The following is a 144179-nucleotide window of genomic DNA, read 5'->3' as shown; positions in this document are numbered from 1 at the left end:
CCATGTGCTGCGAGACCCGGCACAGCCAAGTAAATAAATACATACTTTTAAAAATTAAAAAAAAAAGGAAATGAGATGGATAAAATACCTAAGTTTCAGCATTTGAGATACATGAGGAGCAACACTCAATGTGGGAAGAGTTTGAACTAAGTAAGTGACAAACACATAGAACATAAAACATCTCAACAAACAAACCAAAAGCATTTTTAACACGAAGAGAAAAATTTAGCAGAAAAAAGGAAAACAATCATTATGTACTTATGACTTGGCTGTGAATAGTGTTTATATATTCATAATAAGGTAAATATTGAATGTTGATATAACCCAAAACATGATCCAGTTATACTGGGAAAAGGCAGGCTGAGTGGGTCAGAAAACATGTGTGGGTGTATGACCAGGGCAGGGGGATTTGGCCAAAGACGGATAAATCCTGTTCTTCCATAATGGGGAATAAAGCAATGCCTACGTTAAAATTTTTAAGAAATGCCTAACATTGAAAAATTAAAAGTAGTGGTATAATCTTGCTACTTAACAATACGAAAGTAATGAATCAGTTAAAAGGAGTTAAAGAAGGAACTGGCTGGAGCAGGGGCTCTGCTGTATTTCTTATCAAGCTTTGCAGAACTCTTGATATCTTTAAACTATGTGCCAGGAAAATTTTATTTAAAAAAAAAAAAATGATAAAGAACAGAAGTAAGAGCAGGAGGTGGAGGAAAAGAACTCAGAAGGATCCAGTAAAGACAGTTCTGTTGTATTTGGGGCAAATGATTTAAATTATTTAATTTCTCTGATTTTCTCCTCAAAAAATGAGGACAATAATCCATAACTGACAGTGTTCTTTTTGTCTCTGATATATAGTAATTAATATTATTGGAACCACAGACAGAGTCATCAAAGAATTAACCCTTGTTTTCCCATCTAGACAATGGAGATCATCACCTGCCTCATTAAGCTGTTGAGAGATTAAATGAAGTAACTAAGGTCAACCACAAATACTTTGGAACCAAGCAGGACAGGACTTTGGTCACATATCCAACTTGGTGCCTAGCGATGATGCTCTTGTGTACAGAGAGTTTACTCCTTGAGGAGCTCCATTCATGGGCTTGTCCCTCATCTTCCCAGGCAGAATGTCCTTAATCACCAGAACAGCCGTGTATGCTGTTCAAACAGATAAACACCAGCCATCATAATGCATGTGAGTAATCACATCTGTGCAGGGTGGAACAGACCAGAAAGACAGTGCAAGTTATTTTTGTACAGCTTGTCCACTTCCAAAAAAAGATTAGTGATGGAGCTGCAAGAGGAACCCAGGACTTAAATATGAGAATCTGGGGACTTCCCTGATGGTCCAGTGGTTAAGACTTTGTGCTTCCACTGTAGAGGCAGTGGGTTCAATTCCTAGTCAGAGAACTAAGATCCCACATGCCTCATGGCACCTTCGAGAAACTTGAGACAAAAAAAGACAAAGAATCTGGCTTCAGATCTCTACTTCACCCCATTAACTGTAGCCTACCAAGCTCCTCCGTCCAGGGAGTTTCCCAGGCAAGAATACTGGAGTGGGTTGCCATTTCCTTCTCCAAGGGATCAGAAGTAGAAGTAATAGTAATGGTAATATACACATAGCAAGTAAGACTTAACATAGAAATAAAACCCCAAAACCATATAGGGAGGAAGAGGAAAACAAGAACTTATTTGCTTTAGTTAGTTTAGTCCTTGACTTCCTGGCAACTAAATGAAAACTAAAAACACAGTGATTCTCATTGATAAAAAGCAAATGAAAATAAGACGCCTGTTTCTGGGGCTAAATTCAAAGTAATGTGTTCTATCCTGGAAAAGAATCCCAAGGACCCAGAATGAATAACATTGTACAGAATTCTTATGATAATTTCTTATGATAATCCTCAATTAAAATTGATATCAAGACATTAAAACAGTGTTTAATGGAAGTATTTCTCCAGGAACTGCACTTCTGAAGTCTAGAATGTCTTCTATGGTGAAAATCACAGTTTCTTCTCACCAGGCTTTTAACAGAAGCAAGGCTGGCAGATTTCTAATCCTCACGACAGCCCAGAAGGTAGATGCTATTTCAATATTACCCTCTTTTTACAAATGAGAAAACAAAAAGGATGAACAATTTTGCCAAAGCTGCACAGCCAGAGGTGGTGGAATCACCATAAGGTTCAATCTCTTTCCATTAAACCAGACCATCTTAAACTTAATACCTGGATTAGTTTTATGATGTGATTGACCATCACACCCTTTAACCAGTCTTCAAATACCAGTGGTTTCACTGGGCTTGTCTTCAACTGGACTGTAGTTCAAGATTCAGTTCCCACATAACTATCCAGGGCTCAAATATTCTCGTCTAATTGAAGGGAGACCCTACAGGTTCTTCTTAGCTTTCATCTTACACAACTTTTTTTTTTTTTTATGAGCATTTGATGATACGGAACATTCTTTCTGTTATAGCAATAAAATGAAACACATCGCATTCAATAAAATTGTGCACTCTTTCTTCCTGGCAAGTCATAGTTTTGTGTTTCCTGGGCAATATTTTACTTGGGGAGCATCCGGAGTTTTCAAGCACATCCACTCCACATGAATGATTGGTTTTCTCCCTGTGGTTATGAGGAATCTATCAAAGCCAATGTAGGTTGTTTGAGGTTTCCACCAGCTTCTCATTGGCCTTGATTCAATGGACAGGAAATGGATCACAGAAGAACAAGATGGGTTTCCCTGAAGTCTCAGCGGGTAGAGAGTCTGCTTGCAATGCAAGAGACACAGAAGACGCAGGTTCCATCCCTGGGTTGGGAAGACCCACTGGAGGAGGAAAATGGCAACCCACTCCAGTATTCTTGCCTGAAAAATTCTATGAACAGAGGAGCCTGGTGGGCTACAGTCCATGGAGTTACAAGAGTTGGACATGACTGAGCGACCCAGCACTCATGCAAGAACAGGACAAATCCCTAGCTGTCAACGTTTATACTAATCTAATTTGGGCACCACCATGAAAATGAAAGTTCTCAGGAATCAGGGCTAATAACAGTTTAGAACATTCTGAACCACAACACAATTTTGGTTTCTTTTTCTTTTTCTCTTTTGTCCTTCACCTTTTAAATTTAAAACTTTAGTATGATTTTTTTTAATTAAAAAATTTTTTTTGCTACACCATGCAGAATGCAGGATCCTAGCTCCCCAGCTAAGGATCTAACCTGCAGTGGAAACTCGAAGTCTTAACCCCTGGACTGCCAGCGATGTCCCTTAAATTTAAAACTTTAAAAAGTATACCCCATTAATCTACTCTAAGATTATCTATGAATGAATATTCTTGCTTTAAAAATAGGAGGGGAAGGAGTCCTCTGACTACAGATGTGGTAGGTCTTCTAGGAGTAGGTACATTGAAGGGACCAAGGGTCCTAGAATACCATGCTGAGTGACTCACTGCTGTTCTATGACAGAATTATTATCTGGGGCAGATTTGTTGTTGTTCAGTCACTAAGTCGTGTCCGACTTTTCAACCCCATGACCTGCAGCACGCCAGGCTTCCCTGTCCTTCACTATCTCCTGGAGTTTGCTCAAATTCATGTGCATTGAGTCAGTGATGCTATCCAACCATCTCATCCTCTGTTGACCCCTTCTCATCCTCTGTTGACCCCTTCTCCTCCTGCCTTCAATCTTTCCCAGCATCAGGGTCTTTTCTAGTGAGTTGCTCTTCATGTCAGGTGGCCAAAATATTGGAGCTTCAGCTTCAGTATCAGTACTCTCAAAGAATATTCAGGGTTGATTTCCTTTAGGATTGACCGGTTTGATCTCTTTGCAGTCCAAGGGAGTCAAGAGTCTTCTCTAGCACCACAATTTGAAAGCATCAATTCTTGGATGCTCAGTCTTCTTTATGGTTCCACTCTCACATCTGCAAGTATCATCCTCCAAAATTGAACTGTCTCACCTAGGGTAATCCCACAGATCAGATTAATCAGCCTAGCAATTTAGGAGTATATTTACAATTAATTTCCTTCCTAGAGTAAGAACATTGCTCCAGGCTAGATCTCCTAAGAGAGCATTTTTGAGATTTTTTTCTATTATATGAGTACAGTAATTAATGGCAACGTTACCTCTGGACATTGTCAAGAACCAAGTAGTTTTGATCATTCTTTATGGCCATGCGTTTCAAATGAAGTTCATATATCCGGAGGGAAATAGGCAACATGCCATGGGAACCTGTAAAATTGCAGGATAAATACACTCATTTTCTGAGCGTGTCCTTTTCATAAAGACTTAAAGTGAATCTTTAGTGAATCATGTGAGTAACTGAACAGATAGTAATTTATCAGATGCAATTACAGAGTATAAAAATAGTTTCATGAAATTTTAAGATAAAGTGTGAAACTTTAAAAAGATTTCATGCAAGTGATAAGCTACTGTCTCAGACTCCTCAGGGTACACAGATTTTTCACTGATCTTGTGAAATGGTCACTGAAAGTGAATCCACTTAGAATGAGAACCAAAAATAGTTCATAGTAAATAGCAGGGGGAAAGGGGTAGATTCAAATTTTACATTGAAAATTATACAAAAAATGTGAAAAGTAAGTTCATTTAACCCCATTTTAACAAAACGTTAAGTTCTAATTGCAACCATGCAGTATTTTTTTCTAAAAAAGCAAATGATTTTTTTTTTTTTTTAAGCAAATCTTCACTTTGGGAAGATTTCTGACAGGATATAATATGGCCTGAGACATCACTTGCCCTTTTGACTTTCACAGCAGGATCATAAAGAACGTTATATTTCTCAAGGGAGTTAAATCCTCTGTTATTCACAAATTATCTTTCAGGGACTTCCCTGGTGGTCCACTGACTAAGACTCTAAGCTCATAAGCAGCGGGCCCAGGTTTAATCCTTGGTCAGGGAGCTAGATCCCACATGCCGCAACTAAGAAGTTAGCAGGCCATATTTGAAGATCTCACTTGTTGCAACTAAGACCTGGTGAGCCAAATAAATAAATAAATGGTTGTTTTTTTCATTCTATTTCAGAGCACCTATCAAGTTAATAATTTTGTCAATTTTCTCTGTAATTATGAGTGACCTGTGGTTTCTCGGGGCTTTGCGTGAATTTCAGTGGTTATCCAACACCACTTTCATTGACTTCATGAAATCCCTGCGTTTTGTGCCAGATTTGCCATTGTCTTTGCCTTTTGGGGTCAGATACTCACCACATCTACCACCCAGACCACCAGGCAGTCTTGTGAACAAGGATGTAGATGCAGCTCTGGGGGGTGAAGAGACGAATGCTAGGTTTAGGAGGGAGGCTGCTTATATGAGTGGTCCATTCATTAGAGGACATGTTCACATTATAATAGTACTTGTCTCCCCTCAGTTCAGTTCAGTTCAGTTCAGTTGCTCAGTCCTGTCCAACTCTTTGCGACCCCATGAATCGCAGCACGCCAGGCCTCCCTGTCCATCACCAACTCCCGGAGTTCACTCAGACTCACGTCCATCGAGTCAGTGATGCCATCCAGCCATCTCATCCTCTGTCGTCCCTTTTTCCTCCTGCCCCCAACCCCTTCCAGCATCAGAGTCTTTTCCAGTGAGTCAACTCTTCGCATGAGGTGGCCAAAGTACTGGAGTTTCAGCTTTAGCATCATTCCTTCCAAAGAAATCCCAGGGCTGATCTCCTTCAGAATGGACTGGTTGGATCTCCTTGCAGTCCAAGGGACTCTCAAGAGTCTTCTCCAACACCACAGTTCAAAAGCATCAATTCTTCAGTGCTCAGCTTTCTTCACAGTCCAATTCTCACATCCATACATGGCCACTGGAAAAACCATAGCCTTGACTAAATGGACCTTTGTTGGCAAAGTAATGTCTTTGCTTTTCAATATGCTATCTAGGTTGGTCATAACTTTTCATGCTAGGAGTAAGTGTCTTCTAATTTCATGGCCGCAGTCACCACCTGCAGTGATTTTGGAGCCCAGAAAAATAAAGTCTGACACTGTTTCCACCGTTTCCCCATCTATTTCCCATAAAGTGATGGGACCAGATGCCCTACCCAGCCTCAAAACTATGTGGGGACTCGGACAGAAATACTTAAATAATAAAGAACCCAGGGTGCATGCCTTTCGATAAAGACTGCTTTGATGAGAAAGGTAGGATAGTTTCTACAGTGTAAAACTTTGGAAATTCACTAACCACTTGTTCATGGACTCTACCAAAATAAAATGTGTGTCTAAGGAAAAATCCATAGAAACTTTTACTTGTGGGTGCTCCTCCAGCCTTCCTGTGTGACTCTCCATGCAGGTGAGAGTCCTGGTTAGACATCTTAAAAATAATATCAAAATTGTTACCTGCTCAACTGGTTTCCATACTTATGGATCTAGTCCCATTCTTCAACAAAGAACATCATCGCTCCAGGGTCTCTTTATGGAATATAATATTGAACTACCTGCTGTCTGGCATCTTTGAAAGGTGACACTTATGGAAGATTGTCTGAGAAACACTGAATTTATCCATTTCTTCAAATGTTAAAATTTCTATCTTTTTCCAGTGGAGATGCCAGTTCTGGTCTACGCTGTATCTACCGCTGCAATTTGAGACAAGTCTAAGCAAATTTGGCAAGACTGGTGAGACAAACTGTCTAGAAATCTATTTGTGTGAAGGACCAAGACACCTCCCAGGAAATAATCCCAAGGAAAAAGAGAGGAAGTTGAGTTTGATCTCATCACAAAGCTCAGTGTCAAAGGGGAATAGAGAGGACTTCTGAATACAACCTCTCGGGCCAGGAGGAACAATCATGTGTACAATATTCTTTGAGTTGGCCCCTGCTTTGTCTGGGCCTAAGAAATGAAAAGAGGTAGCTTCATGTAAAAAGCAAAAGAGTTGTTTTCATTAAAATTTTGGTCCATATCAGGACACAAGACTGCATCATGTTGGTAGATCTCTAATGAGATATGATGTGATGGAGAGAGACATTTTCTCCTTTTCAGTGGAGGGCCTTCTGAGAGCTCCATGTCACCCTGAACTTGCAGAGAAAGAAAGTCAATGTCCAGCCTAGACTATGATGCTGAACAGGCCTGGTGCTCCCTGTGACGTTGCTGGGAACCAGCAGAAAAGGCAGCTGACCTGGTACTTAGGATAAACTGTTCCCAGAAGAGGCAGCAGTGCCCAGTGGATGCCCAGCTGACTGACCTGGCTTGTGAGGACATGCAAAATGCTCCCTGGGTTCTCCTAGGAATAATTATGGGAAGACTGCAGAGAACTAGAAGTCCTGCATCAGCGGGTCTGAATAAGAGCCAGGAGGATGTAGACCATTTTTGCTGAGTGTCACCATGTGTCCCCCAGGGCGTACGTCACAGAGCAGGATGGTGTAGCGGATGCTGTCAGCCCCCTCCCATACCTCCTTGACTACTTCAAGGCCCGCTGGCCCACAAGTCCCTGGCAGCATCTGCATCTCTTTGCCTAAAGGCTTTCTCTGCCTCCTGGAGCTTGCTCTGTTCCACCTGCTTGGTAGGGTGAAAATGCCTGGGGATTAATGCTTCTAGGAGCAGCCTTCAACCAATGACTGATGGAAGTTGGTATACAAATGCCCCAGCTCCCTCCCCACCCAGGTAGGATTACTCTGAGGCTGTTTAACAAGCCTTGCATTTCCAATGGGAAAGTTCTAATCTTCCTTTGTAGCAACTAACTTGACCGTACATCTTTTGGGGGGCTTCTTTTTCTTCTGTCTCACTTGCCCACCCACTACCATTGCTTACTGGGACTGTATCTCAAATAAATGCCATGCATTTGAATCCTTTTCTTAAGGTCTATTCCTAGGGGAACCCAAACTAAGACAGATGGGTTACACTTGGAGCCAAGTAAAGCAACACAAAGCTACTCTTTCAGGATGCTTTATCTTGAATATTCATTGAACTGCTGTGTTTTTTTTTTTTGGCCACACTGAGTCTTGGGGGATCTCAGGCTCCCCACAAGGATTGAACCTGAGCCATGGCAGCAAAAGCCTGGAATCCTAACCACCTAGGCCACCAGGGGACTCCCCATCAGCGTGTTTTTACAGAGGTGCATTTTAATGGTAATGCTTTTGGTTTTTATTGACTATGCCCAGAAGCTGCCACAGAAGCCCAATACCTTCAGGAGCCAGCTAAAGATGTTACGCAACACTTGCTATATGACATTCATTGTGAGAATTACTTCTAAAATTTTAAGATGGAAAAGGTTTTTGCTTAGCCTGAGAAGCTGGTATCATTCCTGCATTCTGATAAGGAGAGCTGGATACCAGACCTACATACTCTCTCTCCCTTATAGGAAATTCAGAAGCCAATTTGGAGTTCAGTTATAGTAAATATATAGAACTGTATCACCTGCATCTATATACTTCTCTTCCCTAGACTGGATATCAATTAAGGTATGTTTTCTCTGGTCCTGATCATTTATTCCCATTTATATCTCTACTTTATCTCTACTTTAATTTTTTTTTTTAATTTGGCTGTGCCAAATTAAATTTGTGGCCGGTGGGATCTAGTTTCCTGTCTGGGGGTTGAACAGGGTCCCCTGCACTGGAAGCTTAGAGTCTTAGCCACTGGACCACCAAGGAGATCCCTGCCTCTCCTTTTTATGCGCATCTCTTCGTAAGCTGACTCAAATCTTCTGCAGAATTAGTGGGGATATTAAACAAGGTGTTTAATAAGCATTTAATGAATTACATTTGAATGCCAACTCTGCAGAGATCCAGTCCTGGAAACCCAGATGTATGAATCTCCCCTCCAGAGCATCTTACCCCTTAGGGCAGTGCATCTCAGACTTTCTAGATTCTGTGATTGTTTCTTCAGCCGACAGGAAAGGCAGATCAAGTCAATGTGAACAGACATCTGGTACAGACATGTGGACAAGAGGATGGGACCCCTCACTCAGCTTGGACCACCCCCTTCCTCATCTGTATGAATCACCTCCTCCTAAGCCTTAGATCCCTGCTGGGAGCAGGCTGCCCAACAGCTCTGGAGAAAACCCAGCAGGGTGTGGGGCTTTGAACCCCAGCTCTGGGGCTGGGCCACAGTAGCCACTCTGCTGCCGCCCAGGAGAGAGGGACCCCTCCCTTCCGTGGGCCTGTCTGCCCACCAGCCGAGGGCTGTCCTGCCCAAGTGTACCTGAGCTCGGGTGCTGACTCACAGGTCAAGAACTAGCTTGGGGAAGGGCCCTCCCCTGGCCACCTGTTGGTCTGTCTGGACCCTCTCCTTGCCCACTGGACACTGCTTCCAGCTTCCTTCAGGCTGTGGTGGAGATGGCATGGGTGGGGCTGGGGTGGAGGTGAAGGGCCTGGGGGGTCAGCGGGGAGGGGATGGAAGGAGACTGCCCCACAGGCCCCAGGTTCTGCCTCTTTTCTGGAAGCTCTTTCTAAACTGAGACACGCCCCCCACCCTCCATCCTCACCCCCAGCTGTTTGTCTAATGAAGAAACCTTTCTGACCCAGCCAGTTAAAAGTCCTGGCCCTTCGCCTCATTACTGCCAAGCCCAGAACTAAAGAGGTGAAAGCTGGCAGCCTTAGGCTGCCTTCAACTTGGCAACTACCCCTCGGGGTCTGTGTCTCGGAGGCCCAGCCTCTCAATAGGGCTGTGTTCTCAGTCCTGGTTAAACAAAGCCGGGCCGCCTCCCTCCTGGGCGCGAGCCCCCCATTCTCGTCTTTCTGTGCGGGATTAAGAGCTGCTCTCTTGTTTGGGTGTCACTCTCCCTTTGAACTGCCGTGGCTTCATCTGGTTTCAGGCTCAGCTTCCTGCCAGGAAGTGGATTTACCCCTGGTTTGTTGTTACTCTCGCAACAGGACCATACCCAGGGGGAGTGGGGCTCCTTCTCCCCAGAGACCTCTGCCTGTGTGTTCCCTCCCCTCCCCCTTCTCTCTCCAACCTAAGTCCCTAAAGTCAGTCCCGGTCACCTCCTCTCCCCTCTGAATTCTCGTGCCACATGGGCAAAGATGGAGGCTCCAGTGATGGGGGGCCCAGGTCTGCTTGTCTAGGGGCACCAAGGCGAGCAAGATGGAGATGCTAAAGGCTGGGTGTGCGTTCACCAGGCTGAGGGAGGAGAAAGCCCTGAATTGATGGGGGACGCTGGGCTGGGTCCCTCTCTGGGACTGGAGTCTGAGAGCCTCTCACTCTCTTGTCTCTTTAAAATATTTATTTATGTGGTTTCACCAGGTCGGGCCTTAGTTGCAGCATGTGGGATCTTTGATCTTCATTGCAGAATGTAGGATCTTTTGTTGCAGTATGCAAACTCCTAGCTGTGGCATGTGGGATCCAGTTCCCTGACCAGGGGTCGAACCTGGGGCCTCTGCATTGGGAGTGTGTAGTCTTAGCCACTGGACCACCAGGGAAGTCCATCTCAGTCTCTACTTGAAAGTCCCAGAAAATGCTAAACTACTGAAAGCCAGATCTCTTTGCAAATTCAGGGCTATTTCTCTCATTACTTCTAAAATGTGTATTTTACCTTAATTTGCAATAGACAGAATCTTATAGACACAGTCCTTGAAGTACGGAGAGAGTGTATGTAATGTAGAAGGGGGTCAATTGATCTTAGGTACATTGAAATCCAGGCAGAAGACAGATCTTTCTTGTCTTATGTAGAAATATATAAGATTTCCTTCTTAAATAGAGGGAAGGCTATTGTCCTCTAGAAAGGATCTTCCAGAAAACATCAAAAGAGATATAAAAGTATAGTTCAGCTGATATCCCTCGTAAGGTACAAGAAGTGTCTCTCCAGCAGCCAACATAACACCTTCTATTTTATTAATAATCAGGGAAAGGTGAGCTTTGGCAGTAAGAACCCACCTTGGCCCATATTTCTGGAAATCCTCTTCAGAGGAGTGGATTTCAGGGGAGAGAAGTTAAAGAAAGGTGGTGATCTCGCCTGGGGCAGGGGACCGTCTCTCGATCAGGACACGTGTTTTCCCTTGTTTGTTTCTGTTTGGTTTTACCTGCCAGCCCCCACACAACCTGTTAAGCGAGAAAAATTGGCCCCTAAAACTGGGAGTGAGGGCTCTGCGGGGCAATGAGATGAAAATAGATTCCGGCGTTGGGCCGGAGGAGAAGAGATATGGGTTGTGGGTGACAGAAAGTGGCTCATGAGAGGAGGAGGATGGTGTCAGGCCGCAGAAGGTTCTGGACAAAGGAGCTGAGAAGGGAAGTGTGGCCGAGTGGATGAGCAGGAGCCCAGAGAAAGCCAGCAAAGCCACCCTCCAGGACCGCCCTCCCCTGCACACAGGTTGTGGGCCCAGAAGGTGCTGCTGGCCCAGGCCCATCAGCTGCCCTCCCCAGAAAGCCTGAGCTGTGCTGCTGGCAGCTCTGGGCCTCCCATCCCTGAGGTCCTGACTGCGGCCGCCGGCCCTGGGAGCCTCCTCCGGCTGCCAGAGGCCCCGGGTTTGTCCCAGTGCCCAGACCTAATGAGCAGCTCATTGGAATCCGCCGAAGGACGGGGCGCAAGGAGACATGCTAATTAACGTGATTGCTGTTCTTTAATTAAGCAATCATCCCCCCAAAGAGGGTATTATCATGCAAATAGAGCCCTCTCGGGTGAGGTAAGGGCTTTGGGCAACAGCTGAGATCTGTTAATAAGGCCCCAGAGCGCTGGAGGGCAGGGATCCAGGATGCCCCATTGACTGGGTGGCGGAGCCCGGGAAGCAATCACGCCTCACCGCACGCCCTTTGTCTCTCTGGGCCTGGGCTGCAGAGCAGTGGGAGGCAGGGACCCCGCACCTCCCGCTTCTCCATCTCTCCAAGAGAGGCTTTCAGAGCTGTGCAGGCTGGAGGGGTTTGTAGGACAGGGTCTGGTTTGGTCCTTTGTACAATCAACGCCCCAGTTATCAGAGCATCGGGGCACAGACGGGTTGGAATGTGTGGGAATGGGGGCTCCTCTGTGTTCATAAACGTGGAAGATTCTACAAAGGGATGAGCACCATCCAGACTCTAATGGAACAGAAAGAGACTGAAATGAATCACCCACCTGGCCGACTGGGTCAAACCACTTTCTCTCCAAGACCTAGTTTCTCATCTTTGTTTATTATTCATTAATTTTTATTGCAGTATAGTTGCTCGACAATGTTGTGTTAGCTTCTGTGAGCTCAGTCGCTCAGTCATGTCTGACTTTTTGTGACCCCAGGGATTCTAGCCCTCCAGGCTCCTCTATCCATGGGATTTCCCAGGCAAGAATACTGGAGTGTGTTGCCAAGACCTCCTCCAGGGGATCTTCCTGACCCAGGGAGCGAACCTGAGTCTCCTGCGTCTCCTGCGTTGGCAGGCAGAATCTTTACCACTGAGTCTCCTGGGAAGCTTCTACTGCATAACAAAATGAATCAGCTGTACAGTATCCATATACCCCCTCCCTTTTGGATTTCCCTCCCATTTAGGACACCACAGTGCATTTTCTCATCTTCGGAATGGGGTGCTCACAAGAGCCTGACACGGTTATCATGTAAGTAAGTAGTTGTGAATGCAACAGGCTCAGGGTTTCACGCCTAACCTAATGGTTCCTGAATGGGGTGGCCTACTTCCACAAGGCGACAGATAAGATGTATCTATGTATTTTTATTTGCTAAATCCAACAACCTTATCGCTTGTCTCAGAGATGTTTGGGCTGTCACGACTGGACAAGTGGGGGCTACTGGCATCTGTTGGATAGAGGCAGGGGATGCTGCTAAGTGGGTGCATGGGACAAAGAATTATCTGCTCCCAAATACCCACAGTGCTCAGGTTGAGAAGCTCTAATATAAACAGTACCTAGTAAACCTGACTTAGGGGAAGAAGTCATGAAGCGATGGTGTGCTTTCTAGTGTGGCTGCAAGTCACCTTGGGACCGGCTCTTTGGGTGTTTCTGTTTTCTCAAAGAAAAAATTTGGATAATAATTGTGTTTTAAGTAATGGAACAGACAGGCTGAGGCCGAGTGGTGCTGGCTGGTACTTGGAGTCCCGTGCAAGAAGCGGGACCAAAAAATCAATTATGAACCCGAGGAGCCTCAGAGATAACAGAGTCTGCTCAGAGCTAAGAGGAAAGTGGGCCTTCATGAGAAGAGGCCCAGGGCCCAGCCTGTGGGCACAATGAGGCCCCTGAGAGCCAGTGTTGGCGGCTCCTGGATGGTAAAGAGGGAACCCTACTCACACCTTTGCTGTTGTTTAGTCCTTCAGTCGTGTCCTACTCTTGCGACCCCACGGACAGCAGCCCACCAGGCTCCCCCATCCCTGGGATTCTCCAAGCAAGAACACTGGAATGGGTTGCCATTTCCTTCTCCAATGCATGAAAGTGAAAAGTGAAAGTGAAGTCGCTCAGTCATGTCCGACTCCTAGCGACCCCATGGACTGCAGCCTACCAGGCTCCTCCATACATGGGATTTTCCAGGCAAGAGTACTGGAGTGGGGTGCCATTGCCTTCTCCAGGGGATCTTCCTGAAAACGGGGATCTAGCCCATGTCTCCTGCATCTTGTGCATTGGCAGGTGGGTTCTTTATCACTGAACCAGAGTCTCTGGTGGGGCTGGTGCATTGCTGTGGGGGAGACGAAAGGCAGAAAGTCAACAAACCAGGCCATCCAGCAGTGGGGAAGATCAAGCCTCTTGCTCCCAGAAATCTTGGACACCTTTCAGTTTGGTTTTCAACTTACTGCAAAATAAATGTTTTGTGTTACAAGGAGACAGAGATACTATCTCATCAGCCCTACTAGTTTAGCACCGCCTCTGCCAACCTCTCACTCGACGTTTGGCAGGGGAAGGAGCGAGGAGAAAAACAGGACCAGGTTCTGTTTGCAAAACATTTTCATCAGTCAAAAAACTGCCAGGGTTGTGAATATTAAGTAAACCCTGACTCACGGAGACGGATACCTTGCCTTGCTTTTCTGGTCCGCTGGGTAACAGGGTTCTGTTACTTTGGGACTGACAGCTCTAACATTCTGCAGGCTCCTCGGAACTGCTCTGGCTTTTTCTGAACAAAGAACAATCCACAAATACGCCTATGGTTTGCAGTGGATAGGAGTGTGTTTACAGGACCGAGGACTTGGGCTCTCTCTTCACTCAGGAGGGACCCAGTGAGATCGCCCATTTAATCGCCTCCCACCTACACGTGGGGCTGGGTGGCCTGAAGGCCCTTCTGCCAGTGGATTTCACGAGAGTGTGGCCCAAGTGTCAGACCTTTTCAGTGAGTTCCCTACGGGCCAGCCCTGTTTTTTCCATTGCAGGATTTATAAGTGGGTTTGAAATGAGAGCATAGTTCTGCCTTGCCAGGAACAAAGGTTTTCACTGTGTTTCAGTCACTAGCCTAAGACACCATAATATAAGCCAGGCTACCCAGTCCCTACCTCGAGCAAGTCCCAAAGTGAAAGTTCATCCAAGAATAATAATAGTAATGGTATAGCCCAAACATACACTTACTACGTACAAGGCATTGTTCTATCCTTACAAAACCAGGAGGTAGGCATTCCTAGCACCGTCATTTTTGAAAGTGGAGCTCTCCTGTTTTCCTTATTCTTAAGTCAGGCCAGTCTCCTTCCTTCCCCCGTAGCTTCTCTTCCGATCTGCAGGTTATCTCCTTCATTCTGAATGTGAACAAGGTCTTCTGTTAGCTTTGAAACAGTTCTGCATTTCAGTGCTACCTGACTCTTCTAAGACCTGCATGGACTGTAGCCCAGCAGGCTCCTCTGTCCGTGGGAATTCTCCAGGCAAGAGTACTGGAGTGGGTTGCCATTTCCTCCTCCAGGGGATCTTCCCGACCCTGGGATTGAACCTGTCAGTCGGGTGGGTTCTTCATCACTAGCACCACTTGGGAAACCCTGAAACAGTCCAACCCAGTTCTTTCAGTGGTTTTCTCCTCAAGGACCACTTCTTTCTTGATCTTTAAACCCATAACCTCAGTCTTCACCATAACCGCTGAGTGCTTGCTTCTGCGCTGCTTTGCCTGGTTTTCTCATTGTGGAGACCACATTTAAAAAGCTATGAAGCATGAGAGTTAAGTGTGTGTCTATTCTGAAGTTCACCTGCTTGGGTTTGAATCCAGTTCTATATCTCTAGCTGTGTCACCTTGGGTAAGTTACTCAACGTCTCTGAGCCTTGGTTTGCTCCTTTATAAAATGAGAATAATATACCTGTTTCAGAGGAACGCTGAGTGAGTGCTATCAAACTGTGCCTGGCACATAATAGGTACTAGCTAAGTGTGATGTTATCTCACTTAAAAAAGACTAAATGTCTCAAGGGCAGAGATGCTATTGTATCTTTCTATGAGTGCTAAGCTAGTGATAAACAGAGAAAGCTTGATAAGCATTTGTGTGGGTCTTTGGCTGCTCAAAGAAATGGTGAAAAGATACATGTGTCTTCCTGGGACTCCACCCAGGAAAGCAGCAAAGTGGGAAGTCCACATAAAGAAGTGTAGAATCTTGATAATATCTTGTAGGCACTTAGTAAATGTCATTGAATAATTTCATTACACTTAATCAGCACTATGGAGAACTTCGGCAGTTTCAGTGTTTACAGGAAGAGAAAGAAATAGAGAAAAAGGACAGTAGAAGGATAATGATCAATTCATCTCCTTCTAGCCTTTGTCTTGTTTTTTCCAGGTGTTTGTTAAGCTCAGCACCTTCTGAGCCATCTCTGAGGCAGCCATGAGGTGGAAGTGTGCACTGACCTAGGCTCGAGAGGAAACACAGGGCTGACTCTCCAGACTGGGGCTGCTGATTGTGGTAGAAAGAGAATTTTGAGAATGGCCACCTTCCTGGTGACTCTAGATGGTTGCAGGGCTCACCAACAGGAATCCAGCCAGGCTGAACATCCCAAAGACATTCTGAAATGTTTCCTGTGTAGGAGAATGGTGAAGCCAACCTCTGGGCCTGGAAGGGGACCAGGCTGCAAGATGTTGACATGGGGAGAGAAGGGTAAACAGGGCCTGTGAGAGGAGTGAGCTATCTCTGAGGCAGCCTCACGCGTGGAGGCAGTGGATTGGACCTGATGGGCATGTATAGCCCCCAGAGGCTTGTTTCTGATGGTTAAAAAGGAAATGATCTCACTGCGGAAAAAAAGTCCTAGAGTCCTGACATTCTGCATTGCTCTGGCTTATTTTGGGACTTAAGTCGCAATGCCCCCATGTCCATTCCTCCCTTCCTTTTGCGAAAGGCCCCACGGTCCTCCTTCTGCAGCATTTTGAAAAATGCTAAGCCCAGATCTCCCCAGGCACAGTCCTTTAATCAAGGTGGAAGCCCTTTGTGAAGGGGCCCAAGAGAAGCTGGGCTGCAGGAGGGGCTAATTGGCTCAGTGTTGAGCCTTTTGACAAATCCATGAAATGAATACAAAGAGAATGGGCCAAGAGACGTTTCTGAATGCAGGTGGAGTCTGAGACATCAAGAGAGCCTGTGAATGGGTTCTTCCAAAGGTCTTCTCATGCCCGCACCTAGTCTGGGACCACGTAGGGGATGGAGGTTGCTAATTTCAGTCCCCAGATTGCTGGTCAGGAGATTAGTGGCCATAGGGCAAGCGGAGAAAGGGTGCATGTGTGTATGTGTGTGTGTGTGTTAAATTGCTTTAGTCCTGTCTGATTTTTTTGAGACCCTTTGGATTGTCGCCTGCCAGGCTGTTCTGTCCATGGGATTCTCTAGGCAAGAATATTGGAGTAGGTTGCCATACCCACCTCCAGGGGATCTTCCTGACTCAGGGATCGAACCCATGCCTCTTACATCTCTTATATTGGCAGGTGAGTTCTTTACCACTGGCACCACTTGGGAAGCCCCCAGAGAAAGGGTATGTGTGTGTGTGTCTGTGTGTGTGCTTAGTCCCTCAGTCGTGTCTGACTCTTTGCAACCCCATGGACTGCAGCGCACCAGGCTCCTCTGTTTGGCCTTAAATGTAGGCAGCACAGATCCAAACATGTGCTGTGATCTGAACGGCGGTGGAGGAGGCAGAAGACACCCCCCCTCCAAAGCCAAAATATCTCCAGGGGTGTCTGCTGTAGCACTTGGAAGTCTGCTCCTATAGAGTGATGGCTTGAGATCCCAGGAGAACCAATTACAAAGCTGCTCTCAGTTATTGACCCCTTAGATTGAATTAGCCTGAAAACACGCTGAGAAGCCCATGGCCAGTTTACATTGGCAGCTTGGAGAAACGTCGAGAAAATCTGTCTCTTTCTCCATCCCACTCCCTCATTAACTAAGGCAGTCTCTGGTGCAGGGAGGCGAGGGACAGTGAGCAAGAACACAGTGAAAATTGCTCTCCCTCCCCACCACCACTAGTAAACCTCCCTCACTGGGGTAGCTAGCTCTCAGTGGCTCTCTCCTACTTGCTTCCCTCCCTTTTGGGCATAAGCATGAATGTAAAGGCTGAATCCAAAACTCAAGGGGGCTTCTCCAGGCTCCTACCTCTGTCCCAAGTGGCCGGAGTCCCCATCTCTCCTCCCCTGGTGTCTTCTTCCTATCTGGGCCCCGGACCCTGGTCTCTGTAGCCCTTACGGAAGTGGTAAGGCTGAGACGGTGATGCAGAGTCAGAAACATAGAGGTTTTTTTTTTTCATGGAGAATTTTGAGGGGGCAGTGAAACTATTCTATGTAATGTTATAGTGGTGGATATATGTCATTTTACATTTGTCCAAACTCACAAAGAGTTTCCATTCCTCCTGGAAAATGTGGTACCCAGAACTCCCAGGATGGGATGGACAGTATCGGGGAGCAGGCAGTTGGTAAATGACCTGGTCAACATGTGGTCAAGGGAGAGGACAGGACGCAGAAGAGGGGACGCGGGGAAGCATGGTGGCTAGTACAAGGCATGAGGTAGAGGGAGACCCAGGGACTCAGGGAGCTCTGTTAGGAGGGGCGTGTTAGCACTGAGGCTCTCTGGAAATACTTTTAACCAACTTAGAGAAAACACTTGGTTAGGTAGGGTGTGAGCAAGACTAAGGATGATGAGTCATGAGCTCGCCTTGTCGTTTTATGTATGTATGTGTTAATCTGGTTAACAAGCACCATAGAAGGCTTGCCGTGTGCCAGGCTTATCTCATCCTCATAACAGGCTTCTAAATTTATGTCATTTATGGAGCGACTTCACTTTCACTTTTCACTTTCATGCATTGGAGAAGGAAATGGCAACCCACTCCAGTGTTCTTGCCTGGAGAATCCCAGGGACGGAGGAGTCTGGTGGGCTGCCGTCTATGGGGTCGCACAGAGTCAGACACGACTGAAGCGACTTAGCAGCAGCAGCAGCAGCATGGATAGCTATTCATACGAAGACCAAGTATAATCCTTATTACTAAAACGTGAACCATCAGGACACAGATCATTAATTCACATGTGCTCAGTCTTCCACTGCTCATGTCGCATGATAGTTGTTCACAATGAAAGCAGCGAGAGAGAGAAAAAAACATAAAGCAGAGAGAGAAAACTGGTCTGGGGGAGGAGAATTCACAGTGATTTTTACCATGATGATAAAGGTAATAATAGTAGCTATTTTAAATTATTGATAATGTTTTTATTATTTCAAAGCCCATTGCTTTGTATGCATTATTTCATTTAATCCTCACCACAGTCATAGGAAACAGGTACCATTATTACTGTTTCGCAGATGAGAAAACTGCCGCACAAAGCCCAAGTAATTTGTCTGAGAGGCAAGTCAGTTTCTGTAACATTCTTTGCTGCTGATTTAAGAAATAAAATAACTGATGAGGAACTGTGGCTGTCTAAAGCAAGCTGGTGCATATAAAGAGCAAACACGCTGCACCAGCTTTCATTACAGACCTGTCTTTCTCTTTCCTGTAAAATGATCTCCACATTCTTTGCTGGTGCAAAGGAGATGCGTAAAGTCATTTTCTCCCGACCTGGTGTGTGGGTAAATTAATCTGGCGTCACAAACCCAGTCACAGCGTTAGGTGATCTGTGTGTAATGGGTTTAGGCCGTGAGCCTCCGGAGCTTAGCCTGCTCAGCATTAAAAAGGCCATAGAAATCTCTCTCTCCGTGAAATCCTCTTGCACACATTCAGGAAATGTACAAGACAGTGAGGGTACAGTCAACCTCTTGGAATTTCTTTTTGAAGAAAAAAAAAATATCTCACAGAGGAAAACTGTTGATGACCCACCTCTGAGCTTTGGTAGGGAAGTTATCCTGCAGTCATTAGATGTGAAATTCCAAAGGCTTGGAGGAGGGTCAGCTCCCTTAATAACATGTCAATATTAAATTACATCATAAATAATCAGAACTTCCTGCATATTTAACGGGAACTTTGTTGTATAAATTTGGAAACCATCCAAAGGGAGACAAGTGACTTTTGTTATTGTTTAGCCCTCTGGGCCCAACTTCTTGTGGGATTTACTTGTTATTTTGAACTTTGGAACCTTTAGCAGAGAGAAAGGCCCTAAACCAATTGACTTTTAGATGGTCATTTTCCCTTCCCTCTTTCAGTTTTAAATTGGTTAATGTTTTTTCTTATGTAAATAAGATCCAATAAAATCCAAAGCCATGACGAACATCAAAACATGTGAAATCACTGTTTGGTTTGAAAACCTTTAACAGACTGAGCCGGCTTGGTGATGACCAACTCTGACCACTCTTGCTTAAGAGGGACACTCTGACATTTGCCACATCTATCAGTCATTTCTTCTTTTTTAAAAGATATTTATGTATTTACTTATTTATTTGGCTGCACCAGATCTTAGTTGCGGCATTCGGGATCTAGTTCCCTAACTGGGGATTGAATCCAGGCCCCCTGCATTAGGAGTACAGAGTCTTGACCACCGGGGATGTCCCTTATAAGGTCATTTCCAGCCCAAGAATATTTGAGAGGCCCATAACATTCATTTTGGTTGGTACCAAATCCAACCAGTAAGGTCTGATTTTCTACCATAAGATACAATACAAATATAAGTTAATTACTCTTACTTGACCACCGGGGATGTCCCTTATAAGGTCATTTCCAGCCCAAGAATATTTGAGAGGCCCATAACATTCATTTTGGTTGGTACCAAATCCAACCAGTAAGGTCTGATTTTCTACCATAAGATACAATACAAATATAAGTTAATTACTCTTACGACCTCAATCCTTCCCCTGTGGGCCCGATTGCTCTCAACAAGTCCACCTCCCACTGCTCCTAAGTACCACTCTGCTCTCATCCCCTGGGCTACTCGGGCTACTCGCTGTCCAGAACCTTCCTTCCTCTTTCCATTCTGCCCTCACAGCTTTGTTCCCTGTGCCCCTCACTCCTTGTTGGGAACCCTTCCCATTTCTCTACTTCTCTTGGAGCCTTCCCCAGCCTCCAGGCTGAGGTCACGTTCTCCTTCCTTCTTAAAGCCTTTCTGCCTCCCTTGCAATTGGGTGTTGTTTCTGTCCTCACCATGTTCTGAGATCCTATTATGCATCAGGTGCTGTGCTAGGAATTTGACGCAGGTGATCTCATTTAAGTCTGGAAAAGGAGGTATTGTTTTCATATCAAATTTTGGAGTTTTGTCTAATGATGAACACCCGAGTTGTTCTTAATTTGTTACGAGCAAGGCCGAAGTGAATGACGTTCACATCAGCCTTGCACACGCGTGTAGGAGAGTCTGTAGGATAGATTTAGAGGCTGGGACTGCTGGATCAAAGGGTGACAGCATGCTGAATTTCTATAAACGTCTTCTGATTTTCTACCCTGGTGGCTGTGCCATTTTTAATTCTTACCATCAATGTGTGAAAGTACACCAGGCTTCCCTGTCCATCACCAACTCCTAGAGCTTGCTGAAACTCATGTCCATCGAGTCAATGGTGCCATCCAACCATCTCATCCTCTGTCGTCCCTTTCTCCTCCTGCCTTCAATCTTAAGTTACAATACAAATAACCATTTGATAAATACCAAATGAGCAGGATGCCGCCAAACACAAGTTTTCAGCCCAGCTTGAATATCATTAACTCGGTGATCTTGCATTTTCTTTACCTCCGTTTCCTTGTATATGAAACAGGCAAATTTGGAGACAAGTGAGGGGGAACATGTTACCACCCTGGCCACTGCTTTCTGATATATCACAAGAGACATAGCTGGTCCCTCACCAGGTGCTCCAGCTTGGCCATGAGAGTTGCCTCCAGTGGGGATAAACTGAAAAACCAAGCCTTGGAACAGGACATGGATAGACAAGGGGGCTCCAGTGGTGTTCCTGCCATACCCTTCTCACCGTCATAGGGACGATAACCTATGATAGGTGATAACACACCTGCACTTTTGGGTTTGGTCATTTCTTTCCAGCTCACAGACCAGATTTTGTGATTGATGATTTAAATTATTTTCTTACAAATATTGCATAGTAATCTCCTTGTGCACATCCTCCAGCACAGCTCCAAATTTAGTTCAGTCTAGTGCTTTCTTTCCCCTTATGCCTGAGCAGTTGAATTTTGATAAAGTCATGTAGATTCCATCACTACAAATTCACCATCTCCAATCTAAGCCAGGCCCTCACTGTCCCTCATCAATCCCATAAATGCTTTTCAACTTTCAATTTTCAACTCTCATTTTTCTAATGACTATTCCAACCCCCCATCACCTTCCCCGAGCATCCTTTTCAAGTCTTACACCTTGAGTTCTCTAAGCAACCCACCCTCCAGATTCATCGGGATAATTGAAGGCTTTAGATATCAGAATTTTAGAGATCTATCCTTGGCCACAGTTTTCTAGGATTCCATATTCTTCCTGAGGCTTCACCTCTACTTTCATAGTGTAAAAACTACTCTTTGTTGATGACTTTCAAATCTAGAACCTGCAGCTTGGACTCTTCTATCTAATAGACACTTTTACTTGGAAGGTCCATGGACACCTCAAATTCAAAAGTATCCAAATCAAACACCATTGTTCCTCTAAAATCCATCTATCGCGCAGGGCATGGTTCTCTTCCCGAGTACATGGGTGTAGAGAGAGGTCACCAACTTCTCAAGCTAGAAGGCTGATATCATCCTCAAGTCCTCTCTCTTTTTTACCTTCCACATGTCATCAGGTTCCAAATCCTGCCAAGATTTCCTCTTGTTTCTGGAATTTCCTTTCTCTTCACTTTTCGACAGTTGATCCAACTGGACAGCCTGGAGTGCTTTGGAAGCTTCCAAATTGTCTGATCTCAGGCGTGGATCCCTTAAATCTGTCCTTATAGCTGCTGCTTGGTGATCTTTCTAAACATAAATCTGCCCATATCACACTCCCCACTGCACTGACTCCCACAGTTTATAGAATCGAGTCTCAGCTGCTTGGCATGACGTGCATGGCCATCTGTGATCTGGCCTTAGCTTCCTCCTGCAATTCCTTTCCTTACCAGTCCTTACCCGACCCCTCACACTTCAATCACAAATGAGTATTTGCAGTTCCTTTGAGCAGCCTCCTTTCTTGTCTTTATTCATAACATTCCCTCTGCTAGACCACCCTCCCATTCCTTCACCAGCACCTGGCCAACCCTATTGTCCTTTAAGGCTTAGTTCATGGGTCACATCTTTTGGGAAGCCTTTCTTGACAAGCCACTCTCCACAAACTCTAAACTGGGTTAGCTACACTGACCCTGTGCTCCCACGCCTTGCTTGTTCATTGCACTGAAGATGTTTCAAAATACTTATCCACTGATGGATCAGTATCACAGTTAGATTGTGTGCTCTTTGAAGCTTGTGTTGGGTCCTATTTCTCCATGTATCTCTTTGCCTAGCAGTGGCATAGAGTAGGCGCTCAATGATAATACTTGTAAAATATTACTTTACATTTGTAAGTGAACAAATAAGTGAACAATTCATTAATGGGAAACAATTTGCCCCTGGAATGAATTCACTTTACAGGTAAGGTAGCAAGGGAGTAATCAGCATCCAGAAACATCATGATTATTTCCCAGGCCTGATTAAGAGTAACAATACCATATGTGTGTGCTGAGTCGCTTCAGTCATGTCTGACTCTTCGCAACCCTATGGACTGTAGCCCACTGTCCATGAGATTCTCCAGGCAAGAATACTGGAGTGGGTTGCCATGTCTTCCTCCAGAGGATCTTCCCAACCCAAGAACTGAAGCCCCTGTGAATTGAGCCTGCCTCTCTTACATCTCTTGCACTGGCAGGCGGGTTCTTTACCACTAGTGCCACAAATAGGCATAGTGATATTCAAAGGGCACTATGAGTCTTGGGAAAGCCCAGAATCAATGAGGCTCCAGGAGAGAACCCTCAAGAGCCTGTAGAGAAACTGCTATGGGATTCTCAGAGTGCTGCAAGAAACCTACAGGACTTCCATCTCATTCATACAAAACTCTCAGTTCAAATAAACCTTCACTGTTTACAGGACATCTTATTTACTGATTGAAAAAAATCATAAATGAAACAATAGAGAACAAAGAAGTAGAGTTCTTTTTTCCCTCTCCTCTACTGACTTTCTTAGGACCAGATGCTTTCATAAAGACCCTGGATATAGCTAAAGCAAAAAACTAAACTGTCTGAACACCACACTTTCATAGCCTTTGCTTGTGAAATTCAGTTAAGAAGGTAGTGAAGTGAAAGTTGTTCAGTCATGTCTGACTCTGCGATCCCATGGAAGGTTAGGAATGTCATATTTCTCCTGATGTTCAGAACTGAGTGTTTTTGAACTCCAAGTATCATTAGAGCTCTTTTTTGTAGTTAAATAGTAAGGGACGACGATGGTAAAAAAATTAACTGCTATTATTATTATTATTATATAGAGGTCACAATCCTCGAATGCCCATGCTGTGGCAGGTGCTTTCCACTAAGTATCATACTTATGCTTCACAGCAACCTTTAAATACAGTAGAAATTATTTTCTTTTCTGTTTGAACAACTGAAGTTCAGTGAAATCAGATCACTTGGGGCACGTCCAAAGGACAAGTTGGGAAGACTCTGGGGCCAAAGGCCGAGGTGGTTGCACGAGGCGACGCTGAGCCTCTCCTAGTCTCTAGGAAGTTTTGTTACCTGCCTACGTATATGTGAAGGCAGAGCGAGAGAAGCGGTGAATCCGAGGAAAATTCACCGCCTAAGAATCTAAATACTAAACGTGGGGCAAAGGCGAAGGAACCAAAAGCGGCGGGAAGCCGGAGCCATAAGGCAGACACTAGGTACGAGCCAAGAGAAGAGATGGACTGGCTGGCTCCGCAGACGGCTTAGGTGGAGGGATGAGGGGCGGGGCCTGGGCGGGGAAACCGGGGCCCGTGTAACCCAGTAGTGCTCGTGCTCGAGCCCAGTAGTGGACCGCCCCAAAGGCCGCCTCTCCCGGGGAAGTAAAGGTGAGGGGAAAGGGAGTGCAGGCATTATGGGAAACTCCGAGAATTGCTAAGGCAACTCATCCTTCCCCATCCTAAACCAAAGCAGAGACTGTTCTCTCCTTTCCTGGGGGGGCTACCTTGTAGGGCAAGCAAGAGGGGGACAAGGAGAAGGGCCTGCCCGGAACGCACCCCCTCCCCCCAGCTCGTTGGTATGGCCCGTCCCCCCGCCGCTGATCTGGCAGGCTGCGCGCGCACCCTCTGGCGGGGCGCGGGCCGGCGGGGAGCTGCGGCCTCCGCGGCCCGGTTCCCTCCTCCCGCTCCTCGCGTGCTGTTCGCTGGCGCGGCGCCCGCCGGGTGACGCGCCCGCGCGCCTTGGCGGGGAGGAGCGCGGCCGCGGGGGCGCGCCCCGGTGACTCCGCCCACCCACCCCCGCCTCCCCTCCCCTGAGTCCCGGGTGCCCGGCTCGCGCGGCTTGGTGCGAGGAGATCGGGACCCCGCGCCGCCCGCCCCCGCGCCCCCCGCCCCGGCGTGAGAGGTGCCACGCCCTCCCGCTGCCCTGCCCGGTGCATGGAGGGGCCCGTTCGGATCGCAGCCGCCGCCGCCGCCGTAGCCGCCGCCAGCGCGCGGGGGATGACCTGGGGGTGGCTTTCGGAGCCGGCTGCCGCGCAGGAGGTCTGGGGGCTTAGCCAGCCCCGCTGAGAGGTGCGGGGGTGGGGTCGCACCTAAGTGTGGGCGGGAGGGGTGGCCTGGGGACACCGGGCTTGGGCGCCACGAGGCTTGGGAGCTGGAGGTCCGGGGGAGCGGGCTGCCTGGGAGGGCTGGGGGTCCAGGCTGCGTTCGGGGTCTGGAAAGGGTAACTGAAGGATGCGCAGCGGGGAGCTCCTAGGTTCCCGGTCCTGGGGACTCTGAGCCACCTCGTGGAGGAGGCGGGGTGAGGTGTCAGTGACACGATACAATCTCTTTGACAATGATCCGCTGGGGCAGGTGAGATGAAGCATAGCGGGGTGCAGGGGGCGCCGGGCACGTTTTCCCAAGGGAGCCGGATCTCTCGCCTCTCAACCTCCATCCCAGCGGAGCGCCCGAGAGAGACAGTGATTTATGTGTAGGGAGAATCAAGAGAAATTTCCTGCACAATGTATCTTTCTCTGCCTTCACAGACTCAGTGACTTCCCAGCCCCAGGGAGCGTATTTTTTCCTTCTCCTCTGTAAAGCATTCTGTGGATTGCATTATCATTTGCTAAATACATTACAGCCCGCTATTTATTTCACTCTGCAGCTTCCAGACCTTTGTTGCATTCTCTCCACATCTAGGAATTTCAGTAATAAATCACCGAGGGGCTAGAGAGCCTCTCTCGCCCTTCCCTTCATTGTTCTCCCCAGCCCACCAAATCAGGTGGAAGGCTCTCCAAAAAGAGATTTCTCCAGAATGCCTGTTTTTCCCAGCTCAGACTCCAGAGGGTGGCAGGTGCCTGAAGGGCAGGCTGCCTTCCAAGTTGGCATCTAGAATTGAGGGAACCTCATTAACCTCTGTGTCCTTAAATCAGACACCTTGAGAAACAGAAGACTGGACTAAAAGGAAACATGAGATACAGTCTCAGGCCAGTGGCCAGTAAAGGTGAACAAGGCCAATTCTCCTTCCTTGCCTCACTGATGCCACAAGCCGCAGACTTTCCAGCTGACTCTTGGCATACCTAGTGGACAGTGTCTGGTAGGAGAGGGTCGGAGGGGGCTGGAGCATGAAATGGGTTTATTCTCAGTATAATTCTAAACAGTCTATTACATTTTATAGCTCATTTTTTGGGGAGTAGTCTATTTTAGCTGAGAATGTGGGAGTAGTTCAACTTTTAGGACAAGATGAAAGCGACCTCTAGAAAATTTCTGGAAAATTTAAATGAGTGCTTAACTAGAAAGCATTCTTAGGAACCCAGAGAGGCACCAAATACTGTAGTTTCTGTTTTGCACATGTGGAAATAAACTGCCTCATACTCTAAGTTATATGAGAAGGATGGAGAAAACCTGTTTCATTTCGTAAAGACGTGCCCTGGGTGTGTGTTTGGCAGCGTGTGGAGCAGAAACATTTATATTTCTGTAAAACACGCACGCACGCACACGCGCGCACAGACGCACACATGTGTATATTGTTTAACTTTCATGCAAAAACTGGGATATAGTATTTGGGAAATCTGTCTTTGTTTGAATAGTTTAGTCAACCAGGAAAATCAGTTACTAGAGGTACTGTGCTATTGTTTGTGTAGTAACTCACTTGGGACGCCTTGATTGATTGCCATGGTTCTCATCAGCCTCCTCTTCTGTGGAAAGTACTTAAACAGCTCTGACCCTCCAGCCAGGAAGCACAGAGAACCCTTAGGACTTGGAGCGTACAGATTGGAGCGTACAGATCTACCTTGTGTAGGTTGGCTTCTAAATCAGTGTTACTTGTCTTCTTTGCAGGTGGCTTGCCTGTGCATGGAAGGAATTAAGTTCATTTTAAGATAGGACACTCCCCACCGTCCCATCTGTAAGAGGAATCTTTATGTTGGAGTAAGAACTTCTGCCATAGGGCTGGGCTCAAAGAATTTCAGGTAAAACTTGTTGACTAGTTCTCATGCTTTCTTTTTCTTTTCCCACTTTTGCCCTTATGCTTTCGCGACTTTCTAGATAATTTCATTAATGGTTTTGTCAAAATGGAAGTTGAAGTATAATGTTGCTTCTTTAGAAATGTTTCTTATGCAGACCTTTGGACTAAAAAATCTGTAAGATTTTTAGGTACTGTTTGTAAGTGAATCGGTACTGTTTTTAAGTAAAATACTGGAAAAATGATCTCAAGAATTAAGCCTTATTGTAGCAAAATCAGGCTGGAGATCAGAAATTTAAAACCATTAAGTGAAAAATTTGTTATTTGTTAACACATTGTTACATTAGCTATTGCCTTGTGGTTAGCATTTCTACTGTGTAAGAGTGGAGCTAAGGCAACACATCAGAAGAGAAGCCTTGACATCTAGGGATAGTCTCTATAGACATATGATCTTACTACTTAATAGAAACTAATTAGATTAGAAAGGAAATTTGGAGTCTGGTTGGTAAACAGATTGCTCTGAAGGACTTGATTTAATGTGGGTTTTGATGGGTGCTTTTTTTCAAGAAATTTTATTAACTTGAATTAGAGAATGCTTTATTGTTTGTATTTTAAATATTATATTATACATAAACATTTCATTGATTTATAAGCACTCCATTTATAAATGTTGTATATGTGGTACTGACTCATTTTTCAGGAGAACAGAAAGGAGAGCTTGACTCTCTTCAATTACAATGAAGAGATAGTATATGGGATATATTTAATTTCACTTTAAATATATTGGATTACAATTAAATGAAAAACTGGTTTGTTGGTTTTTTTTTAATCCTTCAAGTTCTCCCTCATTGTCTGTGCTCTTTCCCCCCATTGTCAGGCTTAAAACATACAGTATCATTGTCATCTGTCCCCTGAATAATGGTCCTGAGGTGATATTATTAATGTGGCTTTTTAAAATCAAACTAATTATACTTGCCTAAAAGAGCCACATGTGTGTGATTCTAGCTGCCTGGTGCCTTTTGAGAGCCCTGGAGACAAGCTAGTGAATAGAGCTGAAAATTCATTCTGTATTTGATTAAATGGAACAGACTTGCTGCTCCTTACCCCAGCAGGGGCGATGAGATCTCTTGATCCCCGAAGCGGCTCCAAGACCCTGGGAATTCCATTAGCGAGCACCTGAGGAATTTCTGCCCTGCAGTGCCTTTTTTGTATGTGTGTATGTGTGTGTGTGGAGAGGGAGGGGAGCCGAGTGGTGATGGGGGGGCGGGTGGTGGTGGGCGTGGGGACGGAGAGAGGCTACATTAGAAGACTCCATATGTTAGTGGATCTAAAATCAAGGCAGGACTTAACAGCTTATCTTGTACGAGAAGAGCCCAACCCATAGGCAGATTGCTGGCCAGGACTTTCTTAGCAGCACGACTGTGGTGATGCGTCTTTATCCTGAAGTGCACGCCACTGTAAGTACAGAAAGTCACTTTTCTGCTTTCCCTCCGAAGCACAAGCATATACACGTTGCAGACCTGGTAAGTTTTCTGTGAATGATCTTTTGATAACTATGGAAAATCATGGTACAGTTCGGTCTCGCCTGTAAGGGCCGCTTTATTGTTTTAATAACTTTTCAGCCAAGAGCAGAATCAGACTTTTCTGTGAAGCAGAGTGTTTTGCAGAGATGAAATGCTTGTTTGAATAGGCATATTTAAGTTTGCTGTGTTGTTTTTATATGACTTTTATTGTGTTTTTGTAACATTATCGCAGAATTTACCTTCGTGCAGGGTATGTCTGTCTCTTCTGTTGTCTTTTGAAAAATTTCTCTCTGCTAGGATTTTTTAAGACATCGCTTTGCACACTTGCCAGCGGCCACAAATAAATGAAAATATATCTATCAAATATTCTGTAAAATCTTTGGAGCAAAATTTTTGAGAAACATCAGCATGTCTCTCCACTCCACCCCACCCCAGCCCTCACCCCACCCTTCTTCCCCTGCCCCTGAATGATTTTTGAATACAGACGCTCTTCAGACTATGAGCCTGGTTTGTTTCTTATGTGTTTTTCAAGGAAGAGCAGTTCTGAATCTTGGACGTTCTACTTAATTGATTTTCATCTTCCAAGAATAGTTAAAAATGAGTGTGAATTCCAGTGTTTGTCGCTTTCAACTAGAGCAGAGAGCAGTAGCCTATTTGATAGATTTTGTTTCTGATTAAAATCTTGTGTGTCACAGATCTCTCCATCCAATTCCTGTGTAGTCCTCTACTAGAGCCTCCTAAATGTTTAACACTAAGCGTTTAAAAAATAAAGAAGTCTTTTAGAGAATATGTTTAACTTTTTTTTCTACCTTCTTCCTGGGCTTGCATTCTACTAGTATGCTATGCTAAGTCGATTCAGTCGTGTCCGACTCTGTGCGACCCCATAGACGGCAGCCCACCAGGCTTCCCCGTCCGTCCCTGGGATTCTCCAGGCAAGAACACTGGAGTGGGTTGCCATTTCCTTCTCCAATGCATGAAAGTGAAAAGAGAAAGTGAAGTCGCTCAGTCGTGTCCGACTCTTAGCCACCCCATGGACTGCAGCCTACCAGGCTCCTCCGTCCATGGGATTTTCCAGGCAAGAGTACTGGAGTGGGGTGCCATTGCCTTCTCCGGCTACTAGTACGGCCAGATTGAAAAGACTCTGGGATGAATGGGAGTAAATACTAAAGTTAGCATTGGGCCCCTCTCTGTTCACAGTTGTTCAGGAACTTTGGTGTGTAGTGTATTTTGATGGCCAGAGATAATAAAACTATCCCAAAGCAGATTTTGTTTTGCTACCTGTCAGTTGGAATGTGAGTCAGGACTTCAGTTCTTGAGAACCAGTGCTGTGCTTTTAACCATAGACTTAGGAAACTGTCCAGTTCCTTACTACTTGAGAGGGGGGAAAACACACAGGTTATGTTACTGAACTGAGACATATTCTGCTTACATTTGGTTACAATATTTTTATATTGCTCTTGTGTAAACAGAATTAAGGAACTGACATACAGCTTGCTTTTCAGCCATTCTTGTCATAGATTAGCTCATCTCTTTTTATTTGTATGAGTTGGGAAGGTGATTTCGATCTAAGCCTTGACTTCCTCATCCCTAAAATGGGGCTAATAATGGTAGTAACTGCATTGTTTTGTGGATTACGTGAGATTCTGAAAGTAAAGCACTTGGCATATAGTAAGACCTCTATGAATGTTAGCTGCTATTTTAGGTAACTCCTCCTGTACACATTAGTCTGTTACTTTGATCCAGAAGTGATTTCTTTTGAAGATTAAACAATGAGGAATTCTCTGATGTTAGTAATAGTGGGGGCACATGGAACTGCTCTAATTTCAGTATGCTACAGTTCTCTTCATTTTGCAATTGAGACTTAAAAGGCACTTGGAAACAATGTTGCATCCCCCCCTCTTTGAGGTATAATAGGAAAATGTACACAAGTGTACAGTTAATGTATACTGAGCGAACAGCCAGATGAAGTTTTATATATGCACATGTGTGGTAACCGTTACCCAGATCAAGATGTAGAACACTTCTTCATCTTGGAAGGCGCCCTGGTGCCCCTTCATGGACTTCGCCGCCGCCCCCAGCCGAGGACAGCTATTTTGACTAGTCTCAACCATACGTGAGTTTTGCCTGTTCCTGAACTTTATAAAAATAGACTCACATGATAAGTATTCTTTATATCTGGTTTCTTGCACTGTTCCTTATGTCTGAGAGCCATCTCTGTTACTGTGTATGGTAGGAATTCATGCTTTTCAAATTGTTTTAGCATCTTTTGCCTATTTTGAAATTCATAGTAGTTCATTTTATTGGCACATTAGGTATGTGGTTATTGGGAAAACAAGAAAATAACATCTCTTCCTCAATCATTAGAAAATGAGGTCCTAGTCACTATCTTAGAAAGAACTTACGTTTGTACATGAAGTTGGGTTGAAGGTTCCGTCACCTTCAGTGACAGTTCCATGAACCAAATCCTTTGATAACTGCCTTCACTTGTGTGTGTGTTTAGAAAGGGAGAGAGGGAGCCTCAAAATAAGGACCATCTAAGGTAGCTGATAATGTTCATGCTTAGGATTTAATGTCAAAGTCAATACTTAGCATGGTGCATTCAAGGAAAGCAATAACTAGCTCAGCATTAGCATCATATTCTCTTAGGAGAAAGCAAAGCAACACAGTGGATTCTTGGGGGGGGGGGGGGAAAAATCCACCCATAATGGAAGAAAATGGAGCAAGGATATTGTTATACTGCAGGAAAATTTTGAAGAATGGGACCCCACAGTTGATTCAGGAAGAAGAATTTTAGTCACTAACGTTCTGAACAGTTGCTGTCAGTCTCTGCCTATATGTTTGGAATTTCTATTGGTATTGTTGGAATTCCCTATTACAAAATAAGTCAAATTGATTTCACCAAACAGTGAAATAAGAATACCAGATGATATGGATGAATCAGAAGTGTGTTTTTTGTTTTTAAATTTTGGAAGGGGCTGCAGCTGAGGTTAATAGCGTGTGTTTCTGCTCTTGGAAATGTTGAAGCATTTTCTGGGTGTTCTGCTGGGATACAAGCCACTTCTCTCTCTCTGGAGACATTGTCTTTTTCAACGTTTGTAATTTTATTAAATCTTCTTTTTCATAGCTCCTTGACACCAGGTCCATCTTCACATACAGCCATGTACAGGATGGGTTCCTTTGGACTACAGGGGGCAAGTGGTCCCCTTTTCTCTTAAATCAGAACCCCAGCAGCCAAGATTTCACTGGGGGTGGGGAGAGTTGAAATAGTGATATATGATTCATCTTTTGTCCCAGAGGGGGCACTCAAAAGATGCAGATTTTTTTCAAAAGAAGAACTGTTGACAACTAAAGCTGCCTCAGGACAGAAAATGCTCTTTTAAAGGGCATGAGCTCCTTGTTGCTAGACGTGTTATAGTGGTGTTTGCAAAAGATGCTGCGGAAGAAATCTTTCCCTTGGGTGAGAGTTGGGACCTCATGACCCCCAAAGGCCTTTTCAGTATGAGCCCATGAGACAGGCTCTCCTGAGGGGGCTGTGCTACTTAACCATCACATTCAATAGTTCCCCCTTACCCCAGGGATCACTTGCTGCAGTTTCATTTCCCTGGGATCAATCACAGTCCAAAAATATTACATGGAAAGTTCCAGAAATAAATGATTCATAAGTTGCAAGTTGTGTGCTGTTCTCAGTAGTGTAATGAAATACTTTCCCCCCACCGCTGCCACCCAAGATCCCCAGACCTTCAGTATTGTCCTGCCGCTGACATCCAGCCATTCACTTCGTCACGCCTGGGTGACCAGGCTTATCAGGAGCTGGTGATCGTCCTTCTGACGATATGTACTAGCCTAATTCTGCATCACAATGCCTGTTACTCACCTCACTTCATCACATCCAGTTGGGCACTTGGTCACCTCCTACCATCATCATCATAAGAGCAGTATTCATAATAGTGCAATATTTTGAGAGAGAGAGACCACATTCATATAACTTTTATTATACCATATTGTTAAAATTGCTCTATTGTTAATCTCTTACTGTGCCTAATTTATACATTCAGCTTTATCATAGATATGTATGTATAGGAAAAAACACAGTATAAATAGGGTTTAGTACTATCCACAGCTTCAGACATTCACTAGGGGCCTTGGAATGTATCCCCTGTGGATAAGAGGCGGGGGCAACTGTACATAATTTTGGAGGGAAAAAATGTGTAGAGTTCCAAACAACCATTGGATAAATAAAGTTTCTCAAACCAGCTCTAGTTTAAAGTTGAGGACTGCCTCTTCTTGTTGACCCTTTCACTTTAAATGTAATTTAGTTTATCAATAACAAGTAAATGTCAAATATTCTTTTTTACTTAAAGAGAAAACAGGGCCCTTTCCAGTATTCTAAGCATATCATTAGCAGAAATGAGAACACTTTACAAATATCTGCTACCTTTTTAGGTAGGTACGCACCTGAGTTTACTTGAAGCTTCACCACTGGCCAAGTAACTGACTCACTCCTACAGAGAATTACGAGGCTTCCCAGATGGTTCAGTGGTAAAGAACCTGCCTGCCAATGCAGGAGACACAAGAGGATTCGATACCTGTGTCAGGAAGATACCCTGGAGGAGGAAATGTCAACCCACTCCAGTATTCTTGTCTGGGAAATCCCAGGGACATGCAGAGTCACTGATCTCACTGGATTTTTAAGGGCAGAAGTGTGTAATTAAAAGAAAGCTTAGAATTTAAAAAAAAAATGTTAAAGATATTAGGACTTCTATCATCACATTATCACTGGAATGCTTGTCAAAACATTTTACGTATTTAAGATGTTTAATTTTGTTCTGTGCTGTTGTTTTGTGCCCAGAGAGCTGATGTCAGATATTGTCTTTTTTTTAAATACATAGTATTAGAGGAGTTTTCCTGGATTTCTGGCACTAAAAAGTACATTCTGCTTTCTGTCTCTTGCCAGGGAAATTTCTAACAGTTACTGGCTTTTTAGGTATCAGAATAACAGTAATTAGTATTTTCTCTTTTACTATCATTTGAAATCTGTTCAGTGAGTAATTGCATACACTGCCTGGTTGGAGGTGAAATTGGCAAAGGGGACGAATGTCTAATGGATAAAATACTACTTTTATCAGGCCATGAAATTACTGTAGTGACATCAGAACTTGGCAGCCTCTTGTATTCCAATAAAAAGAGAAATAGCATCATAAGCTAGGGATAAGATTTTTCTTGCCCATTTATTTTGGATTATTTTCATGGTTTTAGCCTCAGGGCATGTGTGCAACAAAATAGCACAGTGAATAACAGGCAGTAAGAAGGAGTGAACATAGCTTCAGCTGGAACGGATATGCTGTTTTTCACTCACCTCTGTTTCAGTGGTTTAAACTTCCTCCTAGGTTGGTGAGTGTGAAGTTATGAGATTAGGTATGAAGAATCCTCCTCTATGAAGTGAAGTTAAGCTTCATTATTGATGTTACATAGCTTTCAATATATTGAAAGTTTGATAATTAGCTGTTGAAATGGTCATATGAGGGGGAATGTCTAAATGTGACTATGAGTGGGATTGTGTTAGACAAGTGCTGTTTATTCCAGTAAACACCAGTAAAATGACGTTGTTTGAATCTAGTGTTTCCTCCTGCCTGTGTTACCCTGTTCACTCTTGAAATTAGGCTAATTAGGCTTTTAGATATTGCCATGATTTAATGACAACTGATGCACCAGGATTTCAAATTGGTTTCCATGCATCTGAACAGTTGTTCCAGTAGATCTTGGGACTGCTGAATCCTGGGAAAATAGTTTTATGTTTCTTAATAGATTATTAAAACACCCAAGTAGAACCACACTGGTCTTACCATTGTGTTGTGTCCATAAATTACCATGTGGGTTCTCCTATTCCTGATCACTTTTTTAAACCAGGTCATTTTATTGTTTCTTCCATTAAGTCTTAGATGGTCTTCCAAAATGAAATTACACATTTTGTTTTACAATAAGAAGGATTATAGTATGGATGGGTTAGATTTTAGACCTAATTCTGCATTTTTACTCCTCTTGAAGAACATATTTTCAAGTCATATTATAATCTGATTAGAATTGGGCCTGACCTCTAAATCAGTTCTTTTGATTTCTATTTGTTGAATATTAGACACACTTCCTTTACTATGGTCAAGTCCTTTTTGAGAGTAAAACGAAAACAGATCAAACTTCTACTCTGAATCCCTAATTCCAAGCTCTAGTTATTAAGTTATTCATGTTTTGACTGTAGATCCATATAAACGCCTTTCATAGAATTTTCTTCATACACTTTAGAGCCAAAGTTTTTTTTTTTTTTTTTAGCCTCATGGCGACTGAAGCCAATTTTGAATCATTCTAAGATGGGTTGTTAACTGTGGTCTCCTATTAGGTTAGCCAATGAAATTGTCATTATCTGTTATCCTTTTGTGTTCGAGGATGTATTTTAAAAGAGCTGTTGTCACCGTGGTTAGGCCTTAAAATAATTTTAATTTTGTCACTGTGACTGCAGCTACGGTGGGATTTTAAATCATAAACAATAAAGCTTGTGCAGAGATTTGACAATCTTTTTTTTGCAGCATCAAATAAATTTTAGCTCAGGGATTTGACTGAATACATCTTGTTAATGTTAATAAGGTCTTGTAGCTAACTCCCAAAGTGAGTTTCTAAATATGAGCTTAGTAAGTCCAGGTTGTACCCTACCCACAGGAAAGTAACAGTAGAAATTGTTTTAAAGAAAAATTGTCAAGGTTTTACTTATTTGAAGATTTTCTCTTCCAGATAGGCAGATTATTAGGAAAAAGATAGGGAAACAATTGACCCTGTAGAACAAAGACAGCCCTTGATCAGATCCATGTTTTCTCAGCTCGGTGTTGTACACATATACTGAATACTTAATGAGTTGTGACTGTAGATGTCAGCTGGGCATGGAATCAAATTAACAGACACCACATACTAAACTCCTGAGGGCTTCAACGATCAAGAATGAGAGACTGAGTTCTGAGTTTTTCATTTGTGCAATTAAGATTTTTTTCCCCCCTTCATGTTGAAATGTGAGTTTTCTGGAGAAAGAATCCATTCACTTGCCATTTCCTAGACAAACAGTCCCCATTTGCTTTAAAAGTTCTTTCTAATTCACTGAGAAATACTAGCATCTTTTGTGCCTGAATCATCTAGAGGGATTTGTACTACAGAAATACTTGGGCAATTTAATAATAAGCAGTGTGGTGACAAAGGAGCAAAGTATTGCTTTGGTTAAGCCAGGGGCCTTGATTGAATGAGTGCCCTGCAGACTTATCAGAATGATGCTTCCAGAGGATTGGGGAGCGAAAGACGGTCCTGACACTGCATGCGCAGACAGGTTGGGTGGAACCGGGACCCCCCTGTGCTCACGCAGCTCCGTGCTGAGGAATTGCTAGTTCAGTTAGACGCCTATCCTGTGATTCTTTTCATTCTGTTTACAGAATATTTGTCTCCTACCCTCTATTTCTAATGGTTGTTATTTCTTAAATAATTCTATAGGGTCCTTTGTACTTTGCAGAGTGTTTTAAAAGCTTTTTTTTTTTTTTCCTGTTTGCAATAATGTATGAAATAGTAAAGTTTTCATAAGAAGGGAAGTCATGAGGAAAATAAAGATTGAGCATTGGTTTCACACACAGGAGTTTTTAATGTAGTTCAAAGTTGGGTTAAAATATCTCTAATGTTGGAAGAGGAGATTATTTGAAACTGAGGTCTTTGTTTTTAAGCTTAATTTAGATTATAAGTGCACGTTTGTATGATTAGGAATAGAATGAAATAGTTGAATTTTAAGGTTTTTTTTTTTTTTTTTTAATTTTTTGGTTGTGCCATGTAACTCATGAGATCTCAGTTTCCCCACCAAGGATCAAACCCTGGCACCCTGCAGTGAAAGTACTGAGTCCTAAACATTTGACTGCCAGGAAGTTTCTTGTTTTGTTTTTGTCTTTGACATTTGTAAACCACAAACTGCATCCAAGATTCTATCGGAAGATACTGAGATAGTGAAGTAAATTTTGCCCAAGGTAAAATTGACCCCCAGGTGTTTTGTATTTTTTTAAGCTCTTTCCTCTTTAAAAAGGTCTTTAATTACCACCACGCCCCCCCCCCCACCCCGCCCCGACCCCCCCACCAGCAACAGGGATCCTTATTTTCCAACACATTTTTTTAGAGCCAGGTACCTGGATTCTTAGAAATTCTTTAATGGTATATTCCAGCTGAAAATGAAGTTTGAAAGCCCTATCCAGTTACATGCCCAGTAAGGAAAATAGCAAAGGGGGCTTTTAGAAATAAATCTCATTTTACATATACATTTTTGCTTGTGAAATAAATATCAAATCAAATTGAATGCTCTTTTTCTTAACATTTGTTCCACGGTACCCCTGTGTTCTGAGCATGACAGATGAGGTCAGTGCTTAATCTTATTTTCTGTTTCTTGGATATGTTAGAAAATGAATACAAACTTTGTAACTTTAAGTGATTCTTCTCATATTTCTTTTGTCAATCATTAACTATTTCTTTTCTTTTTTAATTTATTTAAAATTGGAGGTTAATTGCTTTACCATATCATATTGGTTTCTGCTTTATAATAGTTTGAATCAGTCATAATTTGAATCAGTCATAAATATATATATATATATATATATATATACCCTCCCTCTTGAGCCTGCTGGAGAAGGCAATGGCACCCCACTCCAGTACTCTTGCCTGGAAAATCCCATGGATGGAGGAGCCTGGTAGGCTGCAGTCCATGGGTCGCTAGGAGTCGGACACAACTGAGCAACTTCACTTTCACTTTTCACTTTCATGCATTGGAGGAGGAAATGGCAACCCACTCCAGTGTTCTTGCCTGGAGAATCCCATGGACAGAGGAGCCTGGTGGGCTGCCGTCTATGGGGTCGCACAGAGTCGGACACGACTGAAGTGACTTAGCAGCAGCAGCAGCTTGAGCCTGCCTCCCAATTATTAGCTATTTCTTTTCTGTTTTATATCATTGTATGAAAGAAAGTGAAAGTGTTAGTCACTCAGCCGTGTCAGACTCTTTTGCAGCCTCATGGACTATAGCCCGCCAGGCTCCTTTTTGTCCTTGGCATTCTCCAGGCAAGAATACTGGACTGAGTAGCTATTCCCTTCTCCAGGAGATCTTCCCCACCCAGGGATCAAACCCAGGTCTCCTGCACTGCAGGCAGATTCTCTACCATCTGAGCCACCAGGGAAGCCCCATATCATTGTATAATATTGGCTAAAACAAATGTTAATGCTACAGCATTTAAGGATACCTTACTTGTGTTCTTTCATTGTAGATCAAACTAGTTTAATGAGATAGTTTAAAAGTTTTGATGACCAAATGGAGAAGGAAAGAAAGAAAAATAGGTAACTTAAAGGCAAATCTTGCCCCTCCTCCTGGGCTGGAGAGAAGCTGAGTTATAAGAGCACAGAGTCCAGCTCCTAGTTTGAGGTGTGAGGCTGTTTATTTTCACTCTGGAGCTGTATATACTACAGAAGGAAGACTCTGGCCTTGCTTAACCTAAGCAAGTCATTACTTATCTACGATCTGGCAAGCGATTTGATTAAGGTTGACAGAACTCATATAATATCAGAACCAGGCCCTCTTAATGATTGATGAAGCTTGTCTGTAAGTTTTTTTTTTTTTGAAAGGACAAAAACAGAGCAAGAATGAATACTTGTTCAGATCTCCAACTGCCCAGTATCAGCCAAGTCTGTAATGTAATGTAGTTTTATCTGTCGGGGTTAATAGGTATTAATTTATATATTATTTTTAATGGTATAACTAAATGGCTTTAAAAGAATATTTTTAGATCAGTAGGTTAATTTGACTTCTACATGATTAAATTCTTGAAATTTTGGAGATCTTGCTTCACACCTTAACATCTTTCTTACGACTTTCTTTGATGTTATATATATATTCTTTTGTCTAGTGGAATTTTTTAACCTGTAAGGAATTTTCTTATTTATTTTCTGGTGAAATTTGAGTTCTTTGCCAATTTTTGGCTTTAACCTAAAGCATTTTTACCCTCTTGCTGTCTTACCATGCAACCATGATTTAGAAACTTGTAATAGTGTCACTGAGTGTCCCTGCTAACCTTTGCTATGTTATTTGTTCCTTATTCTCATTACCAACAGGTTCTCTGTATGACTAAAATGTGCAGATGTTCTTTTTAATTACTGTTTAAAAATTTTTTAACTTTTTATTTTGTATTAACAAACAATGTTGTCATAGTTTCAGATGAACAGCAGAGGGATTCAGCCATAAGTATACATGTATCCATTCTCCCCCAAACTCCCCTCCCATCCAGGGTCTTGGCAACACTTTAAATCATTAGTCTACATGTAGTTCTGTGTCCAACCAACATGATTTCTTGTGTTTTAATCATTCATATGTTGCTTAGTAGAAATGAGTATAGGACCAGAAGAACTCTCTCCACCTTATTTTAAGTAAATTGAGCATAAGGAATTTCCAAATGAGTGAAACAATTGAGAATGAATTCATTTTCTGTAAATGGAATTTTCATAACCTGGGAGCTTTCAGGCTATTGATCATACAGGTTTAGAGTACAGTAAACTCTGGAGTCAGTGTGAGTGGGATCAAAGCCTGACCCCACCATCTCCGTGACAAGGCCTCTATGTTTCCCTGTCTGTATAATGGGATCACCTCAGTTAATCCTCACAGAGTGATAGGTGCTTGATAGGTGCTTCTTGCACGTGAGGGGTTGCTGCTGTTATATTATCTGTGAGTTCTGGTCTAATAGTTACAAAATATTATTGTGATGTTGCTGAATTCAAGACGGTCATTTCAAAATAAAATGAGTTGGGATTAAACTTTGGGGACTGTAAATGTGGAAAGAAACTAGAATTGATTATATGTTGCTGTTGAGTTGGTTAGGACTTGGCTTCCATCGCAGAGAGTGGTTAGGTTATGTGAATAATATAATAGCTGGCGGTGATTTTCCCATATCCCCTTTCTTACCTAAATTTCAATTTTGTTTCTTTGCGATCTCCCGTTTCTCCTCATCTCCCCAGACTCAATAGAAACCTACTTTAGTACCAGGAAAATAAAATTTTAGATATGAGATGAACTTCTTACCTAGTCTTATTGACACATTCTTAAAAGCAAGAGCTACCTATGGTTGGAACCTTTTGTTAATTCTTCTTGATAATTTTCCCACCAAAGGTACAAATGTTCTTATCTGTGGGAAATCCCAGTGCTTTCTAGGATTTTGATGTATACATACTTAATAATGAGTTTGGCTCTTAAGTCTCTTTCAAATTACTTTTTTTCTCTTGGGCTTAGATATGGTCAGAGCAGATAAATACTTAACTGGGCTTGATAGCTTTGAAGACCACCAATAAAGTGTCATTCCCAAGTTGTTTCTAAAAAAGAAATAGAATAGACTTGCGATCATCTGATGCAAATGTTTGATTTGGAGGGAGGCCAGTGGTGCACAGTCAGCCCCACCCTAGCCACGCCCTTGAGTTGTTTCTCTGGCCGGGATAAGCCCTCAAGTGACTGTTGAAGATTGAGATTTAGCAGTAGAGGGGAATCCAAAGAACTGGAGCCAGGAGTTGTGGAATCAGAACATGGAAAGGTGGGGGCTGCAGGCATCACTTTCTACCTGACTGTGGCCTGTCTGTCCTGGAGTTCCTTTCTGTCATCAGCAGTGACAGTACTAATGCTTCAGGAAGGAGATACTGTTCTGTCTTACTTTTTTGTTGTGGTTTTAAATATTTTTTTTAGTTAAGGTTTGAGAATTCATCTGTTTCTTCTACCTTACAGGTTGGCCTCATTATTGTATTTTTATTATATCACTGGAATCCGGGTTTTCATGGAAGCACAGTAAATTTTGCAGCAATAATGAGCCTGTTTGTAGAAAAAAACATTGTACCATAACTCTAACATGCACAGATTTTTAAGATATTCCCTCTGGGGCCTATGGATAAAGCTTAGTTGAAATGCATTTATAGAATTTTCTTAAGGTAGTGGTCTTGGTGGCTATGGAGGTGGGTAGCATTTACAAGATTCTTTTAACCTTTTTGATTTGGGGGGAATGTGACTCTAGTATTTGAAACTATAATTCTTGTCTTGTCACCCCCAGTCTCAGTTGAGATTTGCAAAGATGTATATAATCAAGGAATTAGCTTTGTGTGTGATTAGTTAATGTCTTAACGGAGGTGATAATGTCCTGTATTTTGCTAAAAAGGAGTGGACACTTAAACTTGAATAATGTACCACTTCTTGCCTGGAGAATCCCATGGAGGAGGAGCCTGTAGGCTACAGTCCATGGGGTCACAAAGAGTTGGACATGACTGAGCGACTTCACTTTCACTTATCAAAGGGAAAAATTTTTATAAACCCCAATATTGTTTAAAAAATTTTATTATTAACCTCATTTAATTATGTACAAAATAAACTAGATGCAAACTTCTTATAAAACTAAATTTGCACATTGTGACAAAATCACAAAACCAATGTAATTCAAAAATGTTAAATCTTAAAAACTGTCTTGTTACATTGTCAGTATTGAGTTGAATAAGGGGAAGATGCATGTGTGCTAAGTCGCTTCAGTTGTGTCACTCTCTGCGACCCCTGTAGCCTGCCAGGCTCCCCTGGGATTTCCCAGGCAAGAATACTGGAGTGGGTTGCCGTGCCCTCCTCCAGGGGATCTTTCCAACCGAGGGACTGAAGCTGTGTCTCTTATATCTCCTGCATTGGCCGGTGGGTTCTTAACCACTAGAGTCACCTGGGAAGCCCTAATAGGAAGACTTGGCCTTTTGATTTGATTCTTTGATTTTAAGCATGTTTAACATTATTTTTCTTTTCTTTTTTTAAACCTTTCATTTTTATTTTAATTAATTAATTGATTTTATTAATTTTTGGCTGCACCTTGAACGGAGAAGGCAATGGCACCCCACTCCAGTACTCTTGCCTGGAAAATCCCATGGACGGAGGAGCCTGGTAGGCTGCAGTCCATGGGGTCGCTAAGAGTTGAACACGACTGAGCGACTTCACTTTCACTTTTCACTTTCATGCATTGGAGGAGGAAATGGCAACCCACTCCAGTGTTCTTGCCTGGAGAATCCCAGGGACGGGGGAGCCTGGTGGGCTGCCGTCTATGGGGTCGCACAGAGTCGGACACGACCGAAGTGACTTAGCAGCAACAGCAGCACCCCGAAGCTTGTGGGATCTAGTCCCCTAACCAGGAATCACACCCACACCCCCTGCACTGGAAGCCTGGATTGTTAACCTCTGGACTGCCAGGGAAGCCCCTATTTTTTCTTTTTAATAATGAACTTGTATTTAACTATTGGTCCAGTATTTTGTGGGCCACTTTAAAAGTACACTCTGATACATAATACTGAAAAAAAATTTAGAATTCATTTGATGAAGTGCATGTATGCATTCTTATTTACTTATTGTTGATGAGCCATGGTAATGTAGGATCTTTGTAGTACATGTGTTTCTAATGTTATATTATACCATCTGCGATGTCATCTGCTTTTCAAGTTGGCGCACTTATGTTGCCATGAGCTAGAAGATGATTTACAGTTCCTACTTTTCTTTTCACCTGTTTCAGAACTTTCTTTGAATGGTATTATGTAACATCATTTGACCTTCACATGTCATGGGTATGATCCAAGAACACAAATGTAAACCAGGCATGGAAATCTTGTGTCATGTCTTTATCGTTTGTCTGATGACCTGGAATAAGATAACAATAATTCAGGTTTCAGCAGTGCAGAAACACAATAAAATTAAAAAAAGAAAAAAGATTTTCATACCTTCAGAAATTCATCTGCAGATTAAAACTAAAATAGAGAAAGAAAACTAAAACCTCATAGATTTAAGCATCCTTCCAGAATGAGAAGTGGCTGTGGATTCACAGTGAATTCAACAGGCATAAAGAAGAGACTATACTCAAGGCTCTCCTTTTATTTAAGAAGCTGTGTGTAGAAAGGGTGAAATGGAGGCCTGGGCTCACCCTGGGCTCAGTCTCACCCCCATCATTTATTAGCTATGCAATCTTGGGGAGATTATCTGAACACTCATTTTGTGTAGTTTACTTCGCAGGTTTTAGATATACAGAGGTGACCAAACTAGATGTGGTTCCCTTCCCTCATGGACCTACTATTTAATCCAGGTCCGGTAGAAATTTTTTACATTTATATGACCTATAGATATCTAGCCTAGTTCTTTATTTTCACAGTGTAATGAGTCAGGTAAAACCAACTTCTGTGCATTCCCTTCAATACTGTTCCCTTGGTTACCATTTTTTCTCAGGAAATCAGATTCAAATGAAAATCAAAGCCATTACTGAAGAAGGAAAGAAGTTTTATTTTATCTTTTTTTAAAGATCTTATAGACAGGGCCATCTTTATTTGATGTACCATGATGGTACAGAGAGAAAATTGCTTTAATTTATAGAAGATTACAATAATTTATTATGGAAACGCTACAGATTCAGGTATATACTTGTTCATTGATTAAATTTAATGTGCATACAGGGAGATATAGGACTTCTATAACATAGTATTGGAGTGAAATTCCTTATGTTTTATCTCAGTAATTTCTTAAAAAAATTTTTTTTTTCTTTTTTGTAAAGTTTTAAAACAGAGTGTGAAATAGTCTGCAGAGAAAGTAAGGGGATAACGGGAATTTTGCTTCCCAATAAGGTCTAGAAGTTTGGCCTATTTTGGAGAGGAATGTTAATAACGAAAGTACAGGTGCTGCTGGGACCAGTGGGGTCTTTGTGAGTGGCAGAAACCTGTGAGTACTAAGAGCGAAAACGCTGCTTTCGGGAGATCTGTTGGTTGACATTCAAGACAAAAATCTGAGGGGTGTGTGTGTTTAATGCTCCATTAAGAGACACATGATTTAACTATTTTATAACCAAATGTTGGTGATGAGCTGTTATAACATAATCTACTGATTTATCAGACTGAAGACTTTAAAGTCTTGAGATTACTGTTTCTCAACATTGATCTTTAAACCAGCTTGATTTATAGTGAGGATTTTATATTCATATGGAGTAAAATGAGAAACAGCCAGCTGAAAGACATGGAGTGATTATTTCCTAAAGCCAAATTTATTCTAAAATTACTTTTTGGCTCATGTTTTGTTCTGTTCCAATGAACAATGATTGTAGATGGCAGTTCTTCTTTTCTTTTTTTTAACTTGGTAAATGGTTCGTGTACTTACATGGGACGTATGGGTGTTTTGTTTTATTTTTAGGTGTCTCTGGTTATTGAAATCCAAAACTCTGGGAACCATTGCTCTCGATTAAATTTGGTAAACTATCAGTGTACAGTTTTCCAAATTGGATGTGTGGCGTCTTTGCTGTGTCTCATGCTGAATGTTTCTCCATCTGTAGTGTTTACAGCCGTGTGTTTATGATGCGTCAGCATCAAGTCGGATTCTCCCTCTGACCACAGACTTGAGTTGGCTTTTTATCCTCCTCCAGCAGAACTGGTAATGCCTCACTTAGTTTTACACGTACCTTCATTGTTCCATATACTGAGGTCAGGAGGCAAACACTTAGAGAGTCTCTCTCTCTGTAAGAGTTGCTTTTAGCTGTTTTATTAGTCCTGCTGTTGGTTATTTTAATTACTTGTATGTTTTATTTGTACCCCGAGGCTGCTCAAGCAAAGAATGCAATTCAAATAAACAAAATAATATCTGATTTTTGGAACACCCACACCTGCCAGCTGGGCCTTCCTCTTAAGTTCTTACTCAGGTTGGCATGGAAGCTGGGCAGAGAAAAAGGAGGTGATTATGTAGAGTTATGAAATGTTTTCTTCAATGTAAGTTCTTGGAAAGCTTGATAACTTAGTAGTTTTCAAATCAGCAGGGCTGTTTGCTTCATGATCAGTCTTTCTTTTGTAAGACAACCCTGAGTTTTCACGAGAAGTTCTGTCTTTTCCATTGTGCATATGTTTCTACCAGTGTTCCCAGAATTCTGGGAAAACCTCACAGATAATTTGACTGTAAAATAGTGGATGACACTTTCACAAAGCAGGAAAAATTTGTAGGGAAATTTCTTCAGTTTCTTCGTTATTATTGTTCAGTCGCTAAGTCGTGTCTGACTCTTTCGGGACCCTATGGGCTGTAGCCTGCCAGGCTTCTCTGTCTGTGGAATTTTCCAGGCAAGAAAACTGGAGTGGATTTTTCCTTCTCCCGGGGATTTTCCTGACCCAGAGATCGAAGCCCTTCTCCTGCATTGGCACGTGAATTCTCTACCACTGGGCCACCAGGGAACCTCAGTTTCTTTACCCGAATACAAAGTAAAGGGTCTGCCTCTTCAAGTTCTTACAATGAAATCATAAACTTGTCTCCTGCTTTTTTTTTCAACTTGGTGTTTTTTTTTTTTGTTTTTTTTTAATAAGAGTGAACACAAGCACTCTCTTTTTTGCTTGCAAACTGGAGGGCTGAACTATATGCTTTTGACTTAATTTTTAGAGCTGAACTGTTGTTGATTTTGGACACCTTTGCTGTTTCTCTTCCCCCTTTCCTCTTTCATTAGAGTAGTCATGTTTGGAGTCTGCCAGAGATGAGGCAAAACTAGTGTAAGAGGTGCGCACAGGCTTTTAAGTGCTTTTTCATTTAAACATAGCGCTTGTAAAATGTTTGTCATAGAATTCTAAAACTGAGAGAAAATTGTGGGGTTTTTTTTCCCTCTATTTGCAGACAGAATCTAAGCCACACTAATTTACTAAATGTTCCACCTGACTGAATCCTCTAGGAAAAAGAAATACGTCACTGTAGACTACCAACTGTTAATTTTTTTAAAATATATTTTGAATATTCTTATTAAATACTTTAAAAATATGTTATTAAAAAATTCAAACTCCTGTCACTTTTGGAAACTCTTTTTTATGTCAAAAAAGTTCTGAATGCTGCTGTTTATATGTAATCCAGGAGTTAAAGATGTCAGAGATTTAAGAAATGAGATCAAGGTCTCTGTTATCTTATTCTGCTTCTATGTCATCTTTTCTCTAATCTTTTTTTTTCCCCAACTGCTTTGAATATGGACGCTCAATACATTTTTGTTGTATAAATGAATTGAGAAACTGCTTTTTGTGTTTTTAGGCTACAACTTTCAACTCTACTCATAATGTCTTAGAAAATGGGTTGAAGGAAGAGATTTTAGAAATTTAAGCAAAGGATCCAACCCACAGCATTCTTATAAGATCCAAATTAATCACCTGTCATTATATGAACAATCAAGTTAATCATTCTCTTCTAAATCTCACCAAGAATGAAAACCAAAAACTCCTCAAGTTGTTCTAGAGGCCAATAATGAGTCCTTAAGAGTTCAGCTACAAGGTATATGCCTGTATCAACATGTATGTTCTACAAATGTCAGCTATGACGTGAGTATAGTGTGATATGAAAAAATATATATCAGAAGTATACCAGAACTTAAAATATCTAAATCAGAATTACGTCTTTAAAGAAGTCTGTTACCTTGGGAAGCTGTATATTTAATACCACATTGCTGTTATTGTACCAAGAAATTTGGTGTTCTTTTGGAATTGCCTTTACTGTTTATGGCACTTAAAAAATGTTTTTTTGTGTTCTTGAGTATTTTGGAACTAACCATTAATAAATTAATTGGGTGATGTTGATGGAGTTAAAACTATATGGGGTTAAATATCAAGTGTAATCATAATCTAATGAGATGATTTTTATGCCTTGTTTATACATGGACACCAAAAATAATAAACAGGGGATTTTCAGAAAAGACTTACACAGAGGAGCGTCACTGGAGTAAGTCTGTCTGTCTTCCTGGGTGGGTCTGTCTGCCGTGCTGGTTTTCCGCTCGTACCCTTGTGTGCTGTGTGTGTCTGTGTGTATCTCCTCTATCAGTGTGTTCTTGAATTCTTTCTTTGGACCTTCCTGTTTCCCATTGTCCAATCTAATGTCACAAAGCAGCTGCTGCTCTTTGGTGCACATGCGTGCAGCCCAGCAGAGTTGTTCCAGCAAGCTTTGTTTCATTTCTGGTGGACAAGGTGGACCCACTGCTAAAACGGTGTCTCAGGCTCTCCCAGTTGGACTAAAACTTCATGCAGTATTGTGTTGTGTTTACAAAGATATCCCAATCTTAATTGATCCATTTTTCTATGTTCACTTCATCAGGACGTTGTATCTTGATCATTTCTTTGATTTTTATCTGTCAAAGCTTCTAAGAATGCAGGGTTTTTTTTTTTCTACAGGCCTTTGTGTGTTTTTACTTATTTCTATATTTATCAGTCCATTTGTGGTGACTGTGCTAAGTGCACGGGAACCTGTGATTGACATGTATGCTAGCCTATGGCAGTGCTCGAAGGGCTCCATTCTCAGCGCCTAGCGCACAGACGTGATGCTGTGACAGCTCTGGCAGAGCCGTGTCTGACCTAATTCCCATCACCAGCTTGAACAAACTGGGCCCTAAGAAATATACACCCCTTCCGTTATTTTATTCAGCTAGGTTTATTTATTTTTGGTTATGTTTATTTTGCTTTTTAAAAATTATTTATTTGGCCATGCTGGGTCTTAGCTGCAGCATGTGGGGTCTAGTTCCATGACCAGGGTTCAAACCTGGACCCCCTGCTTTGGGAGTACGAAGTCTTAGCCACTGGACCACCGGGGAAGTCCCTATTTTATTTTTTTTAAATTGGAATATAGTTGCTTTACCATGTTGTGTTATAGTTTCTGCTGTACAACAATGTGAATCAGCTCTATGTATGCATATATTCCCTTCCTCTTGAGTCTCCCTTCTACCTTCTTTCATTCCACCCCTCTAGATCATCGCTAAGCTCCCTGTATTTTATGCAGCCAAGTTTAAAGGTGGAAGAAGGTACTTGGAGACTAGTATCACTAAGTTCCAGGTCTCTAGGACACTCATAATTCAGCAGGTCATATAATACAAAAATCATCCTGATGGAGGTCCAGTGCCCAACCATCATTGATTCAAGTTTGTTTGCAGCCAAGATATTTATTCTTAGATCTCTAAATTTTTGTTGTTGTTGTTGTTTTGCTTTTTCCTCAGTATTTTACTGTATACATTAGAATATATTGCATGGAAATGAGTTTCTCCTTCAGTCCTTATTTCCTCATTATGAAAATGAAATCTAAGCCAAAACCCCTTGAGGGTGTCTTTCGTCATGGCCAAGGAAAATTCATTCCATTTGGTAAGGTCTGAGCAAGGCATTGTTCTTATTAACAACTATATTAATTTTATTGCCTAACACTTATCATCCAGAGCTCTTTTTAAAATGGCTTCACCTTCCTTCTTCTCATTCTCCATCAAAGAGCATTAGCCCAGTGTCTGTCTGGATCTTTATAACATCAGCCTGTTCAAGTTCAGCTAGTTCTTTGCAAACTGAAAACTTTGCGTCTGGCGTTTGTTTTGTGGTTACCATCACGGTGTTACGTTTTCCCACGAAGCCAATTCCAGTGACAAACCCGAAAATTGACTGAGAGTTGGATTTGTGGCAAGTGTTGATTTTGTGATGCTTGCAAGGGATTCAAGAATAATCTCCTTGAAACTTGCTGTATTCTGTGTTTTTAATGATCCCTCCTAAGTCATGCTTTAGAATTTCCCTTGTCTGTATGCAGCTATGCTTTTAAATATTTGGAACACTCCTGTACAGCTTACTGTGGATGCCAGAATTATCTTATCTCCACAATTCTTGGTTTCCTGTGCTCTAGAAGCAGGAAGAAATAGCCTCTTTGAAAGAGAGTGGAACAGGAACACTTGACTTTAAAAGAAAAAAAAACCACACAAATATGTGACTAGAACCCAACTCGGCCCTGGCTCAGACTCCTTCTCTTTTGGTGAGTAATTAAGACCACATTGGCTCCCATTGCAGCTGGCAGCCCCTCACGGGTGCCTTTTTCTGCTCATGACCTTTGATCTCAGTGACCTTTCCTGGGGTTAGTCCTAGGCCCTTTGCATTGTGTCGGAGCTGAAGTGGCTCATGTGCAGTTGATTATTTCTTTGCTCATTTGGCCTTTTTGGTGCCATAACTCCAAGTCACTTCCATTTGCTTCGACTTTTGATGGTCCACAGTGAAAGGAAATGCTTGTGGAGGCAGCAGGATCAGCGTGTCTGCTCGGCTGACTTGATTGAGGCTCTGGAGAAGTGGGGGAAGGGCTGTGAGGTCTGTAGGTGTCAATGGTTTAAAAAACTAGATGCTTATGACTGCGTGATCCTTCCAAGCTCATGGAAGCAGATACCACCAAGAGCTGCGTTTCCAACAGCAGTGGAGGTAGGGGAGTGGGGCTGGGGGCGGAAGGGTTGTGAGGCGGGGGCGGTTGTGCTGAGTTCTGGTGAGAAGAGAGGTCTACCCACTGTTGACCTGGCCTACATGCTGGACATCCTGCATCTCTGCTTGCACAAAATTTATACACTCATTCTGCCCTCGAGCTTTGCAGCAGGTCGCAGAATGCATCCTTGTCAATTGCACATGACTGCTGGAAAAGATGCTCTGGTTTCTAAAAGCACTGAGAATAGCCCCCAGAGGGGAACATGCTGACTCTTAGAGGCTGCATTTGCTGCCACTGGACTTAGGAGAGCTCTTTTTTCCCTTCTCCTTCCCTCCCCTTCCTCCTGCCCCTACCCACGCCTCCAGTCAGACCACTGAAGGATGCCTGCCAGCTGTTACTTTCATTTCTTGGGACCCATGTGGGCAGCCTGAAGACTGTCACTGATCAAAGGCTGCGGGGAAGGAATGTGTCTGGTTACCCTAAACCATGGTTGGTACCTTTGAAAGGTATACGGGGGCGTGAAAGTCCAGGGACATTTGGGAACTCATTTTTAAGAAGTCTTGAGTGTCTGATTCCATCCCTGGAATATAATTTTCTGTCTTTTCCTCTTTTGTTAAGACAAAAAACTTTTACTAACATTGATCATGAGCTTTATTTTTGAGAGAGGAATGGATACCCCTTTAAAGTTGATTTTATTTCATTTTTAGGCTTTAGCCTGAGACTCCTTCCCCCTTAGGGAATCACAGTTTCTCTGTCTGCCCTTCCCTCATCACTCTTAAGCTTTTCAGCTTGCCTGCTAGGTCTTTCCTAGAGTTTCTCTTAGCTCCAACTCAGCTTATTAGTTCCACACCTTAAGATGCATCCTTTTCGTTCCCTGCTAACTCCAAACAGCAACAACAAACCACGGAAAGCCCTGTGGTTTTTCATGTGTTTCCTGTCTTAGTGAAGGCAGTCATCCACATACTCACTCTTCCACGTCCGAAATCTGGACAGCAGCCTCAATGCCTTTATTTATGGCCGAAGCCAAAGGGAAACAGAAGTGAGCGGACAGTGGATTCCAAAGATGTCTAAGAGATGTATTCCTTCCCAGGTCACATCGTTCACTACCCAAGTTCCATTAGTCCCTCCTCCTAAATAGCTTTTGAACTTGTCCATGTCTTAACATTTAAAAAAAGTCTTTCACATGTATGCCCTGTTATTTCTCTAGTGCAGGTCCCCTTTCTTTTTCACAACAGCCTCCTAAACCCTATTCAGCCTTTCTCCACATGGCAGGGTAAATTGTTTGTCAAAGGCACAAGTCTCATCTTGACTCTTGCTGCCTAAAAGCTGCTAATACTCGACTCGGAGGAAAAAAGCCAAATGCTATAACCGGATTTATTTTGTTCTTGATACTCTGGCATCTACTCAACCATGTGGCCTTATTGTCTCCCTGTCCTTACTGTCCACTCTAGTCTGTTCTTCCTTTCTCTCTGTGTGTCTAATTCTGTGCACACACTCTTCCTTCTGCTTGGAATATGCCGCTCCCCTTGCTTTTCCTCCCTTCCCCCAAACTTCTCCCTCTGACTCCCCTAATCATGTCTCCTCTGGGATGTCTTCTCAGCCTCTGAGTGTTGATTGGGTGACCCTTCTGTTTTTCCAGTAGCACCTGTGCTTGCTTTATTTTGTGGCTCATCTAACCCCTCCTTACCTACTTTAATTCCGAAAAACTTGCATATCCTAAAAGCCTTGCTTCTTTATCTTCTTCTCTTTGTTTTTGGCCACACCCTGCGGCTTACAGGATCTTAGTTCCCTAACCAAGGATTGAACCACGGGCCCCAGCAGTGAAAGCACCTAATCCTTACCATGGACTGCCAGATAATTCCATTGAAAGCCTTGCTTCTTAGTGAAAACCATTTCCATTGATTCTGATGGGGAAAAAAGTCATGACATGTTCCATCCCAAACCAGGAGAGCTAAACTATTTCCACGGATAGAAAAGTAAATCAACTTAGCAATAAAAACTAATTTGTGTAGGTGATAAATAGGTGATACTATTTTGAAAGCAAATAGATAGTGTCTTCCTAAATATGTTGCAATGAGTTTATTTCACTTAGCAAAGGAGAAAGAGAAGACTTGAGGGTGCTGGCTGGTGAAGGAGGGCTGGGGAGGGAGTCCTGCCGAGGTGGGGCAGGGAAGTGGACTTGGAGACAGGAAGTCCTTTAAAGCATGTAGTTACCTTTCATTCACGTGGCACTTCAAGTCATAGCACACAAAAGCACCTGATGGCAGAATAAAGGCTAAGCATCAGAGTGTTCCACAGTTGTGAAAACGATGTACTCATGCTGCAGGCAGAAGATTAAGCGTTCACCGTCCTTTCTTTCTTGGTATCTGTTCACAAAACATCCAAATAAATATAGCGGACCATTCAGATCCTCTAGATATTCTCTGATAAAGACTGTGGCGTCGTATAAACTGGTGGGTGTCTCTTTGCCCACAGCTGTCCAAGTCTCCTTGTTTAGTTTCTGATTGTAAAAGTTATATAAAAGTTTATACCGAATAAAAAGAAGCCATCCACTGCGTAGATACAGCCATCATTTAAAACTGGACATTTAATTTCCAAACACATGGGGTTTTTAAAGTGTCTTTGGCATTAATTTCTCATTTAAATGCTTTCTTCTCTGCGATCACCCTGTGTTTTCTGTCTTCTGACTTTATTGAGGGTTTCAACGGTCAAGTCAAAGGTCTCTCTTGGTAAATGTCACACTGCACTTAAAACTGTGTGGGGTATTTTCAAATATCTTTTGATATTGACTTCTAATGTAATTCCACAGTGATAAGAGAACAGACTCAGTATGATTTCAATATTTAGGCCATGAAATTTTTGGATCTTGTTTCACGTCCTTGGATATGTTCCAGTGTCTCCTAGTTTATAGTCTATGGAAATTTGAGTAGAATTTGTATCCTACTGTTGTGTGAAAATGGAATAAATCTTAATTCTGTTGAATTGGTTCATGGTGCTTTTCAGGTCTTCTGTATCCTTCTACTTTTCTGTATATTCATTCTGTTAATTTTTGAGAGTTTGATATTGAAACTCCAATGAAACATCTTAATACTTAATTGTAATATATAGTGAAACTGTCTGTAACTTAGTTTCCTATTTTCCAAGTCTTCTGTAAATGTGTTACCATACTTTCATAATTTAAAAAAGAGAGAGGAACAAAGAAGCCGTCCACAGTATGCAGTAGCCTTGGAGCAGCAAGCTTAGGTGTTCTGTTAGGTGAATCAGTACTGGAAGGGCTTCTTGAGTTGTCACCTGCGCTTACCTGATTTGAAGCATCTTGAAGGCAGCTGTCCTGCCGGTTTCGCCCCCGGCTGGGTTCCCAGGACAGCGCAGCGCCTGGCACGGAGTAGGGAGATGCTTAGTGTTTGTCCAGTGAAGGATGCATTCCTCTGCTTTGAACTCTTTTAATACTTTTTACATCCTCATCTACTTATTATATTTTTCTTTATTTCAGAGTTCATTAATTCAAGCCCTCTTTTCCAAATTAGGTTGCACTTTCCTCTAGCTCAGAAATCATGCCTTCCTCATCTTCCTCATCTTTGTACCTCTCCCAGGATCTTGCCCCAAGTAAATACCCTGCATATGGAATTAATTGATTGAATGAATATTTCTTGGAAAAAGTAAGATTCTCTGAGAAGTCTGTGCAGGAAATGTTGTTTGCTTAGCTAAACTACTTAGATATTCAGAATGAAGAAAACTTGGAGAGGAGATTTACAGTTGCTTATGATTAAGGTCAAGGTGGTTCAATGGGTTTAAAAAAAGGTTGTTGACTTCCATAACCGAAATTGTGCAGAATTAAGCAGTGTCTAGTAAAAAAATTTTAAGTAGACATGCTTTATTTTTTCTTTTGTTTCAGTTCGCTCAGTCATGTCTGACTCTTTGTGACCCCGTGAATCGCAGCATGCCAGGCCTCCCTGTCTATCACCAACTCCCGGAGTTCACTCAAACTCATGTCCATCGAGTCGGTGATGCCATCCAGCCATCTCATCCTCTGTCGTCCCCTTCTCCTCCTGCCCCCAATCCCTCCCAGCATCAGAGTCTTGACCAATGAGTTAACTCTTCACATGAGGTGGCCAAAGTACTGGAGTTTCAGCTTTAGCATCATTCTTTTGTTTAGTTACTGCCAAAATATCATTTTTTCCCTTCCACAGTTGAGAAATAGGATGCTTTGAAATAGTTTGAAAATAAGAATCTATCTTTTTTTTAAAAGAAGGAAATTATTATTTTATGAAGAAAAAGATGCCTTTAAGAAAGAAAACTAAGAATATTATGTTTTGAAGAACAGTACTGATCCCAAAGCCGAATTTTTTGTTCACAAATTAATCACAGTTATTCCCTAAGCCTCAAAGAAAACTCTAAGAACATCTGATATAGGAGTCTAGGGAGGGGATAATGCAGAGAGGCCGCTTTGATCATCCTTAGGAAAGCAGAGGCGTTCCTTCAAAAACAGAGGAATCAAATCTAGAAATTCAGGAAAGACTTTTCCCAAAGGATTATTCTGGCAGTGTGTTGAAAAGGGGTTATAAAAGCAACAAGTTCACAACCTGAACAATAAGTTAAATAAATGTTAGGGAACTATTTCCTTTCTTATTCTGAGATGAGGCATACCTTTAGTTTCCCCTTGCTGACAGAAATTCTCTTAAGCCTGGGATGGCTTAAAAGTACAGTTTGTAATGCAAGACAAATTGGCTTCTCTGTAGGCATGCAGGAAGGGCTTACAGAAAGCCCTGAAACTCAGGAGGTACCAGCTCATCTTGAGTTAGGACTCAAGGAGCAGCACTTGGGCTGTCTGTTACTCTTCTTGTGGTCAGGGATGTTTGTTTGTGAGGCTGGACCTAGGTTTCCCTTGGTGGCTGTTGAATATAATTTCAAGGTACCTGATGAGTAGGGCAATGAAATCCAGGTCCTTTTTCTGAATATTACAATTCTCTAACAAGCTGAGCAGGCCTGCCAGGGATAAATATAAACCAAGTCAACAAATACTTAGTCAGTAACAGTTAGGGTTGTAATTCCTTTCCAACCACCCAAATTAACTGACAGTGTGAGTCTCACAGAAACATGGGCATATTCCTGTGTGATACTGTTTAGGTAGCAATAATGAGCTGTGACGTTTTAAAGGACAGCTGTAAAATAACTTACTAGATCTCATGCTGGGGTTAAAGTTGACTCTGGAATTTGTTTCACTGCTTTTCAATAAATAAATAGTTGAGGAGAGATTTGGCAAAAGGAAGAAACTCTCCTCCTTGTCCTCATCGTCTCAGGAAAGTGTCTGCTGTTAACAAGTTGTTTGAATGTTTGCTTTGCCTTGACTGCTTAGCAGCGGTGTGTCAGTTCTTGCCCTTGAAACAGGGGAGAATTCAAATAAACCAAAAAAGGCTTTCACACAGCTGGCCCTTTCTGCCAGTGAGTGGTACTGTAGTATTTTCTCCCACTTTTTAAAAGAGCTCATCAAGGAAACATTTAAAAGGCAGTCCTAAAAAAAAAAAAAAAAAAAAGGCAGTCCTTGAACTGATAGTAGATGAACTTGAGTTTGCAACTTGGATATTTTTGGAGTCCGTAGTATAGAGAAGAAGCAAGCAGATCCTGAGAAGTACTTGATTTATTCAGAGACGTTCTTAAGATGCCTTGCCTTGTATTGCTATACTCAGTTTTATTGATGGTTAGACTTAACCTTTCTTTTCACAAATAAGTATGCATGTAGAATTCTCACTACTAAAATGTCATTAATGTAGCTTTGGCCTTACATTTTGTTGTGTTTGGTAGTCACAAATTCTGTGTCCTGGCCAAGCAGGAATATGGGGAGTAGAATTTGTCATCAAAATAACCACTCTTTGGATCTCTAGCCTACCAATAGTACCTGGTATACAGTAGGTACTTACTGTATGTTTGCTGATTTTTGAAATCATACTATGAATGAATAGTCGAATGAAGGAATAAAAATATAGCTAGGTCACATGGAATCCAGTACAGTTCTCACTAAATTTTACTTTGTTAAGGTACTTCTGGGAATTACATTCTATGAAGGTATTCTTTTCATTTTCAGAAACATCACGTGCCTCTTTTCTGCTAGGCATTCAGTTCAGTTCAGTTCGGTCGCTCAGTCGTGTCCAACTCTTTGCGACCCCATGAATCACAGCACGCCAGGCCTCCCTGTCCATCACCAACTCCCGGAGTTCACTCAGACTCATGTCCATCGAGTCAGTGATGCCATCCAGCCATCTCATCTTCTGTCATCCCCTTCTCCTGCCCCCAATCCCTCCCAGCATCAGAGTCTTTTCCAATGAGTCAGCTCTTCACATGAGGTGGCCAAAGTACTGGAGTTTCAGCTTTAGCATCATTCCTTCCAAAGAAATCCCAGGGCTGATCTCCTTCAGAATGGACTGGTTGGATCTCCTTGCAGTCCAAGGGACTCTCAAGAGTCTTCTCCAGCACCACAGTTCAAAAGCATCAATTCTTCGGTGCTCAGCTTTCTTCACAGTCCAACTCTCACATCCATACATGACCACTGGAAAAACCATAGTCTTGACTAGACGGACCTTTGTTGGCAAAGTAATGTTTCTGCTTTTCAATATGCTGTCTAGGTTGGTCATAACTTTTCTGCTAGGCATTAGAATTTGCAAAGTTGAATATGATATCATTCTTGCCTTTAAAGAGGTAGCAGTTATGTAACCAGATAAATTGCGGAACAGAGCAGTGAGTGCAGTGGTAGGCAGTGACCAGGGTATAGAGTTAGCACAGACGAGAAAGAGTAAAACATATCTGGAGAATGGCGTGGACCTTGTGAATATTCCTAATTTATTTGTTTGGTTTATTGTTCATCTCTCACACAAATGTAAGGTATACGTTTTTGTCTGTCATTTTTTACTTATATATGTATTTAAGCTACTCTGACCCCAGTTCCTAGAATAGTACCCAGCATATAGTAAACATTCAAAGGGAGGTTCAAAAGGGAAGGGATATATATATATATATATATATAAAATACCCATGGCTGATTCATGTTGAGGTTTGACAGAAAACAAAATTCTATAAAGCAATTGTCCTTCAATTAAAAAATAAATTAATTTAAAAAACTGTAAAAAATTCAATAAATACTTGCTGAATGAATGAATAATTTTCCTTTTGAAAGGAGTTTACCGGTTTTATTTCCACCAATGAGATATTATAGTGATTTTTACCCACATCTTCACCAGTGCTGGGTTATGTGAATCTTCTGTTTTAGCTTTGTTAATGTGTTATAGAATTTCGATATTAAAAAAAAAACCCCACAAAACCCAATATTTCCATGGCTGTCATCCATCTATCCTTAGCACTTCAATTTTTCTGCTGCCATTGATAGCAATGGGCTTCCCTGGTGGCTCAGATGGTAAAAGAATCTGCCAGCAATGTAGGAAACCCAGGTCTGATCCCTGGGGTCAGGAAGATCCAGATGGCCAAAGCATAGCTATTGAGCAACCTCCTCTTCAGCTGTTTTCCCCTCTCTAGTCCTCCCCATTTCAGGAAACAGAACTTTATTCTGTTACATCAAAGACTAAGAGTTATCCTTGACATCTCTTTATCTCGCCTTTTCTACCCAAGCCTTCAGCAGATTCTGTTGGTTTACCTTTAGAGTCTGCTTTAAATCTAGTGATTCAGTGACTGCCTGTATTGTATCTGATGCACCCTATAGACCGGTGAGAGGCAGTCCCTTATTACATCTGTATGTTTTGGTCCTTGGACCTTGTAAAAGTTCTAGAAACAGTCTTACATTTTAAAAGAAATAAGGCAATGTCCTGATACAGAGCTTAACAATTAGGGCAGTATAGATGAGAGAATCCTTATGATATAAATGAGACAAAATGCTAATTCTATAAATGAGAAATGGTAAACAGCTCTTTGAATGAAGCAGCTTGGTCAGTTGAAAATTCAGTTATTCAGATCCCAATTCTGAACCCTTACAGACACTGCTGTATGCTCCTCTCCCAACTCTGTGCTTGTCTGTGAGTCCAGGTAAGAAGAGAGAATGGCAGTTTGGGGGCTGAAGCTTTTCTGCATCTTCATCCTGTGAATCACTGGGTTCAGTGGCTGCCCACCGTTTTGCAAGCTTTGTATAGAGAGCCTCCCATACAAGACAGACAGCCACTAACGGGGTGCTTGCACCAGCTTGTCCACACTCTTCCGTTCCTGCCCCACTTCAGTCTAGTCCACCCTCCAGTCAGGGATCTTAAAGCGTAATGAGACCCCATTACTCCCTTCTCTAAGCCTTCCAAGGGCCCACCGTTGCCTTGAGAAGAAATGCCGACATCTTCACCGTGGCTTTTGAAGCTGGGTGGGATCTAGCCTGGCTCTCCTCTGTGCTCTTTTTCTGGCTCATCCCACTCTCACCGCAGGGGTCTTTGGACGTTCTGCAGAAGGCTCAGGCCCCACCCAAGCCGGCCCTTAGTTTCTCTGTGCAATCCATGAGTCCCCATCTGAAAAAACGGGAAGAAAACCAGGAGTCCCTAACTCATAGTGTTGTTGTGAAGGTTCAGTTAATGTATGAAAACCACTGAGATGGTGTCTGGCCCGTGCAGAACGCTGTATAAACGGTAGTTAAAATTTTTTTGTTTTTGTTATTGTTTGTATTGTAAGGAATGTAGAGAAGGAATGTGTTTTGGTTGAGTTTTAGATGGTTGTGAGTTGTACAAACAGAAATGGGCGAAAGACCATAATGGATTCATTTGGAATGATTGGGTCTGTGTAAAATAAGTATCTTAGTACTTATCCAAGTACTTATCTTGGAAAAATAAGTGGAACTTCTGACTTTAATGCCTACAGATTATTTTGTGAACTGGGAAGATGTGGATCATTAAATGCCTTGTATTTGATGCAGTCTATATAAAGCTTGCGAAATTGAAGGCAGCCACCATGTGTAGGACTCTGGCTCTTCAGAGAATAGATTTCAACTGTCTTTGTACTTTAGAATTTCCTTCTTTTTTTTTCCCCCCTATGTCTCTTAGTGAGCCAAAGCCTAGGTTTTGCCCTGGACGTCTGCCCTGCCCGCTTCTGTAATCTGGCGCTATGCATCCAGATTCTAGACCCTTACAGACGCTGCTGTACGTTACTCTCCTGATGCTGTGCGCTTCTGTGAGTCCAGGTAAGAAGAGAGAATGGTAACTTTTGGGCTGAAGCTTGTCCTCATCTTAATCCTATGAAAAACTTCAACTTTAAAGCTTTGCCAGTAGTAATGGTTTATAAAGACATTTCTAAGATTTGTTTGACCAGCGGAACAATTTTTAAAACTTTAATTAAACAATTTAAGGATTTCTTAGTAGTACTTCTAGGCACTTACAGTCCCTCCCATCATTGTCCTTGTGATTTATTCCTTTTGTTGCCTTGAAAATAAATATTTTCTGATCGTGCTTTTTTTCCAATGAGGATATGTTACAGATTTCTGAATTTGGAAATTATAATAGGAATAAAGTGCTGACTACATATCACTGCAGAGGAGTTTTAGAATCAGTATGTAAGAATACTCAACTTGGAATGAGAGAACTTGGTTTGAATCCCAGGTCTTATGACCTCGCCTAATTTATTATCTCTTTGCATTACTGAAAAGCTTTAATGTGTTTATTATTAAATGTACATATAAGCCCAAGGCTGATACATGGCCCATATGCATTTCTTTTTATTTTAGATTTGTGTGAAGATTTATATAGAAGTATATACAAATACAGTGATGTTTGTTTATGAATATTTGTTTATTATCTTTGTTAAAAATACTATATAACTGTGTTTGATTTAGTAAGGGAAAATTGATTTAGTGGTTTTATTTCTGTTTTTTGTTGGGCTAAATAGCAACCTCAGATTCAGTTGAGGCATTTCCCTTAATCTTTATTTCTGGTAAAATACCCTATAAAAGTAGATTCAGCAATTTATTGTGTTTTTTCTTTTAAGTATTTTATTATACCAGATTAACAGGATTCCTCCCCCATCCTCTTTTATGGGTGGAGGAGAGGGATCTGTTTTGATACTTGAGTGCAAGAACTTCTCTCTCCCAAATTCCTGGAAGAACAGACATAACAAATGAAACTATTCCAAACACCAAATAAAAATGTTCAGATTGATACCCCGTTTATCCTTACATCCCAGAAAGGATAGGCTTTGTATTTCAGTGTGGCTTCCTGACTTTCTACTTCTGCTTTCTTAAAAGTTGAACATGATTTATATTAAAGAGAAGTAGTCAAGAAGTGGTTGTTATTGTTTAGTCGCTAAGTCGTGTCTGACTCTTTTGCAACTCCATGGACTATAGCCCTCCAGGCGCCTCTGTCCATGAGATTTACCAAGCAAGAGTATTGGAATGGGTTGCCCTTTCCTTCTCCAGGAGATCTTTCCAACCCAGGAATCGAACCCCTGCCCCCTGCATTGGCAGTCAGGTTCTTTACCACTGAGCCACCAGGGAAGTCCAATCAAGAAGTACCATAATCTTTATTGATAAAATAATTTGCTCTTAAAAGTCAAATCCTATTGGTAATATGGAAGAGAATTCTCTTTATTTTGAAAGTCATCTTCTCTTTTTCAGATGCCTAATTTCCGGTTTTTAAAAACTGCTTCATTCAAAAAAAATAATAATAATAATAAAAACTGCTTCATTCAAAGAGCAGCTCACCATTTCTCATCTACAGAATTCGTATTTTGTTTATTTAGATTGTAAGGATTATTATCTGTACTGCCCTAATTGTTATCTTCTATATCAGGACGTTGCCTTGTTTCTTTACAAATGTAAAGCTGTTCCTAGAACTTATACAAGCTCTTAAGGACCATAGCATATCGATGCAGTAAGGGATTGCCTTTCGTTGTGTATATGCCGATAAGTATATTAACTGTGCTCTTTTTCTCTCTCCCCGTATCTCCTCTTCTCCCCCATTCCCTCCCCCACCTCTACCCTTTGTGTACGGGGAATGTTCCCTTGCAGACTTGGCACCTTATTTTGTTTCTGAGCCATTGTCTGCTGTCCAGAAACTTGGTGGACCTGTAGTACTGCATTGCTCTGCTAAACCTGTGACTGCTCGTATCTCATGGTTGCATAATGGAAAAAGATTGGACAGAAACGTGGAACAGATTAAGGTTCATCAGGGCACGTTGACTATCCTTTCTCTTAACCCCTCACTTTCGGGTCATTACCAGTGCGTTGCCAACAACAGCATCGGTGCCATCCTGAGTGGTCCTGCAACCGTATCCACTGCGGGTGAGTTTAACTGTTGTCCCTGTGATAGATGCTTTTTCCTGAAATGACTCTCGGTACCTGCGTTGTTTGAGTCATGGAAGGAGCATGGGCTTTGGAGTAAGATACATGTGAGTTCTCATCCCAGCCTTGACATTTGTTGTGTTTAACCCCAGGGGAATGATACTAGAACCTCTGTGAGCCTAGCTTGGTGGCTTCCATTCTAATAAGGGATGTGAAAATTGTTTTGTGCAGAGTTAGGACAATTTTCTAACGTGAAACTGAATTTCCTTGTATTTTAAAGTTCTTAATATCAGCAACAACAGCTGTTGTCGGCTTTGACGCAGTTATTTCATGCAGTCCTTTATCTTTTTCTCAAATCTAATTGTTTTATTTACTTTGATTGCAGAGTGGTTTTCGTTTATTTAATTGAAACCAAGTTAAAGAAGTGGGGAGGGGGCGGGGAATAACGGCAAAGAAAGGAATGTTGAGTATTGAACTTACGGTAAATCTAGACTGTGTGGTTTTCTTAGTAAGTTTGAGCCATCTGCCTTTCAAATGATGATGGCTTCCAGTAATGGAAAACGTCTTTGTGAGGGCACCCCTATTTACAGAACAAATCTGGATTCCCCAGGAGTAGTGAGTTTGTCATAACTGAGAAGAGTAAATGTTTTTGTAGAGCTGTGACCCATGGACAGCTCCAAGTCACACGCTGGAGGGCTGAATTCCTAGGGGCAGGCTGCACAGTGCTTTCACCATTGGCCATAATGAGTAGTGCTCGCTCCATCTGTAGTAAACTTAACCCTGGAGAAATTGAGACCTAGTTAGGGAACTTCTTTGGCAGTGGTTAAAACTCAGTGCTTCCTCTGCAAGGGGCCTGAGTTCCATCCCTGGTCAGGGAACTAAAATCCCCCCCCCCACACACACAAGTTAAAAAAAAAAAAAGAATTAGTATATTTGGTGCTTCCCTGGTGGCTCAGACAGTAAAGAATCTGCCTGCAATGCAGGAGACTGGATTCTCTCCCTGGAAATTCAAATGATACACTGCTTTTTTTTTTCTTCCTCTATGTCCTAAGTTCATTCTTGTAAACCATTTTATTGCCATGTGAGTAGCTACAAACAGAATAAAGATGCATAGGGAAAGTGAGCTGTGATGAGAGACTGGATTAAAAAGGATTCATCTTGATAGAATGGGGAACAGTTACGCTTTATAGTCCTCCCTCATGTTTCAGGAACAGTTTGCTTGTCTCGTAGTCTCCTGGAAGCATTGACTTCTCAAAAAAGGTGCCATGACTAAGCCCCAGCCCTCAACTGTGCACCTCTATCCCAACTGTTTACTGAGATAAAAAGATTCTGTACTCTGGGAACTGGGATTAGCGGCCACACACAGCTGTGGTGCCAATGTTTTTTCTGGTTTTAAAATGTCCTTTGGGGAAGAGAGTTCAAATTTGCATTTATTGATTGATCTGTCTACTTATTTATTTCAGTTCTTGGTGATTTTGGTGCCTCCGGAAAACACGTTATTACAGCAGAAGAAAAGAGCACTGGTTTCATTGCCTGCAGGGTACCAGATAGTAACCCCAAAGCTGAAGTGCGCTATAAAATCCGGGGAAAGTGGCTGAAGCAGTCCACAGGTGAGAACTCTAATGAAAAGCCAGTGGCGCCCATGGAACAAATGTCATTCCCCAGCTTCCTTTAAGCTCTGTGTGCTGGGGGCTGGGGACGCAAAAATACTTGAGATATATTGTCTCTCCTCTTGAGTGTCAAGTGGAGGAGACTAGAACAAATGGTTACAGTATAAGATAGAACATAATATAGAGAACAGGATAGAAATGATTATAGGCAATTCCCACGTGGTCCAGGGTTAAGACTCTGGGCTTCCAACCCAGGGGGCGAGGATTCAGTCTCTGGTCAGAGAACTAAGATCCTGTATGCTCAGAGGTGCAGCCAAAAAGTAAAAATTAGAAAGAAATAATTACAACGCCGCACCTCCAAGGCTCACTCCTTCAACCTGTTCAGGAATCTGCTCAGATAATGCTTCCTTCAAGGTCACTCTCATGGCTCTATCTAAAATTATATGCCGTGTTTCCTCTGCCCCCTTGATTCAGCTTCCTCTTTTCTGTAGCACTGTATTATGTCAGTGGTGGCTTGCTTTTTATTCGCCTCTTTCTTGGCTACCCCATCCCTGCACTGGAATGCTGGCCGTGGGAGGGCAGGGTTTGCTCTATCTGCTTGCTTCATTGTTGTATCGCTTGGGCCCAGGCTGCTGTTGGCAGAAAGTAGGCTCTCAGTACATACTGTTGAGAAGAAAGGAATGAAGATGTGAATGAATACTGGCTGGTCAGTGCTGTAGGCAGAGGTTTGCCCAAGGTGATAGCTGTGGTCATTGTGTCTTTGTCCAAATATGTTTCTTGTGCTTTTGATTTTCTCAGTGAGTGGTCTGTAGTCGTGGGCTTGATTTTGTTACTCAAGTGCTGCTGACTTTTTTTCCTGTCTTGGCTTTCCTTTTCCTTCATTTAATGTTTTTTTCCCCCTGATTGCTTATCGGCTGCTTGTGTCATGTCTACATTTAAAGCATAACTATCAACCTTTGTAAATTTTAACTGGTGTCCTTCATAAAGAGAGAAGCCTAACTGCATTCCCTTCCTTCCACAGAGAATTATCTAATCCTTCCATCAGGAAATCTTCAGATTTTGAATGTATCCTTAGAGGACAAGGGATCTTATAAATGTGCAGCTTTTAATCCTGTCACACATGAGTTAAAAGTTGAACCCATTGGCCAAAAGCTCCTTGTGAGTCGTAAGTATTTGGGGGAATCATGGTCACTGGGGAGAGTCCTTGGAAGCATTCCACGTGAAGAGTTGGGAAATGGGAGTTCATTTTTCTTTCACATCCTGTTTGTTTATCATGAGAAAGTCTTATAAAAAATTACATGCCTAAATAGCATAATTCTGTACATGTTTTATTAATACAAATATAATGGCTTTCCAGGAGAGAATTTTGGTCGAATTGACAGAGTAGAATTCATGCGGGGGACTCTGCCTTTTGCCCAAAGAAAAAGAAATTAGAGAGACTTCGCTGGTGGTCTAGTGGTTAAGACCTTGCCTTCCAATTCAGGTCGGGGGGCTAAGATCCCATGTGTCTCAGAACCAAAAAACCAGACCATAAACAACAGAAATTTATTGTAACAAATTCAGTAAAGACTTTAAAAATGGTCCACGACAAACACAATCTTTAAAAAGAAAAAAAAAGAAATTGGAGAGCAAGTATCACTGTATATCAGTGGTAATCAAATTGGTGACTGACTGTGAATTATGAAAAAATATTTCTCAGTTGTCTTTGAGATATGGTAAGTCATAGCTGATTTTTAGCTTAGGGTGGTCAAGTTGTGAGTGGATCAGTAGTCAAAGCACAGTGAAGGAGTGGTCCATGTGCTTGGTGTGAATTTGACATTTCAGAACTATTAATTCAGAAGTAGCCCTAAAGGATCCCCAAGTCTTTTAAATTTAATTCTCAACTGAAAATGGCTTTGTTACCAAATAGGACCTTGTAGTGTGAAAAAGAGTAAATGGGAAGATGAGGATGCTCACAGCTTTGCTAAGGAAGAAAGTGGAAGTGGATACTTAATGATTTTTTTGCTTTGCCTTCTTTCTCCAGGTCCTTCTTCAGGTGACTTTCACATTCTTCACCCCACCTTTTCACAGGCATTAGCCGTTCTTTCTCGTAGCCCTGTGACCCTGGAGTGCGTGGTGAGTGGGGTCCCGGCTTCTCACGTGCGGTGGCTAAAGGGTGGTCAGGATGCTGTGGTGGGAAGCACTTGGAGAAGGCTGTATACGCATCTTGCCACGGACAGCATCGACCCAGCGGACTCCGGCAACTACTCCTGTGTGGTGGGAAACAAGGCTGGAGATGCCAAACACGTGACTTACATGGTGAATGTACTTGGTAAGACGTTACTTGTTAAGCGTTTTTTCAAGTCAGGCTATTTTTCCGATCTAACTGATGTTTGAATGGAAGATCTATTTGTGAACACTAAATGGAATAGAGACTATCTAGAAATAGCTCCCCCAGTAGCCAGAACAAGCTTCATTTCTCTAAGGCCCTGCTGGGACTTCCACGGGGGTCCCGTGGTTTGAGACTTGGCATTCCCAATGAGGAGGTGGGGTTCAGTCTCTGGTTAAGGAACTGAGATCCCACTGCATGCTGTGGTGCCGCCGCGGAAGAAAGAGGACTGCCGAGTGGGGCGGTACTTCTGTGTCGCACAGAGCCTGGGGTGTTCTTGGAACCTCACCCCTAACCTGGTTACACAAAACGGAGCTGGTTCTTCCTTCTCAGTGACATGGAGGAAAGAGACTGGAGTTCAACAGGATGAGGATTCTGGGCTGTATTGGTGTGTAGTGTCCAGCAACAGTAAGACAGAGTGCATGGGTGCTCGGTTACGTCTGACTGTTTTTCGACCCCGTGGACTGTAGCCCACCAGGCTCCTCTGTCCATGGCATCGCCCAAGCAAGAATACCGGAGTGGGCTGCCGTTTCCTCCTCCAAGGTATCTTCTCCACCCAGGGGTCGAACTCGTGTCTCCTACATCTCCTGCATCGGCAGGCGGATTCTCTACTATTGAGCCACTGGGAAGCCCAACTAAGACAGGGTACTGACTAGAAAATGTCATCTCAAAAGGAAGTGGGTTTCATTTTATTTTCCCTTTGGAAATAGTTTCACAATCGCTGATTCATAAAATTTGTGTTTTCACTCACATTCTATGTGCACTATTTATTTCAATGACGTTCCTTTCTTCCAGCTGCCTATCTCACTGTCATGTGTAGCAGCAAAAATGTTTTATCAAAACAAATTTGCATGAAAACCAGAAAAAAGTTTCATACTAAATATAGTTTTTGTCAACCTTCTGTACCTGTGTATGGGCAACAGTGGCTTGACGCAGGTTACATTGGCATTAGTATAAGTGTGTGGCAAGCAGGCTTTAAAATTTAATGATAATGAGGACTAGATGAATATACTTAATCGTTTAATATTGGCATATGTTACAAATGCCGATACATGATTTACTTTGTCCAAGTAAAAAGTGGCCTGATGGATACTAAAAGAAGATTTTTGCCCAGAGTACACCTAACCTCAAAGCAGAATTCACTAGGAAAAAAAAAAAAATTTTTTTTTCACTTCCAAATAAGCATTCTTCTATTTTGGCTCTTGTATAGTAAAGGAAATTATTATTTCAAAACAGATCATCTGAAACTCTGCATATGTGCATGTGTGTGTGCGCACATATGTCGGCTTGGGGGGTGGTTAATTGGGTGGAGAGATCTATTACATAAAAGGGGACTGCAACTGTAACATATGGTTTATCCTACTGGAAGAAAGTCAATACATTTCTAATTTTTTGTTGAAGATCACAGTGGATGGGAGAATGTGAGGAAACAATACATTTTGGTTTTAACTAGTTATTGGTAGAGAGAGTTTGTATGACTTGTGTGAGGGCTAACTTTATATTTTTTATTTTCATTTTTTATTAATTTTTATTGGCGTATTAGTTGATTGACAAAGTTGTGATAGTTTCAGGTATATAGCAAAGTGAATCAGTTATACACATACATATCTCCACTCTTTTAGATTCTTTTCCCAAATAGGCCATTACAGAGGATTGAGTACAGGTCCCTGTGGTATGCAGTAGGTCCTTTTAAATCATAATATGTTTTATTTTTAGAACATGCTTCAATTTCTAAAGGACTGCAGGATCAGACAGTGTCCCTGGGTGCGACAGTACAGTTCACGTGTGAAGTTCATGGGAACCCAGCGCCCAACCGCACCTGGTTTCACAACGCCCAGCCCATTCGCCCTTCCCCACGACATCTGACTGTGGGAAATGGACTGAAAATCAGTGGTGTTACCATGGAAGATTCCGGGCTGTATCAGTGTGTCGCAGATAATGGGATTGGATTTACACAGTCTACTGGGAGACTTGAAATTGAAAAAGGTAGGCTTTTAGGTCATGTCATCCTAGGAAATTTCACTGTATAGATGGGATTTTGTTTTGATTAAAAATTAAATCCTCTTTACAAAAAGGAAGTAATCCTGTCACCATAGCAGAGCTGTGTTCATTTTCCATGTTCCTTTCTGCTTGCTAGTAGACCTTTCCATGAAGAAGCAACCTTATTTAATCAGGCTCATAAAAAAATGTTTTTTAATATTTTTAACAGATACATCATTGCTTTAAAAAGGTATAATTTTAAAAAGTATGTTGTAAAAATCTCACTCGTGTTCCCTAGCCAGTCAGATATATCTTAGAACTAACAGGTTTTATAATTGTCCTGACTAATCTTGTATGCATGTATATGGTTAATTACATATAACATGTGAGTTTGTGTGCATTTAATAGCAAATCAGTTTTTTTACACAAATGATGCTGGCATTCATATAAATTACCTTGAATTTCTCCTTTAAAAATTTCCTTGGATTTTACCTTAAAAATTACCTTGATTGTTTTCACTTAACATATATCTTGGCCATCTTCGCATATGGTACATTAAAGAATATTTTCATTTCTTTTAAAAAATGGCTGCTTAGTCTTCTGTTGTAAAGCTGTGAAGGTCTGACTGATACCTCACGGATGACTGTTTCTAATCCTTTGCTATTACGAGGAGTCTGTGATGAATGTCCTTCTACATAGATTATTTTGCACACATGTGAACATCTTTAAAGTAAATTCCTAGAAATAAACTTGCTAAATAAAAGCATATATGCCTTGGTAATTTTGACAGATACCTTGCTCTCTCTCTCTCGTTATCATTTTACACTCCTACCAGCAATGTTTCCTTATATCCTCACCAAGGCAGTGAGTTGTCAGAATTCTGTTTAATGTTTGCCTATCTGATAGGTTTTTCTAAATTACCTTTTGACACCTGTATTTTTTATTATTATGAGTGATGTTGAGCATCTCATCATGTGTTTCTGAGCCATTGAATTTGCTTTCCTGTGTATCGACTGCCCATTGTCTTTTGTACATTTTATATTATGTTGTTCATCTTTTTTATTATTTATAGGAATTCTTTTATTTATTTATTTATTTATTTTTACTTTACAATATTGTATTGGTTTTGCCATACACCAACATGCATCTGCCACGGGTGTACATGTGTTCCCCATCCTGAACCCCCTCCCACCTCCCTCCAGAGGTGTCATCCCTCTGGGTCATCCCAGTGCACCAGCCCCGCATCCCTCTGGGTCATCCCAGTGCACCAGCCCCAAGCTTCCTGTGTCCTGCATCGAACCTGGACTGGCGATTCATTTCTTATATGATATTATACATGTTTTAATGCCATTCTCCCAAATCATCCCCCCCCCCCTTTCCCACAGAGTCCAAAAGACTGTTCTATACATCTGTGTGTCTTTTGCTGTCTCACATACAGGGTTGTCGTTACCATCTTTCTAAATTCCATATATATGTGTTGGTATACTGTATTGGTGGTTTTCTTTCTGGCTTACTTCACTCTGCATAATAGGCTCCAGTTTCATCCACCTCATTAGAACTGATTCAAATGTATTCTTTTTAATGGCTGAGTAATACTCCATTGTGTATATGTACCACAGCTTTCTTATCCATTCATCTGCTGATGGACATCTAGGTTGCCTTTATATATTATAGAAATTAAGCTTTTGCTGAGAGTTAGAAATATTTCAAAGAATCAGTATGACAGAGACCAACTCTCTGAACTTGTTGCAGTTACTTTAGACTCTGAACTTGCTACTTCAATGAATTACTTCAGATGTTAATAATAAAAAAGAATTTTTAAATGGCATGTATTTGGAAATTTAGAATTATAGTTCTCAATGGCTGGGTGAAAAAATCGTAATGGAAATTTAAAATTCAAAATGATAATGAATATCAAAATCAAATTGTGTGGGATATAGGAGAGTAGAATATAAAAGGATTTATACCCTTAAATGCTTATTAAAAAAAAAGCTAGTAAAACTAAAAATTAGTGGACTAAGTAAAATAACAGAATAGATTTAAAGAAAACAGAAGAAAAGAGATTATAAAGATATGGACAGAAATCAGTTAAATAGAAAATTAAGATAAAATAGATAGGATCAGTAGGGATAAACTTTAACCAAGGAGTTAGCCCAGTAATCAGTCAGAAAATTTAAAGTATTATTCATCCAAATTAATGAATAAAGGAGAAAAATAATACGATGATCTCAATAGAAGCAGAAAAACCATTTGACATAATTCATATCCATGTTAGACACTCGGAAAAATAGAAATAGGAGGGAATTGTCTTAACTTGATAAAGAATATCCAATAAAAAACTTACAAGAAACATTACCTTTAGTGGCAAAATGTTAAACATTCCCTTTAAAATATCTTTTAGTTGTCATCATAGTGCAGATTCTAACCAGCACAGAATAAGAAAAAGAAATAAAGATATTAGGATATAAGAAGGCAGGAGGAGAAGGGGGCAACAGAGGAAGAGATGGTTGGATGACATCACTAAGTCCATGGACACGAGTTTGAGCAAACTCTTGGAGATAGTGAAGAACAGGAAAACCTGAAAAAAAAAAAGGAAAGCCTGGCATGCTGCAGTCCCTGGAGTCATAAAGAGTTGGACAGGACTTAGTGACTGAACAGCAATAAAGATAAGAGAGAAAGAAACCCAGCTGTTATTAATGTTACTGATTCACAGCTCCTATGGTTGTCATTAGAGAGAATCCTCTATAGTTTGTTGGCAAATTATTAAAAATAATAAAAGGTTTAGCAAGGTGGCTGATGGAGACCAATAAACAGGAATCAGTTGCCTTTCTCTGTACCAGTGTGTTAGCAAGTTTCTCTAGAGAAGCAAAACACAGTAGGATGTATAAGATACACATCAGAGGAAATTTACTGTAGAAACTGGCTCACACAGTTAAGGTGGTCAAGTCTGTTGTCTGCAAACTGGAGAAGGAGGTCAGCTGAGGAAGCCGTTCAGTTGTGGGAGAAGTGATGGTATAAGTCTCAACCTAAGGCCCATAGCCAGAGGTCCAGGAGCGCTGAAGTGCAGTGTCCTTAGGGCAGGAAAAGGATGACTAGGCTCAGAGAATTCGCTCTTCTTCTGTGTTTTTGTTTTACTGAGGTCCTCATCGGGTTGGATGGTGCCCACCCACGTTGGGGAGGGCCATCTGCTATCCTCAGTTTACCAACTCAGGCGCAAATTTCTTCTGGAAACACTCCTCACAGACACACCGAGTTATCTGGGCATCCTTTAACCCAGTCAAGTTGACACATAAAACTAACCATTACGACCAACAACGAAAAATGTCATTTAAAACTCACCTTTTTATATTAGAAACATTAAAAAGTTCCAAGTACATAGAAATATATAACAGTTCATGGATACCAAAATTCAGTATTAACATACTTCTCAGGGCTTTCCAAAGGCTTTCTGTAGATTCGGGCAATTTCAACTAAATCCTATCACTGGTTTGAGGACTTAGACAAACCAATTCTAAATCATATGGATGATCAAAAGCCAAACGATAGCTAAGACACTCTAAAAGAAGAACAAGAATGTGGGGGGGGCCTTGCTTTACCAGATTTTAGAACATATACAAAAATTTATAATAATTAAGATAGTGCTGTAGGTCTTCTCTGGTGGCTCAGTGGTGAAGAATCCGCCTGCCAATGCAGGAGACTGGAGTTTGATCCCTGATCTGGAAAGATTCCACAGCTAAACCCATGTGCCACAACTACTGAGCCTGTGCTCTAGAGCCTGGGAGCCTCAACTACTGAAGCCCGTGCACCCTAGAGCCGGTGCTCTGCAATAAGAGAAGCCACCACAGTGAGAAGCCTGCACACCTCAACCAGAGAGTAGTCCCCACTCCCGGCAGCTAGAGAAAAGCCTGAGCAGCAGGGAAGATCCAGCACAGCCAAAAATAAGTAAACAAATAAATAAATTAAAAAAATTTTCTTTTAAAAGACAGTGATGTATTATTGGTGCAGGAAAAGACAAGTATACTCTTGGAACAAGACAGAGACTGTCATGAAGGATATGCAGGTAAGGATTTGACCTAGGTGGGACTGCAGATCACCAAGGGAAGGATATCCATTTCAGGTTTCCACGTGGGATAACTGGTTATCCAAATGGAGAAGAAGAAATTAAATCTCTGATGCACAAAGACTAATTTCCAGTGGGTTAAAGACCTATATATGAAAGGCAAAATGGTGAAGTTTTTCAAGAAAATATAGAAGAATATATGATCTAGGTAAAACTTTTTAACAAGAAATTTGAGGCTAATTTTTAAGAAAAGATTGGTGTGACCACATTAATATTAAAGCATCCTTATTATTAAAAGATACCATTAAAATGAAAAGAGAGAAAATACTAGTAACAAATGTAACTCACAAAACAACAGTATGTAGTTACAGAGAATCCAGAACCATTATGCAAAAGATAAAGCACCCAATAGAAAAAGGACAAAAGAGATGTGCAACCTCATTAGTACTGAGGGAAATGCAGGTTATGACCCATGAGATAGCATTTTACATGTACTAGATGGGCAAAAATTCAGAAATCTGGTCATTGTTGAATGACTTTGTCAAACGCAGGAAGTAGGACTAGAAAAGGAGAAAGATGTGCTGGAGAAAATGTCAAATGTCAATATTCTATTGTAAGGTCATGAAATATATGCTTCCAAAATATCTGGGACCAAAAGGAAGGAGGTGGTGCCACTTTAGAAACAAAAATTTGTTCATGGTATATGGTCAGAAATACATTTATCAACTATGATTCAGAAATAGGTTTTTCTCCCAGAATTTTTGTGATCAGATTTTTGCCTCCTGGAACCAACTATTATTATTATTTTTTTTTTTTGAAGGCCTATTGCTTGGTCTTATACTTCTTTACACCTTTTTCATGGTAAAGTCTGAGGCTTTGGCTTCACATGTTCTGTGTTTGCAGTGACCAGATGTGCTGAAGATACCTGTGGGCAAGCTGTCTTCAGATGTTCTGTATTTATAGTGGCAAGCTCTCCTCACAGTTCTGTATTTACTTTTATGCAATAGGATGAAATTATTTTGTATTGTAGATACTATATATAACGTACTTAATTTTTATATGTGGATTATTTTTCTTTCATAGGCAGTGGACTCAAGCCCATTATAACTAGATCGCCAGCAAGTGCAGAGGTGGCCGTGGGTGACTCTGTAACTTTGTCTTGCAATGCCACTGGCCTACCGGTGCCCGCCATCCATTGGTACGACAAGCGCGGATTGATAACCAGTCATCTGTCTCAAGCTCTTAGATCTAAATCCCGAAAACCCCACTTATTAAGACCTGGGAGTTCTGACCCAGAGCCTGTCACATCCCGGGCAGGCTCAGGCTCTCTGTACATTCAGGCTGTTAGGCGGGAGCACGCCGGGAAGTACACCTGTGAAGCCACGAACGTGCATGGCACCACACGGTCAGAAGCCATCCTCGTGGTTGGTGAGTTGTCATTAGTATCTTTTCCCAGGTGAATGGGTTTCTTTGATAGTAGGGGATAAAATAAAATATACATTTTTTAGAGATTGTTGAACTTATTAAGTGAAAGTCGCTCAGTCATGTCCGACTCTTTGCAAACCCATGGACTGTAGCCTGCCAGGCTCCTCTGTCCATCGAGTTCTCCAAGAAAGAATACTGCAGTGGGTAGCCTATCCCTTCTGCAGGGCATCTTCCCAACCCAGGAATCAAATCGGGGTTGTCAGCATTGCAGGCAGATTGTTTACCAGCTGAGCTACCAGGGAAGCCCAGACTTAATATACTTCAAACCCAAGTCTCTTGCATCTCCCGCATTGACAGGTGGATTCTTTACCAGCTGAGCCACCAGGAGAGTCCCCAGGCAAATCTATATATTTGCCTCACCCTTCTTCGAAGTTATTTTTCTAACAAGATGTATACTATTCTTTTTATTTTTACTGATGTTGGATATAATGACTTAATTTGGAGTACTGGTATTTAGAATATTAATATTATTCAAATTAATTCAGATTTGACTTAATTCACAATCAAATCTAATACCAGTGGGCATTAGTGAAGGTGCCCTATGCATAGGGCTGGTGTGAGAATTCAAGGAGATTATATCTGTAAAGTGCTTAGAACACTGTCTGGAAGTATTAATAGAAAGCCTTCAATAAATACTAAGTATTGGGTTATAATTATTGCCATCTAATTATTGTTAAATTATAATTATCCCTTGTGCTTCCCTGGTGGCTCAGATGGTAAAGAGTCTGCTTGCAAAGCAGGAGACCTAGGTTAGATCCCTGGGTTGGAAAGATCCCCTGGAGGAGGGTGTGGCAACCACTCCAGTGTTCTTCCCTGGAGAATCCCATGGACAGAGGAGCCTGATGGGCTACAGTCCATGGGCTGCAAAGAGTCGGACACAACTGAGCAACTAACACTTTGGGATAATGTTTAAGGCATGAAGAAATAGTTCCTGATTTTAGTAAACCTTAAAAAATCCTTAAGTATAGAAAAGTAGTTAAGTGTTATATAAATTTATACACACTTACAGATGTGTATATGTATATATACTTGTGTGTGTTTATGTATCAGTCTGCCAAGCAAAAATAGGAGTGGCTCTGCTCAAAATTGTTAGCTGCAAGATGTGTAATGCAGGTACTACTAGGGTAGAGCATTTGGCTCAAGTGGTTATTTTATGTAAATAAGGGGAAGATGGAGCTGTAGACATCACAGTCATAGCTGTTGGGACAAGTAAGTGTCTAGTTGTCTGATTGCCTCACTTTACTTACTCATTTATTTACTTTTTAATTTTTTTGGCCATACTGTGTCATGTGGGATCTTAGTTCCCCCACCCAGGGATCGAACCCAAATCCTCTGCACTGGAAGTGCGGAGTCTTAACCTCTGCACCGTCAGGAAGTCCCCCTCACTGCCTCACTTTAAATATGAGAAATCTGAAGTACTTTGAAGATATATAATTTGTTTAGATGAGATATTTTTAGATTTTGAAGATTCCCCCCTCACCCCCAGGATTTTATATCTTGATAAATATTTTTTAATGTATAGTAACCCCATGAACCACATCCTGCCTGAGTGGTCCTCCATTGTCCCTTTTACACGCTCTACAATAATTATCAAAGTCTAGCTGAGTCTGCTGCTGCTGCTGCTGCTGCTAAGTCGCTTCAGTCGTGTCCGACTCTGTGCGACCCCGTGGATGGCAGCCCACCAGGCTCCCCCGTCCCTGGGATTCTCCAGGCAAGAACACTGGAGTGGGTTGCCATTTCCTTCTCCAATGCGTGAAAGTTAAAAGTGAAAGTGAAGTTGCTCAGTCGTGTCTGACTCTTAGCGACCCCATGGACTGCAGCCTACCAGGCTCCTCCATCCATGGGATTTTCCAGGCAAGAGTACTGGAGTGGGGTGCCATTGCCTTCTCCACTAGCTGAGTCTATTAGAGCTCAAAACAGCATGTAACAACCTAGTTCTTTCCCTGGAAGTCTGAGCCTATTATTAAATCCTAGCGTGCTGACGGCCTTTACTTTGTTTATTGTGAAGAGGGCAGTAAGCAAGATGAATCACTCCCTCACCTTTTTTTCTTCCCAGAGACCTTGGGTTTTTGAGGTTCTGGATGTACAAATATTTGTAGAGGGAGTTGTAACTCTTCAAAACTATAGTGAGAATTGGCCTAGGGTCCTAAATAGTTGGGGGTGGGGTTGCTGGTTTGAATGGTCACAGTGGGATTTGGTTCTGTTCCCTGTTGACTTGGTTTCAACTCATTCATTTACTCATAAACATGGCCATCGTCATAGTACTCAGAAAGCCAGTGTTTTATCAATCTCTTTTCCAATTCAAAAAACAATCTACCTTAAAAAATGCTAGGTATCTTTTTTAGATGACCATTTCAGAGTTGTTTTGAAGATAAAAAGAGTTGTTGTTCAGTCGCTATGTCCAACTCTCTGTGACTCCATGAACACCAGGCTTCCCTGTCTTTCACTGTCTCCTGGAGTTTTTGCAAACTCGTGTCCATTGAGTCCATGACGCCATCCTCCATCTCATCCTCCATCTCATCCTCCGTGGCCCCTTCTTCTCTTGCCCTCAGTCTTTCCCCAGCGTCAGGGTCTTTTCCAAAGAGTTGCTTTGAAGGTAAATTGAGATCATGGATGTGAAGAACCTTTGGAAAGTACTATGAAGGCTTTATGCATGGTATCGAGCATCTTGTGAGCGCTCTAATTGTGCTGTTGGGAACAGTAGAAGAAAATTAATCGAAGCTCCTTTTCAATAAAAGTTACGGAAAAGTCTCATTGCAGCCCGAATAACACAAGTGGAGTTTTGATACTCCTGCAGTAGACACAGGCTGTAACATTGCATTCTTCTCATGCCTCTGTATAAACTGCGGCATGTGGTATTCAAACTCTTCTACAGCCAAATACCACTTCCCAGTGGTGACCTGCCCAGAGGATGCATGAAACACTAATGATAAAAAGGTCCTTCTCCACTACCCTAGCCACAACTAATTGCCTCCACTTGCTAGAATCCATCTCTGCATGAGCAGGCTCCCAGCCACACCCTTCACATCCAGCCCTCATTCTGACTCACTAAGTAAACACGCCTGTTCCAGGAGCAATATTTGAAAGTTCTCAGTGAACTTAATTAATTTTCTTCTATCTTATTTTTCCATTAGCTTCTTGTTTTCTTTGATGGAGAAAGCTTCTGGGACACCTTTTCTCTCTTTTAAACAGAGAACTGACCTCCCACTGTTAGCCCTGTTTTCTGGTTGGTTCTCTATGAAGCTGCAGTCATTCTAAAAATACTCCCACCTTTTACCAGGAATCTGACTTCATTGTGGAAAAGAGACTCTGCTGTTGTTTCCTAGGCTCCCTTCCTCCGCAGAATCGGAGACCTTTCGTTGTCTGTGTTAACAGCACTTTAGAGGGACCAGGCTGTCAGTCCTCGGGTTTTATTGTGTTGGCAATTTATTTGTTTTCATAAATTGCTCTCTCATTTTTTCACGGCAGCACCACTAACATTCTTCTGCCAGCTGTTGTCGCTTAATCTCTCAGAACCCAAATTTCTTCATCTATAAAATGGAAGTATTACTATCTTCCTAAGAATGTTGTTTTGAGAATTAAATGAGATGATGGTTATTTAATGTCTGGCTCCATGCTGAGCACATAATATGTGCTCTGTAATTCTTTTTGGGTGTAGGCGACCTATTTATTTTTTTCAGCACAAATAAATTATTTTTACCTTCTTCTATGTATTCTGTACGCTCTTATTAGTGAATATTAAGGCTGTTTTTAGATTGGCAGTTTTTAAAAATTTTATTTTACTGAAGGATAGTTGATTTACAGTGCCTTGTTAATTTTTGCTGTACAGCAAAGTGATTTAGTTATCCATATAATAAGTTTTTCATATTCTTTTCCATTCTGATTTATTACAGTATATTGAATATAGTTCCCTGTGCTACACAGTAGGACCTTGTTTATCTCTTCTATATATAATACTTTGCACCTCGGCTAATACCAAGCAACTAGTCCGTCCCTCCTCCACCCCACTTTCCCTCTGGCACCCGCAAGTCTGTTCTCTGCGTCTGTAGATACGTTCATTTGTGTCGTATTTTAGATTCTGCATGTAAGTGATATCCTGTGGTATTTGCCTTTTTGTTACTTTGCTTACTATGATATAGACTGGCAGTTTCTTAAGCCAACCTTCCATTTTATCCAGAAAAAAAAAATGGAAACAAGTAAATTCTTCCTTTACCTTTGCCAGTCTTGTTTGATTTCCTCCCTCTTGTCTATGACTTGTCTTCCGAGTATACTAGAGGGAGGTAGTTCTCTGTTGTTGTATGCAGTGAAAGTGTTAGTCGCTCAGTCTTGTCTGACTCTTTGCAACCCCATGGACTGTAGCCCCCCAGGCTTCTCTGTCCATGGCATTCTCCAGGCAAGAATACTGGAGTGGGTAGCCATTCCCTTCTCCAGGGAGTCTTCCCGACTCAGGGATCGAACTCAAGTCTCCTGCATTGCAGGCAGGTTCTTTACCATCTGAGCCACCAGCGAAGCCCATGTGTTAAGTTGTTCATCTTTTGCTGTGCAGTTGCTCAGTTGTGTCTGACTCTTTGCGACCCCTTGGATTGCAGCATGCCAGGCTTCCCTGTCCTTCACCATCTCCTGGAGTTTTCGAAAACTCATGTCCATTGAGTCGGTGATGCCATCCAACCATCTCATCCTCTGTTTTCGCCTTCTTCTCCTGCCTTCAATCTTTCCCAGCATCAGGGTCTTTTCTAATGAGTCGGTTCTTTGCGTCAGGTAGCCAGAGTATTGGAGCTTCAGCTTCCAATGAATATTCAGGATTGATTTCCTTTAGGATTGACTGGTTTCATCTCCTTGCTATCCAAGGGACTGTCAAAAGTCTTCTCCAGCACCACAGTTCAAAAGCATTACTTCTTGAGCATTCAGCCTTCTTTATGGTCCAACTTTCACATCTGTACATGACTACCGGAAAAACCATCTTTGGGGATAGTTATATCTGATGAATGACTTAACAGGTCCCTTATTATCTTACAGGTCTGTGGGTTAAAAGGATAAAGTGGGCCATTCTGTGGGCCTTGCTTGGGGTCTCTTAGACCTTTGTAATCAGATAGCACCTGGGGCTGGAAATGCCCAAGAGGCTCCACTCACACGTGTGGCATCTTTGTGAGGGCTGGACTCCACCTACATGCCCTCCTCTCCCTCCCGCCCCCCTCCATTTCTCTCCCTCCCTCCCTCTCTCCCTTCCCTGGTCACTTCTCTCCATGGCTAGCTTGGACGTCTGTATGTGGTAGTGCTCTGGTAGGGGTGCCAGGCCTTCTTAAGGCTTAAGCCTGGAAGACCACAGCCTACTTTGGGCTTGGCATTGGTTACAGCCACTCATGGGGTAGCCCGATTCAGCACAGGCGAGGACTGTCCAAGGGTGTTAATACTAAGGGACCTTTGGGGACTAGCTACCCAGTAGGTAATGGTCTGAGTCTTGACCTTTTCTTTGCTACGTGTGTTATTTTGTTCCCAAGGGAGTGCATTACTCATTGTGTTCATTTACCAATTAGAGTAAAAGTTCCTTGTTGGCCAACTTAAAATCTCCAGAGGTTACACTAGCAACTTGTTGTAAAAGAGGGACTGCTCGCACAGAGCAGGGGAAAACAGCATCCTTTCACATCAGAGACCTGGGTTCCATCCCTATGTTGGGAAAATCCCCTGGAGGAGGAGATGGCAACCCACTCCAGTACTGTTGCTTGAAGAATCCCTTGAACAGAATCTGGTGGACTATGGTCCACAGGGTCGCAACGAGTAAGAAACGACTAAAGCAACTTCGCAGTAGTACTAGCTACCAAACCGCTGCATTGTAGAACTGCTTTTTCAGAAAATTAATTTGCTCCTTCATGAATAGTAGATAGCTACTGGAGATCAAACCAGTCAATCCTAAAAGAAATCAACCCTGAATATTCACTGGAAGGACTGATGCTGAAGCTGAAGCTCCAATATGTTGGGCACCTGATGTGAAGAGCTGACTCCTTGGGAAAGACCCTGGTGCTGGGAAAGATTGCGGGCAGGAGGAGAAGGGGACAACAAAGGATGAGATGGTTAGATAGTATCACCGACTCAATGGACATGAACTTGAGCGAACTCCAGGAGATAGTGAAGAACAGGGAAGCCTGGTGTGCTGCCATCCATGGGGTTGCAAAGAGCCAGACATGACTTAGTGACTGAATGACAACAGCAACTGGAGATTAGATGTCTCCATGAATTATAAGTAGAAATGTTACCTGTTTTAACTACTAGGGCTCAAATTGTGCTAACATTGTGTTAGATGACGGCACAATGTGTGAGAGACCCTGAAATGATGAATTTCTTCAATCTCCTCTTTCTTTCTCTGCAGTTCCTTTTGAGACAGATACCAAAGCAGAAATAGTCACATCTTCTGATCCCACTCAGAATGATAAAAGTGATGATTCAGAAACTGGATTATTGAGCTCATTTCCGGTGAAAGAACATTCCAGTGCCAAGGAATCATCATCAGAGAAAAACGCTAGTGGCCCCTCTGTCCCTGATGCCCCTATCATTCTGAGCCCCCCTCAGACACACACGCCAGACACCTACAGCCTGGTCTGGAGGGCAGGGAAGGACGGCGGGCTGCCCATCAATGCCTATTTCGTGAAGTATCGAAAGGTAATGTCTTGTCGTTTGTGATCTTTCTCTTCTCACATCCTCGCATCCTGTGTATAACACATGCTTGCTATCTTTCACACTAGTGGAGTGGCAGGAAGCAGAACAGGAGCATCCCAGGGCGATGGGTTTGGGAGAGAGTCCGCAGTCACGCTGGGTTCACCAGTCTTATAAAAACAGTAAGAGTGAAGTACAAATAACCTCCCCCAGATTGGGATTTTAAGAACCAAGTAACTTGACAGTTGTTTTGTTGACCGTTCCTTGGGGTTTGAGAAATCTTAGTTCCCCAAGCAGGCATAGAACCCTGGCCCGACAGCGAAAGCCCCGAGTCCTAACCACTGGACTGCCAGGGATTCCCTGCTTCTTGACCTTTTTAATCAAACATTTTAACCCCTTGGGTGTAAAGCTTTATAAACCACTTTTTAAAAAGTAATTCCTTCCCTCTGTGAAGTGGCAGAAGACAGTTTATTTAGCGAATAAGCAATTTTTTATTAAAAACCACTGTTTGAACAAAGTTTTCCATTATAATCTCTGATTAATATTTTCATTTCCAGTTGTCTTCCTAATTGTATTAATATTTTTCATTGGTTATTTGTTACGGTAAACGTTGGTCCGTCTTGATTTCTCAGATGATATTTTTTATCCACAGACTTATATTAAAACAAAATGAAAATCCTCCCTTCTTTGTTTAATGAGATTAGTAAATGAAATGGGAGGAGATGTACTCGTATTTAAAATAATTTTCTATATTCAAGATGTTTTGGTATCCATCATTTAATAGGAATATTTTTTTATCCTTTAGGTATTTTTTTAATTGAAGTTGATTCACAATGTTAATTACTGCTGTATAGCATAGGGATTCAGTTATCCCTATATATACATTTTAAAAAAATATTCCTTTCCATTATAGTTTATCATAGGATATTGAATATCTAGTTCTCTGTACTAAATAGTAAGACCTTGTTGTTTTTCCATTCTCTGTATAAAAGCTTACATCTGCTATTCCAGCCTCCCACTCCATTTCTCCCCCTACAGTAATATTTTTAATATCTGGAAAAATTAACATAATGATACTTGGAAGTTTATTCACTGTTTTTAACTTGACGATTCTAGATGAAGGAAGTTTCACTGGTAATCCTGTCCACATGGAAACTTCCATGAATGTTGGCCCTTGGTTTTATTAAGGAAGGCATAACAGATTGGATCTCTTTTTCTTTCCTTCAACTCAACAAACAGTATAAAAACATGAAACAAGACTGTTAGAAATATATAATGCATAATTGCATACATTATATAGACATAAACATGAACTATGATTTATCAGGTATTGTATATATTATATATTATCATTAGTACGTATTATTGTTTACTTAGTTAATTCTCCCATTTGTCCAGTAAGAAAGGAGCAACGTTTCCATTACCAGGAAAGGAAATGACTGAGTAATCAAGTAACTTCCTTGAGGCCATAAGTTAGTGGCAGCTGATGAGCAGCAGCCTTTTTCAAAAACAGTGAGAATCCCAAACTTCTCACTGCAGGTCTCCTTCTGGTTCTTAATTGGAAGAGGCATTGTGTCTCTTTCACTTTTGATGGTGCATCGCTTCCCCAGATTCATTTTGGAATTGAAGGACTTCTAGTTTTTATCCAACTGAAATGGAAAGATTTTTCTGCCCTATATCTCCATTTTGAAAAATGCCTTGTTTTCGCTTGGGTAGCTGGAGGATGGTGTTGGTGTCGTGGGAAGCTGGCACACAGTTCGAGTCCCAGGAAGTGAGAATGAGCTCCATTTAACGGAACTGGAGCCATCGAGTCTCTACGAAGTTTTGATGGTGGCGAGGAGTGCAGCCGGGGAAGGACAGCCTGCCATGCTCACCTTCCGAACCAGCAAAGGTGAGTATAATCTTCCCTAAGAGGAGGGAGTTGGCTGTATTGATGTCACTTTTTAATAATTAGTGTCATTTTGGGGTAGCAAGTTTCTTGTATATAAATTTACTAAATAAACCTATTATAGTACCTCTTGGGGCCACATTTAGATGGTTGAATTCTTCTAGTCCATCTAGCATTTCACAGGTATTTTTGAGAGCTTATTATAGGTTAGGCAGTAGGGTAAGGGACAAAACAAGGATAATCAAGACAAGATCCATCCTGATAGAGCTTCTACTTTGCTAAAAAAGGTAAGACATACACATAAAGGCCAACTCAAGGCAAAATTTCAGTTCAGCTAATATTTACTGAATGACTTCTCAGTGCCAGGCAGTAAACAAAATAGATAATACTCCTTTGCTGTCATGGAGCTTCCATTCTAGTTGGGAGAAGTTTACACATAAGTTATAAGAACATTAGTAGGTGTTGAATGTTAACAGGAGACATAAATTAAGGGATGGGTGTAGCATGGGTTTCTCAGGTGGTGCTAGTGGTAAAGAATCCACCTGCTAATGCAGGAGACCTGAGAGCCGTGGGTTTGATCCCTGGGTCGGGAAGACCCTCTGGAGGAGGAAATGGCAGCCCACTCCAGTGTTCTTGCTTGGAGAATCCCATGGACAGAGGAGCCTGGTGGGCTGCAGTCCACAGGGTCACAAAGAGTCAGACATGACTGAAATGACTTACATGCAAGCACGTGGGGTGGTAGCGGTTGTCCCAGTTTGAACAGGTGGCCAGAGAACTAAGCAGCTGACAGCAGGGCGGAACTTTAAGGAGGTGTGTGGAAACCCATGTGAGTATCTGGGGCTGGAATATCCCAGTAGAGAGGAGAGCAAGTGGGTGTGCTTGGAGCACTGAGGGGCCACAGTGATGAGAGTAAAGTAAGTGTGGAGGAGAGAATGCTCAAGGAGATGGATGATCATCGGCACATTGTCCAACCTGCTGGGACACCAACTTTGACCCTGAGTGAACTGGGAGCATTGGAGAGTTTTGAGCAGAGTTGTGACACTGCCTCTTGTGTGTTTCACTGCTGGCTATAGGGCCATGCTGACTGTAGGGTCAGGATAGATTGGAGGAGGGCAAAGGGATAGGGAGGGACCAGATCTGACATGGTCCAGGCAAGACAAGATGCCAGGGGATAGTCTTCTGTGGGGCAGCTTGTGAGGGTGGTGGTGGTGGTTTAGTCGCTCAGTCATGTCCAAATCTTGAGCCCCCCATGGACTCCTGTTCATGGGATTCTCCAGGCAAGAATACTGGATTGGGTTGCCATGCCCTCCTCCAGGGAATCTTCCTGACCCAGGAATCAAACCCAGGTCTCCTGCACTGCAGACCGATTCTTTACTGACTGAGCTACAAGGGAAGCCCTCCCAGTTTGTGAGGGTAGCTTGATTGAAAAGATGCCATTTCAGGGCTTCACTGGTGGCTCAGTATAAAGAATCCATCTGCCAATGCAAGAGACATGAGTTCAATCCCTGACTGGGAAGATCCCACACGCTTCAGAGCAGCTAAACCCATGCACCACAACTGGTGAACCTGAGCTCCAGAGCCCGGGAGTCACAACTGCTGAGCCCACGTGCCGCAACTCCTGAGGCCCGTGTGCCCTGAAGCCCGTGAACAAGAGGAGCCAAGCCACCACAGCTACAGAGTAGCCCCTGCTCGCCACGACTAGAGAAGAGCCTGCACAGCAACAAAGACCCAGCGCTGTCATAAATAAATAAAATAAACAATTTAAAAAGATGCCATCGCAGGTTGGCCATAGATGAACAAAAAGACTTCTGTGAGCAGAGACGGGAATTAGATACAAGAGTTTTTGGTGTAGCACAGTGTTGGAAAGGAGTTCTGATGATTGAAAAGAAATTGTCTATTGACTTTTGAAAAATATCCTTTTATTTAATTACTGTGTCTAGACAGAAAAATAGTATTTCTTATTTGAAATGTATTTTGAGTTATTACCCATAATTAGTCCTTAGTTGTTTATACAGCCTGACCTGCAAATACTGAACAATGAGCATGTATTTCAATTCTGAAATAATCAATTTCATTTTCCCCCCCTTGAAATTTTAAAACGGCATGACAGCTTTCGCATGAAGAAACTTAACCGAAGCTCTTAAATAATGAATTTTCTGCATCAGAATTAAGAAATATGTACAGTAAAAATAAAAGTGGGTGAATAGTTTGAAAATCTTTAGTCATTTGGCTTTTTCATTTGTGTCATTTTTTATGTGTGTAGATTAAAGCTGTCCTGGTGAAGAGAGACACATTTTTGTTATAGGTACTAGAAAAAGACAAAGTAACTTCTCAAGTTAATTCCTCATATTAGCCAAGTAATTACAATGTAGATTTTAAATTTAGACACTGTAACCGATAAATTCATATATTTATATGCCAGTTGAGTTTCATAGTATCTTTTCTTATGCAAAGAAGCTTATTTGTATTATATTATGTTATATTGTACCTTTCTAGAGAAAACAGCATCATCGAAAAATACCCAGGCCTCCTCTCCACCTGTGGGCATCCCTAAGCGCCCTGTTGTTTCAGAGGCTGCAGACAACTTCGGAGTGGTACTCACAGATGCCTCTAGGCATAGTGGAGGTAAAGAGAAGATTCTTCACTTACTCATTCTGTTTGTTTCCAAATGTAACTGACCTGTTTCAGGTTATTAGGGGGTGGAGTGGGACAGGATATTTATTATTCAAATTATATCCTACCATATAACTCTTATAGGTTTTATTTCAACCATTTTAAAATGTCTTGAATTTGAAATCTTAAATACCCAGTACCATGATTGATATTCAAAGTAATAAACTCAGATTTCAAATGTTATGATACTAAGTTTTTATAACTCACAAAAAGGATTTTTCTGTCTCCTCTCTGGCATGGAAACCAAATTTACATTGGAACCCTGAACATCTGACTTGTTTTTTTTGGTGATTTGTCAAAATATGTCATGGTACCTATAGTATGACTTAGTTTTTAATTGATTGATTACATGTCATTCTCAGCTTTATTATTGTATCATGTTGATCTTAGAGTGTTTAGATGTCATAACAATAAGATTTTTAAAAGACTTCTTTTTAGTATTTAATCATACATGAATTCTCCTGTTACAACATAATGTGCTTTTTGTGATCTAGGGAAGGCTTAACATTTTATTACTGAGCTCTAAGAATTTTCAAGCTTCTCTTCCCTATTTTTATAGTCTATGAGTTGGCCTCAGACAGAAGCAAGTCATAACATTTGAACACCTCTGTGGAATGCCTCTGCATCTTCAGTATCATGAGCTGCTTTTTCTTGAGTCCTTTCGCCTCTGAGATCAGAAGAACAAAAACCTCATGAACTAACACGCAGTACTACATGCTGGAGCAGCAGAGATCAAATAAATCTTGCCCTTGGAGAGGCTTACAGTATAGGAGATGATGCAGACAACTAAACCAATACCAATATAGCAGGGAGGATAGATCAACCAGCAACGATGGTTTTGATTCTGCCTTGGAATCAAACATTTCATGAGATTTACCTAAATCACTTCCTTGATAGGAAGGAGGCCCAGTGGCTGGCAATAAGAGATGTTCCCTAAGCTGAGCTTCAAAGGCAAGAATGTTATAGCTGAATGAAGAAGCAGGAGAAACGGTTCTGGGCAGAGACCTCTCATGCAGAGACAGATGAAGGATATGTTCTATTTCATTTAGAGATTCAGAGATTTTTATTTAGTGCTATGGGGAATCATGCTACAGTGGGGGAGGAAAGCAGTTGCCTTGTATGATGTCCTTAAAGATTCAGTCTTTCCCTGAAAGCTATGAAGAAGCCTGGAAGATTTTAGAGATGGGACGGGGGAGTGGCATCAGATGAGGCTTGGAAATACAGACAGTGACAGTGTGGATGGGGAAGGACACAGACCAGAGATGAAGGGAACTGAATCCTCACTGAATGAAAGCAAGAAATACGGTGACTTGGGCAACTTGAACCATTTACCAAGATAGGTGATAAGAATTTGTTGCTGAAGGTTATGGATTCTGTGCTGGAAATCATGAGTTTGGTGTTATCCAAGCAGAGATAACCCTAAAGAAAGGATTTATTTAATCTTCACAATAACCCTGTGAGGAAGGGAGCATCAGCATATTACAGATCAGGAAACTGGGACTCAAGGGGGTTGTGGACTTGCCTAAGGTCACCCAGAGAGTGGTGGTCAGATATTTAAGACTCCAAGAGCAGTATTCTTTATCTCCTTTCACATGCTGTTTATTTTAGGTATCGATGGTATTCTTCTCTTTAGGGACTTTCCCCTAATAACGTTGTTTTTCTACTTGGTCTGTGGTATTCTTTATGAGTTTTAACCTCATGTGAATTAACAGAGGAAGTTGTTCAGTTATCTTCGTATTAAAAGAGAAATTCACTAACTTCTATTCGTTCTGTTTCCATTGCTTTCTAACTTGAAAGGAATACAGTAAGTATCATGCCAAGTTGCCTGCTTTGAATGTGTTCATCTTTTCATCCATTAAACAATTTGTTTTTAAAATGCCACGAATTCCTTCATACAGGCACCATATGCAACATTATTTTGTTATGTGTTTATATTCAGATTGAAGAGATGTTGAGACAGAGGGGTGTTGGTGGAGGCCAGACCCAGGCTAGACAGAGACAGGGCTTCCTGAGTAATTCACTGAAGTAATGTAACCATGGGGGCTTCCCCGGTGGCTCAGCAAGAAAGAATCCACCTGCTGATGCAGGAGATATGGGTTCAATCTCTGGGTTGGGAAGATCCCCTGAAGAAGGAAATGGTAACCCATTCCAGTATCCTTGCCTGGGAAATCTCACGAACAGAGGAGCCTGGCAGGTTACAGTTCATGGGGTTGCAGAGAGTCAGACATGACTTAGCGACTAAAACGACAACAATGGAACCGTGGTCCAGAGCTGGTCCTCCTTGTTCCAGCTCTAGAGACATGACAGTGAGCGTGTGGAAGGGCAGTCGGTCTTGATAACCAGCTCATTCTTAAAAAGCTCTCAGGTGACTGCTGTAAAGTGGGTGGCAGTTCACAACTTCCAAACTGTTGTACAGCCCAGGCTGTTTCTGTCCACACCCTTGCTCTGTAGGGACCGGGTGGGAAGCCAGTTATAACCACCAGATTGCTTGGCCAGCAGTTAGGGACACGTGTTGGCTACACAGTTTGAATGGCTGATAAACTTCCTCCTGAGGTTTCCACCTGCCACAGAATCGAGACCGTCTCGTCTGTGGGCTGGAAACATCCCTCCTCTTGGCCATGCTAACCGAGAGCTGCCAGGTGTTGGGTTCACGTGGATGACCACGTGGATCATCTGTTTCCTGATACCACTTGTCTTTATTTAACTGTGAATGTGTCTTCCTGCTTTCATCCTAAGCAGTGGTTCTCCCTTCCCATTTTTATCAGGATTGATTTTACTGGTTCGGTTTATCCCTATTTTACTGCTTGCAGTCTGTTTTTCAGACTAGCATTCCTGTAGCCTTGAATGTGTACGTACAGTAGTAATCGCTACATTGCTGATTATTGACAGGCTGTGATCATCATAGCTAATAAACAGAACAATCCATAGACTATTGGCTGAATGTGTTTTCTATAGCTCAGTTGGATAATGAAAACCATTTAAATAACACATCGTTTTGAAATTTACTGTAAATTATTACCACAGTCAGACTTGAAGCACCAAGTAATAATTACTTACATTGTTTTAGCATGCCTCAGTCATCATACTCATTAACTTTCGGATTTTCAGAGATACTTATCAAGTTTATAAATTATCTCACTTTTCCTGCTACTTCCTCTATTTCATTGCACATTAACTTTTCAGAGGACAGAAGGAAAGTCATAATGTTATTAACTCTGGCAAGAATTTTGGTGCAGAGCCTTTAGTAAAGTGATGTTGGGGATTTATCCCTTTCAGTTCACTTGAGTAATTCTTGTTTCTGATGCTGAGGGTTATCGAAATGAATGTTTCCATTTTCAGTCCCAGAGGCACCTGACCGGCCTACTATCTCCACTGCGTCAGAGACGTCTGTCTACGTCACATGGATTCCTCGGGCGAACGGGGGCTCTCCAATCACTGCCTTCAAGGTTGAATATAAACGGATGAGGACTAGTGATTGGCTGGTGGCAGCTGAAGACATCCCTCCTTCTAAGCTTTCTGTGGAAGTTCGTAGCTTAGAGCCAGGTAGTAATATTCAAACATTTTGTTTTAGGCCAGCAGTGCTGACCTTAGATGCATATTCGTCTTTTTTTTTTTTTTTACCATGCCTACTGCATGCAGGATATTAGTTTCCTGACCAGAGATCTAGTCTGTGTCCCCTGCATTGGGAAGTCTTAACCACTGGACCACCAGGGAAATCCCTAAATACATATTTGTAATAATCATATATTCTTCTAATTGTTAAAGTAATGTGAGCTTATTGTATAAAAAGCAAAATTGTATCTGAAAGCAAAATATAAAAAGAGAATAGTCACTCCAAACCCACCCATCTAGAGATAACCATTGTTTATATTATGTTGTATTTCTTTCTAGTCTTTTTTCCTTTCTAATACAAACTGGGATCATGCCATAAATATTGTCTTGTGACCCCCCTTTTCCCATGTTATATCATAATTAACAATTCTTCAGAACTCAGTGTTTAATAACTGTGGATCTACTGTGTAAGTATACCATGATTGACTTAACCTAGTCTTTATTTCTGGGCTTTAGACTATTTCTAACTGCAATTGAGTGGAAGTAGGGTTGTGGTGACATCTTTGTGTGTGTGTATGTATGTGTATTCTGCTATGAATGAATGTTTTAAGAGGGAAATTGCTTGTTATTTGAGTACAATTGATCTGATGACGCATCTTAGCATGGTTAAACCCACTACTTTGCTTTATGGATATGAGACAACATTCAGCACCTCTTTGTTCTGTTAAGTTTTGTTTCAGCATCAGGGGAGCTTCTCCAGACCCCTGTGTGCTTAGTCGCTCAGTCATGTCTGACTCTTTGTGATCCCACAGACTGTAGCCCACCGGGCTGCTTTGTCCATGGGGATTCTCCAGGCTAGAATACTGGAGTGGGTTGCCATGCCCTCCTCCAGGGGATCTTCCCAACCCAGGGATCAAACCCAGGTCTCCTGCATTGCAGGCAGATTCTTTACCATCTGAACCACCAGGGAAGCCCATCCAGACCCCCTAATATATGAAACAACCCATAAAAGAAGAAAGCACTAATCACAAATCAACTTTATTTACTTTTGTTTGTTTGGGTTTCATGACTGTTTTTGTTGATGGACTTTTAAATGTACTTTAGCAGCAAAAACCCGTGTTTGTCTGACAGGTAACAGGAGGAGCTCAGGAATATGTAGGTACAGTTGGGAGAGGGTGGCAGTTTTAAATATGGGCAAAGCTAAGTAACATTTTATAGATAGAAAAGACTGTTTTCAGAAGCTCAGGGGTTATTTTTGAGCTTTGGGGAAACTTGCTTTAGGGGTCTAATTTATTCTTTAGATTCAGATTTTCAGAAACTCACAATCCTTAGAGTTTTTTGTTTTTTTTTTAAGTTCTTAATATCTAAGCCAAACAAATACCTTCTGTTGTAGCTTAAATCTGATCTTTCTCCTCTTATTAGAGGGAGCAGAGTGACATCTGTGATTAGCCACACAGTGCCTCTTCATAGCTGTATTCCCTGTGTTAAACTTTGCTTCAGTTGTTTCTTTCAAAGTGGAAAAAACCCTATTGGGTTGGCCACAAAGTTCGTTCGGATTTTTCCTATGTACTTACAGAAAAACCCAAACAAATATTCTGGCCAACCCAATAGTTTCAGCAACCCACTCCAGTATTCTTGCCTGGGAAATCCCACGGACAGAGGAGCCTGGCAGTCTGCAGTCCATGGGGCTGCAAAGACTGGGACACGACTTAGTGACTAAACACCACCATCATCACCACCAGCTAGTCCTGTATTTGATGGGTATGACTTTAGAACAGGATGTTGAAAGAGAAATGTGCTCTTTCCTCCTCTCTCCTGGCTTCTTTCCATGAGGAACAGCATCTGTCTCTCCCAGGGACCCCCAGTAAGGTATTGGAATCTTGAACACACGCAATGAACGCATGCAATACCAGAGTGACAAGTGGGTTGAAATCTATTTACTATCTAGGCTTTAGAGCGTGTCGTTGTTATTGCAGAGAGATGTTTAAGTATGATTGTTGTATTTTGAATATTGTCCCTTAAATTCTGTTTTTCTTTTCCCTCCCTCAAAAGGTTCAACATACAAATTTAGGGTCATTGCTATCAACCATTATGGTGAGAGTTTTCGGAGTTCAGCTTCTCGTCCGTATCAGGTGGCTGGGTTCCCCAATCGCTTTTCTAACCGTCCAATAACTGGACCTCACATCGCCTACACAGAAGCTGTCAGTGATACTCAGATCATGCTAAAGTGGACGGTAAGTAAAACATCTTCTCTAATGACAAAAGTTTCTGATGTGGCCATGTTAGTTTAATATCAGGACATGATACTATGAATGGGAAATTTTTGAACTTTTAAGTAAGAGGAAATTGAGGGCCACAAATTTGTGTAAGAGCATATATTATAAGAGGGGCAGGTTTTGTTTTATTTTGTTTTAGTTTTTATTTTATAATGGAGTTTAACTGATTAGAGCTTCCCAGGTGGCGTTCTAGTGGTAAAGAGCCCACCTGCCAAAGCAGGAGACATAAGAGATGTGAGTTCAATCCCTGGGTTGGGAAGATCCCCCAGAGGATGGCATGGCAGCCCACTCCGGTATTCTTGCCTGGAGAATCCCATGAACAGAGAAGCCTGGTGGTTACAGTCCATGGGGTTGAACAGAGTCAGACACAACTGAACTGAAGCAACTTAGCACACACACACTCGTAGCTAATCAACAGTGTGATAGTTTCAGATGCACAGCAGAGGGACTCAGCTGTACATACACATATAACTATTCTTCCCCCCAATTGCCCTCCCATCCAGGCTCAGGGGGCAGGGCTAAAAATAAAATGATTGTCTCTTCAGCTCTCATCCAAGTATTAACACAATCACCATTTCATGTTTTATTGTTTTTGAGCCCAATGTACTTTTTTATCTTTGAGCCTAGTGAGACATAGTGCTTTATTTTTGTTTAGCCCTTTGAATACCTTTAAATTAAACTTTAAATGGCTATCAAGGATTTCTATAAAATGAAGCTCAAAAAATACTGCCACACAGATAAATAAATCTTAATGGATGTAAAAGTTACATTTATTTTTGTCTTTGACAAGTCTTTGCTTCTCTTTTCTAGTACATTCCATCGAGTAACAATAACACTCCCATTCAAGGATTTTATATCTATTACCGGCCAACAGATAGTGACAATGATAGTGATTACAAGAGGGATATTGTAGAAGGTAAGTGCCGTGGACAAGCTAGAGTCTTAATAAGAGAGTTTTGGACGGAGAGGGTTTATAAATATTATGAAAAATGTCCCAGGGAAAATAGAGTAAAAATGAAATGGCATATATGCTACTACTTTGAATTTTTTCCAAAGAAAGTTAATTTGTCCAATTTAATACAATGGACCCTTGAAGAATGAGGGGTTGGTGGTTCAGTCTGTAAAGAATCCACCTGCAGTGCAGGAGCTGCAGGAGACGGGTTTGATCCTTGGGTCGGGAAGATCCCCTGGAAGAAGGCATGGCAGCCCACTCCAGTATTCTTGCCTAGAGAATCCTATGCACAGAGGAGCCTGGCAGGTTACAGTCCATAGGATCAGAGGAGCCTGGCAGGCTACAGTCCGTAGGATCACAAAGAGTCAGGCACAACTGAAGAGATTTTGCAAGTATGCATCTTGGTTCAGTTTTGCATATGTGTGTGTATAGGAAATTATTTGCTTAACATTTGCTTTTCCCACTAAATGTTACTCTCCTCACGGCAGAGGGCCTTCTTTCCCACGGCTGTATCCCAAGCCCTACACTGTTGAGTTGTTCGGTATTTATTGAATAAATGAATGGGTGAATGTTCAGAGTCCAGAAAAGAATAATGGAGTGTCTAGGGTGATCAGGTTGGAAAAAAGACATCTATGATAGCCAGCAGCAGAACAGCTTTCTTCAAGTTTTGTGTTTGTTTTTTTTTAATTTATTATTTTGACTGCTCTGGGTCTTCATTGCTGGGCTTGGGCTTTCTCCAGTTGCAGCGAGCCGGGGCTGCTCTCTAGTTGCGCCGTGCGGGCTTCTCGTCGTGGGGGCTTCTCCTCTTGCAGAGCACGGGCTCTCGGTGCTTGTGGGCTTAGTAGTTGTGGTGCCGTGCTTAGTTGCTTCGCAGCATGAGGAATCTCCTTGGGTGAGGGAGCAATCCCGTGTCTACTGCATTGGCAGGCAGATTCCTAACCACTAGACCACCAGGAAAGTCCTGTCTTCAAGTATTTAAGGACTAGAATGTGGAAGAGGTACTCAGTCTGTTGGGGGAGGACAGCTAGAAGGAAATCGAGTGAGGAAGAACCCTTTCATACCATATTTCTCTAATGTGGGTCCCCTCACAAAATAATAAACTCCCTAATTTGGGAGGTGTTCAGTAGAAGCTGGATACCTGTTTCTCAGTGCTAAGTTGGAACAGATTCTTGCTTTGGGAGGAAGGCTTCTTCTGAGGTCTTTTTTCACTCTAAGATTCTTTTTTTTTGAAGTATTAATTTCCTAATGAATCATCTCAAAAAATTGTGCCAAGTCAAGGTGACTTTCCTCTGACTTTTCAACGTCCAGTAGTTTTTTTGTTGTAAGTAATCTTATAATAAATTACTTTTAATAGGTGGCATCATGTTTCTTTAAATATTGTGGTTTTCTTTTTATTGTTCATCCGTTACTTTTGTGATGTGATGCATCCATTATTTTTGTGATATGATGAAAAATTTGTTATCTAAGTTTTAATACCTGGCACAGAGTAGGTGCCCCCTAAATATTTTTTGAATGGAAGAGTGATTGTTTCTCTTTTCTTAATCTGGAGAAGTAGGAAAGAAATGAGTTCCCCAAACCTGCCTTCTTCATAAAGAATTGGGGAAGTGTGGAAAGATCATTGTTAGGGGCAAAAAAGATTCAGTGAAGTCAGGATGGTAGCTTCCTGGAGGTGGCAGTGGCTGGAGGGGGCATGAGGGGACCGTGGGGGCCGGGAACACGTGCTTCCCCCGGGTGCCGGTCCCACAACTGTGGCCTGTGTGTGACGTGCTTCCCCCGGGTGCTGGTCCCATGACTGTGGCCTGTGTGTGACGTGCTTCCCCCGGGTGCTGGTCCCATGACTGTGGCCTGTGTGTGACGTGCTTCCCCCGGGTGCTGGTCCCACGACTGTGGCCTGTGTGTGACGTGCTTCACCCGGGTGCTGGTCCCATGACTGTGGCCTGTGTGTGACGTGCTTCCCCCGGGTGCTGGTCCCACGACTGTGGCCTGTGTGTGACGTGCTTCACCCGGGTGCTGGTCCCACGACTGTGGCCTGTGTGTGACGTGCTTCACCCGGGTGCTGGTCCCATGACTGTGGCCTGTGTGTGACGTGCTTCACCCGGGTGCTGGTCCCACGACTGTGGCCTGTGTGTGACGTGCTTCACCCGGGTGCTGGTCCCACGACTGTGGCCTGTGTGTGTGAACTTTCATCTCTACAGTGATGGGTACTTTTTCATATGCATGTTCATGAAAGGAAATAGCATTGTCAGTGACCGATCCACACTGTAGTCCTGGCTCAGTCTTCATGTTAGTTTTGTCTGGGTTAGGCAGGTGGAGGTGTCTGGTTTTTAGTTTTAAACTCTTTTGAGAGACGTTACACTTTCGTGAGAAGGTCGTTCTACATAAGCCAAATATAAATAAAACAAACCTCCCTCTCTGTCTCCATCAGTATCACTCCCTCCCTTCCCCTTCCCGGTTCAGCTCTAGAAATCCTCTGAGAAACACTTTCTATATTCTCTAGCTAAATCTTTGAACGTTTACAGACTTGAGTGTTGGCCTGTGGAGTGTGGAGCAGGGAAATTCCTCTAAAGGAGCTTTTGTTTCTCTTACCAGCATCTGTACATGTGAGCTTTGCCTTGTGGTTCACGAGAACTTGTTTATGAACATAATAGAGCAGTTAGCTGTTTAAGTGGGCTTCACTGTGCTGTGTAATTTGCTTATTCCTTATTTTCAAGTTTATGCACTTGAAATTCTTTTTGTGGCAGTTGGAAACTATTGGCTTGCTCTCCCGAGCCGAGAAACAGAAGTATTTATCCTTTCTACGTAAAGTTTTCTTTAAAGTTTTAGATTACTTACGTATATCAACTCAAAATTGTTTAAGCTTTGAAACGCAATTACATTGTTAAAGAATACAGTAAGAGAAGAGCAATTATACTGGTACCCTACCTTTTGAATTAAGTTCCACGTTTAGATAAGCTGTAAACGTTTTGAACATACCAGTGTGTTTGTGGTGATTATTTTAATCTTGTAAATTAAGTTCAGTTTCAAGTAAATCAGAGTATGTCATCCTGATCTTTAAGCCTGTGCTTTCATTTTTTACCTTTTCTAAAACATTCTTGGTGAAAAAAACTGCTGAGCAAACAGCATGCTGGTTGGTTGATTATAAACCTAATAATAACACTTAGGTGTCTTATTTGTCAATGACCTGTAAAACCTTTCTGGTGATATTTTCTATAATTGGAATAATTTCAATAACAATGGGATATTATTCTAATACGACATGTATTAGTTCATTTTCTCTTACTAGTAACTTATCAGAAGCTTAGTTTAATTCCATTTTTACTAGTGCTATGAAAGGAAAACTTCAAATCTAGTGTAATGATTATTCAAGTGAATGTTGTTGAGTGAGTCGGGGGCTGGACCAGGAAAGAACTAAAGATAGAGAAAAAAGTAGGAGTCTTTTAGCAAAGCTTTTGGAATTTAAAAATGGATCTGTTCTTATCTCAAGCAGATTTTGAGTCAAGTTTCTTTTAGAATCCTCTTTACACTTATAAATGGGGCCTAGAATTCCCCACTTGTGAGTTTTTCATAGTCCTTCGATCCTAAAGCAAGCAGATTCTCTTCCTTATAAAATATGGGGCTTGTAGAATATGAATGAGGGGCTTTGTATCGGTGGCCTGGAAAGGGGTATGCTTCCAGGTCGGGATGTTTTTGTCTGTGTTGAATCAGGAAGAATCCCGGAGCCACTGGCTCTGTCAGCCAAGTCGATTTGACTTGTGTGTGTGGTTTTGTTTCATTTATTTTTTTCCTTCTCTATCTTTAATTGACTCTTAAATCAGTTGGTGGTATAGTTGAGTTTCTAAGAAACAGTGAAAACAGTTTGAAGAGGTATTTTCTGAGAAGGATTAAAGGTGCTTGAAGAGTTCATTGAGTCTGGCAGACGTGTCCCTGTTTATTAAAGTTTGTCACAGGTCCACGGAAGTAAAAACAGAGAGTGATTTATATTGAAGTTGCTCAGTTTAGAAGTGTTTCTAAATGAAATGCTGGCTGTGTGCCACGGATCACAGCCTCATTCTTTACTTGTGTGGTTTGGAGACCCAGATTCAAAAGGAAAGAAATGGCGGGAGCAGTAGCCAAGAGCTTCCCAGAGTAGATTTTGCTGTTTGAGCATTCATTTATATGTTGGAGGGCTTCCCTGATGGCTCAGGGATAAAGAATCTGCCTGCAGTGCAGGAGACACAGAGACACGGGTTCCATGCCTGGGTCAGAAAGATGCCCTGGAGAAAGCAATGACAACCCACTCCAGTATTCTTGCTAGGAGAATTCCACGGACCCAGGAGCGTGGCAGGCTACAGTCCATACGGGTCACAAAAAGTCAGACATGACTGAGCACGCACATGCACACGCACACACACGCACACATTGTGTCCCATTAGAGTGGAACTGAGAGTTTTGCTGAGGTCTGTCTTGTAATGGTCACTTGTTCTGGGTAAGACATTGTTTTCTGACCTCATACATGGCGTTGCTTTCTGGTGGATGAACAGAGTGGGTTGACTTGCTCGCTGAAGTATGGGATCAAAGGACTTGAGGGTTTTCTTTTAACTTATGCAGAAAATTAATATGTATTTTATGAAAGACTTACTACTAATTACTTGTAATGAAACAAAGTCTGAATCCCCACAGACAGGTTTAGCTTTAATTCAGTTTCTCTCTTCTCTTTACCATTTCTTTTCATACCATGCAATAGAAATGCTATTCATCTGTCATGTATCGCTGAAAGTATAAGGACATTTTTATTGCTCAAACTGACTATATGGTGATGGCACCTGCTCCAACTTCATTTTGAAATTACTAAATGATTTTATTGACTCTGTTGTTTAGATTGTGGCGTATTTAAATCTTATCATCTATTTTTCCTTTCTAGGTTCAAAGCAGTGGCACATGATTGGCCACCTGCAGCCAGAAACCTCCTATGATATTAAAATGCAGTGTTTCAACGAAGGAGGAGAGAGCGAGTTCAGTAACGTGATGATCTGTGAAACGAAAGGTAGGGAGGGGTGAGAATGAGTGGTTCTTCCCTGGACAGAGCTAGGATTTTGAACTCTGGATTCCTTCTGACTATTGATGTGTTTCCATAGATACTTTGGACTGTTTTCTAGGTATATCCACTGTCTCAACACTCTAGCCTTATGTCAGCTAGAGCAGCGATCCCCAACTTTATTGACACCAAGTGCTGGTTTTATGGAAGACAGTTTCCCCATGGACCAGGGAGGTGAGCAGGTGGTTTGGAATGACTCAAGTGCATTACATCTATTGTGCACTTTATTTCTATTATTATTACATCAGCTCCACCTCAGATCATCAGGCATTAGATCCTGGAGGTTGAGGACCCCTGGGCTAGAAAACTTGCCTTAAAAGTAGTTTAGATAAGTATTCATTGTAAATTTCTGCATGCCTCTGGGTAGGTCACTTCCCCCCAACCCCCTTTTTTTTTGGTCCTCTATGAAGGAATAGAAATATTTGCTGACTAATTTCTGAGATTGCTGGGAGAATTAGAATGCTTTCCCAAAAAAGTTAAAGAGAAGGCGCTACCTATGTTTAAAGTGGTTTTTGAATGACACATATGTATACTACCTACCTGTTCAGTTAAGTGTAGTAGTTAAGTTCAGAATTAGTCGATAATTCTAAAATAAGATTTCAACTGCTTGCAGACATAGATTAGCTGTAAAATACTACAATTGTTGAAAACAGAAGATACCACACTTGAGTAACAGAAGCAGCTGAAGTGGAAACTGAGGCTCAGAAAGGTTGAATTCATATGCCAAGACTCAGCTTCATCGTTCAATTCTGAATCACGTGTCTTTCAAAACCCACATGTTAAATTCACATTTAAACGTTTATACACACAGACCTGTAGACTAACCTTGAATTTCATTTGTTTAGCATATATTTGAGTACCTTTTTGTACTGGACACTGTTTAATGAACGTTTCTTACTTGCCTCCAGATGCTGTGAAACTCAGAACAAAATTACATAAAAATGAAATTTCTTGTCTCTGCTCCCAAGACATTTAAGAATCTAGCCAGGCAGAACATAAAACAGAGACAACAATGTAATAACTGTATTGTTTTTAATAGTCTTATAGTATACATCATTAATCGACTCGGCTGGGGAATCAAAGGTTCCAGCTATAGACTTTCGGATGAGAGAAAAGCAAAAACCTTCTTTAAAATGTTAATTGGAACTTCGCTGGCGGTGCAGAGTTTAAGACTTTGCCTTACATGCAGGGGGTACAGGTTTGATCCCTGGTCAGGGAGCTAACATCCTACATGCCTTGTGGCCAAAAAAACTGAAGCAATATAAAACAGAAGCAATATTGTAACACATTCAATAACGACTTTAAAAAATGGTTCACATAAAAAAAAAACGAAAAATCTAAAAAAATAAAATTTTAACCGTTCACACTGAATGACTTTCTGAAATGTATTACACAATCCCCAGCCTGTTTAAGTAGAACGCTGGATGCATGAGTTCACCTTTTTAAAGAAATGACTCAAGGTTCTTATTGTGAACAGTGATTATCTTATCTTCGTAATTCCGTACAGTTTTCTCGGGAATGACACAGTGTTGGAGGCCAGCCACTTCCCCCCACTGTTCAAGATTGTAGGCCATCGTGATTTTTGTTTAGTTCTCTGCTTTCTCTTTCTGTTTTGCCCCTTAACTTGCTCATGTCATGCTCTTGGCTCTCTCTTCTCATTCACGTCCATGGGACCATCTCACCCACTGCAAAAGTTTTTAAGTTCAGCGAGAGGTTGGCAACCGCTCATCAAGCTTGGTGGAATTATGAATAAATTCAGAGTAAATGAGGAGTGAACAAACCTGAAGAACTTCCCTATGAGTAATTGTGGTCTTTCATGTACAATCTGTAACATCCATTTTGCCTTAGAAACTTGTTTGTTGTCTTAGGAATTGGCAGGGACCTTAGAATTGTATAATCCAACATACCACCCAAAGTAGAAATTTCCTTTAGAGTCTTTGCCAGGTATTCTTCTAGCTTTCAATGCTGCAGAGCTCTTTCCTTTGAAAGGCAGCCTCTCCTTGACTGATTTCCAGCCCTGTTCTGTAGAGTTGAAGTTGCTAGAAAATGGAACCCCAATGTAATATTTGTTTTTAAAGATCACTCTGCTCCTGTAAGTAGTTAGGAACTGTAACAAAAAATGTAGAATAGTAACTAATGACAGTAACAAAATTGATTGAACGCTACCACATGCCAGGCTGTAAGCCGAGAGCTTTTTTACACGGATTAACTCATTTATTCTTTTATGACTTTATTTATTTATTCTAATTTTTTAAAAAGTTTTGGCGGCTCTGGGTCTGCTTGTGAAGTCTTTCCCTAGTTGCAGTGCGCGAGGGCGTCTCTTGCTGTGGCACATGGCTTCCCAGTGTGCTGCCCGGGCTTCTCTTTCTTGTCGTGGTACGCAGGCCCTGGAGCACACGGGCTCAGTAGTTGTGGCGCATGGGCTCTCTAGTCGTGTGATAGACCCTGCAGCACGTGGACCTCTCTAGTCGCCTCTCGAGGGCTCTCTCTAGTTGGGGCCTGCAGGCTTCGTTGCCCCGTGGCATGTGGGATCTTAGTTCTCAGTTGTTTCGTTGCTGAGTTGTGTCCAGCTCTTTGTGACCCCACGGACGGCAGCACGCCAGGCTTCCCAGGCCTCCGCTGTCTCCCCGTGTTTGCTCAGATTCATATCCATTGAGTCGGTGATGCCATCCAACCATCTCATCCTCTGTTGCCCCCTTCTCCACCTGCCCTCAATCTTTCCCAGCATCAGGGTCTTTTCCAATGAGTTGGCCCTTTGCATCAGGTGGCTGAAGTATTGGAGCTTCAGCATCAGTCCTTCCAATGAATATTCAGGGTTGATATCCTTTAGGATTGACTGGTTTGATCTCCTTGTTGTCCAAGGTACTCTCGAGTCTTCTCCAGCACCACAATTTCAAAGCATCAGTTCTTTGGCGCTCAGCCTTTTTTATGGTCCAGCTCTCACCAGAGATCAAATCGACGTCCTCTAATTGGAAATTAGATTCTTAACCAATGGGCCACCAGGGAAGTCCCCTCATTTACTCTTCATCACAACCTTATGATGGAGCTGGTATGATTATATCTATTTTCCACATGCAGAAACTGGTTTATGGAAGTCAAGTCTTATGGCTAAGAGGTGAACAGTGGAACAGGATAGAAACCCGGACGGACCGTCTGGTTCCAGAGACCAGGCCATCGACCATTGTGCTGTCTGCTGCTTCTCTGTAACATGTAGAGCATTGAGAGCATCTTTTCTGGGGACAGAGAAAGGGGTTTATGTGCCACCTGTTTTTAGCTTTTGCTCTTGCCATTATCCAGAATACTAGTGAATTAGGTAAAAGGACTATGTTTACGTAGACCTCAAGAGTTCTTGGTTTTGCAATGTTTAGTATTATGTGTGCAGTTTTTGGAATTGTATATAATTGTTCTAGTAGTTCAAAGTCATGGCTTTTAATGTGATTTACAGGCAAAAGGCATAAAATATGTAATCGTGAGTCTCATTCAGCTCAAAGTGTGTCAGACATAAAGGAGTTTTTGTCCCATCTGTAGGTTAAAATATTTTTATTTCAACTCTTTGGGAGCCTTCTGCCAGTACAATTGAGCAGATCATCATAGAGCAGTTTGGGTTAGACCAAGTGCATCTGTGTCTCTGATCTGATGCTTTCTCTAGAATTTGTGGCCTAAAACCTTGGCACATTAGACTTTTAAGCTTTGGAGCCCTCTTTGTGACTCATTGGTGGTCAGATCATCTCAGTCACAAGTGTAAACAGACTGGCTCGTGTTCCTAACCAGACCTCCTTCGGAGAGTAAACCATTTCGTAGAGACTGTCTTCACCCTGACATCATGTTTTCCTTTCTGTTTTTCAACTAGTGAAACGGGTCCCTGGAGCTTCTGAGTATCCCATCAAAGACTTGAGCACCCCTCCGAATTCCTCGGGGAGTGGAGGGAACGTGGGCCCTGCCGCCAGCCCCACCAGGAGCAGCGACATGCTGTACCTGATCGTGGGCTGTGTGCTGGGTGTGATGGTGCTCATTCTCATGGCCTTCATTGCCATGTGCCTGTGGAAGAACCGCCAGCAGAGCACCATACAGAGTAAGCCATTCATCGGTGTCTCCTTCTCTTTTTTCTAAAGATGGGTAGAAAAATATTGTCAGAATAAATATTGATTTCTACGTGCATAAATATTGATGCACGTTTGTGCATGAGTGTCGTGGGATAGAACACATCAGATGCTCTTCATTCGTGGAGATGACTTTAAGATGGTGCTAGCTGTCAGCCAAAATAAGTGGAGCATCAAATTAAATTGCCCAGGAGAAATAAACAGCAAAGCCCAAACTAAGCAGGTCTCTAAGTAAATAGCTGACTCAGTGCTAGGAAACTCTGGTGGCGTTGGACCACCAAAGAGGCTGAGGACTTGAAGCGTGGAGCTTTGGAATTGCTGCAGGAACCCCTCCGTACTGCTCCAGATCTTGTCAACAAGGAATGAAAAAGGCATGATGGAAAGGAAGCTAGTGAAGACTGTTCTAAGTTACTGTCCTGGAATGACACAGATGAAGACACCACACTCCTGACTCGGTGCTCCATGTACCAAAATAGCTCCAGAGTGGTGTCCCACCCCCAAGACATGTCCAGGAGCTCTGGAGCTGTCAGTGATGGCCCTGCAGTAAAACATATAACCTAGAACCCTCTTCCCTTTTCTTTCCTCTTTTTTCATCCCCTCACCTTCTTACCATTCGTCTTCCCCCAGCTATTATAAAAGAGGACAGTCAGATCAGAGGCTTTAGTCTCTGCTGGGAGGAAGTATTTCAGTTTCCTCTATGGCCCCAGAGTAAAAAGATGATACAAAAGCAAAGACCCCAGCAATGATAAGCGCTCAGCAGCTCTTAGCTGGTTCCTGCCTGTGGTCCCTTTTTAGTGAACAGCTCAGGGGGGAAAAGTGAATTATTTTTATCACCTTGTTGCCTTCCAAGAGATGGGCAGGGTGAGAAGTGGTGGAGATGGTGATGGTGGTGCCAGACTGGAAGAGCTAGCCATCTTTTGGGTCTTTTTCTAAATGGTTCTGATGTCATTGACTTTGATTGTGTGAGAGTGCGCTAAATCACTAAGAGTACTGATCTGCTTGTCTGAGCAAGATTAATCTGGCTAAAGTTACTTTTCTTTGTGACTTGATGATATGTTGAAAGATGGGAAATGGCAATGTTCATTGATGGAAATGTCCATTGAGTCATTGATTCAGAAGATAGTCATTGTGGCTCTCGCCTGTGTGCCCTACACTGGTGGACAGTGCAGGCATCATGCCTTCTTCGTGTAGTTTAGTGAAGAAGAGAAGCACTGACGGGAACACACGTGCTGTTAACACAGCTTAACAGGAGGAGGGACGGTTCCTCCAGTCTTGGCACTGTCCTCCAGTACCTTTGAAGAACTGATCAAAACTCTGACAACAAATCCTGTGCAGTTTAGATAATATACATTCTAAAGAACATTTCACGTTTTCTAAATATATCTGGTAGGTGTGCTTCTGGAAATCAGATATTTGAGGCAGCTATGGAAATACTTTTAATGTAAGGAAAGGGAATAATTAGCCTTTCATGCCCCACAATTTCCAACTTGGCTGTAATAACCAAGGACCTGTATGAATAGTGAATGTTTCCCCAATCCCATCCTTTTACTTAAGTGGTGTTTATTGCTTTTTGAAATATTCTACCTAAAGTTAGCCTTTTGCTGGTGTTCCATACAATTTCTTTCAGCACTTTGAAGCATCGGGGAATTTAAACACATTTTCTTAGTGTTGCCGGTACTTTGATAGTTGCAACTTGTACAATTTATTCATTCTCTTTTGAGCAATTTCTCTCTGGTTGATTTCTCTTCCCATTAGAAGAGTCATAACTAACTCATAGTTCCTGGCTGCCTCTACACCGTTAAGGAAATAACAGTAATAACTTGATTAAAGCAAATCTCACAAAGAAGCTGTAAGTGAACACTTTTTAAGAGTGTATTTTAGTACAGTTGTAGTTTATTAGGAATTTAATTAATAAAACTTCCCGAACAAGAAGAATTGTCTCTTTCAGTCCCTTACCCTTTCTGTTTGTTTGCTTTTTTTGTTCTCTCTCAACAGAATACGACCCACCAGGCTATCTCTACCAAGGGTCAGATGTCAACGGGCAGATGGTGGAATACACCACTCTGCCCGGCACAAACCGGATAAACGGAAGTGTTCATGGAAGCTTCAGCAATGGCTGCTCGCATCTGCACCATAAAGTCCCCAATGGAGTCAGCGGGAGCTTAAACGGAGGGCTCTACCCCGGGCACGTGAGCTCTCTAACCAGAACACGCGTGGATTTTGAACATCCTCGTCGTCTAGTGAATGTAAGAGACCTACTTATAAATAAAAGCCCCCTGTGCCCCACGATGTCAGGGTGCGAGAACATGGTCAGCACACGTGCTTTTCCCAATAAAGAAACCTCACAGGGTCACTGGTGTAGCCTGTGGCACCGGTAGCCCCTTGATCCAGACATCTTTGGAAGCTTTCTATTATCAAGCAGTAGTTGTATTCATCAATCTGAATTGTATCTAGAGTTATTTAGCACTGAAAATGCAGGGCCAATTATAAACAGACTGGAAGTTATTCTTGAGATGAAGTGGAAATACTATTGGCCATGGACCAAGCCACATAGTTTAAATTTGATTTATTTAGAGCAAAGTCTAAAAGCTTATACGCTTAGAGGACTCAGGCAGATCCTGAAATTGAGTGAAACAAGTTGGGGATGAGACGGAAGTAGCGAAGGTATGGGAGAGCCATGTAACAGCAGCCCTGGGGGGCTTTTCTGGTGGCTCAGTGGTAGAGAATCGCCCTGCCAATGCAGGAGACACAGGTTCAATCACTGATCTGGGAAGATCCACGTGCTGCAGAGCAACTAAGCCCCTGGGCCACAACTGTTGAGCCTGTGCTCCAGAGCCTGGGAGCTGCAACTGCTGAGCCCACGCAGCCTAGAGCCCATGCTGTGCAACAAGAGAAGTCACTGCAGTGAAAGCCCACACATTGCAACTACAGAGTAGCCCCCGCTCGTTTGCTGCAACTAGGGAAAAGCCCTTGTAGCAATGAAGACCCAGCGTAGCCAAAAAATGAATAGATAAAATTAAAAAAAAAAAAAGAAGCAGCCCAGGTTCAGCGCCTGTTGTCCACACACCTTGTGTGGCCAGGTCTTCTGAATTTTCACATCTGTAAATCCAGGTGAAATCTAGATTTTTTACATGTTGGCAACTAATTCCACTTTTAGAAGAAAGCCTTGCTTGGGCCGTACACAGCATGGCTGGGTACCACCGGATTGTCACTTCTGACCTCCTGTGAGGTTTTCTTGATCTGTTTTGCCCATGTGTGTTTTGTGGTTGGCTGTAAGATTTTTATATTTTATAAGATTAGTGTTCTCTTCCCACAAGGAGAGATAAAGCTTTAGTACTACTTTATCTCAGTGCAGTGTAAGAGACCCGGGCTCTATCCCTGGGTTGGGAAGATCCCTTGGAGAAGGAAAAGGCAGCCCACTCCAGTATTCTTGCCTGGAGAATCCCATGGACGGAGGAGCCTGGCGGGCTATAGTCCGTGGGGTCACAAAGAGTCTGACACGACTGAGTGACTAACACTTTCACTTTCAACCAGCTGATATACTTTCATTTTTGAAATGGGAATAGAATGACTAATGTATTTTAGATTTGTACTGGTTTAAGAGATTCTCTGCACCAGGAAGCTTGATTTATTACATTGCTTGGATAGTCAGCTACTTTATTTTCAATCACATAAATAAAATGTTTAGTTGATCAAATTAAACACTCATTTACATTTTTGTCATTGTTTCAATTACAGATAAATCTGTCATAACCTACAATGTGCTAGAAATGAAGATGTTTATAGAGATTTTTTAAAAAATCTTGAACAGTAGTAAAGATTTATTAAAATCTTACCTTTGGAGACCAAAACTATGATATATATTTGTATCTTAAAGCTAGAAATCTAATGGCTTTCCTGTGACCTAGCTTTCGTATGTTGTAGAAAAAATATTTAATTTGCTTTAGTACATCATTACCAAAAGTGAATAATGATTTCATTATTTTGTATGGAAAGACATGGCTTATATTCAGACTTTCTAAACTTTTTTTTGTCACCATTCCTAATCCAAACTACTAACATTGTCCAAGAAATTGAAGGAGAGAGCATTTTGAATAGCACATGCTGTTTCCATAAGAAAAAAAAATAAGTCTGATGTTTGCTTTAGTATTTGAACACAGTACTTTGTGTTTTTTGAACAATGAGTTGCTATTTAAATAATAGCTGCCCCAGTAAGTGTGCAGTTTTACATGTTATCCTCTGTGATCTTAGCTCATTCATTTTCTTACTCTTCTGGATATGTGGACATTTTTAAAACGCTTTTGATCATAAAATGATTGAATTAACTTTAATATGTTTGGTGAGTCCAATAAATACGCTATCCTGTAGGTTCTTAACTTCAGGTTTTTCTACAGCTTTGGAGTTTATCCTCGTGGACTGAATATAGCATAGGCATATTCTTTCTCTCTCTGTTTTCTCAAAAGCTCCTGTTGCTAGTTGGATCAGGAATGTTGCAAAGAAATTTTCAGTACTTTTGGTTTGCTTAGATTCTGGCTGTTGTTATGAGATGAATGGAAATGGAAAGTATTCTGGGAAAAACAATTGCCTGAACTTTTCCTAACCTTGAGGGCCTGTTCTGGGCTTGGGGAGCAGTGCAACAGCCTCCTCCACCCTTATCAAATTCAGCTCTGCTGTTTTGCTTCTGAAAGCAGAATTTTGACTCTGACCATGAGGCTGATTCAAGTCTTAACCCGTTTTGAAGAACTCTTGGCCATTGTGTATGTCAAGTGAACATTTTACAGTGAGGTATGTGTTAATCTGGACATTTTTCTTAATTGCTGGGCAGTTTCCGCCAAAAGCAACAGCACAATATTAATACTCCCCTCCAAGTCATCGCTGGCTGAGAATCTACTCCATCTGGAAAAATATAACATGTTTTAAGACTTCATGGAGTCAAGTGAACAACCTAATCGAAATAATTACAGGAAAATGAAGATGGGTTTATCTTGTGACATCATTCAAACAGATTTCCACCCTGTTTCTCCAGCTAGCATCCCATAAAAATTTTCCATGACTGCTAGGAAAGTGAAAATGAATAGGAGCTTATAACGTATAGTGTATTTTGGGCCCATTAGATTTGAAACACTGAAGGGAAATGACTAACCTTCTCCCTTCATTTATTTCCCTCTTTCCAGTACAAACATACATGCAAAAACCCATGGTGGTTGAGTTTGGGGAGAACAGTTTTAGTATTGTGCACAACCCCTGTGTGAATATAGGTAAATGGTGATAAAGATAACATGGTTCAAGGAGATGGTTAACATATACCACGTAACCATTTGTTGTTGATGTGGCTTTGTTTAACTATAGAGATGATCTGATTTCTAGTCTGTGACACCTTCAGCACTCTCTTTTTTCCTTTTCCCTCCACTTCCTTCCTGACAAGGGTGGCGGCCTGTACACAGCAGTACCTCCGGCTGACCCGATGGAATGCATCAACTGTCGAAACTGTCGGAACAACAATAGGTATGCTGGTGTGTATTTGCAAGTTGTGAATAGGGGTGTGTAACTCCGTTTGTTATTCTGTGTTCAGCAGAGAAAGTTCTTGCAGTTTTTTACCTAAGTTATGTATAAATCTCAGAGTATGGAGTCTTAGGTTTAAGGCTGTTACTCAGTTGTTGCCCCAGCTTTACAATTGTTAAAGCTTCGTGCTTTGGTTTCTTTCGATATATTGACAATATAAAGGCTGTATTTCTCACTGAGATTCTATTAGAAGGTTTGATCTTTTTGAAACCTTTAAATCAGTGTCTTTCTCTTTAGATAGACTTTATCTCTTCTCACATATTCTGTTTTCAATAGACTTCTCTGTGCTGTGTGATACTTTCTACTCTTTATTGTAGATGACAGCCTGTTTGAATGTCGGGGGGAAAAACCCTGTGTGTGTGGTAATGTTTTTTCATGGTAACATTGCCGAAATTTTCTTATCAGGTTGTTCAATTTTTTAAAAAAATTCTTAAGACCTTAAGATAATTAATAATTAAGTAGCACAAGCTTGCTTTCTTTTAATTTCTGGGTTTTTTTAATTAAGGATTATATGTGCTCATAATATTTCAAACAAGATAGGAATATGTAGAGTGACATATACGTTTAATTTCTGACAGAATAGTCAGAAAGCTTTCATGCTGCTTCTTTATATATTAATCCTGAAGGATTATCAGATATTTTGTTGTACTAAAGTTACAACTGTCGGAAATCTCAGTTCTTTCTTTTACACGATGATGGTGTTTGATTACATGGTCTCAAAAGTCCTTCTCAGCTCTAAAACTCTGCAATTTAGAAATCATATTACAGTTAGTACATAAAATACCTGGAGTATTGGACTAGAGTTTGGATATTTCATTAGTGAAATGGGATTTGACCTATATTTTAAAAATGAATTATGAAATTAAAAGTTGCATCTGGGAGCTATCAAAGCCAGAACTTAAAGAAGGATCCAGTCAGCCATTGAATTAAAATTACATTGTTTCATCTTGTGTTTTGAGAGTTGCCAAACAAAAGCAATAAAGCTTCCTAGAGATTTGTTTTTCATCATTTGCTTAACCCATTTTAGGGTTTCTGTATTAGCAAAAGCCATCTGCCTGTTTTGTGTACCAAGATTTGCTTGTCATATTTTAAAATGCTGTATGACCTTAACTAAACTTTAAGATGCTTGTACCAGTAAAGCCACATTTTTGTCCAGAGTTTGTCAAAGGCTTTATCACAACTTGTTAGGAACATGCTAAAGAATCGGTTAAGATAGTTCATACGCCCGGTGAGTAATCAGATGGATTTAATTAAAACACATTCTCAGTGGCTTCTGTGGCCAGCAGCAAATACAGTTCAACCCAGACATTAGAATGACGTAGCAAGAAGACCTCAGGTCCAAGAAGAAATCAACATAGGCTTTGCCGCTGATTAAATCTATGCTCTTGGGAAAGTTAAGTAGTCTTTCTGAGGCTGTTCCTTATCTGAAAAACAGTGAGTTGTCCTAGATAGTGTAAAATTGCTCACAATGTACTCTGATTATAGCTTTTGGTAATTTGCTGCTAATCATCTTTATAATGAGATATCATATCCTAGTACCAGAAATATATCCCATTTCCTTAAAAGAATCTGAAAGGCTTCTGCCATCTTGTGTTCACTGCCATTTTTGTTTATGTGAGCTTGTGTGTGTGTGTGTGTGTGTGTGTGTGTGTGGTCTTTGGGGTTTTATTATACATGGTTTTCTCCTTTAAGCCAATCAATATTTCTGTTGATTTTCAAGTTAGCGACCTCTTGTATTTCATGTTTGGGGTTTTACTTTTATCTGGAAACACAGATGAATTCTCTGCAGCCTTAGAAAGCCAGCATCAGTTTCTCCCTGGCCCAAATATTCTTCCTATCTCAGAATCTACCGTTTTAGGGCAAACCTTCAGTTTCCTGCCTGGGCTCCGAGGTTAGCCAAGTGGCTCACCTGGCTTCTTGGAACACTTATGTGATTCTGACACAGATTAACATCAAAAAGTACCTATCTTCAACTCTGCAAAATTGGAATCATTAAATCTAAAGGTTTCTGATTCTTTTTAACATTGTAATTAAAAACAGGCATCTCCTCTCAAGATCCTCAAGATGGCAAAATTTGTAATAAGCTTCAAATACTGAGAAGTAGATGATATATCTTTTATTCCCCCAAATATGCACAATTTTAGACAATTTGCACTTCTAAAATATTGACATTATTGCTAAGAATAAGCTTGCATTTCCTCATGCCAACTGAAAAGGGTATGTACACAAAAAGAAGCATAATGTCAGTTCAGCTATATGAGTGTATCAAGGGGGCATCTTAGAGTTTTTGGCTGTTCAGGCAAAATGAACATTTATTGAGTACTAGCCAGGCATTGGAGTTTCCAGGCAGAAGGAATCAAGTCATGGAAGGAGGAAAGATAACACTTACACGAGGGTAAATAGTCTAGTTCAGTAGTTATCAAGCTTTAGCGTGCTCTAGAGTTGCTTGGAGCACTTGTAAAAACCAAATTATGAAGCTCTATTTCTAGAGTTTCTGACTCAGTAGATCTAAGGTGGGGACTGAGAATTTGCTTTTCTAGTGCATTCCAGGGGTGCTTATGTCTGTTTGTGGGATCATGCTTTGAGAACCACTGGCATAATTTGGCTGGAGTAGCCAAGTAGTGAGTACTCGTGAACCCCTAACTCATTTTATGAGCCTCTAAAGAATCCCCCTGCATTGCAGGAGACCTGGGTTCGATCTCTGGGTTGGGAAGATCCCCTGGAGGAGGGTATGACAACCCACTGCAGTATTCTTGCTGGAGAATCCCCATGGACAAAGGAGCCTGGTGGGATACAGTCCATGGGGTCACAAAGAGTCAGATCGACTGAGCAACTAAGCACATGCTCCACATCAGGGGCGAAGTTCAACCTCTCGATAAAGTGCAGTACTCGTGCTCGGTCATGTCCAACCCTTTGCGACCCCGTGGACTGTAGCCAGCCAGGCTCCTCTGTCCATGGAATTTTTCAGGCTGGAGTGGGTTGCCATTTCCTCCTCCAGGGATCAAACCTGAGTCTCCTGTGTCTCCTGAATTAGCAGGCAGATTCTTTTGCCATTAAGCCACCTGGGAAGCCCATCGCAGATCATAAAACTGGAAAACCAGACTGAGTTTATATCATGGATGATCCTTACTGTCAGGGTTTAGTAGTTCATTTAATCAACATTTATTGAGTGCCCACCACATAGTAGGCCTCCCTCCAGAGAGGTAGCAGTTAATAAGAGGGAGTCACAGTCAGAGCTTGAAGTATGATGAGCAGAGTTTGAAGAAGCACATTGAATCTCATTGTGTTATATTTAAGGAATAGGAAAAGTCCCCATTGTTTCTGTAATATAAAACATAGGAGAGATATGAGATTTTTGCCTTAATCAAAAAGTGGGGGACATGGGTTAAATGTTGAGACATGCTGGGCTTAGTGGCATCGTGATTCTTTTGAAGATGTTTGAGAAAGGGAGCCAGCGATGCAGAGATGTGTTTAGGCTGGTTAGTGGTGGTGGGATTGGAGGGAGGAGACCACTGTGACTACTTGTGTAATGAAGGCCTTAGCTTAATGAAAGGAATGAGGCTAGAAAAGGAGAGCTGAGTTCGATTCTAGAGTTAGAACTTTGGGGATTAGCCATTGACTGGAATGCACTGATAGCAATCTAGGAAAAGGTCCAAATGAATAGAGAGTTTCAGATGTGAATGGCCTGGTAGTCGCCACGGTGATAGTCATAGAAACAAGAAACTTAATGAAATGATATATTGAGGGAAGGTGATGATATTGGTTGGATGTTTTTAGAGTTTCAAGTGCCAGTTAAACGTCTAAGTCAAGCAGACAGATGAAAATGCTGGTCTCGGGTTCAGGGAGTAGATTGGGACAATGATCTCTATATTTACGAGTCATTTGTATCAAAGTAATAGAACTTAAAGATGGGTTGGACATTTTGAAGTTCTCTACCTACATGTAAAAGTTGACCATTTTAAAGATATTTGGTGGTGGTAGGGGGGAGATTTTTGTTTTATCAATAAGACATTTATTTGGAAATGCATAAGTATGTGTATATGTATACACACATATATACAGAAATTGCTGTTTTTGTAGGATAAAAATGTTTGAATACCACCAATTCCATATTGCCTAATAAAACAAAGTTTGAAAGGAAAACAAATTTAAAAATCAGTGGATATACTAATGGAGACCGTGATTATTTTTATATATTTAACTTTTAAAGGCTTTTATTTCTTAAGTATTTGAAGTAATTAGACACTCTTTTCATAATCCTCTCGTATTGTTATTATTTTTTTGCTTACTGCCTTGACATATTTTCAAAGAGATGAGGCAAGGGGTGTGATAAAATCAGGAGAGTGAAAATTAAAGAGGATTCAATCATTCATCATTCACTCAACAGACATTCTTTTGAAAGTCTTTTGGGGACCAGGTGCCGAGCTAGGTCCCAAGGCTACAGTTGTGAACAAAATGGGCATTGTCCTTGCCCACTGAGCTTATAATTTGATGGGGAGACACATCTTTTTTCAAAATGGCATAAATAAATCATAAAAATGAATAAATAATTCAAACTGGGTGCTTTAAAGACAATATAAAGAATGCATTAGAAAGGAAAGACTTCACTAAGCAAGTGGCACCTTACGTGAAGAATTTGTAAAATTAGGTCAAAGAGAATAGGGATGGGTTTAAAGCTTTCCAGGCAAAGGCAAGGTACTATTTATGCAAAACCTTTAAGGCAGAATACTGAAATCCTGGGACCTTCCTGGTGGTCCAGTGGTTAAGACTGCACTCCCAATGCAGGGGGCCCTGGTTCAATCCCTGGTCAGGGAACTAGATTCCACGTGCCATACTAAAAGATCCTGTGTGCCCCAACTGAGAGCCAGCACAGTCAAATAAATAAATATTTCTAAAAATAAATAAGTAAATAAAAAGGGACTGCCCTGGTGAACCAATGGTGAAGACTTCATCTCCCAATGCAGGGAGTGAGGGGCGTGGGTTTGATCCCTGGTTGGGTAGCTAGGATCCCACATGCCTCGTGGCCAAAAAACCAAAACATAAGACAGAGGCAATATTGCAACAAATTCAATAAAGACTTTAAAAATGATCCACATCAAAAAAAGATCTTAAAATCATTGGTAATAGATACTTTAAGCTATAAAAAGAATGCTGGAATTCTTATGGAATCAAAGAAGGCTAATGTGGCAGGAACGTAGTAAGGGAAAGGGTCAGAGGTAGATGAGTGAATTAAGACTATATGGAGCCACAGTTGAGTCAGCGAAAGCTAGCATGACAGAGCACTCTGGAGGATAGAGTTTGGAGACTCCGTTGGATGGCACAGGAAAGGATACAGGGGATCAGGTGGATGGCTGTGGCAGCAGTCCAGATGAGAAACAGTGCACTAAGATAGCTATAGTAGATGCAGAGAGAGGTAGGTGGTTTGGAGAGATTTAGAAGGTGCAATTTTTTTTAAAAGATATGAGGCCGCTGAGGGGAAGATGTCAAGGATGGTGTCCAGGTAATTGGATGTAATCACTGAACGAGGAGACACTGCGGGAATACACGTAAGCCCGTCCACCCCTCACACACCTGGGAGTCGTCCCCTTCAACCCCAGTGGTGCCTCATCAAACTCACCTTGACCCAGGGCAGGTCTCTTACTCTACAGATTACTGATGAGTGAAGAATTGATGAAGGCCTTTCCCCTTGGAATCTACCTGCCCTGTATCTTGCCGCTCTAGCTTCCCCCCTGCCCACTGCCTTTTTAGATTTAAACTCGAATGTACTTCTTGGAGTGGCCTTTTAAAAAGCAAGTCATTGCTAACCTTAAGGTCCTTTTATCATCTTTCTATTTCAGTAATAGAAAACTTTGCCTTTCTTAAACTGGCATATTGACGTGAAAATTTGAGAACAGGTCAAAGGGGAGTGGACTCAACAGATAAGCGTTTGAGCAAACTCTGGGAGATAGTGAAGGACTGGGAAGCCTGGCCTGTTGCAGTCCATGGGTCACAAAGAGTTGAACACAACGTGGCAACCAAACAACAAAAGGGGAGTGCACACGCTAGCATTCTAGAGTTTTATTTGCTTCTAGGGCTTTGGTAGCATTTGTAGAGGACAACCCACTCCAGTACTCTTGCCTGGAAAATCCCATGGACGGAGGAGCCTGGTAGGCTGCAGTCCATGGGGTCGCTGAGGGTAGGACACGACTGGGCAACTTCACTTTCACTTTTCACTTTCATGCATTGGAGAAGGAAATGGCAACCCACTCCAGTGTTCTTGCCTGGAGAATCCCAGGGACGGAGGAGCCTGGTGGGCTGCCATCTATGGGGTCGCACAGAGTCGGACACAGCTGAAGCAACTTAGCCAGCAGCAGCCTGCTCACTGCGTTTAGTCCATTTGAATGCTTTTTGGGTTTAAGAGTTGCATGTAACGACTCACTACGAACAGCTGGAAAGAAACATATTTAATGTAGCTTTGGGGGAGCCAGCCCCCTGCATGAACAACTCAGTTGAGAAATCCTTGTGCATTGCAAGAGTTAAACAGATTTTAATCAAATAAATCAATAGCTTTCTACTCTTCTCTCTTCAATTCAGAAAACAGTAGTGCAGTTCTGGATATGTCATTAAATGGGGTTTGTCAGTTGCTTGGCTAGTTTAATGGGAAGGGATTGACATTAAATCTGCTCTGTTTACCATCAGTCTTGATAATTTGTAAGAGAGGACACTGATGAAATTCACAGATGAATGAACTGAGCGGTCCCATCAGGAAGGAACAAAAATTAACTTTAAGTGTCCTGGAGAGATTGGAAATGGGCAGGAAGTTGCCAAGTAAAAATCAACTTGGAAAAATGTATATAATCCATCTGGGGAAAAAAGTATGAGCTATACATGGCTGGTGGTCAAGAGGAGAAATAAAACTATTGGGAATAGTGCTTTAGAAAACATAGATATTATAAATGACCTCCAAGTTTTTATGTAATGATCACCTTAAAAGTCTGAGTATTGTTGGGTTTGAAGGTACTCCTTCACCAACTTGAAACCTCCCACTGAATCAGATATACTCAGATAAACATAAGTGTGTAGAGATGAATATGAAAACATTCCATTATGATGTAGATCTTTTAGGTGGAGGGTTTGGTTTACCCAATTGGTTTGTGAAATATGAAAACAACTGCTTATCTAAAGACAATTAGACTCTGCTCCAGCAGGTTAATTGGTTATGATTCAACCCATCTCCTATCCCTGACCACTCAGCTACTTCCAAACTAGCCATAAAACCAAAGGAAGGAAATACACAGAGCCCAAGATTTGGATTCTCTACCATCTAGGGTAATCTCCCTGATTCTCTAAGAAAAATATTCAAAAAACTGTGTCTAATTTCTTTAATTGATTGGTACCTTCCTTTTGGGGGGAAGTGACTTATATTCTACTTTTGATATGGAGACCTGATCCTTTTGTCAAGGAGTCCTGTGGTTAGAGGAACCTGGTGGGCTATGGTCCATGGGACTGCAAAGAGTCGAACACGACTGAGCGACTAATACTCCCTTTAAATACATGTTGGGTGACTATAAATGACGGAATGCATTACTGAACGTGGCAAGCTCGCTCCCTCTCTCACACACACCCAGTCTTACAAATAAAAGACCAACTCAGGGATCAAACTTGCAGCTCCTGCATTGCAGGCAGATTCTTTACCGTCTGAGCCACCAGGGAAGCCGGAGATGGCTGAGTGACTAACACCAACATGTATTGTCACCTGTTCTGTGACAGCCACGAATAAACTAATTCCCAAAAGGAAACTTCCACTGCATGGCTCAGGTCACTGCAGCCTGTAGCAAAGAGTGTATGGTGAGAACAGAGGACCTCCATGGCCCTAGAGGAATGTCATCAGGGTTCTGTTGGAGGGTAACTGATGACCTCCTCAAGATAAGGGCCAGGTCAGCCAAGTGACAGGCACAGTGGCAAGAGGAAACAGCAAGGGTGAGGTGAACATTAAAGCAAACCGCCACCAAGACGAGACGGTTTCAGGAGATATTCATGGAACACATTCATGAAAATAAGCATCACCATCCAAGAGGTTCGTGGGTAGTTAGTCCCTGCCCTCCAGGGATAATCAGAAGAGGAAACTTAAGGCAACATGTATACAATTATCTAATCACAGAAATTCTGTACATAATCATGCTTAACAAATATTCAACTATGTAATCAGAAATGGGATACTTCTCTGCAAAACATTCCAGAGGTGCTATGTAGTTTTGCTGGAATGTCCAAAATATGTTTAGTCAAATACTAATGCAACGTATTCTTCTAAACAATGCTGAGCTACTATTCCAGTCTCTTATTTCTTAGTGTGTGCTATTCAGATGGCTGCTTCAAGAATATTTTATTTTTTATGACACTGTAATAGTCATTCTCCTATCTTCTCCTTTGGTCAGACAGCCCTCTCCTGTTTCCAGAAAGATACCTTAGTAATAAACTAACAGGTCCCAGACCACCTGAATTCTTGGAAAGCAGCACAAATCTTTGTATGTGGCAAGATGCACGGAGTTCTGATTACTCAGTGTTTTCAAACTTAGACAAAGTCGTTTCATTGAGCTAGAGACAACCCATTGAAAACTGTCACTCCACCTTAAGCCAATAATAACTGCAACTGAAAGATTGAGAGGCCTAAGATAGATAAGAAAATACAAACTATTTTAATACAAAATAGTTTAATACAAAATACAAACTTTGTATCATTTAAACTGTGAGATGTGCATTGTAAGAGCATGTTAATAATGTCATAAATGTGCAGACATTTGCCCTTTTCTCTGTCTCTCACTACCTGTAGATTTGGGTCTCTTACATATATACAGGTACTATTTTTGTAGTAATCTGGTTGCTTTAGAAATTGTAATTAAAGCATCAGTAAATGCTTTAATTAAAGCATCAGTAAAAGAATTGTTTCACTTGTTACAAGCTTAATTACATTCAGAACAGGTATCATGTTTCTTTTCTATAGACTATGTCCTCTGTGTTTATATCTTAGCACGTAACCCCCAGGTTAAAGCCATTTTCATGCTGACCCGTGCAGACATCCAAAAATGAACTAGAAGTAATGTGACTCAATTACTTATATTCGGCTTTCTACATCAGTGGTCCCCAGTGTTTTTGGCACCAAGGACTGGTTTCATGGAAGACAGTTTTCCCATGGCCCCAGGTGGGAGGTGGTTTTAGGATGATTCAAGTGCACGATGTTTGTTGTGCACCTTATTTCTCTTGCTGTTACATCAGCTGCACTGCAGATTATCAGGCATTAGAACGCGGCGGTTGGAGGCCCTGCTCTACGTGGTTAATTACTGATAATTATGAATCAGGGTTCACTGTACTAGAACATTTTAAACCAGTTTGGTTTATCAGGCTGAAATTTGGGTAATCATCACTTTACCAGTCTAACTCACATGATGATTTTACTGTCAGCACCACCCTGATAATTGAGACTCAAAGTTTGGAATAAAAGTATGCACTGAAGTGGTTTTCTATATCACTTACCTGAAAGATAGATGCTAAAGAATATCCAATAGGAAATTGTACTTTTCTCCTGCTAAATATCTGTGATTTCTTTTAAAACATATGTATTTAGTTGTTAACTCCCAGCTCATAAAACCAGACGACAGTATCAGCTCTCTAGATACTGTTCACAGTAATTGGCCCTGGCGCCTCTATCCTCCCCATCCTTTGGTCCTGTGCCATCCGTGTCGTTCACCTTCATTATCACAGCAGTGCTGTATTTCTTTTTTCCCTACTATGAAGGAAACTAGTTTGTTCATTTGGAAAATGTGAAGCCTTGGCACTTGTTTTCATCAGTGAAGGCAGCATCAGAACCACATCTGCCATATTGTAACAGCTCTCAGGCTGGTAGCCAGTGTAGCGATCAAACATCTGTGAAATAAAATGTTCGCAAAAGTGCTCTACACTCAAGCTGTTAGACTGCCCTTAGAGGTCCTTTAAAAATCTCATCCTTTGCTTTAAAGAAATGAGCAGGACAAAAAAGAAACGAAAGGGGGAGAAAAAGACAACAGAAGAATTGAAGGCATCTTATCTGGTGAGTCTTCATTATTTTGTGTTAACATTATGAAATTTCATTCCTGTTAGCTCTGTGAAAACCAGTTATTAACTTACAGTATCTTGTTTTTTAGGGAACTGCCCTGGTGTTTCAAAATCTGGCGAGTATATTTTTTTCCTACACCTTAACTTTACTTCTTTCAATGAAAATGTCTCTTTCTGACCCGATCCTTTTTTTTTTTTTTGTCTTTCAGGTTTCAGGTACCTTTGTATTACTTCCAGATTCCTGCAGAGAAATGGGACATTAAGCCAGAAGCTCATTTTGTTTGTTTTACATCATGATTGGGGATTTCATTAAGTGCCTGACTGTGCTGTGTCTCACTGATCTAAGAGCTTTCTCTGACACCAAGGACAGACATTGCCCATCCTCCAGAAGACTGACATTTAAGTCAGATAACTTTGAAGTCAACAGATAGAAAGAAAGCTAACCAACAGAGCCAATATGAACGAGGACAGAGATCATTTCTATTGTGGTACAAAAATCTTCAGGGGTAAGTATATGATTCATTCTCACTTTTAATCTATGTGTCTTAGTTTTCGGTGTGATCTATTATATGATATCTTGACCCGTTAGTTTAGTTGTTGCTCTTTGATAATAATTTTGCTTGCTTACAGAAAAGCTTATTTTAAAAGTGTGATGTTCGATGTTTATTATGTATCCATTCGCCATTTTTGCTGAGGTCCTACGATACGCCATTTACTACGTGCTTGACACTGGACATTGTGACCTCAACTGGAGTCTAACACGCATTAGTAGTGTTATTACTTCCTAGAACAGCAAAATATTTCAGAGCGTTTTAACTGCAGTTTCTTCTCCAGTGCTTTCTTATTTTCATCATGTAGTTTAATTCTATAAATATTTAAAATCTTTTAAGACAATACAGTTTCTGGTTTTTTGCAATGTTTATTCACAAGTCCCAACATTATCTTTGTTGCTATTCTCTCCTTTCTTTTTTTCAGTTGATTTTTATCGGAGTGTAGTTGATTCACAATGCTGTGTTAGTTTTAGGTGTGCAGCAAAGTGAATCAGCTATACGTATACATATATCTGCTCCTTTTCAGATTCTTTTCCCTGGGTCACTGTAGAGCACTGAGTAGAGTTCCCTGTGCTATACAGTAGGTCCCTATCAGTTACCTATTTTATATATGATACTGTGTATATGTCCATCCCAGTCTCCCAGTTTCTCCCTCCCTCCCTGTCACTTTCCCCTTTGGTAACCATAAGCTTGTTTTCTACATCTGTGGGTCTGTTTCTGCTTTGCGTGTAAGTTCATTGGTACCTTTTTTTTTTTTAGATCCCACATATAAGTAACATACGATATTTGTCTCTCTCTGACTTACTTCACTCATATGACAGTCTCTGTGTCCATCTGTGTTGCTGCACGTGACATCGTCTTGTTTCTTTTCATGGCTGAGTAATATTTCATTCTGTATATGAGCCTTTCTGTATGCCTCTTATGTCTCTTAAGCTTCTTTATATATTGTCCATCCTTTTGTGTCTTCAGTCTGAACACACTTCACGTTCACTAAACCTCTGGTCATCTGCTCAATTTCCACTTAACTCCATGAACTGAGCTCTTCATTTAGGTTATTCTATTTAGTTTAGAAATTCCAAATAATAATTATTGTTAGATGCTCAGTCTCTGTTAAAATTCTCCATCTTGTCACCTTTTTTCTTGAATATAATCATCCAGTTCTTTTAAAGTCATTGTCTTCTAACTCAATATGAGCATCACTTATTTTTCTTTTATTTCTGTCTTCGGAAATGCCTGGTAATTCTTTTTTATTGAATTCTGGACATTGCGTATAAAAACTCCCAGAGGCTCTGGAAGATGTTTTCTTCCCCCAGAAAGTATTTGCGTTTGCTTTTGGCAGGCAATTAGGAAAGGACCAGATCATTTTAACCCACTTAGAGACTGAGCTGATTTAATGCTGAGTTTCAGGTCTTTGTAAAAGCTTTGTCTCTTCCCGCTTCACTGTTATTTTCACAGTGTAACCCTTCAAGGGTCTCAGTTAAAAGCCTGGAGTGTTTACTGGGCCTTTTCTCTTTGGCAGACTCTGAACTCTTAATTTCTGTCTGCCCAGCCCCGTGAAAGTGCCAGAAGTTCTCCTCAGTTCCTCAGCCGCCACTGCATGCTTGACGCCTCGGTGTTCCATCCTGCACTGAGCTGGGCAGATGCCTTGTGAGGACAAGTGCTGCTGAAACTCATATTTACCTTCCTTCTGGAATCTTAGCCGCTTAAGTGCTGGGTAGCTCTCTGATGACTCCAATAGATTTAAACGCCAATGTCTCCATCTTTTTTTTTTTTTTTAGTTGCTCTTGGCAGGAGAGTTGTTCTGATATAAACTAATCAGTCATAGCCAGAAGCCAGAAATGTAATTTTTAAGAATTATTTTCAACAAATCATGATAGTCATATAGATTCCCTTGACCAGAGATATTTCTGGTTTTTGGAAATCAGAATCTTTCTTCCTCTCTAATTATCATCTAATGTAATTTCCTCAATTATAAGACTCTTGAGTCTGAAAGAGCATAGAAGGATACACACTAGTCTCTAGTTGGAATGCAGAAAGCACCTTACTCTCATCAGCCATACAGCCCTAACCATCTCAAAGCTGAGTGCTCCCAGTGTCTTGTATCTTCTTACGTTATACTTACTACACTGTAGTATAACCGTTTGTTTATTCACTCTCCTCTGCTAGACTGGGAGCTGGAACCTGTTGTATTTATATTCTCAGTGTCTACCACAGTTTCTGACATTTAGAAGGTATTCACATGTCACATACTTTTGGAATAAAGGGTTCTTCTAAGTAAGTGTTTTTATATAGAGATATAATATTCAGTACATTTTCACTAGAAGTAATTTGAATACAAAAAGATTTTTCCAGGAGTTCCCAGGTGACCCAGTGATTAGGACTCCGCACTTTGCACTGTCGTGGCCCAGGATTCATTCCCTGGTCAGGGACCTAAGATCCTGTAAGCCACATGGCAGGGCCAGAAAAAGAAACAAAAAACTTCCCCCTGACATTGCCGCGCATCGTAAGTGAATACCCTGTTTAGACTCTGTAGTTTCTCATGAATTGAATACATTCAAGAGAGTTTTCAGATTCCCTGAGTATTGAGACAGTGGAAGAGACTCGTGAAAAGATGATAACATGGACACTTTTAAATGGATGTCAAGAGGTCTGTGTTTACCTTAGTCGGCATCCCAGCATCCCAGGAAAAAGTTTAAGTTCAGAGTTGAATGAAATGTCCAGCAGACCCCTGAGGAATGCCTTGCTCTCCTAGAGTCATGGTCTGCTAGCCCAGTGCTTTGATTCTGACTCCAACACACTTTCTTCCATATCAGTCCTTCCTCTACTTTTTATTGCCTTAACAATTGCATCGGAATACAGATTTTCTTTGAATCAGGTGTGTGTTTTTTCTGATGGTGTTAAAGGTTAGGATTACAGTCATATTAGATTACACTGCAGTCACGTTTCTCTGTGCAGATGAATACCTAACAGACATACTTTGCTTTCATGCCAGATGACTGGTATCTGGATTCTACTAAGTGTACAGTCGATCTGTTTCTCTCTTTGAAATTAAAGTTGAACGTATTTAAATTAAGGATTTGGTTTACTGACAGATATCTTATTCTCTTTCAGGTTCCAAGGCTTCAAGCTTAGCATTTGTTATTTCTGGTAACTAGAACCAATAGAGATGCTGGTGACAGCTGTGTGGACTTCCCTTTCCTGATTTTATGTTCCAGAAACATACTATCCCATGTTAAAAGGCTGGAGGTCCAAAGAATTCTTACCTTTATTCCCTAACATGCCTAACTCGAGCACACTTGTGTATTTCCTACCTAACCTTCCCAACCAAAGTCACATAAAATGTCTTCACTTTTCTCACTCCTAATTTTATAAATAAAAAATATTTTTATTTTATATGTAACTACTTCTGGGTCTCCAGTCTCCAGTTTCTATTAATGATGGAATAGCTAATCATGCACAGGTAATAATGATGGAATCTGGGCAATCTGAAAGTATTGTAGAGTAACAAGAAACAGGCAGGAACTGAATACATCTAACCTTGAAAGACAATGGGTAACATTTGTCTGTGGGTTTTTGCCTGAGGACATTCTTCAATCTTGGATTAAGAACACAAACTGAAGGTGTTGAAAGATGGAGTTTGAGGTCAACAGAACAACCAGAAAATCAGAGGGAAAAATCCAGTTTAAAAAAAAAGTTACATGTAAAAAATAGGAAAAAGTGATACTTACTCAAGGGAAGAAAATTGTCAATAGAAACAGACCCTGTTACAAATATGCTCAAGGACTCAATGAACAACACACTGTGGCTTCACGTGGGGAACTTCATCTTAGAAATAGAACCTGTAAAGATCAAATGGAAGTTCCAAAGCCGAAAAGCATAAATAACTGGAATGGAGAATTTACCGTTTGGGCTTAATATCAGATTGAAGACAATAGAAGAAAGAGTCAATAAACTAAAAGATCAATAGAGATTATCCAATCTGAAGAACAGGAAGAAAAAATTAGAGAAAACACATATTTTGGATGAAGACAGGAGACAAAAGTAGGGCAGAATTGAAGTGAATGTTTAGTACTAATAAATTCTGGCAATTAATTCTGCAAAGAAAAAAAAATTGAAAAATAAACAAAACTTGGATTTTGAAAGTCTAGTTCTTATAGTGTGTCTTCCAAGAGTGAAAGGGAACATCGCTGGTTTCAAAACTGTATTTTTGTTGGCTTTCATAAGGTCATTTCTCTCATGTGGCCGTAAGTTTCTCAGCTTTCTGCCCTTTTCCTCTTTTTCTGCTTCACTCCTTCCAGCATGAATGGCCTTTTCCTTCTGTGTGCTATATTCAGGAGCTAGTTTATTATGAAAGACAACTTCTAACAGTGGACGGAGGCAAAGGGTGCATGTGATGAGTCAGCGTGTGCTGTTCCATTATTCACTGGTTTGCATTTTGATGCCTTCTCCTTTGTATTTCACTTTAATTTTTGAGATCTTGCTAATTCAAATCATAGTGAATCATTTAGTTAATTTTGAGCACCAGTCTTCCTTAAGAATCTGTGGATACAAAATACCAAATAATATTTCAAAGTAAGTGAATTTTAATTATTGACGCCTCTAGACACAATTCTGTCTGTTTTGGTTTACCCTTTGTAGGTGTTTCACCAAAACCAGCAGCACTTTCAGCAGCAGCCCCCTTCCTGTGGTCCCAGTGATAGCACCTTATCCTCAAGACGGTTTGGAAATGAAGCCCTTTGGTCATATGAAGATGCCTGTGTGTCTGGCTTCCACCGTCCCCGACTGCGTTCAGCCACCTGAGGAGGGCATCAAAGAGGATGAGACACCAACACCTGCTCAGCCGATTTGCTGTCAAGACAGTAGAGATGGGGCCAGTTCCGATTGTGTGGAAGATACAGCAGAGTTCCACAGAGGTACAGCAAGACATTGTAAATCTCAAGTTTCTAAATAGTCTTCAGTTAACTAAGAACTATATCAGGAGAGATGATGCTTTCAGAACGTTCTGTCTGTGATCCACTCATATTTCTTAGATTATTGCGTGGGGGTATTGGATATGTCAATAAAAGTTGACTCTGTAAAGGATTCTTTGAAATTCTGGGGTGTTTGGGGATGTTCTTTTGTTGGCGTTTTTTAATTTTTTGACCGCACTGCACGGCGTGTAGGATCTTAGTTCCCCAGCCAGGGATTGAACCTGTAGTCCCAATACAGGGAATCTTAATCACTGGATTGCCAGGGAAGTCCCTGAAATTCTGTGATACACATCCTTCATCTCTGATTGTTCATTCTATTCTATTCTGGAAAATAAATCCAAATAGGCTTTGATTCAGTTTTGTACCTGAACAGTAGACTTGCTAGAAGGGTGCATTTCGTGATCCTAGGCTTCTTTTCTCGTCTGAGTTGATTCTGGAGTTGTAGTAGTTCTTGACCATGGTTACTTGGGGGCTTTAAAGGGGTTTGCTGTAACCCTTAGATGAATCATGTCACTGTCCATGAGAGCTAAACTTTATTTTAAACCTCTGCCTCCCTCAGATTCAAACATAAACATAACTGGGCTCTAATTTTGCTCATGGTTCTTTCTTTATTGCTGAAGGTAGTGTTTTTAGACTGCTTTGATAAAAATCAGCCTTTCTCATTTCATAGTACTTCCAAACCTTTGTTTTTCAGGAGACAGCTGTGTGCCTTCAGAAGCTGAGAACAACATTTTAAGTTGGAATCCTCTTGTTTTGCCACCTGTCTCGAAGGACTGTACTGAAAAGACACTGTGGTGTCCTCCTGGCACTCCTGTAGACAGTCCTCCAGGGGTCCTTCAGCAACCCCAGGAAACCTGAGGATGCGGCAGTGCTCCGTCACGTTCCCACTGCAAGCCAGCAACTGCACGAAACAGCCCTGGGAGTGGACTGTGTGAAGGACATTAGTTCAATTCAGAGAAAGAGCGTTATTTATTTTTTGTTGGTAGTGATGTCATATGAATGTATCTTAAAATGTGTGCCCTTTTATGTTATTTATGCCTTAAAAGTTTCCCTCCCTCTTCCTTCCTCCCCCTCGTCAGTAAACAACCTCGTTTGGCACAGTTTCAATCACCTGAGACCGTGTTGTCCAAGAGCCTCAGCGACAGTAAGAGCCCCTCCTGCAAGGATCCTACCTGTTGGCTGATTCAGCTAAGAGGGAATTGCACAGGCCATTTGGGAGTTTTCAGATGGAAAGCTTGTCTTTCACTATTGCATTATCAGACTGTCTGAGAACATTGGAAATCAACCACAGTTGTAACACCTGATGTTTATAATAGATGTCTTGTAAATTTGATGAGTGCCTTCCACGGAAGTGAGGGTTGACCTATAGGCTGTCTGCATGTGGGCACAGGTTATGTCCAGTTTTCTAGGCAGTAATCACAGTGTTGTGGACATGACGGAGGTTAAGCTGGTCTGGTTGGGTTGTTGTAGAAGGCAGAAAGGGAGCCAGGACCAGAGAGAAAAAGAATGCCTTCAAACCCAGTATCATTTAAAATCACACTTATTTATAACATGGTTACCATGGGGCTCTTTTTGACTGTTTCTAAGAGAAAAATAAGACTTTCAAATGGTGACTAGAAGAGAAAGATCCATATTTTAAGAAGAAAGGGAAGGTTCCAGGTGGATCATCTTGGCGGAAGCTCTCCTGTTAGTATAGGAAGTATCGTGGTGCAACACCCCAAAAAAATCCGTATTTTCTGAGTTCCAGCTTGGGCAATACCTGAAAGATGTGAGTGTCAGAAAAGAATCTGGAGGTTTGAAGTTTCCTGACATTTTTCCCGAATGTCGTCATTGTCACAGGCACCTATAGCTTTGATTGGCAGAGCTCGTAAATCACAGTTATTGCTGCCTCTGAGTGACAAGGACATTTGCAGCTGCCATTGAAAGGCTTTTCTTCTGCACGTCTGAAACAAAACAACACAGCACTCAGTGTATTTGATGGCTTGACTCGAGCTTTATGGATCACTGCCCTTTTTTGGACTGTGCATCCCTTTAGGGAAAAACAAAACAATTCTCTTTATGGAGAGTCAAGCGATTCTAGCATAAGTGAAAATATTTTTACAGTTTCCCAACAATTGCAGTAAAATAGAGTAGAATACTGTATTAATCGACTTCCTGTGTAAATGCATCCATATTCCCTTACATACGTCTATATGTTTTAGAAATAGAACCGCTAGTGGAATGTGCCGTGTGAGCTGGGTCACTATGCAAGGATTACTTGGAGTAGAGTGTAGTGGATACAGTTCCATAGTCAGGTACCACGGATGCTCCAGAGTCAAATTCTCCATTTCAGACATCCACACCTATAGTGTACTGGACTTATTCTTCATTGTTGCCTAGATGCACTTAGCTTTGGAGGGAGTTAGCTGCATCCTTTACTTCTGTGGCCAGCAAAGGACAAAGTCCTAGCACACGGAATATGAAAACATACCCTGTGTCTGCCAGTCAGGTTATAGTGCTACACTCACAAAGGGAGTTTCAGAAAACTGGGGGGTAAGTGTTTGTAAGCAGTCATTTTGATTCAGGAAACAGAGGTGTATTAGCGTGAGGCCTTAGGTCATAAACTGCTTTTAAAGATTGAGTTTGAATATGGGATTTGTCCACTAGGAAGAGAAAAATGACTTTAATTGTAGGGCAATCTCGTTGTGGACTGCTTTATTTATATTATTAGTAACGCTGTTTTAAGTGTTATCCCTTTAATTGTATTTTATTTATAAAAAATGCTTTTATATATTGAGATATATAAATATAAATATATATATATATAATTGCCTTCATGTTTAGGAGTTATGAGTGCTCTCTAACTATGAGTTGTTCTGAACTTTTATGCTCTGCACATTTACCCAGAACAGTCCTACCTAATGTTACTTGCCAGGAAGTCAGAGGACAGGACAGCATGGGCGATGGCTCTAACATTTGTGGAGTTACTGTTATGTACCAGACTGCTGGTGCTTGCTACTACTATCTCAAATCTGCCTGTTAAGACACAGCTACTAAGTAGGTGATAAAGTCCCCAGATCACACTGGTGAGCCACAGAGCCTGAATCTGAACTTATCTGGAGCGGGAATCTGAGCTCCTGCATTTCCAGACTGCTTTCCAAAACCATTGCGGTTCACTCTGCTGATGGAACCCGTTCTGTAAGCCCCCGGTCCTCCCCGCCGCAGAATTCCTCCAGTGCTCTAGCTCCACAACTAGAGAGGCTGTCCCTGTGCCCCGCGGGCAGAGCTCTGAGCTTATTACCTGGTCTCCCCCGAGCCCTCCTTACTCCCCGTGACCCCCCTCCCTTCCTACCACCCCTTCCCCGGAAATTTGACCTTCTCTCAGCGTGACAGTGATCCTGTAATCCATCAGACCTCTTCACACCCCTTCTCCTCTTAGAACTCTGTGAGTCTTTGTTTTAGCATCAAACTCCCCCTTCTGCTATATCATTTCTCTAGCTCCTTTTCTCCCCTCTTCTTTTGGTTATGCACTGATCCTCTGATGATGGGCGCTGTACAGAATGTAAGTGAAATGGCAATGTTTTAAACCTTTTGAAGTGGTCTTTAAAAACAAAAGGCATTTCTTTCTGAGTTTTGTTTTTGTCAAAAGAGTCTGCGAAGACGGATACAGATTACTAAGCTGATCGTGACGCAAGTCTCATTCCAGCTACAGGACGGCCAAGAAGTCAGCCTTCTAAACTGGATTTCACCTGTCTTGCTCTCTCCTAAAGCAGTGATTTTCAGATGCATGTTTTTGTATCATATTGAAAAGTATGTTTTATTTTCCTTAAAGTTGTAATATTATGTTTGAAATTGTATATATTTTAAATGATGTAGCTTTGACAGGTTTTATTTGGTCGATATGATTTTCTATTAAAAGAGAATGCTGCTTTCATGTAGAGTAGCTCATGAAGATGCAGTTCTCTGATGCTCCCTGTCTGTGTGAAGCTGCTTATAGCTTGTGGTGGAGATGGGTGCATGTCTTTGAAATATTTTGGACGTGTCCTTCCTTAAAAACCTCCTCTGCGCAACTTAGAGTCAAGTGAATTAATCCTTTCTGATCTGACTGCAGAGATCCAACCCTGAAGAAAAAGGATCCAGGACAAATACATTATGTGTGGCTGGGAAAATATCTGCAGCAAGGAGCTCTGTCAAAGCAGATACATCCCCTTAGGGGGCTTAGCATTTCTTCAGAAGGAAATGGGGGCAGAGGAGAGTGAGAAAGAGGGATCCCTTCTCAGACCTTGTCTATTTTTACCGTTAACCCCAGAAATTTAGTCTTAAGAAGCAGCTTAGCTTTACTGCCCTAAAAAAAAAGTGTCTGGGGTGGGACTTCCCTGGTGTCCAGTGGTTAAGACTCCACGCTCCGGGGGCCCAGGTTCAATCCCTGGTCAGGGAACTAGATCCTGTGTGCCACAGCTAAGGTCTGGCACTTCCCACGTGGCTTTTCTGGTGGCTCAGAGAGTAAAGAACCTGCCTGCCAATGCAGGAGACACGGGTTCGATCCCTGGGTCAGGAAGAGCCCCTGGAGAAGGAAATGGCAACCCACTCCAGTATTTTTGCTTGGGAAATCCCATGGACAGAGAAGCCTGGGGGGCTACAGTCTATGGGGTCGCAAAGAGTCAGACACAACTTAGCAACTAAACAACAAGATCCAGCACAGCCAAAAACAAAAACACCCAGTGTCTGGGCTGCTTCGACCAGAAAGCCACCAGGGACTTCTGCCTGTCACGGCGTGTTCCGGAGATTTAAACGGGCCTTCCTTGACCCTCAGCCCCAGTCCTGAGAGCTCTGAGGGAACCCGAAAGCCCTCTTCTCGTAGAGACTGAGTCCGTGAGAAACGAGCGCGCCGTTTCTGTCAGCGCTCCGTTTCCTCTCAGGCGCCACTCTCCCGATTCCTGGCAGGACCATCCCTTGGCCGCCTGGCTGTTTGTTCTCCTCTGCGTCCCCTGCAGAGGCAGTGGAACAAGCACGCATTTGTGCTTCACCCAGATGTCAGACACACACGCTCGGAGCCAGTGAGTCATACCGGCGGCTGACAGAGTGTGACTTTGGCCAGCCCCAGGCCCCTGGCAGCCAGCTCCCCCAGCCTGGTGGCAGGAACCCCTGTCCCGTCTTGTTGGCACCGATTCTCGACTCCAGCGACTGTGAGCCCTTTGGCCACGGCAGGCTCTGTGCTGTGCCCGCACGAGAGGTGAAAGGGAGACAAGGGCTCTGGGCACCTGGCTCTCTACCAGCCCTGGTGCAGCTTGTGTTTGAGGGGGAAGAAGCTGGAGATTGGGAAAGAGCCAGAAGATCACATCTCTACGGCCCGACCATCCTGAAGGCGCCGAATTTTATCTGCTCTCGGAAGCTAAGCAGGGTCAGGCCTGGTTAGTACTTAGATGGGAGAAGAGCACATTTCTTGCTACCGTTGCATGAAGGGCACACACACACATGCCTATCTCATTTCCCATCTCCTAGCTTCCTCCCAGTAGGGAAACCTGGGTCCCGACTGAAGCTGATCAGCTTCTCCCCGTGGGAACTGCAAGTGGAATAACCCTCCACCAGTGAGAGCATCATGTGTGATTTATTGAGAGATTGTTCAGTGCGTGAACTCAGGCTGGAGGCAGGAAGCTAGGTCATATGGGTCCAGACACCATTCCCAGCACTATGGTTCTCACTTGCCCTCAGACAGCCAGCGATCTTCTCCGCAGTCATGTGTCTTCCTGGTTTTTCCACCTCCGTCTGCCATGAGCTGGGCCAGGACTGGTTTCGTAACCAAGTCATTAGAGGCCCTGCAGCTGAGCCTTCCGCTGGTTGTAAGAAGATGCTTATCCAGCGGGAAGGGGTAGTTAGGGTCTTAGCTACCTTGTCTTTAAGATTCAATGTGACGAGGGGATGTTCCCATCCCCCCACCATCTCCCCTAAGCCTGTCAGCACCTTCGCTTGGGGCCTCATGGTGTGGCCGTCACTGTGATGGTGACATTTACCGGGGGCTCCGTGGATTCTTGTGCAGGATCTGAACCTGGGGTGGTGGGGGATGGTTCGGTGCCTACAGAGAATGGACACAAGCAAAGGAAAGAGAGATGCCTGGGGGTGTCCCCGGTTGCTCCCAGAGGACAAGGGAGACTGATTACCATGGGTGACTCATGACTATTCTCCCCAGTTTGGGGGTAAAATTGGGCTTACCTGGCGTTGCCTCGGGGCCACCCCTTGAGCCCTGATCTTGGTGACTTTGCTCCCTGAGGGTGAAGTAGGAGAGTAAAGTTATACTTTCCCAGCCTTCCTGTCCAGTTAGAAGAAAATCCTGACCTCCAGAGTGATTGGGCTTCCACACGCACCTGGGGACGAGCAAGCACCCAAGGCCTGAAGGAAGAAAAGGAAGAGGTGCATTTCTTGAGCAACCAGCCTAGGTCCCGGAAGAATAACCCTCCTCTCCCCAGGCTCAGGAACCTGGAAGGGGGTGCCCTAGATGCCCCAAGGTTCAGGGTTGGAGCCCTGATGGACTTCTAGCTTTGGGAAGAGGGCACAACTAAGGAACAGCCTAGATTCTGCCCAGGGGAGTCTACGTATTGTGTGCTAAATTGCTCAGTTGTGTCCAACTCTTTGCAACCCTGTGGACCATAGCCCACCAGGCTCCTGTGTCCATGAGATTCTCCAGGCGAGAATACTGGAGTGGGTTGCCATTTCCTCCTCCAGGGGATCTTCCCCACCCAGGGATGAAACCCGAGTTTCTAGCATCTCCTGCACTGGCAAGTGGGTTCTTTACCATCCGACCCACCAGGGAAGCCTATCTAATACGGGGCTGCCTCTTGGGGTCAACAGCCCAGTCCTTGAGCCTCCCACTCACAGGGGAAGGTGTCCGGGTGCCGGGCAGCATACTGGAACACCAGCAGGGAGGCCACTGTCGCCACCACCATTCCTGTGCCTGCCGCACCCAGCACTGCCGCATAGGCGCTGAAGGGAGGGTCCGCTAGGAGAGGGTGTACAGGGAAGGTTTAGAGCCACTGCTGAGCTCGGCAACAGTGGCTCTGGGGCACCATGCAGGCCGTGCCCTGCTCCTCCGGTTGGCCCTCCACCTGGGGGTTGGGGGCTGTGATCAAGAGCAAGCCTTGACCTAGAGAATCGGGAGACCAGCTGTCTCCCCAGGAGAGGGTGCTCAGCCTGCCTGGGCTCCTGGGGTGTTGAGTCCCCAGCCAAGCCCCCTCTATCTGGCAGAGCAGGCAGTAGTCTGGTTATCTCGGCAGCCTGGGGCGGGAGGGAAGGAATACCCAGGGTGGAGAATGAACAGCAGGAAGCCAAGAGCCCACCTGTGCCCCGGGAGGTGAGACTGAGGCGCAGAGCTGGGCCCTCACCCTAATTTAACTACCAGCAACTACACCTCCCGTTCACTATTTCTTCTGATCTGAACTGGACTATGGTTCCCGCTGCTAGGCCCAGGCCTCCAGAGACTCTGAGAGGGATGGAAAGACAGCAGTGGGGTTACTTGAGATGGGGAGGGCGGAGGGGAGGACAGAGACTGGGGGTGGAGGGGCTCAGGAGGAAACAACAAAGGAACGCATGCCCTGCGGAGAAGAAAATGACTTGGGGTGGGTTCAGTGGAGAAAAGCAAGTCTCTCCACGACGCAAGCCCAGGCACCTGGTGTCTTCACCTCAGAGGGATGGCCAGCCGTACGATGATTCAGAGCCAGGACGCGGAAGGCGTAGAGGACCCCCAGGTCCAAGCCCCCCAGCCGCCGGCCCCTGCTCTCCGGCTCGATGTCACCAGCCATGGTCTCCCAAGCCCCTGCCCCCAGGCCTGGGACGCCGGCCCTTCGCTGCACCAGGAAGCCCGTCAGATTGCCAGGGCCTCGGACGGTCCACTGCAGCTGCACCTCACTCCGGCGTCTCCCATAGGTCAGGCGGCTGATGGTGACGTTGGGGGGAGCGGGGTATCCTGGGGTGAAGGCGGGGACACATACAGGCATGTGTATGCATGCATGTGTGTGCTCCAGGGCTTATTAGGGTTTCGTTGAGATACAGCTGGTGGTGTGGGGATGCGGAGACGGGGGTTGTAGCCTCGACCACTTCTGTGTAGTTTTGGTCTGTGTTACCCTAGACTTACACACTGGCCTCAGTTTCCTCCTCTGTAAATGGAGGTGTGTGTTAATCGCTCAGTTGTGTCCGACTCCGTGGCTCCATGGTCTGTCCATGGGATTCTCCAGGCAAGAATACTGGAGTGGGTTGCCATTCCCTTCTCCAGGGGAATCTTCCCAACCCAGGGATCAAACCCAGGTCTCCTGCTTTGCAGGCAGATTCTTTACCGTCTGAGCCACCAGGGAAGCCCCTTATAAATGGAGGAAAAGGAAGTTATTCTGACTACATGGAGTTCTGTTTGCCTGAACTCGAGGGCATCCGATTCACGTTCACGTGGGGTTTGTGTTTTTTGAGGGTCCATCTGTGCCTGAGAAAGATAAGGCATCCAAGGTTTGAAGCAGAGAATCCGTGTGCCTTTCCACCTAAAGAGCAGTGGCTGGAGGTTCCCCATTCCCTCTGCGCACACACGCACATGTGCACACCACCCCTCACTCACTCAGGACCTCCAGCAGGACGCTCCGACTGCTGTTGCCCAAGGCATTTTGGGCCACGCACTGGTAGGTGCCCCCGTGGCGGACTGGGTCGGCACCTTGGACATTCAGGCGCAGCTGGGTCCCCTCAGGGTGCAGAGTGAATCCCAAAGTGCCTGGCTCCACCTGCCGTCGCTGAGGTCCCAGCCAGAGGAGCTGGGCAGGTGGCATGCCCCCCAGGAGGGTACATCCCAGCCAGGCCTCTTCCCCCTCCAGCACTGACACCCGGGGCTCAGCCACTGCCAGTTGAGGGGCTTCTGTAGGGACAGAGAGGATAAGGTGAGAAGGTGCCCGCTGTGCTGGTGGGGATGCTCAGAGGGGAGGCGCTGGCCAGTGGTGGAGGGAGAGGGGAGGGGAGAAAGCAGACGGGAGGGCTGTAGAGTTGACAGTGAAGCCTGCCTTGGCCCCGTCTGCCCCCTCTTTCAGTCTCTCATTTTATGCCGAGTTCCCAGCACCACCTGCTCCAAGTTTTACTGACAGTAGTTGTGTTTCATGATGCTTCTCTCCATCCCGACCCCAGAGCAGCTCCTGCAGGTGGGCCCCCGCCCTACTTAACCTCTGCATTAACCGCCTCCTCCCAGCACCTGGCCCAGGGCCTCCTATCCCCACCCCCCAAAGGCCCACAGCTCCTCCACCCCAGGCACAGGGCCGGGCCCACAGCAGGTGCTGTTCTTATGGACTAACTCCTAAAGACCCAGGGTTTCAGGTGTGCATGAATCTCCTGTGATGGAATTTCCAGTCCTGAGGCTGAGTAATAAGGGAAAGAAATATGTTGAGTGGTGGACCTCCCTGAAAACCATGCTAGTCACTCGGCCTCTGCAGACCAAGACGTGAAACATTTTGTGACAAGTGTTCTGGGTGACGGCTATGCCGTTCGCTTTTCTCAAATTTTTACTTCATGTTTAATTCTTTGTTCATGAGTTGGCGATAAGCAGGACTGGCATGGCCTGATGAAGACAGAGAAAGAAATCAGACCAAAAACAGAGGGAGTAGGAGAAGCAGGGGAGGACTTCTGGTGCCTGATTCGTTAATGCAAATCAAGAAGACACTTAGGCACCTTGTGCAAATTGATGAAAACGAGGGCGACAGCATCCCTCCAAGTCTAGACCTTGCGTTCCAATAACAGCCCCCCTCCCCCACTCCCCGGCCACACGTGACAATTTAGCAGTTGAAATGTGGCCAGTCCACATTGAGACGTTCTGCCACTGGAAACACACACATTAGATTTTGAAGGCAGTATGAAAAGAAAGAAGAATGTAAATGTCACTGATAATTTTATTATTACACGTTGGAATTAGTATATCAGTGTGTTGGGTTGTGTTAGTCGCTCAGTCGTGCCAAATCTTTGGGACCCGATGGACTGTAGCCTGCCAGACTCCCCTGTCCATGGGATTCTCCAGGCAAGAACACTGGAGTGGGTTTCCATTCCCTTCTCCAGGGGATCTTTCTGACCCAGGCATCAAACCCAGGTCTCCCACATTGCAGGCAGATTCTTTACCGTCTGAGCCACCAGGGAAGCCCAGTGTGTTGGGTATATCAAGCTAAATAAAATGTTTCACTGTTTCTTTTTACTTTTTTAAAACATGGTTACTAGAAAATGTTAAATTCTATCTATGGCTCACATTATATTTTTATTGGACAACACAGACCTAGACCAAGCCCCCTGATTTTATGCATCAAAAAACTTGAGGCCCTGGGAGGGGAGGTGACACAGGGTCTTGACTTACTCTGCATTTCTCCTCAGCCGCCAACCCCCAGAGCCCCTCACCCTAATTCCAGAGAGCCACTCTTCCCATCCCGCCCCAGAACCAAGCCTCTAGCTCTGACTCACCTAGCCGTAGCTGGCAGAGGGGGTCAGGGGCCCTGAGTGGGTGAGTGCCCCGGCACGTGAACTCTCTGCCAGCCAGGTCTTCCTGGGCCTGCAGGAGGTAGACAGCCGGGGAGGAGCTGCTGCTGCCCAGAGGCTGCTCCTGCTCATCAAGCCAGCTCAGCACAGCAGGGGGCTCGCCTCCGGGCCACTCACAGCTCAGCATGATGAACTGGTCTCTGATTGTGGCCATGGTCCAGCAAGTGGGGCTCCAGAGCGGTTCCCCTGGGTAGGGAATCATGGCTCAGCACGGCGCTACAGGAGGAGAAAGGGCTGGAAGGCCTACCCATCCCTTCACTCTTCATTAATTGCTTCACTCACTCATGCCTCTGAGTACACAGTCACTCACTCACTCATTCATTCATTCATTCATTTGACATTTATTGAGGGCTGACCATGTGCCTGGGAAACAGTGGGAACAGAGTGCAATATAATCTGATGTGTGCTAGAGCATAGGTAGAAAGACAGAGTCTCTGGGTCTTCAGGGAAGAGGACTGAAGACAGGACGACATATGAACTTGGCCTTGGTAGATGGGAAGGAGTTCCCAACGTAGAAAAGGCAAGTCTCAAGGCCAGCATGAGATAATTGTTCACTGTTCAGTCACTAAGTCGTGCCCAACTCTTTAAGATCCTGTGGATGATGCAAGCATGCGAGAATAGACCAGTAAAAATAAGGTCTTCCCTGGGGGCTAGGAGATGGTAACAAGGGTGTCACGGGGCTCTAAGCCAGACTTAAGCCACCGTGTGGGTGGAGACCGGGGCTGGAGAGGAGAGAAAAGCTGGAGGTGGGGACTGAGCCGTGCTGCCACCTCCCCATTAAGCAGCAGGTCTGGGGGACTGTGGTCTGCAGCCCCTTCTCCGACTGCATGGCCCCAGTGGCCTGGGCCCCGGCCCCCTGCCCACTCCTCTGCCTGCACTAGCATGCCCTGCCATCTACCATCTCCACTCACACAGTGTGATCCTGCAGAGCATGGGCAGAGCCAGAGCTGGGTGCCTGCCGGTGCAGGTGAAGGCGCTGCCGTTGGCAAGATGCGTGGCTGCATAACTCCAGGTGACGTTGCTGAGCGCAGTGGGGCCAGCTCCCTGGGGTCCGGCCCACTGCAGCTGGGCAGCTGGAAGCCCCCCAGGCCAGGTGCAGAGCAAAGCCAGTGCCCCAGGGGCAGGGAGAACAGCACAGGAGGGCTGTGCCTTGGGGGGATCTGGGTGGAGAAGCGTGTGAGGGCAGGGCTGGAGCAGTGCACCGCAACCCCCCCTCCACCCTCCACCGACCTGGGAGCTTGGAGGCCTGAGGTGTCAAGGGTGGAGGAAGTAGAGAGAAGTTGGTGAGCCGGGAAAGAGTGATCTGTGTGAGGGGCTGATAAGGGAAAGGCATAGTTCTCAGGCCAAGGGCAGAGGCTGGGAGAGGGGTGGGTATTCAGAGTCCGTGAGGAATCCCAGAGCCCCCTAGGCCCCCACCTGGGAAGTCTCCCTTTCTCTGCTTTGTGCCCTTCTCTTTACCCTCTCTGTGCCTCAGTTCAGTCCCCAGGGTGAAAGAACAATTCCCTGGGGAGGGGTCTACATATGGTCATCCCGTCTTCCCGCCCCTTCCCACTTTGGAGGGCTTTTATAGACCCGCTCTGACCACCTAGCAACTCCATCTGGTTTCCCAAGTGTTCCCTCCCAATCCACATCCACACCAGGGCCCCTGGACTCTGCTAGAGCACAGGTCCGGGGGACTCCTGTTGCAAGGGGCCCCTCCCCACACACTCACAGTAGATGGTGAGCTGGACGCTGGTCTGCGTGTGGGTGTCCAGGCGGCTGTTGTGGGCCAGGCAGGTGTACAGACCTGTGTGGGCACGGCTGGCACTGGCGATGACGTAGGTGGGCCCGGCATGCACCTGAGTGTGGTCATGGAGCCACACGTAGAGGCTGGGGGGGTTGGATGCAGCCAGGCAGCTCAGGGTCACCTCTTCCCTCTCACTGGCCCCAAATCCCTCCTCAGTGAAGCCCAGTGGCTCCACGGTGATCACAGGATTGTCTGGACCATCTGGAGGGCAAGGAAGGCTTGTCATACCTCCCAGTCACTTACCATACCTTCAGTCACTCGTACAGTCGTCGCTGAGTTCACTCCCTACCCAGTGGGTATCTATGATGTACCAGCTGTGTCGACTACTGTGCAAGGCCCCCAGGAACTCAAGGAGCAGGGGCCTTCACAGTCCAGTGTAGGTGACCAGGCTTGGTGGAGGTGAGCACCTTGGGCTGGGGGAGCCCCTGAGGGACTGGTGGTTGAACTGGGGTCGGGGGATGGGCAAGACCCAGCTGGGCAGAAAAGAGGCAGGATGCCCAGTCCTTCCCATCTGCCTGGGATTGAGGGGTTTCTTGGAACTGGGGCAGTTGATCCTTTTAGACTGGAAAGGGATAAAAACTGGGTGAGAAGATGCCCTGAGCATAACCCTAGCAGCCAGCTCTCCTCACTGCCCCTGTCTCCTGGGTCCTCTCTCTCCCTGATTCCCAGAAATGACTGAATTCTCTGCTGGTTTCATTCTGCTCCTAATTCCTTCCCAAGAACTTCTCACCTGTCTCCCCCATGCTCCTCTGCTGACAATTTCCACAGGCCACATCGTTAGTGGACATCCTTAGGCAGAGTCCTAGCTCCTTAAATGTGCTAGACCGGCGCTATCCAATAGGTATATGTGAGCCACACATGTGTTAAATTTTCCAAATCTTAGAAAGGAAAAATAACCAAACCCAACCAAGTGAAAAAAAACACCAATTTTAATAATATTTTGTTGAACCACATACATGCAGAATATTATAGTTTCAATGCACAATCAACATAAAAAATATTGGGACTTCCCTGGCCATCCAGTGGTTAAGACTCTGTGCGTGCACTGCAGGGGGCATGGGTTTGATCCCCACTTGGGGAACTAAGATCCTGCATGTCATGTGGCATGGACAAAATTTTTAAAAACTAAATCAATAAATAATGTACACTTATTCAAAAGTCATTTTTAAAAACTATTGATGAATATATATATATATGTATGTATATATAAGTATATATATAGATACGTGTGTATGTTAGTCACTCAGTCATGTCTGACTCTTTGCAATCCTATGGATTGTAGCCTGCAAGGCTCCTCTCTCCATGGGATTTCTCAGGCAAGAGTACTGGAGTGGGTTGCCATTCCCTTCTCCAGGGGATCTTCCTGACCCAGGGATCAAACCCAGGTCTCCTGCATTGCAGGCAGATTTTTTACTGTCTGAGCCACTGGGGAAGCCCATATATATGCACAGATATACTTACTTATTTTTAGATTAAATCTTCAAAGTCTAGTGTGCACTTTACACTCAGAGCACATCTCAGGTTCAGCCACATCCCAAGAAATCACAGTCACACAGTGGCTACCCTATTGGACAGTATAGCGCTAGACTATCCTAGTCTTCATCTTTCGCACAAACCCCTGATTTCATTTTTAAATTCAAAAAAATCTTTTGAAAAAAATTTTTAGAAGTTAAGTTGCTACATGTGTTCTCTTTACTGAAATAACTATTTTTGTCCTCGATCCACTTTTGTACAGATTGCTGCTTCTTTCCTCACTTGTTTTGGAGATCTTTCTAATCCTTTGTTTGCTGTGTGTGCTTCCAAGACAAGTTTCTGACTTCTAATTGCAACCTCTCAGCCTCAGACTTAGGATCAAATTGCCACCCTCTCTTTTCACTGAAACTCCCTCCCTGTTTATTCAGGGTCCAATTGGTCAAAAGCAGAATTTCTGAGCCCCCCCCTGAAGTTAGGGTAAACTGACCTTGAATGTATGCACATTTTCCTGGGAACAGGGCCCTCGACCTTAACAAGGTGAACATGCCCTGTACTAGAGCCGTCTTTGACCCCAGTGGGTACAAAGCCCTGACTCCCGCCTGCTGGAGCCTCTTGGAGGGCTAGGGTACTCCTAGGGGGTCCCGAGATGTGTCAGGAGGCCAAGCCCAGGCGGGTAGGTGGGTGCCAGCCCTGACCCCTTCCCCTCGGCCACTGTGACTCACAGATGACATCCAGGAAGGCTCCATCACTGCTCAGCTGGCTGACGGCGTTGTGGGCAGTGCACGTGTACCAGCCCAGGTGGGTCCGGTTGACGGGGTCCAGCTGGATCAGACGCTTTGTGACCCCCATGAGAGCCTCTGCAGGGCCTCGGGGTGCCTGATGCTGCCAGACGAAGGTCACGGGCTCCGTGCCCTCCCGCACTATACACGTGGCCACCAAGGAGGCCCCCTCCACTGGGGACGGGTCACTCAGCCGCACCTGAGGCTTCGATACAGGCACTGGCCAGAGGAAGGAGAGGCCCTGTGTTTGTTATCGCAGACCCAGGCCGTGCCCAGCGGCCCAGCACTTGCTGGCAGGCCCCTGAGCGTCCCTTCGCATAATCCCAGGTGTCCCTGCTCCCAGGAGGAGGGCCCCATAGAACCCTAGCCCAGCAGAACACAACGGGCGGCACATGCAAATAGACTCCAAGCAGCACGCACAGCAGCTCAAGCCTGCGGGGGTGCCCGGCCAGGCCCCTCACCCAGCACGGCCAGAGCGAGGGAAGAGTAGGTGGCGTGGAGCTGGCCGCTGGCCGCATGCAGGGCCTGGCACAGGAAGTGGCCTCGGGCCCCCTCCTGCAGCTCCCACAGCACCAGGCTGCTGTTTCGCAGACTCACGGCCCCCAGAGCTGAGGCGCTGGCCTCCACCTTGAACTCCCCTCCACTGGCGATGGCCACAGGCTGGGGAATCAGTGAGCCCAGGGGAGTGAAGCTCCAGAAGACCACCAGGGGGGCAGACTGGCTGCCACAGTCCAGCTCCACTGAGCCGCCTCGCACTCCTTGGATGGAGGAGGTCTCCCTGGGGGCTCCTTTGGTCGGATGGGGCTGCCCTGGAGACAGAGAGGCAACGCAGACTGTCCGGGCTGGTCTGAGGTCTCCTGCTCCAGTTCCTCGCCCAGAATCTCTGTTACCTGCAGGTCTGCAGGGCGGGCCGGCTGGGCAGGGTTTGATAAGGCAGCATAAGCCTTATCAAAGTCCAGAAGGGACTTGGAAGACAAGAGATGGTTTCTGAGGGGCCCACAGAGCTTCCTGTCTGGCTGTGCTATACAAGTGGGTGGGTTAGGGGATTTCTTGAAATCGGGGAATGGATTGGAGCAGAGGTTCCCATTAGGCCTTTCAGAAAGCTTGATAAAATGTAGATTCCTGGGCCTTATCTCGGAAGACTGAGTCAGAATCCCCGAGTGGGGAGAGGGGTGTCAGGGCCCAGGAATCTGACTATTAACAACCATCCAGAAGTCAATCTGATGACCAGCCAGACAACGACCCCCGAGGCTCAGGAGGTATATGTGACCACTGGTAACTCAGGCTCTGGAGATATCTGCGTAAAGACTCCAGGGGATTCCAGACCCACTGCAGCAAAGGGAAGATGATCCCAGCCTGCCATCAGCCCACCCAGCACCCATTCATTCATCAGCTGTTAATCTGGAGCGCCTGCACGGGGCCAGGCATGGGCTACCGTGACAAATGAGCCCTCCATCTCTGCCCTCATGGAGCTTCTGGTCCACCAGGCAGTAGACAGCAGTGATGGGGCAGATCCAGCAGGCACCCTCACGCCTGCCTGGGCCCCTGTTATTCTGTCGCTTGTGGTCAGCATGCTGCAGGGAGCCTCAGCAAACTTAGGAAAGATAAGTGCCTCAGAGGACGACCGAGCCCCAGGGCTCCCGCACACAAGCTTCTGCTGACTGAGTACCCCCCGTACCGTGCCTGCCCTGAACTCTTCCCCTGCTGATCACCTACTGATCTTCACCATAACAACCACGGCATACCCTCCCCAGACTCGGAAACATGAAATCACTTCGTCTAAAACCACACGGTACATGGCGGAGCTGGGGTTGGAGCCCTGCCTAATCCCTGACCTCAGATTCTCCCCATTGCTGTCAGCTTCCCCAGAGAGAGAAGAGGAGGAGACGGGCATGGAGTTGGAGGGACGGGATCAGAGTCAAGATTCTGATGTTCAGCTGGTCAAGAAGAAAGGCATTTAATCCAGAAACTGGTTCTTTCCAACCCCATGGACCTTACTTTGGACGCTATGAGCATCTCCCACCTGGACTATTGCAAACATCTCCCCACTGCCTCCAGCTCCCTGAAATCTGTCAGCTTTGGAAGGAACGTCCTGAAACCCAGGTCTGACTGTGTCACACTAAGCTAACACCCCGACAGTGGCCCTCGGCACAAGCTGTTACAGCTTTTCAAAGTTCAGAAGAGCAGAGCACTCTCGGTGCTCCGGCCCTGCCTTCCCACCCTGGCACGAGAGGTCATTCGGTGCGCACTGGCTGATGTCTGGCAGGTGGATGAAGTTAATGGACTTCACTGAACGGCTACACAAGGGCAAAAAGAGGATCAGGAGGACGAAAGGGAAAGAAATAATGGGATGTGAGTAGGGGTGGGCTCCTGTGGAGGGCGGACTGAGCATCACTCACCCGAGGCCCCTGGATGCAGAAGACAGAGAGGTGCCAGCAGCAGGAGGCCGAGTGGGCTGAGCAGGGCCCCCTGACCCACCATGGCCCCATCTCCCTGCGTGGCCGCCCTGCCGAGGTTCCTGCCCTCCTCTCAGGCTCCCTCTCTCCAGAGCAAAGCCCAGCCCTGGAAGGTTGGGGGGCAGTCTGGCTCAGGTTGCCAACCGGGGCACCTCCTGACACACCCACCCCGGATCTCCCGTTACCCTCACCATCCTGATTACAGGTGAATTATTTACCAGATGATTCACTCCATCCATAATGCAGAGTTGGGGAGGGCGAGACCGGGCCGGGGAGGACCCGCAGTCCCTGAAACTTGATTTCAGTAATATGAAATCAGAGAGTGTGAGCATGGATGTGGCAAAGGCCCCAACTTCGCCAGGTCCAACCACCCGTCCAGTGCGGGACCCCTGCGTGCAGCCCTCCAGACCACGGGGATCGGGAGGCTCACGTTGTCTGTGCCTCTCGTGTTTTCCTCACGTTTCAGGGAGAGACGCTGGTGGAGTGTTGGCAGGAGCCCTGGAGTCAAACACACTCCAGAGTTCAGGTTTGACTGATCAACCGAAAAATTTTAGGATATTTCTGAGCCTTTCTGAGTGTTAGTTTCTTCACAGATAAACGGGGATAATAATACCTCCTTTCTTGTAAAGATTATTGTGACTATAAACGAAAAACTTACACTAGCGTCTGGGGGGCTTCTTGGGTGCTTGTAATGTCCTATTTCTTGTCTCAGGTAGGAGTTACAGTACATCAAGCTGTATATTAGTTTTGTATATATGCTTGATACAATTTATACACACACAAGTGTGAATGGTGCACATAGTCGGTGCACTAACATTCAAGCTCCTGGCCAGATCTGGCCTGCAAAGTCAGGGCCCTGGAAATGGAATGGACACCAGCTTGCTGGGCTGGCCTCTCTGAATCCCAGCTCTCTCTCCCCTCTCTTGTTCTCAGCACGTCCTGCTGCTATAGCTGTCTCTTATGACAACCTGACATAAGGTCAGAGTTTTCCATTATCTGATGGCAGGGTTTGGGGGAGGGTGAGATTCCTGGACCCCAGTGAGATGAGCTTGGGTGTCAGGTGTTAGGTTCCTTGGGGCTCAGCCAGGACAGGGGCTGTCAGAGCTGATGCCAGGCAGGGCATCGCTGGGCCCAGGGATGTTGGCTGTGGTACTCTCGGCTTCTCAGTGGCCGTAGGACAGTGGAAAGACCCCTGTCCTTCACTCAACCCATAGCCAATGTTCTTCCCTGTCTTCCACAGGGTCTTTAGGCTCCATTCGTTCCTAACTCAGCTTTGAGTAGAATGGCAGATGGTTCCTGGGGATTGGGGTCCCGTGTAGTGGGGATAGGTGGGGCAGATAGGCTGCTGTCCTCTGTTTGCCGTCCCCTGTTGGCTCTATGGCCCTTCCCTTCTGATGCCTTCATCCTAACTGGGGGAGCATTAGAATGTCCATTAGCCATTCTTTGGGGAGCAGAGAATAGGGATCTGGGCTTGCCATCCACCCCAGGGTGGCTGGCACCCCCTGTATCCAGAGAAAACATGAGAATCCAGACAGGGTAAATCAGAACCCCTTAAAGTAGGCGTCCCCAACCTCTGGGATCTAATGCCTGAGGATCTGAGGGGGAGCTGATGTACAACTAACAGAAATGAAGTGCCCAGTATACAAAACGCACTTGAATCTTTCCCAAACCACCCCCTCAACACACACACACACACACACACACACACACACACACATCCAGCATCTAGTAAACCCCCGTCCCACAGTGCATGTCCAGTCAATGTCTCTTTCTTGCCCTCTTTGTGTCTGGGTTGAACCGGAATCTGCTTTCCTGACACATCTGTCCTTGGGGTTGAGTTCTTCCAATGAAACACTGTGAAACTATTCGAATTCCTCTTTCAAATGCTGCTGCTGCTGCTAAGTTGCTTCAGTCATGTCCGACTCTGTGCGACCCCAAGGACGGCAGCCCACCAGGCTCCTCCATCCCTGAGATTCTCCAGGCAAGAATACTGGAGTGGGTTGCCATTTCCTTCTCCACTTTCAAATGAAAGGCATTCAATATTTGCAACAGCATATCCGGCCCTCCTCTTCTCCACCTGAGTGGTAATCAGAGTTCCTGTCCATTGACAGGTCTGTGCTGGGTGTGCCGGGTGTTCTCAGCCCGCCAGGAAACAGCATTGCTGCCTGCATTTCACCAGTGAGCTCGAATTCTCTCCACTTCCCCCGTCTCCCATGCCTTCATTTCCCACCTGGCTCCCTACCTCTGGGCCTTCTTCAGTTTGTCCCCACCCACCCCGGGCTCCGTCCCCTCTGGGCTGGCTAGGGGTCCACGGAACTGCTAAGTTTCTTCTCCCTAGCAAGAAGATCACTATCTCTCTCAGTGTTGTACTGTTAGGGTTTTGCTTATCCATCTCTTGTTATTCAGTCGCTCAGTCGTGTCTGACTGTTAGTGATCCTATGGGCTACAGCACGCCAGGCTTCCCTGTCCTTTGCTATCTCCCAGAGTTTGCTCAAACTCAAGTCCATTGAGTTGGTGATGCTATCCAACCATCTTATGCTCTGTTACTCCCTTCTCCTCCTTCCCTCAATCTTTCCCAGCATCAGGTTCTTTTCCAATGAGTTGGCTCTTTGCATCAGGTGGCCAAAGTATTGGAGCTTCAGCATCAGTTCTTCCAGTGAATATTTAGGGTTGATTTCCTTTTAGAATTGACTGGTTTGATCTTGCAGTCCAAGGGACTCTCAAGAATCTTCTCCAGTTCAAAATCATCAATTCTTCTGTGCTCAGCCTTGCTTACGGTCTACCTCTCACATCCATACACGACTACTGGGAAAACCATAGCTTTGTCAGCAAAATGATGTCTCTGCTTTTTAATACACTGTCTAGGTTTATCAAAGCTTTTTTTTCAAGGAGCAAGCATCTTTTAATTTGATGGCTACAAGTCACCATCAGCAGTGATTCTGCAGCCCAAGAAAATAAAATCTGCCACTGTTTATCCATCTAGTAAACACTGACTTCCCGGCCACCATGTACCAGGGTGTGTTGAATTCCGCTGCTTTATGGGCCCCACACCCAGGCTCACGAGCAAGGCTGGATGGAACTCAGCATGCTGAGTGGACACAGCAGCTGCATGGTGCTCCCCAAGCTCTGGACGAGGGAGCGGTGTGGCTGCAGCCACTCTCCAGGTTTCTGGCCACTGCCTCACTTTCCAGGAACCTCTGCATTGCTGTGGGCAGCATCACACCAGACTGTGACACTTGTTCAACTTTGGGGCCAAGGGACTCTCATGCCAGCCTCTTCCTGTCTTTCCCTCACATCTCTGCTTCTCTGAGTCAACTTGTAGGCCCCTCATTCTGTGCTATGGTTTTAAGCCAGCTCGCCAGCTTGTCACGACCATCTTGAATCTGATGCTGGAGCCCCAGGCCTCGCTCGGAAGGAGCAGAGTACGGAAGGATGGGGACAGCTGGGCTGGAGCAGAGAAAGCAGATGCTCCTAGAAATAAACGGCTTTTCCATGTGTGTTCACGTGGGCTTTGTTGGAGGCCAACTGTAGGCCCTGGGGACCCCTGTGGGAGATGAGCCGAGGGCTGGAGAGGAAATGGGCCAGAGGCTTTGCGGTCCACACGGCTCCCGCTGAGTTCATGGCTGAGAGGAGGGGCGGGGGGGTGGGGGGGGGGCGGAGGGACAGAGGGTCCAGCAGGGGTCACCGCTTAGTCACTTTGTAAACTGCTCCTTGGAGGCCGGAGAGGAAATGAACAAGGCCTAGGTGGAGGGGTGAAGAGAGGGAGAACCACAGAGCAAGAAGGAAGGGAGGGGAGGCAGAGGCCGAGGTGTGACCCTGAGGGCAGAGGCTCCTCGGGGCCTGGGGTCTCTGCTGGCTCTGCCTGGGCACAAGCCCTCCTTCCCTCTCCTCACCACTCTCAGTGGTCCCTTCCTGGGCTGCGGTGCGCAGCACACCCGTTTCTCCTGGCCTCCATTTCCTGATGGATTAACAATGTGGTTGTCATGCCCACCAGCTGCTTCTGGGGGTTGTTGTAAGAGTGTGGTGAAGGAGGAGAGGACTGTAAAAAGCATAAAAACCACTGTACAGATCGGGGCGTGAGGCCAGGGCAGACCTTGGAGTCAGCTCAGCGTTAAGATCCTGGCTCCGTCATCCACCAGCCGGGCGACAGCAAACAAGTCACTTACTCCAAGTCTCAGTTTTCCCCTATAAAAGGAGGCTGCTCTTGGAAAAACTGTTGGTTTTGTTATGTGTGATAATAGTTGTGTGTTTATATAAGACAATGTTCTGTTTGTCTTTTAGTGAATACTAAGACATTCAGGGATGAGATGTAATGGTATCTCTAAAATACCTTCGTGAACCTAGAGGGGTTGGATGAGGGATGGGAAGGAGAGTCAAGAAGAAGGTTTTATATGCATGTGTGAGTGCTAAGTTGCTTCAGTTGTGTCCGACTCTTTGCGACCCTATGGACTATAGCCCTCCAGGCTCCTCTATCCATGGGATTCTCCAGGTAAAAACACTGGGGTGGGTTGCATGCCCTCCTCCAGGGGATCTTCCTGACCCAGGGATCGAACCCATGTCTCCTGCATCTCCTGCATTGAAGGGTCTTTACCGCTGAACTGCTGGGGAAAGTATTAAATACAACTACTATGAAGAATCCTGAAGAAGGAAACGGCAACCCACCCCAGTATTCTTACCTGGAAAATCCCATGGACAAGGGAGCCTGGAGGGCTACAGTCCTTGGGGTTGCAAAGAGTCAGACATGACTTAAAAACTGAGCATGCACGCGCTATTGAGAGAGAGAGAAAAAAAAAAAAAAACCCTACGTGAAAATAAAATCGATGAAGCATCTTCAGCCAAGTCTTTAGTTCCACATTGCTTCAGGGGTTTTTACAGGGCAGATGCAAAACCTGCTTAATACCAAAGTTGTTGTTCAGCTAAGTCGAATCTGACTTTCTGTAACCCCATGGACTGTAGCCTACCATGCTCCTCTGTCCATGGGATTGCCCAAGAGTGAGTTGCCATTTCCTTCTCCAGGGGATCTTCCCAATCCAGGGATAGAACCTGCATCTCCTGCATTGGCAGGCATATTCTTTACCATTGAGCCACCAAGGAAGCCCTACAAAAAAGTTAGCATTTCCCTATTTTTGTGAAGCCCAAATTCATTGAAGTCATGGTAGGTATTCTCAGTGGAAGTGATGAGTAGGAGAAAGGAAAAAGCATTTGGAGGTAGAGTGGAGAGGGGGAGATTTTCCTGAGTTGAGGATAGGTCACAGGTCCCTGGGTCCCTGGAAAAGGATCAAGTTCAGGGCCATGACTGCTGGGGACGGAGAAGTGGAGAGGCCCCCAGAGGCTCAGGCTACAAAATCAGCAGCAACCACAAGGAACCCGAGGTTCGAAGCTTCTCTGTTTTTGGTAACTCAGGCAACCCCTGGGAGGGGCAAGGACTCCAATATGGAATCCACTTTATCTGATTTTAGTGAAATAAAGGAACAGATACTCTTGCACACGTAAGTTTGTGGAATGAGATTCACACCCACCTGCCTGCTATTGTTATCATCAGTGTTGCTGTTATTGCTATTATGAAATAGTCTGGAGCCTGGGCCTGGACACCAGATCTGAGAGCATATTGAATGCTGCTCCAGTAGACGGTCCTCTCTAAGAGAGGTTCCAGGCCCTTCCCTGCCCCAGCTGGTGCTGGGGCTTCTATCATGCCTGGAGTGCTGAGACAGCTTTCCGTGACTGAGGGCCTGGTTGGAGAATTCAGTCTTGGCTGGACCCAGTGAGCATCTGTCTGGACAGGGCTGTTGAGGAGCCAGGCACCAAGGTCAGCAGAGAAAGTCAGGGCTCAAGGAAAGCTCTTGCCTCTCTCTTCATCTTCAGGCCTAGCGTGCTCCCCGCCACCCCCTCCCAATCCCCTGCTCCCCAACCTGGCTCAATTCTCCAAGTTCCCTGGCTGGGGAGCTGGAAGGAGAAGGGAGTTTCCAGAATGTCTCTGTAGAGCTCCAGGGGGAGGCTTGGCAACTGGAGATTGTCAGCCGTCTCCTTGGCAACTGGCAGCCAAATAATTCTGGGAATGGAGGAGGGGGGAGTGCTCTGCAGGGCGGCCAAGAGAAGCAGATCCCCAGCCTTCTGAAAACTTTAATTCTTCATTACCTGTGTCAGTCGGGGTCCAGGCAGGAGACAGAAACCACATCAGTCAGTTGAAAAAGAGAATTGACTATAAAGAATTGGTAACTGGGTATAAAGTTGCTAATTAGGTAACACAAGAGCATGCTTGGGTGTCATGGAGCCGGCAACGGCAGGGGCTGGGAAAACAAAGGAAGAGGCTGGAATCACCGAACCTTCAACATGGCAAGGAGGGGGACCCAGAGCCTGGGCCTCAGACCCCTGAGGAGGAGGCTCTGAGCAGGAAGTGAAGGGGTCTTCGCTTCCTGGGCTTGTGCCCAGACCTCAGGAAGAGGCACCTGCCAGCTGGTGCTGGTGCTCTGGGGCAGGCGTGTGGGAGTGGGTGGTGGATGATGAAGCTGTCAGTGTTGGAAAAACTGCAAACTGCATTCAGCCGCTGCTTCAGGGTGGGCCTGCTGCCGCTGGGGTGGAGAAGTACGGAGTGAGGCGTGTAGGGAACACACAGGCGCAAGGAGATGCCCACCCTTCTTTGTCCATCCCGTAGCTTCCCTTTAGCGGCTCCTACTGGGAAATCAGGAAGAAACAGCTAGCAAAGCAGAAATGGGGTTCACAGGGCCCAAGGTCAGCATCACAAAGCAGTGGACAGAGGATGGGTCTGGACCTAAGACGTGAAACCCTTAGAGTAGGGACTTCCTTGGTAGTCCAGTGGCTAAGACTCTACACTCCCAATGCAGGGGCCTGGGATTTGATCCCTGGTCACGGGACTGGATCCCACATACCACAGCTGAATTCACATGCTGCAACTAAAGATCCAAATGTCTCAATGCAGACTGAAGATCCCACGTGCTGCAAAGAAGACCCAGCACAGCCAAATAAATAAATAAACAAGAGAAGAAAAAGAGCAGTGTCCAGATCTTTACTTCTTTGAATCTCTTACACAAAGTGCAGGGCCCAGCCTTATAATTGGCACTCAATAAATGTTAAATTGGTAATTATGCCTAGCTTTTACTAAGCACTTTTAATAAGGCCAGGCAGAGTGCTAAGTGATGCTGAGCATATAGTCGGTACTAATCTAATATCTGGAGAAGGCAATGGCACCCCACTCCAGTACTCTTGCCTGGCAAATCCCATGGATAGAGGAGCCTGGTGGGCTGCAGTCCGTGGGGTCGCTAAGAGTCAGACACAACTGAGGACTTCCCTTTCACTTTTCACTTTCATGCATTGGAGAAGGAAATGGCAACCCACTCCAGTGTTCTTGCCTGGAGAATCCCAGGGACATGGGGGGAGCCTGGTGGGCTGCCGTCTATGGGGTCGCCCAGAGTCAGACACGACTGAAGCGACTTAGCAGCAGCAGCAGCATCTAATATCACTGTCTGGCCTCCGTCTTGCTTGGTTCCTGAAAGGGCACGTGGGCAGCCTTCCCTGGATGGACTCTGGCTTGTCTTGAAGAGTTAC

At 43.4% G+C, this 144179-nt stretch overlaps 2 protein-coding genes across 9 annotated transcripts; one reads left to right on the top strand and one right to left on the bottom strand.

Annotated features, from left to right (window-relative positions):
• Positions 1-24174: 24174 nt before the first annotated feature.
• CDON (cell adhesion associated, oncogene regulated) lies at positions 24175-123557 on the top strand. 8 transcript variants are annotated; one of them, XR_240630.4, is made up of 23 exons: positions 24618-24874; positions 26624-26754; positions 57566-57702; positions 59521-59793; positions 61257-61403; positions 62425-62568; positions 63427-63714; positions 65488-65757; positions 70895-71239; positions 77661-77950; positions 79661-79835; positions 82329-82457; positions 85845-86048; positions 88110-88291; positions 89144-89249; positions 94186-94308; positions 98210-98431; positions 100455-100705; positions 103885-103964; positions 114014-114084; positions 114179-114205; positions 114299-114595; positions 117752-118044. XR_240630.4 is itself a non-coding variant. In XM_059882977.1 (22 exons), exons 4-22 carry the CDS (start codon positions 57627-57629, stop codon positions 120466-120468), a joined length of 3744 nt encoding a protein of 1247 aa, XP_059738960.1. In that variant the 5' UTR covers positions 24618-24874; positions 26624-47470; positions 47991-48116; positions 57566-57626; the 3' UTR covers positions 120469-123557. The 8 variants fall into 8 exon arrangements, 7 of the variants coding, with proteins under 7 accessions (XP_059738959.1, XP_059738960.1, XP_059738961.1 ...); XM_059882977.1 differs by lacking the exons at positions 114014-114084; positions 114179-114205; positions 114299-114595; positions 117752-118044 and adding exons at positions 47991-48116; positions 119279-119553; positions 120305-123557 and having other exon boundaries at positions 26624-47470; XM_059882978.1 differs by having other exon boundaries at positions 114299-118044.
• A 1693-nt stretch (positions 123558-125250) lies between these two features.
• VSIG10L2 (V-set and immunoglobulin domain containing 10 like 2) lies at positions 125251-137032 on the bottom strand. Its single transcript, XM_059883065.1, has 12 exons — positions 136560-137032; positions 134622-134969; positions 134104-134379; positions 131834-132109; positions 131034-131282; positions 130048-130308; positions 128183-128473; positions 127250-127546; positions 126461-126583; positions 125952-125976; positions 125800-125852; positions 125251-125662 (listed from the first exon to the last, which is right to left on the bottom strand). The coding sequence occupies exons 1-12, from the start codon at positions 136639-136641 to the stop codon at positions 125565-125567; spliced, it is 2379 nt and encodes a 792-aa protein (XP_059739048.1). The 5' UTR covers positions 136642-137032; the 3' UTR covers positions 125251-125564.
• Between the last annotated feature and the right edge of the window lie 7147 nt (positions 137033-144179).

This window comes from Bos taurus, chromosome 29 (genome assembly GCF_002263795.3).
Source record: "Bos taurus isolate L1 Dominette 01449 registration number 42190680 breed Hereford chromosome 29, ARS-UCD2.0, whole genome shotgun sequence".
Classification (NCBI taxonomy): Eukaryota; Metazoa; Chordata; class Mammalia; order Artiodactyla; family Bovidae; genus Bos; species Bos taurus.
The sequence above is the reverse complement of the archived record's forward strand: the minus strand, read 5'-3'. Positions and strand labels throughout refer to the sequence as shown.

What these genes read in the sequence shown, in the direction of transcription:
- CDON (XM_059882976.1), top strand. Translation starts at nt 57,627, where the DNA reads ATGCATCCAGATTCTAGACCCTTACAGACGCTGCTGTACGTTACTCTC. An exon ending in ATTTCGTGAAGTATCGAAAG is followed by an intron (nt 77,951 to 79,660) that starts GTAATGTCTTGT and finishes TCGCTTGGGTAG; the next exon opens with CTGGAGGATGGTGTTGGTGT. An exon ending in AACTGTCGGAACAACAATAG is followed by an intron (nt 103,965 to 119,278) that starts GTATGCTGGTGT and finishes TACCCTTTGTAG; the next exon opens with GTGTTTCACCAAAACCAGCA.
- VSIG10L2 (XM_059883065.1), bottom strand. Translation starts at nt 136,641, where the DNA reads ATGGTGGGTCAGGGGGCCCTGCTCAGCCCACTCGGCCTCCTGCTGCTG. An exon ending in CCTCGCTCTGGCCGTGCTGG is followed by an intron (nt 134,380 to 134,621) that starts GTGAGGGGCCTG and finishes TCCTCTGGCCAG; the next exon opens with TGCCTGTATCGAAGCCTCAG. An exon ending in GCACCCGGACACCTTCCCCT is followed by an intron (nt 125,977 to 126,460) that starts GTGAGTGGGAGG and finishes TTCTTCCTTCAG; the next exon opens with GCCTTGGGTGCTTGCTCGTC.